Source organism: Acomys russatus, chromosome 3 (assembly GCF_903995435.1).
Source record: "Acomys russatus chromosome 3, mAcoRus1.1, whole genome shotgun sequence".
Lineage (NCBI taxonomy): Eukaryota > Metazoa > Chordata > Mammalia > Rodentia > Muridae > Acomys > Acomys russatus.
In genome coordinates this window covers 7,371,387-7,513,554 of record NC_067139.1, presented here as the reverse complement: position 1 = coordinate 7,513,554, position 142,168 = coordinate 7,371,387, and the positions used below count along the sequence as shown (strand labels likewise).

Sequence of the window (142,168 nt, the reverse complement as noted above, 5' to 3'; positions counted from 1 at the left end):
AAGGCCACTCTGGACTGGAGTGAGACCCTGTCTTTAAAAAAAAAGAAAAAGGAAAAAGGAAAGCTACAATCAATGAGTCAAGGTTACTTAGTTTCCATCTATCACCTATGTTATCCCTTGAAGTGCAGAAAATAGTGAGAAATAGAAACTCAAGTGGGCACAGACTTGGGACTATCTTTCCCTAGTCACGCTAGCCTTGCTTGTTCTGATCTCCTAATTCCACTGAGAAAAGAGGAGTGCACTGCCACCTCAGTGTACTCAGAACCTCGTAGTCAGTTCTTGCTTAAAACCTAGCTCCTTTTGATTCAAAAGAATCAGATCTTCCATCCCTTTTAGGAAGCCCAGTTCTCACAGCCTCCCGGAAGCTGTGAAAAACTGAGTCACTGACTAGTTACTATGTGGCATTTCCAAGGTCACACATCTGAGAGTGGTGGAGAGAAGACATTCACAAATGTTGTCTTATTCCAGTGCCCTCATTCTAACTCTGGTGGGATACTCCATCCAGCCTTCTCTGGCACAGGTTATGCCTACTTGAGCTCACTTGTGAGGCACATGCACATTGGGCTGCCACTGAGTGCCCATTTGACACAGCTTCTGTGATTACACAGTGAAGGACAAGGAAAGGTGCTTCCGTTTACTCAGTCCGCATGGCTCAGAGAGCTCCAACACATCTGCCTGTCCGTTTGCTGTCTGTCATCCAGCCACGGGAAATAAGCGTGCCTGTCTGTGCTCTGGAGGCAGTCTTTGTCTTCGCTTTTTTTTTTTTTTTTTTTTTTTTTTTTTGTCCTCGCCTTCTTACCACATGACTTTCTCTGGTTTCTAAGTTCTGTAAGCTTATAATACTGAGATGTATCAGCTGGCTTTCCAGTTTTGAAGTTGACATTTGTGTGTGTTGTATGATTGTGTTCCAATACTTGTGCATTTGCTTATACTGGTACATGCACACGGTGCACATGGAAGCAGGAGATCGGTCTTGAATATCTGCTTGCATTGCTTTCCACATTTATTTTTATTTATGTTTTTGAGGCAGCGTCTCTCACTGAACCTAGAGCTCACCAATTGGGCAAGAGTTGGCCATCACACCCTAGGGGTCCTCTAGTCTCCATCCCCAGTGCTGGAATTACAGGTGCATGCCACCATCTGGCGCTTCCATGGTTGCTGGGCATCTGAACTCAGCTCCTCAAGCTGGTGCAACAGGTACTTGGCTGATTAAGCCATATTCCCCACCCCTACATTTTCACTCTTGCAGCTGTGGTGTATAGTTTCCATGGTAACAGCAACTCTGAAGTTTCTGAGGCTGCTATTTGTCACCTAGTGGGTAGAAACCAGGAGTGCTGCTAAACATTCTAATAATTAAAAGCTAGTCCCCTTTTTTCTATACCATGTAAGTAACCTCACTTATAAATGCCTGAATTTAGAAAAATAACTGTTTACCTAATGCATTTGTGTTCATTCAGTCTTTATCTTTTTCTTTCTTTCTTTTTTTTTTTTTTTTTTTTTTTTTTTTTTTTTTTCTTTTCGAGACTGGGTTTTTCTGTGTAGCCTTGGCTGTCTTGAACTCACTTTGTAGACCAGGCTGGCATCGAACTCACAGCGATCCACCTGCTTCTGCCTCCAAGCACTGGGATTAAAGTCGTGCACCACTACCGCCCAGCCAGTCTTTCTCATACACAGTAACAAATGTATTCTGTTTCTCTGATATATTAGTACCTAGGGAATAGAAGAATAAGATGAGGACAGTTGTTTTCAAGAATCTCAGGGGGTTAGACTATTAGGATGTATGTGGCAGGATTATACTGTGAAACAGAAATCACACCACGCAGCAGAGCCCCTTTAGAGGTTTATTAATGGAAAGAAATACAGAGACAGTCTCTGGAGACAAACAGGGAAGAAAGGGCCCGGGGATGGGTGGAATTCTCTTTATAGGTGACCTAGTGCATGTGCAGAAAGTGCACATGCATGTGTAGGCATACACATGTCAGGGGATGGGAGGAATTCCCTTTATAGGTCGACCTAGTGCATGTGCAGGAACACACACACACATACCGTACATACCTGAATCTTGCCGGCTGGGGGTGACATGTTTCTGATGGCATGCTTCCAGGGTGGCTTTGGTGTTGCCTGTTTCCCTATAGTCATCAGGGCCTTTAGGGGTGGCTGTATTGCTGCCTGTTTACTAACATAGAGAATTTATTTATTTAGAGACATGGTTTTACTATGTAGCTTGGAGTACCCTGGAGCTCAACTATGTAGAGTAGACTGGCCTTGCACCTGCCCTGTCTCTCTCTCTTTGATGAGTGCTGGGATTCCAAGTATACCCCTTCATGCCTGGCTGACAAGTTTTATTTGACAATCCCAAAGTTCAATTCTAGCAGGGGCATTACTTATTTTACAGACCATAAGATGCACCCAGTTTTTAGAGCAGTCAAGAAAAACAAAAATCGAACCATAAGGTGCACCTTTATCCCACACACAGTTTGGGCATGGGACAGAGTGTGTCTTATGGTCCGAAAAATATGGTATGTAGAAACCAGTGCTAGCTTGAATGAAACCATTCATGCCCTGGTTAGGAATTTTAGGTGCTGTCTGATGGAAGCTTGGGAGGATGTGGTAGGAAGGAGAGAGAGGGGAGGGGAAAGAGAAGAGGGACATTTGCTTACTTTCTAGACTGGAGACAGTAGTGCTGGTAACTAGGAGGGTAGAGACACAGACGATCTGAGAGACGCTCCAGGGAAGAACAGATTGGAGTAGGTGATCCTTGTGGGGACTGAGTGAGAAGAGGCAGTCACCTGACTCTGAGGATGCCAGGAGGAAGAGCTGCTGTGCATAGAGAATGCTGCAGTGGAAAAATGGGGAGGAAGCAAGAAAATTAGCCTTGCTGGAAGCATATTGACGCAGATTTGTTTGTAGACTTTCCAGTTAGAACTGCGGTGGGAGCACCTTAAGATGGGGATCAGGAGTCCTTGTCTAAGAAACAGGAGCTAAAATCTTGCAAGGGAGTCAGGATATAAGGGCAGGGCTTGTCAAGAACAGAGTGCAGAAGCCCACTCTTACTTAAAAGGAGAAAGGGCAGCAGAACTGTCCTGATGTTACTGTACCACTTTTTTTAGTTGACATTGGCTTACTGCTCACCACATTTTCGCCACCATTCCAAGAACTTTATTAATACACAAACAGTGTTCACGACGTTCCTGCCGGCACTAACCTGTCTGCATATGAGGAAGTCGAGGCATAGAGATAGGTGGATCCTGAAGAGGAAGGCGACACGAGAGAAAGGCTCCATAACCCAGGGACAAGGGAGTTGCTGGAAGCAGACAGCAACTTCAGCCTGGCTGCCTGAGAAGCCGTAGCCCGTGGAAACTGAAGGAAGCTTTGCTGACTCCTGAGACCTATGGTGTGCTCTACATCTGTGTTGAAACCTTGGTAGAAAGACAAAACTGGAGTTTTAAGTCTGGCGGGCTTTCAAGAAGTTTGGTCTTGAAGGGATACAGAGTAGCCGACTGAGAAGGTGTCATTGCATCCCTTAGGGTAAGGACTTGGAGATTTATTTTGCCACTTTAATGTTCCTGATGAAAAAAGTTCTACAAAGCTTAGATACCCTGCTTGACAGACTGCTTTGAACTCAGGTTAGGCTTCAGTCTTCAACCATTTGGGTAAAGCTCACATCAGAGAGATTTGTTTTTTAACTGCTCCAGTCAATGAAAGGGAACTTTATTTGGTTCCGACGTCACGGACCAGCTTTATTTGACCTTCTTCTTGGGCCAAAGGTTGTTAGTGTGGCCACACTTCTTGTGGCAAGTGACTAGCGCGGGTGCAGACGTGCGGCAGATCATCTTATCGCAGTTCTACTGGGCCAGCTGTCGAAGGGACTGCTCAGTGATGTCACCACGCAGGCGCAGCACCAGGTGCAAGGTGGACTCTTATTGGATGTTGTAGTCGGACAGGGTGTGGCTATCCTCCAGCTGCTTGCCAGCGAATGTCAGCTTCTGCTGGTCAGGTGGGATGCCTTTCTTGTGTTGGATCTTGGCCTTGATAATTCTTGGTGGTGTCACTGGGCTAGACCCCAAGAGTGATGGTCTTGCCCGTCAGGGTCTTCGCGAAGTTCTGCATGTTGGCATCTGCTGCTTGGCCGCCTCGTTGAAGAGCTATCAGAATTTAAGTCTCATTAAAACAGGCATCTAGGAATTAAAATTTCAGTTGTATTTCCTCTGATAGAGGTCCTTTGTTTTCCCTAAATGTAATGTAGAGGAAAACTAATACTCATTTCCTATTGATGCCTAACAAGTTACCCTCAGTACACACAAACAAAGCCTGTTACTTTTATTTGTAAGTTAGAAGGCCAGGCAGGCTCAGCTGAGTTCTCTGTTTAGAGACAAACAAAAGCCAGGGTCAAAGTGTTAATGGAGCCGGTCTTGGAACTGTAGGTTCTAGCTGAAATCCGCCTAAAGCTCATTGGTGCTCCTGATAGAAGTCAGCTCCTTGTGACCAGTGTGATCATTCTGAGTGTGTCGTAGCCAATGTTGTGGTGATTATTTAAGACAGCAAGTATTTGGGATCATCTTTAAGAAGTGGGCCAGCCATAGATCAGGGTTCTAATGGTATTACTCTGAGCCAGTTACTAATTAGGAAGGGTCCTAGGGAGTTCAGACAGTGTCTTCACTGAAACGTGGCTGCCTCAGCCTCAAGTTCTCTCTCTAGAGCTATGAGGTGTTCAGACCCATTTCCACAATGGCCTTTGGTGAGCTCATTGTGGGGTTCAGATTCCTTCATTACTTTGGCAAAATACCTAACAAAAAGTAACTTAAAGAAGGGTTTATTTCGAGATACTGTCTCCCATACTAGGGAAGTCAGATGCAGGCAGCTGAAGTGAGTGGTCACATTGTGTCTGTAATCAGGAAGCAGAGAGAGGTGAATGCTGGTGCTCTTATGTTGTGCTTATTATTTGATCTAGGACCTTTGTCCATGGTCACAGTGAGCCTTCTTACTTCAGTTAACGTTCTCTAAAATACCCCCAGAGAGCCCTCTAAGGGACCCCAAACCCTGTCAAGTCAACAAGATTAACTTGTGATAACTAAATCCAACACTTAAAAATCATAACATATTAACCCTGGCCCCTAGACTCACATTCATCTTATACTGTAAAATGTGTTTAGTCTGTCTCCAGATGTCCTTAACAGTGCCAACACTTTTCAGAACATAAGTGCAGGGTTTTTTTCTGCAACTCAGGCAATCCCTTAACTTTGAGCCCTTGTAAAAATAATACAAGTAATATAGTTCTAATGTACACTGTCACAAAGTAAACATTCTTATTCCAAAGAAGAGGGATGGGAACGCGGCAGGGAAAAATGTGACCATAGCAAGACTGGAAGCCAGGAGGAGGACACCAGGTCCTGCACGTCTGTGTCTAGCAGCTGGGCTTCTTGATGGAATCATCTGGGCTTAACAACTTTGGGCAGCTCTACCTCTCCAGCTCAGGTGACCTCTTTTTTGTGCTCTACTCCGTCCTCAGCAGCTGTCCTGTGATCCTGGCATCTCCTACATTTTTGGAGTCTCCACTGCAATTCAGGCTTTATGCTCCCAGCTTCGTGCCACGGCCTTACAGGGAATCTGACCACACATTGCCTAGTCTTTCTGGAATTCTGCAAGCCTCTGTGATCCCTTTACTTTTCTATCTTTCATGCTTGTAAACCAATACTATGTAGATGATGCTTTCAAGTACTGTTTGCTTAAATTGTAGCTTGATTCCTTTGTGTCGCTGTCTTAGTGGTCACTGTGTGCCTTTGAGGCTGACCCTGGGGAAATACTTTCATGGCAGCCATTTTGAATCACTGAACTCTTGTGGTGATGTTCTATTTAAAGGAGTTTCACATGTTAGGATTTTGAATGGGTGGGTGGGTTGTGCCTTCATGGAGCCTTTTCTATTTTCCAGATGTAGAACACAAGGTTTCTCTTTTGTGATGCTTGTTTGACAATTCCAGAAGCTTTGTCTGCATGCACTTCATTGTTACATTACGCTAGTACACCTTTCCTAAACAAACCACATTTTCCATATATTTTTGGATTCTCCCCCTATTGATTTGAGTAAGAGCAGTGAGCACTAGTCATGCCGTAGCCTGAATGCCATCCTGTTTGGAATGTTCTTCTGCCAAATAAATTACTCTAATTATTATTATTTTTAATTCATTCTGAAGTGCTCACGGCATGGACATAATGCAACCAGATTCTTTGCCAGGATGTAAACTTGAACAGATTCTGTTTCAGTCCCTGAAAGCGTCCATATTCTGCTCTGAAGCTCCATCAACCAGGCCTCCATTGCTCACGTATTTCTGCCATTCTAGAATTGCAGGCCCCATCAGCAGGGCCTGCTAAGCTTTTCTTGTATCCACAGGGCTTTAGCCTACACCCCTAAATTGTCTTGTTCTCTCCACAAGCCAGGGGGTGTAAGAAACACAGGGCAAACTTTATCACAGCAATGGCCTCTCCTCTGGACTAGTTCTGTTAGCTACTTTCTTGTTGCTGTGACAAAATATCCAACAGAAGCAAACAAAGGGTTTATTTTAGTTGACAGTTTGAGGGTACAGTACAACATGGGGGTAGCTGCTTATATTCTGTCTAGTGAGGAAGCAGAGATGAGCACGCCTGCTCCAGTTGCTCTTTTCTGTGTGGGACCCAAGCCCATAGAACGATGCCACCCACAGTCACGGTGAATCTTCTGACTGAAGTTAACCTCTCCAGAACACTCTCACAGACATGCGTAGTTGACTCTACCCCCCCCCCCCCCGCCGCCCCCAAGATGGTACGGAATTAGAAGCTACAAAGGCATTTTGAACATGGGGATCTCTTCAGTTGCCCATTGGCAGTTTTCTTCGGGTCCTGGGCCTAGGAGGAGGGAAACATTTGCAACTACAGTGGCTGATAGTCATCTCCACCTCTCAGAAGTCTTTTGCAGAAAGACAGCTCACAGCTACAGTGAAACGGGAGAACTGCTTGGCTCAGGATGGCTAGAGAACCAAGGGAAAGCACAACCCTGGACTCGCACTCTGCAGAGGACCAGATGGAGCTACTGGTCATAAAGGTGGAACAGGAAGAGGCCTCCCCCTTGGCAGAGGAGGCCAGTTGGCTGGGCAGCCCCGGGCCCGACCGCTCCCGCCAGCGCTTCCGTGCTTTCCGCTACCCTGAGGCAGCCGGACCCAGGCAGGCGCTGAGCCGCCTCCGCGAGCTCTGCAGACAGTGGCTGCGGCCAGACGTGCACAGCAAGGAGCAGATCCTGGAGCTGCTGGTGCTGGAGCAGTTCCTGACCATCCTGCCAGGGGAGCTGCAGGCCTGGGTGCGCGAGCAGCACCCCGACAGCGGGGAGGAGGTGGTGGCTCTGCTGGAGTACTTGGAGAGGCAGCTGGATGAGACGCCTCCGCAGGTAGAAGGGTCTGAGACCTATGTCCTGTGCATAACAGGAAGGTGGAGGTGGGGGAGGGAGGGAGGGAGGGAGGGACATTGCCTCGAGCCTGTGAAGTGACCTGGACCCCTTAGTTCAATGCATGAAGCAAAGTATAAGGATTGTGGAAGAACTCAGTCCTAGAGAAGCTAGGATAGAATATGTTGAGCAGGATGGTAAAAGTTCATGTACTTTTTGTTGTGTTTTTTCAAGACAGGGTTTCTCTGTGTATCCTTGGCTGTCCTGGACTCGCTTTTATAGACCAGGCTGACCTCGAATTCACAGAGCTCTACCCGCCTCTGTGTCTCTGAGTCCTAGGATTACAGGCATGCACCACCGTGCCTGGCTTATAGGTGTACTTTTTTTTTTTTTTTTTTTTTTTTTTTTTTTTTTTTGGTTTTTCGAAACAGGGGTTCTCTGTGTAGCCCTGACTATCCTAGACTCACTTTATAGACCAGGCTGGCCTCGAACTCAACAGCGATCCGCCTGCCTCTGCCTCCTGAGTGGTGGGATTAAAGGCGAGTGCCACCACGCCCAGCTAGATGTTCCTGTGTTGAATAAGACACAAGTACAGATTTGAGCAGTGGCAATACATAAATACTTTGTAGGTGTTTTCTTGCCTTCTGTGACAACAGCTACAGTGTCTAGCTGGCAGTGCTGTGGTGTTTATTCCTCCACCCCACCCCATTGTAGTTCCCATTGACACTGGAGGGAAAGTCTACAGTATTCTTAGAATCTAAAAAGGTTTTGTTGTTGTTTGTTATTTTGTTTTGTTTTGATTTTTCTTCCTATTCAAATTTATGGATCCCCTGTTTGAACTCCTGGTAGAAAACAGGCAGTATTTAACCTGCGTCTTCTGCCCTGTTTGAGAAGACATTTTCCACATTGCATTCACTAGTGTTTTTGTATCAAAGGACTCATGGCCTTCTAACTAGTGACCAACGCCAAGGTTCTGGACTTGGAGTTATTGCCTGAGTTCTTTAACAGGGAAAAGTCACTGTAAGTCTATGAACTTCATTTTGTATAAAAGATGTGAAAGTTGGAAGAGAAAGGAGCTTGGAAACTGTGAGTCCATAATCTAGAAGCAAACCTGGTCTGGTAGCCCACACCACACCCTACTGGGCGTGTTCATATCTTACTGTTTGCCCCACTCTGTAGACTAACTTAGAGCCACCACCCCAGGGGTTGCTATGCAGTTATGTCACCATTTTCCTAACAGGTCACAATCTCCATGTGTGTAATAAGAAGCAATGAAGGAGCGGTGCAAACGTTTGCCTGGGCTCCCAGCTTAGCCTTGCTGTTTAATACAGTGATCTTGGATGAGCCGCACCCTTGGGGTAGTTGTGCGTGCTAAGTGAGGGCGTGCTTATCAAAGTTGGATACAGTGCCAAGCTGAAAGAAAGTGCTTTGAAAATGTCTAAGAAGTAGATGGAAAATAAAAATAAATGAATGACTTCTAGGTTCCAGATGATGACGATGGGCAGGAACTCCTTTGTTCCAAGGCAGTACTGTTGTCATCAGCTCAGGGCTCAGAAAGTGGCCAGGTGGAGCCCATGGAGCCTCTGCTGAAGCAGGAGTCTTTGGGAGGCCTGCCGTCAGAAGTCAGAGGTTAGTGTTACCAGGCTTCATGGTTCCTGTGATTGTTTACTTTTCCTTTTTGTGATGGTGCATGTGAGGAAACCCAGGGCTTCACACATACTAAGCAAATGCTTTCCCCAAGGACCCACATGCAGGCTCTCCAAGAGCTTTTATGTATCTTTAGAGAACATCTTTGGATCTGGTAGCAATCGGTATTTGGAAAGGGAAATATTTTATAAACTAGTATTTGCGTAAATTTATTAGTCAAGTTTTTACCTGGGGTTCTGTAACACAGGTGCTGGGTGCTAGTGTGCGTCTCACCTAGAGCTTCTCTCCATTGTAGTCACCCAGGGGGGCCACTGCGGAGAAGATGGAGTGTCAGCTACCAGGCTCACTTCAGAGTTGCAGGTGAGTTAGAGCTGCCCTCCCCCCCTCAGCACTTCATCTCCATCCCTACCCTCCCTCCTCCCTCCTCAGCCCTCGATCTCCATCCCTCCCCTCCATCCTTCCTCCTCAGCCCCTCCATCTCCATCCCTACCCTCCATCCTCCTCCTCAGCACTCCATCTCCATCCCTACCCTCCCTCCTCCCCCCTCAGCACTCCATCTCCATCCCTACCCCCATCATACCTCCGCAGCCCTCCATCCTACCTCCCCTCCCTCCTCAGCCTCCATCTCCATCCCCTATCCTCCATCCTCCCTCCTCAGCCCTCCATCTCCATCCCTACCCTCCCCCTCCCTCCTCAGCCCTCCATCTCCATCCCTACCCTCCCCCTCCCTCCTCAACACTCCATCTCCATCCCTACCCTCCATCCTCCCTCCTCAGCCCTCCATCTCCATCCCTACCCTCCATCCTCCTCCTCAGCCCTCCATCGCCATCCTTACCCTCCATCCTCCCTCCTCAGCACTCCATCTCCTACCTACCCTCCCCCTCCCGCTCAGCACTCCATCTCCATCCCTACCCTCCATCCTCCTCCTCAGCCCTCCATCTCCATCCCTACCCTCCATCCTCCCTCCTCAGCCCTCCATCTCCATCCCTACCCTCCATCCTCCTCCTCAGCACTCCATCTCCATCCCTACCCTCCCCCTCCCTCCTCAGCACTCCATCTCCATCCCTACCCTCCCCCTCCCTCCTCAGCCCTCCATCTCCATCCCTCCCCCCCCCCTCCCTCCTCAGCCCTCCATCTCCATCCCTACCCTCCCCCTCCCTCCTCAGCCCTCCATCTCCATCCCTACCCTCCCCCTCCCTCCTCAGCCCTCCATCTCCATCCCTACCCTCCCCCTCCCTCCTCAGCACTCCATCTCCATCCCTACCCTCCATCCTCCCTCCTCAGCACTCCATCTCCATCCCTACCCTCCATCCTCCCTCCTCAGCACTCCATCTCCATCCCTACCCTCCATCCTCCCTCCTCAGCACTCCATCTCCATCCCTACCCTCCCCCTCCCTCCTCAGCACTTCATCTCCATCCCTACCCTCCATCCTCCCTTCTCAGCACTCAGCTCCATCCCTACCCTCCCTCCTCCCCCTCAGCACTCCATCTCCATCTCTACCCTCCATCCTCCTCCTCAGCACTCCATCTCCATCCCTACCCTCCCTCCTCCCCCTCAGCCTTCCATCTCCATCCCTACCCTCCCCCTCCCTCCTCCCACTCCATCGCCATTTCATCCCTGCCCTCCCCTCCCTCCTCAGCACTCCATCTCCATCCCTACCCTCCCTCCTCCCCCTCAGCCCTCCATCTCCATCCCTACCCTCCCCCTCCCTCCTCAGCACTCCATCTCCATCCCTACCCTCCCTCCTCCCCCTCAGCCCTCCATCTCCATCCCTACCCTCCCCCTCCCTCCTTAGCACTCCATCTCCATCCCTGCCCTCCCCCTCCCTCCTCAGCACTCCATCTCCATCCCTACCCTCCATCCTCCACCCTGTTCCTTGGTAGGATCCATCTCCAGGTCTGTTCACTGTTTAACTCCGTAGAGCATGCCATGTGGGGTGGTGTGGGAGAGGCTGTGGGCTCACAACCCAGATATTTCCTATTCTATCCTTTTGGTGGACTTTTATTCTTTTAGGGGTTGCTGAAAATGGAAGATGTAGCCCCAGCCCTTTCCCCCAGATGGACGGAACAGGATTCATCTCAGATGAACCTCTACAAAGATGGAATGCAGGAGAACCCTGGGAGCCTGGTCTCCCTGGGTAAGACTAATTTCTTCTCAGGCTTCTTGTTATCATTTACATAAAGAACCTGTTTCCCCTGCTAGGCTGTTAAAAGCTGTTGCGCCCATTACGTTTGGAATCATATACACACTTTGGAGGCCTAGTATTGACTAGCTCCTTCATGCTTGTCACCGCGATTCTTTGTCCTCTGTCTTAATTATGGTTTCTATTGCTGTGACAAAGCATCCTGACCAAAAGCATTTTAGCTTACGGTTCCGCATCATAGTCCACCATGAAAGGAATTCAGGACAGGAAGTCAAAGCAGGAACCTGGAGGTAGAAACACAAGCTCCAGAGGGGCGCTGCTTAGACTTGCTCCTCATGGCTTAGCCAGCCTGTTTCCTTGTGCACTCCAGGAACACCTGCTCAGGGCTGGCCCTGCTGAGCTAGGCCTTCCCACATTAATTAATCAAGAAAATACCCCTGCACACTTGCCTACAGGCCAGTTTTATAGAGGAATCTTCTCAGTTAAAATTCCTTCTCAGATATGTCTAGGTTTGCGTCACGTTGACAAAAGCCAAGTAGCATACCCTCTGAGTGTTGTAGTGATGGGGAATGGCGCAGAGCAGAGAGAATCCCTGCGAGTGTTCTGGCTCCGAGGGATGCTCAGGTCATAGTACAGGGCTGCGATCTCAGAGTACAGCACACTTGCGGAGCATGCATGAGAACATGGCTTCGGTGAACTACAAAAAGTCTTCCCTGCCCGTCCCTGCTCCCATCCGTGACTAGTGAAAAGGCTGAGGAGCCTCCCCACAAGAACTGCGAGTCAGTGTGAGAGTTAGAAGCAGCATTAGACACATGGCCCTGCTACAAGCCCTGGCCCTAGAGGAAAGGACAGAGGGCTACCAGGCTTGTCAGACATCACACAACTCACTGGTGGCATGGTTGGACTTCCAGTTTTTGTCTCAGAGAACTGATGTTCCGTTCTGGTGTGCCTGCCACTGCCGGGGCATAGTTCACTATAACTGCCTTTGTCTTTGTCCTAGTTGGGGTTTCTATTGCTGCTATAAAACATCATGGCCAAAAAGCAAGTTGGGGAGGAAAGGGGTTTATTCAGCTTACACTCCCACATTGCTGCTCATCACTGAAGAAAGTCAGGACAGGAACTCAAACAGGGCACCAACCTGGAGGCAGGAGCTGATCCAGAGGCCACAGAGGGATGCTGCTTACTGGCTTGCTTTCTATGGCTTGCTCAGCCTGCTTTCTTGTAGAACCCAGGACCACCCACAGTGGGCGGGGCCCTCCCCCTCCAATCACTAATTGAGAAAATGCCTTACAGCTGAGCCTCATGGAGGCATTTTCTCAACTGAGAGTCCTTCCTCTGATGACTCTAGCTTTTGTCAAGTTGACACAAAACCAACCACTACAACTGATCACCCCTTGTCAGCTTGACACACAAGCACATCACTAGTAAGCTACCACCCTTCCTTTCCTATTCATTTCCAAGATCTCACACTAATTACCGCTGATTTCTTAGCTCCAACCAGCCAGCATCAATTGTCCCAGTAGTGGAAAAATTTCACATCGGTGGTACTGGTCTCTTGTTAATTGTGGCTGACTCTTCAGCCCCAGTAGACCAGAATGACAGACTCTTAATTCAAAGTAGCAAATAGACCATCTCACTGAACTCTCAACTCTCAATGGCTTTTCTAACCCAAAGTTCCAGAGTTCTTCCACAGTCCTCCAAAAAACATGGTCAGGTCTGTCACCCCACAATCCTTGCACAAACTTATCTTAGTTAGGGTTTCTATTGTTGTAACGAAACACCATGACCAAAAGTTGGGGAAGAAAGGCTTTATTCAGCTTACACTTCCACATTGCTGTTCATCACTGAAGGAAGTCAGGACAGGAACTCACATGGCAGGAAGCTGGAGGCAGGAGCAGATGTAGAGGCCATGGAGGGTGCTGCTGACTGGCTTGCTTCCCTGACTTGCTCAGCCTGCTTCCTTATAGAACCCAGGACCACCAGCCCAGGGACAGAACCACTCAGAATGAGCTAAGCCCTCCTTCATTGATCAGTAATTGAGAAAATGCTTTACAGCTGGATCTCATGGAAGCATTTCCTCACCTGAGGCTCCTTCCTCTCTGATGACTCTAGCTTATGTCAAGTTGACACAAAGTCAACCAGTACAATCTATCCCAAATAGATGTGAACACTGCAGAATCTTTTCTGTTGCTTCCTGTGCTCAGTCCTTTTCACATCTCTTTTAGTTTGTTTTCTATTGCTCTAATAAATACTATCTGACCCAAATACTATGACTCCTTGAGGGAATAAAGGGTTTATTTTCATGCCACAGTCTTTTTGTTGAGGGACGTCAGAGCAGGAACTCAAACAGGAACCTAAGGGCAGAGATTGAAGCAGAGACCATTGAGAAATGCTCCCTTGCTTTCTTCTACAGGCAGAACTACCTGCCTAGGGACAGCACCACTGACTATTTGCTGGGCCCTCCAACATCAGTGATTAAACAAGAAAATGCCTCCAACCAACTTGCCACAAGCCAGTCTGATGGCAGTGCATCCTCAGTTGACATACCCTTGTAGTTTGTGTCAAGTTGACACAAGGTAACCAGCACAAGTGAGTTGACCCTTGTCAACTTGACACACAAATATGCGTTATTAAACCATGACCTTTTCTTTCTTCTTTATCCCAGAGATCTTGTGTTAACATTCCAGTATAAAAAGTATAATTTTAGAAATCTTATTGTCTTTTTTAAAAATCTTAACACTTTATAATTCAGTCTTTTTAAAAAAAAAAAAAAGTATCTAGTCTCTTTAACTGTTGGGTCCTGTAAAATTAAGAACAAGCCAAGTAATTTACTCCACAAGGGAAGCACTAGGACATAAAAACAATCACACTTAAGCAAAGCCAAGTCCAGCAGGATAGCTTCAAATCTTGTAGCTCAGTATCCAAGATCTGTGACTCACTAATGATAGGCTGGCCTCTGAACGGCTTGGTCAGCCCTGTTGCTCTCCAGCAGAGAAAGTGGAGTATTTAATCTGAGGCATATGTCTGTGTTGCCTTTCTAGTATCGCAGCTTTGGGGGTTCCCCACACCTCCACTGTGCATGCACAGCAGTCCTCAGTTCTCACCACCTTCTCTCCACTGCCACTCTTCTTGCTTAATGCTCTTCTTCCAACAGCCCCGTTGTGTGGTTGATTTACCAGTATCACCTAACAGTGTTTATTACTAGGCCTATAGTTATTATTATGACAGTTATTTTCTAACCTGCTAGCAGTCAATCTAGACACAGACACCTGTTATATTTTTAAAATAGCCTTCGTTAACCTGGGGCAGGGCAGATATTAATCCTCTAAACCACTTCCCATAGTGGGGAAGGTGTGGGATCCCTGTCCCAATACTATGCCATCTGGTCCTAATAATTTCTTTCAAGCTACCTCCCATGCATAACCCCATATACTTCCTAATGTTCTCCATCCACGCCAGCCATGTGCTTCTCCACCCAACCCATGGCAGCCTTCCTTCTTCCTCTCCTCTCCTCCAGCCCTCTTCTTCTCAAGACTCTCTCTCCCCAAGCCCTGGAACACCTGCACAGGTGTGATGGCCTTTTATTGGTCAAACAGGTTAGGCTCTAGGCAAGGTCCTAGTGGGTCACAGAGACAGCAAACAGTAATTAGCATAAAAATACATCAGACCAACCTCCAACACCCCATTCCTGTGTTCCTGTCTCCCTAGCTTTTCTGTTATCTCCTTTTTATTCCATCCGAATTTCTCCATGTAAATGCTTGACCTTGGTAATTCTTGTCTCCATGCTATTCGTCACAGTGCTCCCAAAGCATAATTAACAGTTGTTGGCATTTGTGTTTCAGACCAGGAGATGCAGGCTAAGATTAGGGACTTGCCTCCAGCCGGGGAACACATGGAACAAAAGCCCGAGCAGACAGTGTGCTTCCTGGGGGACGACACTGTCCAGGTTCCTGCAGGTGCGGAAGCCAGTGAGCAGGACAGCAAGTTACAGACAACACAGAAGAGTGCCACAGGAGCTAGGCGCTTCTATTGCCGTGAGTGTGGAAAGAGTTTTGCTCAGAGTTCAGGCTTAAGTAAACACAAAAGAATCCACACTGGATTGAAGCCCTATGAGTGTGAGGAGTGTGGCAAAGCCTTCATCGGGAGCTCAGCTCTCATCATTCATCAGAGGGTTCACACGGGCGAGAAGCCGTATGAGTGTGAAGAGTGTGGCAAGGCCTTCAGCCACAGCTCAGACCTCATCAAGCACCAGAGAACCCACACCGGGGAGAAGCCCTACGAGTGTGAGGACTGTGGGAAAACCTTCACTCAGAGCTGCAGCCTCCTTGAACATCACAGGATTCACACCGGGGAGAAGCCCTACCAGTGCAACATGTGTCCCAAAGCCTTTCGGCGCAGCTCACATCTCCTGAGACACCAGAGGACCCACACTGGGGATAAAGATTATTTTGTTCCAGAACCTTACTGGGAAAGCCAGAGTAGGGTGGAAAGCCATTGGGAAAACATTGAGACTCCTGTGTCTTATCAATGCAATGACTGTGAGAGGAGCTTCAGCAGGATTACAAGCCTTATTGAACACCAGAAAGTCCACACTGGCGAGAAACCCTTTGAGTGCCAAACATGTGGAAAAGGCTTCACCCGACCTTCTTACCTTATTCAGCATCAGAGAAGACACACGGGGAAGAAAACCTCTGTCACAGTGACCCCTGCTGTACATTCCGAAGTTAGTGTTCCCCTGCCGTTGAACTGAAGCCAACCCACAGTTCTCGCTGACTGCAGGCGTGGGCTGGGCTCTATTTAATAGTGCACATCCTCAGATATTAGGGACCTGCCTGAGACTCCTTAGCTTCTACATTCTAGAAGGTGACTAGAAAAAAGAACTGAAATCACAGGCGGTTATGAGAGAGTTGTCTGCGAGAGTTCTCACCATTGGATTCCGACGGGCTTCCTGCCTGGCACATGGCCTTCCCTTGGCCTGCACGTCATGTCTCCTGAGGGAATGCTTAGGCTTGGGGTTGTTACTCTGACCCTTCGTTAGGCTAATGAGCCCTTCACATGTGGTCAGACTTGGAACTCGTAGGTCCTGTTTTGTGCCTTGTATACAGGTGCTAATAAACATTAAGTATAGGGGTGAGATTTCCTACATAGCTCTGAAAACCCATTATTATCTGGAAATTCTCACCAAGGCCATTTGTATATCTTTAAAGAAAAAGAAAATGATGTTTTAGATTGAATAAGTGTAGTACTGCTTTGTTTTGTTTTTGTTTTTTGCCAAGAACCCCAACTTGGCAGGGCAGGGGTGAAGGTGAGGTTACCGTGCTAGAATCCTTTAATTCTTTACCTAATTTAGGAATTCTGTGAGAGTGCCTTAAACAGCTTCCTTAGCATTAGGTCATTGTGAATATGCCACCCATGGAATTCCACTAATATTTTTTTCTGTTAATTTTATTACTCTTGGGAGAAAAAAAGAAAAAAAAAACTTTGCTACTCATGTAGTGTGCAAACCAGTTTCAGAATAAAGTGATCAATGTCTAAGACTGAGCCTCTTGGTTCTCACTTTTTGGGCCTAATCAAGAGATTCTGCCTCCTCTCCATATGTCACATCCACAGGCTTAACTGTGCTAAGGCAGTGGGTTATGTTACCAAGAGAAGCAAAACAACCCCTCAGCTGGGGAAGGTCCATAAGCACACGTGGTACAGCAAGATCACTCAAGGATCCAGTACGTGTGGGGCAGCAGTTTGCAGGAGCTTTACCACTGGATAAGCAGCAGCTGGTCTCTGGATGTGCTCTGTTGTACACTGCTTAGTACAGGGAGCGGGGTTGCTAGCTGGCTCTGTCCTTGTATGACCAGCTTCCCAAGGAAGAACTAACTGCAGATGTTTGCCTGTCTCCTACTGTGCTGCTGTGAGCACTCTGGCTTGGCTCTCAGTCTTTTTTTTTTTTTTTTTTTAACATATACATTTATATTATTACACATTATATAAAATAAGCTACATACAGCAAGAAGAACCACAAAACAATCCAGAATTATATTAATGTCACATTCATAGTGCGGCTCTCAGTCTTTTACTTAAGAATATTTCAGTAGCTGGCCTTAGTCCCAGCACTTGGGAGGCAGAGACAGGAGGATTTGTGAGTTTGAGGCTCGCCTGAACTACAGAGCAAGTTCCAAGAGATTCAGGGCTACCAAAACCAACCCTGTCTAAAAAAAAAAAAAAAAAAAAAAAGACATTTCAATAGAGTGCTGAAGAGATGGCTGATGGCTCAGAGGTTACCCACACAGTGCTTTGAAATTACCCATAACCCATTGCAGGGAACCAATACCTGCCTCTGACCCCTGGGGGCACCAGACACACTTGGTGCCCAGATATACATAGGAGCAAAACACTCATAGATCTAAAAATCTTTTTAAAGGGAGTTTCAGGAATGTGACATTTAACAAACTATAACACATATTGATAGTAAGCTGCACAGACCCCCCCCTCAAAGTCCACACTTTGGTAAGCCAGTAAATTCATACTAAATATTTAAAATAAGAATTGCTGCCAGGAGGTGGTAGCAGCGCATGCCTTTAATCCCAACACTTGGGAGGCAAAGGCAGGCGGCTCTCCATGAATTCGAGGCCAGCCTGGACTACAGAGTGAGTTCCAGGGCAGCCAACGGTACGTGGAGAAACCAAAGAGAAGAAAAGGAAAAAAGAATTGCTTGCTTTTGGATCCAGAACTCCACCATAAGCACAACAACCTTTGTCCAGTTCTGTGTTGACTCTAAACCATCCGTAACCATCTGTAACCAAAGCCACTTAAGCACGCATGGTGATTGCCTTTATGTTCACTCTCACTCCCCTCGGACACGGCAGCTCAGCCTCTTTATTTCCTTAATCACGATGGGAATTTCAAACTTGTCTGTAGTGGATGGAAACATGTTTTTGTTTTGATCACAAATGTGGGATGTGAAACCGACTTGTGTGAGGATGTGCAGTGTTTTTCCACTGAAAACAGACTTGTGAGAGAGCAGGGGATGCTTGCTCACTGGTGGAGGAACCACCTCTTGCCAGGGCGTGGTCTTTGCCAACGGATAAACATCCTAGTTCAGACTCTGAGAGGATACATATACATATGCGTTCCAAAACAAGAGGCTTGGCTTTTTTGGCTTTTTGGCTTCTTATTGTTGGGGATTCATCACTCTTTGAGCGAACGACTCCAGAGAACTCATTGTGGTTGCAGAGGTTGCAGAGGTAATCACCTTTGCTGAATTGCTGGTTTGCTGTTTAAACAGGTCTGCTGAAATCCTGACTATGAAAGTAGAATTGCTCCACAGAACTGAGTCTAAAAAGGTCGATTTCTCCTGTTCCCATTAACCTCTTTTCTCTCCTATCTAGGGTAGGTGGGTTGGAAGGGAGGTGTAAGCATTAAAGAACCTCAAATAAAGTAGTTCAAAGCCTACACTTGTCAACTGAAGTCAGTACTATGAAAGTATTTATTTACATATTTTTAAAATGGAGTCACTTCTACAAAAGTCTCAGGGTGCCTGCTTGCTTTCTCACAAACTTCCATTAGTCTAACACTTATTAGGATAGAAATGCGCCCATTGCTGTATCTGTTAATACTCAATTGATTTCTGGCATCAGCAGCCTTCCATAGTTACAATAGCAGTGTTGAGATTCTGGAGTTTGGATATAACGGACTTTTGTAGCTTGATTTCACAATGATTTTGCTTATGTGATAATATATTCTCTCTCGACAATGCATTTTTAAATTTAAATTTTATTAATTTATTCAGATTACAACTCAATTGTTATCCCATCACTTGTATCCTCCTGTGCCTCTCTCCCTCCTGCTTTCACCCTATTCTCCTCCCCTAGGTCTATGACCAAGGGGGACCTCCTCCCCCACTATATGGTCATAGGCTATCAAGTCTCATCTTGGTAGCCTGCTTATTCTTTCTTTGAGTGCCACTGGGCCTCCCCACCAAGGGGAGGTGCTCAAATATGGAGCACCAGAGTTCATGTCAGAGTTAGTCCCCGCTCTCCACATAACTGTGGAGAATGTCCTGTCCATTGGGTAGATCAGAGTAGGGGTTTGATGTTTACTATATGCTCAACCATGTTCATAGCAGCCTAATTCATAATAGCCAGAACCTGGAAACAGCCTAAGTGTCCCTCAGTTGAAGACTGGATAAAGAAACTGTGATACATTTACACTGTGGACTACTACTCAGCTATTAAAAACAAGGAAATCCTGAAATCTGTGGACAAATGGATTGAACTAGAAATGATCATAATGAGTGAGTTAACCCAGAAGCAGAAAGACTCACATGGTATATACTCACTTGTAATTGGGCACTAGCCCAAAAGGCATGTCCCATGGAAGTCTTCATTTACCAGGAGGTTGGGATAGATGTGTGGACATCCTACTGAGACTCTAGGTAAGAGAAATATAGGAGATGGGGAAATAGAAGGACCCAAAGGGTCCTAGAAACCTACAAGAACAACATCATGATAGGTGGATCGGGGCCTAGGGCGGTCTGCTCAAACTATTGCACTAACCAAGGACAATACAATAGTAAGCCTTTTTTTTAAACGAGGAATCAAGTTATTCTCTACCTCCCTAACAGGCCCATCTCAGCCTTGTGTCCCTCACAGGCCCACCTCAGCCTCCATGCCCCACACAGGCCCACCTCAGCCTCCATGCCCCTCACAGGCTCATCTCAGCCTCCATGCCCCACACAGGCCCACCTCAGCCTCCATGCCCCACACAGGCCCACCTCAGCCTCCATGCCCCTCACAGGCTCATCTCAGCCTCCATGCCCCACACAGGCCCACCTCAGCCTCCATGCCCCACACAGGCCCACCTCAGCCTCCATGCCCCTCACAGGCTCATCTCAGCCTCCATGCCCCATATAGGCTCACCTCAGCCTCCATGCCCCATACAGGCCCACCTCAGCCTCCATGCCCCCACACAGGCCCACCTCAGCCTCCATGCCCCCACACAGGCCCACCTCAGCCTCCATGCCCCCACACAGGCCCACCTCAGCCTCCATGCCCCCACACAGGCCCACCTCAGCCTCCATGCCCCCACACAGGCCCATCTCAGCCTCCATGCCCCTCACAGGCTCATCTCAGCCTCCATGCCCCACACAGGCCCATCTCAGCCTCCATGCCCCTCACAGGCTCATCTCAGCCTCCATGCCCCACACAGGCCCACCTCAGCCTCCATGCCCCACACAGGCCCACCTCAGCCTCCGTGCCCCTCACAGGCCCATCTCAGCCTCTGTGTTCGTGAGTTTCCAAGGTTCAGTTATATCAAGGTTTTCACAGACCTACAGACACATGTCTTAACAGATTCCTCATTTAAGTGGTTTGCATTTCAATAACAAACCACATAGCTATTGTGTGAGCTCTTAAATATAAAAATACCTGGCATGGTTTCTGACCTTTCTGAACGTGTATGTGTGTGTTGGTGGGGGGCATGTATCTTTATGGATTTGGGTGGTGTGGTTATGAAGGCTGCTTTCTGAAATTTGGAGACTGAGGATGTGAATTTCAGTTCAAAAGTCAAATGACTCCAGACTCAAGAACAATGTTCCATTTGCACCCAAGGACTAATAAAGCCAGTGTCCTGGTAGTATTGCTTTTTAGGGAGAGTCAGCTCTTTTATTCTCTCGGGGCTTTAACTGATTGGATGAGGGCTGAGGTGGGGGGGGGGGGCAGTGTACTTACTGAATTGGGGATTCAAATGTTAATCTCCTGAACCACCTTCACAGTCCTCAAAGTATGTGGTCCAGTGGATATGATGCTGCAGCTGAGGATTTGCAGGACCATTCAAAATTTCGCATCATGCTGCCACACTTTCTTGCTGTGCATTTTGTATCTCAGTTTAACCTCAACTTCTCTTAGCCAAGGATGATTTTAAGCTCCAGACCCCAGCTGGTTCTCTGCCCCTCCAGTGTGTCCAGTCACTATTTCATAATCCAGCCCCCTGCTGTGTAAGCCAATTGTTATAATGCCCTCTCATATTCTCTCTCTCCCTCTAGAGAACTGAATAGACTGTAAGAAAAGAGACACAAGATTTTAGTTTTTACTCTAGGTTAACGTTCAACCCACCAAAAGTCTGTTTCCTTTATGACTTGACCTTTCTTTGTCAAATTTGATGCCAAGCTTGGGACAGTAGTGTCACAATGCCCTTTTGGAAAAGAGAGATGCAGATGTACAGGCAGTGGTACGTGAGGATTCACTGGGATGTGGTAGTTTTTATAATTAAAAATAAGATAATGAGATACCAGATGCCAGGCAGCAGATGTTAGGTTATATTACCTGAGCGTGGGGAGAAAAGGAAAGGGCAAGGGGTAGCCCAAAGAGAGAGACAGAGGGAGAGACAGAAACAGACAGAAGTACAGAGAGATAGGGAGAGGAAGAGACAAGATAGAGGTAACAGAGAGCCGCGAGGAGGGTCTGTCCTTTTATATAGCTCTGGGCAGGGCCACACCCCGTGGCAGGTAAGCAATGACATCACAGGTAGGCAGACTGAAGCAGAATCCTACCAGTAGCACAGTCTTGGCTAACTGGTGGGAAGGAGGAAGAAATGTTTTCCTTTGTGCCTATAATTCATTGGTAATTTACAAGATATGAAGAGAGTCTCCTTGATCCAACAGTATATTTTTCTGTTTGGAGGTTAACTCACAGAAGGCAGAATTTAGTTGCCTGATGTCTAATATAAACATTCAGTGTTCTGTTGTCTCTCTCAGTGTTTTGTTGTTGTTGTTTGTTTGTTTGTTTTAAGTTTTGGGGCTGGAGAGATGGTTTAGTAGGTTAGGGTGTCTACAGCTGTTCAGGGACCTGGGTCTAATCCCCAGCACCCACATAAGGCAGCTCCCAGCTGTCTGGAACTCCAGCTCCAGGGGATCTGATGCCTTCCTCTAGCCTCTATGGGCAACTGCATTGGCACGCATATAACCTACACACACACACACACACAGCACAAAAATTAAACATATTAAGATAGCATTTTGTATGTGGATATGCATGCACACGTGCCATAGTACATGTGTGGAAGCCAGACCGCAACTTAAGGGATGCAGGTTTTTCCTTCTACCATGTGGGTTCTGGATTCAAACTTAGGCTGTCAGGCCTGGCAGCAAATGCCCTTTACTCAGTGGGCCATCTTGCCCACTGACCACCCCGAGCATCCTTTAGCCTTGCCTCACATATTGCCAACCATTGCATCTTAGGTCCTTTAAAGATTAGGCTGCCTATGAGGCTTTGTCCTTGACTTGGGCATCATCTACAAGCATTCTGCTTAGCCTTTAAATGCTTATGGGCTTCCCACTTTATTTCTGTAGTCTTGTTCCACTGTGGTCAACTGTGATTTCAATTCTTGTTGATTATTTTTTCTTTGTAGTATGGCCCGACATATAGCATCTCTTTGTTACTCTTTCATGTGCATTTCCTGAAAAGTTAATGGCGCTCTTCACTTCTAATATCGTTGCGGACTTTTTGTCCAGCATGTCTGTTAATTACCAAGAGTGGCATATAGAAGAAGTCTGCTGAAATGGGGTCGTGAAATCATATCCAAACTACTTTAATAACCAGGGTACTTTTTTTGTAGCACTGGAGATTGAATCTAGGGTGTTGTGTATGTTAGGCAAGTGTTCTACCACTAAGCTAACACTCCCAGTCCTAAATACTTTATTAAGTCAAGGAGAAAACAAAACAAAAGCCACTTGTATTCCACAACTTGAAGCAGGGTGTGGTGGCTCCGGCCTGTAATCCTAGCACTTGGGAGTAGACGCAGGAGCGCAGGTTTCAAGGACATCCTCAATTACGCGGCAGGTTGGCAGCCAGCCCATGGTACACAAGATCCTTTCCCAGAAGACAAAAACAAGAGACTGGAGAGAAGGCTCAGTGAGCAAAAGCACTTGCTGTTCTTTGCAGAGGACCAATCCAATGTCCTCTTCTGACCTCTGTGGGCAACAGACATGTATGTATAAGGTACACATATAAACATGCCGACTCTGAAAGTTAAACGAGTACATTTGTTTTAAAAGACAAAAAAAAAGCTCTCGCGAATTTATCATAAAAGTGTTTAAAATATTTGAAACAAAAGTCCTAGGGTGGAAAACTCAAACACAAACTTTTTAGAACTACAAAATACAGGAACTGAGGAGGCTGGAGAGACCTTGGCAGCTGAGTTCTTGCTGCTCTTACAGAGGAGCTGAGTTCAATTCCCAACAGCCACCGTGAGAGGCTCACAACCACCTGTAATTCCAGTGCCAATGGACCAAACGGCCTCCTCTGGCCTCCATGGGTACCCAAGTGCGCACGCGCGTGCACACACACACACACACACACACACACACACACACATACACACGAGATGTATATTAAGTTTATAATGGAGTAATGGAAATGTAAACATAAATACAGAGTACAAATATCCTCCACTTAGGAGCTCTTGGTAAGATGGCTCAAAGTAACAGAACTAGAATGATGAAAATTCTGGGAGGCTCAACTGAACAGCTCCAGACACACAAAGTCACAGTGTATATGAAGAGGTGACCTGCAATCAAAGGGAAGCTAAAGGTTCTCCATGGTGCTCTTGTAAGGTAAGTTAGGGAGCCAATTAAATTGCTCACATAAAATGGAATGATACGAAGGTTAGACACAACACACAGAACATTCCCACACAGTTTATACAAAATATACAAAAACACTATATATCTACAAAAATGTGCAAGGATGCCTTACCAATTATCCCAAGGAACATTTGGAAGAGATACAAAAAAAAAAAAAAAAACTAGTAAAAGTGGGTTTCAGAAAGGGTTGTGTATGAGAAGTTTCCAGTAAGGGAGAAAAGCTGGGAAGCAATTCCACTAAAGGTTAGCAACTGATTCTTCCCGGGTGTTACTCAAGAGCGTGTGGCCACAGAGTGAATGGAGCGAGCACCGTCTGATCTCTGGGAGGTACAGCTGGAAACAATTGCAAGATGAAGCACGCCACTCTCCTGCTTCCCAAGACTAGGGGCCACTTTACAGAACATACACATCTTCCTCTTGCTTGGAGTTGGAACCTGTTATTGCCCAGGCTACTCTTACATTACTGAGTTCAAGTGATCTTCACGCCTCAGCCTGCTGGATGCTGGGGTCACAGATATGAACCACTATATGCCCCTTTCCAGCAAATGCTACACTATAAAATTAAAAAGAGCCCTCACTAACTACAGACATGCTAAGTGAACACCATTTGGGAGCATCTCTCTAAATAGGACTTGTACTGAGAAGACAAATCTTGCTTCGTGACAGAATGGCAGTCTGAATGGCTGTGGGCTGACGGCAGATCCTTAAATGAGAGCTCGCCTTTGAGGTGGAATGCCTTCTGCAAATCTTCACTGTCCAGATTACCACAGGGGCGGATGTTTATGGCACACTGGGCAAATCACATAAGATTTGTATCCATAATACTGAGGTGTCTCGACCTGCGTCTGGGCTCTCCTACGTAGACTAAAAGGAACTGAGAACGTTCTATAGAAAATTACTCACGTTCCTGAATACTAATGCAATGCATGTTTTGGTCCAGTTGAAATAAGCATCATCATAAGAACATAGCTGCTTGTGTACTGTGTGACTTGGAGTCAGTAGAGTGCAGACTCAGCCCATGTTTTAGCTTCCTTCCTTGCACTGCTTTAGAGACTCAGCCCTGCCGAACCACTCCATATTATTTTGTTTTACCATGAAATGTCCTACTGTGACATTACTGTGTCATGAACTACAGCACCCCTATGACACACCTGACATCTGTCATGTCTTCCACTTCACCCTGACCCTGGGTTGCCAATCTGTCTATCCCGCAGCAGAACAACATATTCCATTGTTTTTGCTCAAGGTCTGTTCCTACAAAATATTTAGGATATAGTGAATAGTGTGCAGAGAAGAAACCGGAAGACTATCTATGTAATGCCAACACATGGTAAGCAAAGCAAAAAGATGGCAAGGCTCAGGAATGGAAAGCAGTTCTGAGAGCTGCATTCTAGCAAGCAAAGCAGAGCAGCTCTGGTTATCATGCAGTCAATTGTTTGGGTAGCACATCTGTGACTCCTGAGTAGAGGGAAGGCTGCCAGCATTAACCTGGTAAGGAGGACATTCTCACAAAAAGAGCTTCCATGAGATTAGCAGGAGGCAGGGTGAGCTCGAGTGGAGAAAAGGTTCCACACACGCAGCTCTTGGCCTTAAGCTGGGGTCCTTGCTTTGCTGTCCTCAAATGCTGCTGCTTGGGAAGGCCTGGGGCAGTCACAGCTTTAGCTTTCAGTACTGGAGATTTAATGTGCAGAAAGTACCCCGACACTGAGCTGTCCTCTGCCCTTTTCCCTTTCCTTTCTTTGTGAGAGAAGGTCTAAATCACACGGCTTGGAAACTTGCCGTCTTTCTGAGTCAGCCTCCTCAGTTTATCCCACCAGGTCCAGCTGAGTGAGTTTTTTCTCAGCAGCTCATTGGCTTACCTGGTGAGAATGCAATGTCTCGGCTGGTAAAGATATTTGCTGTCAAGCCTGATCGCTTGAACTTGACCCCAGGGTGGAAGAATAACCAACTCTCCCAAGATGCCCTCTGATTTACACACACACACACACACGCGCGCGTGCGCGCGCAGGTGTCACCCAAACACATACAAAATGAACAAAGCCAATGGGACACACAAGCAGCACACCCACAACACTACAACCATTATCACATCTGTGGGAGAGTGTGTTCCCATGACTAGGCACTTGGTCCCCAACCTCGCTATGCTACTGTGGGAAAGGCACTGGGGAAACGGACATGTTGTTTCAACCAGGAGAGGATTTACTAAGGAATGGGATGATTATTCCACCTCCTTTCCCTTTCAGTGGACCTGAAATCCACTGACTAGCTGGACAGAAGCCAAGAGTGGACTGCAGTTGTGCTCAGAAATAGTCTTAAGGAACAGCATGTTTGCGTGGCAAGGTAGGAAAGAGGAAAATAACGGGCTTAATAGAGATGAATGTTTTACTCGATGTGTGTGTGACGTGCCCTGGAACTGGAGTTACAGACAGGTCTGAGTTTCCATGCCGGTGCTGGGAAACGAACCTGCGTCCTCTGAAAAACAGCCAGTGCTCTTAACGCTGAGCCACCTCTCCAGGCCCCATGTTGGTCTTTTTATTTTTTCCTTCTCTTTTTTAAGGCACAAGCCTTGAATTCAGAAGACCCCTGGGAGCCTTTAAATGTCTTTAATTATTTTATGTGAACAAATTTTGTTTGCACGCATATCTGCACACCATCTGTGTGCCTGGTGCTTGTGGAGGTCAGAGGACTGCATCAGATTCCCAGCATCTGGAGTTACAGTGGCTTTGAGCTGCCAGAATCTGGTGTGGATCCCCTTGAAGAGCAGCCAGTTCTCTCTACTACTGAGCCATCTCTCCACCCTCTCCCCAGCCATAATACACTTCAATTTGAAAGGATGCAAAGACCACACCAAAACCCTAGTGCTAGACCCTGGCGATGTCCACTCTGTGGAGCGGGGGACAAGTGTTCTGGAAGTCTACAGTAGCTCTTGTTTAGTAAGATTCAAAATAACACCGCGAGCATAATGAGAGTTTTGAGTGGGACAGCAGCACTTGCTATTTAGAGAGGTGTGCACTGTTATCAAGGCTGGCCTCAAACTGTAGGCTCAAGCCATCCCTACCCTAGCTTTCTGAGAGGCTGAACACATCCATGCTCAAGTAGAACTTCAAAGCTTTGGGACTGAACCCAGGGCCTCATTTCAGTGCACACAGATATTTTAAATGCATGACATCACAGGTTCACCCATGTTGGGGTACCACAGGCGTTAAAAGACAGGATTACAAGCCAGATAAAAGAACTTGGTTTCCGGTCTTTTCCTCCATGTGGTATTCCAGCTGTCATTGTTATTTTTATTTTCATATGTAGGAGTGTTTTGCCTGCATGTATGTATGTGGATCATATGTGTGCTTCATGCCTACAGGGGTCAGAAAAAGGCATCAGATGCCCTGGAAAGGGAATTATGGTTTTGAGCCCTCACCATGTGGGTGCTGGGAACCAAACCCAGGTCATCTGCAAGAGCAACAAATGCTATTAACTGCTGAGCCTTCTCTCCAGCCCCCAGTATCTTGTTTTCTTTTTCTTTCGGCTTCATGTATTTAGGCTGGGTTTGAACTCCCTATGTAACCAAGGATGGCCTTGAACTCCTAATCCACCTGCCTTAGCATCACGAGTGCTGTATAAACAAGCATGCATGTCCACATCATTTCTAAAATGAGTACACTGTACTCGGAGGTACTTTAGAGACAGGAGAGAAGAGTGTTCCTGGCGTTGCAGCCTCCTCTTGTCCCCACGCTATTTGCGGCTAACGCTCATCAGTTCCGCACTTAAGATGGCTTCCAGAAGACCTGCACCCCAGCTTCTGTCCACTGGTTTTACCTACATGTTTTCTCCCTTCCGTCTTCCAGACCTACTCATCAAACCCTCATTTCCAACCAGATCTTTCAGAAATCTTTCCTGAGCAGGCGTACAAGGAATCTGTCCTGCAAAATTTGATACTTATTTTCCACCACTTTATTCCAAAACATGCTGAGCATCAATTCCATGGCCCTTCTACTGTAACTATGGCAGATTTTCACAGCCCAGGCTAGGTTGCAAACGCTCTAGAACTCTGGAGTTAGACTTCCTTCCTTCACAGCCCCATGCAATGGACAGTACACAGTGGGCGCTCATCAAATATTTATGGTCTCTGTATAGCACCAAGGGCTGGAGCGCTGCCACCAAGCATTACAAATACAGCATTCCTCATCAGCCTACACTGTGAGATGGCTTCCCTGTGGTCACCACAGAGAGTGTTCTGGCTCCTCTGTGAGTAGTCTGATGAAGGATGAGAGTCGAGTTCTGCCTGAAAGATTCCCCACACTCATTGCACGAATAGGGAGCACTTCTGCTATGAGCTCTCTGGTGCTTACTAAGGTCTGACCTCTGTCTGAAGGTCTCTCCGCACTCATCACACTGGCGGGGCCTCTCCCCAGTGTGGACTGCCTGATGCTCCGTGAGAGCTGACCTGTGAGTAAAGGCCGCCCCACACTCAGCACAGGTGTGGGGCCTCTCTCCAGTATGCGTCCGCTCATGTTCTGTAAGGCTGGCTTTTTGAGCAAAGGCTTCTCCACATGCACTGCACTTGTAGGGATGAGGCCTGGTGCGGTTCCTCTTGTGTTGAGCAGGAGCAGTGGGAGCGAAGGATTTCTCCTTGTGGTGGGTCTCCTGATGGGCCACAAGAGACGAGTTGTAAACAAAAGCTCTCCCACAGTCGCTGCATTCAAAGGGTTTCGCACCAGTGTGAACTCCTTGGTGCTGAGTCAGTGTGGAGCGGCGATTGAAACTTTTCTTACACTGAAGACACTGATACGGTCTGTTTCTTCTGTGGCTCTTGAGATGGTGAAAGAGGCCTGCTTTCTGGCAAAAGGCTTTGCTGCACTCATTACAGTGGTAGTGCTTTTCTCCCGAGTGAAGCCTCTGATGTTGATTGAGAGCTGACCACTGGCCAAAGGCCCTGCCACATTCGTTACACTTATACGGTTTCTCTCCAGTGTGTACCACCTTGTGCCGAATAAGAACAGTCCTCCACCGGAAAGTTTTCCCGCATTCTTCACATTTGTAGGGCCTGTCTCCAGTGTGCACCCTCTTATGCTCTATGAGGCGTGAGTGCTGACTAAACGTCTTCCCACACTCCTCACATCCATGCAGTTTTCGCCCATTTTCATTCCGCAGCGGCTGGCTGTCTTCACCGGAAGCACCGGAAGGCTCCTCTGCAGGCTCTTGGGTTTCTTCACGCTGCAGTGCGCCCTTTGCCAATCTGCCGGAGGGAGTCTCCTCTGTTTCCATTCCTTCACGAAGGCCTTGCTTTAGAGTTGCGTTCCTGGACTCACTTCCTGTCTTCACACCTGAAACTACAAAACGGAGCCTGCATGTTACCTGCTGTCCAGGCAGTAAACGGTGGCTCCTGAAACTAACAACATAAAGTTACTCAAGTGAAAGTCCCGTCAGCCCCCAGATTCTACCACAAACTGTAAAACTGCATCAGGACACAGGAGGAGTCAGATGGAGACAGCACTCAGGACACGAGGCGGGAAAGAATAACTCACCAGAAACCCAGGCAAAGGGAAGCTGCACTGTTGGCAAGAGAGACAGTCCTCCTCCCAGGGGGAGCTCTACTCCATTATCAGACAAAAATGAGGTAAATGGCACAGATACAGTTTAAAAAAAAAAATTTTTTTTTTAAATTTTATGTGTGAGTGTGCACACTCACTTTGGAACCTGGTTCTCTCCTAGCGTGGACTATGGGGATAAACTCAGGCTGTCAGCTTTGCATAGCAAGTACTTTAACCTGCTGAGCCATCTTGCCAGCACAAGGTATAATTTTTCACTCGCTGAATTTACCTAATTAGTTTGGCATCACACCGTACACACAAAATGGTTATCACAAATTGCTGGTATAAATGCATCCAAATTCTTATGGAAAGCAATTTTGCAATTAACTACTGAAATTATAAGAGTACATAACTTTTGGCACGACAGAACGACAGATAGGAATCTATGCTATGTTCTTTATTGTAGCACCATTTGTTGTAAGAAAACACCAAAGACAAATGCCATCAGCAGTGGCTGGCTAACCTGCTTTGAGTTTTGTCTATATTTTTTAATGCTAAGCAACTGTTAAAAAATAAAAAGTGCAAGAGTCTAGCATCTTAGTGTAAATGAGAAGAAACTGTTTACTATAAAAAGTATCTAGAAGGTCAACATAAAAAAATTAAAAAGGGGACAATTTACTTCAGAGTTGGGGGAGGAGACTAGGTGAATAAATGACACAGAAATTTATTTGTTGGATATTTTTTATAAATCCTTTTAAAGCCGTAAGACAGTTTACCTATTAAAAAAATCAAAAACTAGAGGAAGCAGAGATGAGTATAGCAGTGAGTCTCTGTTTAGTCACCACCGTTACCATTTCTGCCACGTTCATCTTACTGTGCCTTCACTTGTAAGTAAATACTTCTTTTTCTCTCAGACTACCATGTAGCTGCAGATACCATGGAACAAAAATGTATTTACTAAAAGGACTGAGGATATAGTCCAAGTAAAAGACAGAAATGCTGCTAAATAGGTCAAACTCTGCAAATAGCAGAGAGGTCAGAATAAAGGATTATAGCTGACAGAAGAATAAAATTAAGTAAACCTAAACAACATAAAGCCAGAATTTAGAAAATTACTAATTTTATAAGAAGAAAAGGCGGCTGCAGATGTACCTTAGAGAGATACAGGGCTTGTCTGGCATGCATGAGGCTCTGGGAACTAAAAGGTGACAAACCATGACACATGGAAGTTTACACATGAGCATCAGGTTTCTGGACAGGCATGCCTGACTTTAGTGAAACAGCAGGAAGTGCAAATGAGCCCTCGGCTCCTGTCTTGGCCCTGCCCTTTCTTTTCTTCTTTACCTCGCTCCTCTTGGCTGTCGCATTCTGCAGGTTCACACTTCAGCTTGCCTTTTACAGACTGAAGGGAGGCACTGGGTTCTTGCTCTGCTCCTAGAGGCTTCACCCCCTGAAAGGGCATTTCCTGCTCTTCTGTTTGGACTGCGACCTGAGGGAAATGAGAGACACACTACAGCAAACAAGGGTGTAGTGTTCACAGCCTTGGCACCTGGCCTGCTCAAGCCTGAAATGGCTTCGTTCACAGCAGTCAGCCTGCCTGGATCCCACTCATTTTTCAAGGTCACTTTAAAATGTCACCTTCTCCAGGAACTTTCTTCCCCGCCTCCCCGGCTAATTTTCTTTTCATTTTTCTGTTACTTTTACATCTTTGTCTAGTGCTTAAAGAATGGAGATGGGGAATGGATGAAAGGAGAGATGAAAAGAGAAAAAAGGGATCCAGGAGGAAAGGGCTGGAGCTGGCTCAGCGGCTAGGAACACTTGCTGCTCTTCCGAGGACTGGGATGCAGGGTTCCCAGGATCCACCTTGGGTGACTTCCGACTGTCTACTAATAGGCATAGCTTCCTAAAATGATTCCGTTAATTCTACTTTTGACCTACAGGCCTCTCCACCACCACTGTAGAATTTATCCAATATAGTACCCCGAGTGATTATTTCAAATTTTACTTTATATTTTTCTTCTCCTCAAAGCTAGGCACTAACTTTCCATCTACCAAAATCTAAATTCTTTATAATGGCCTGTAAGTGCCTACACCATACAATTTAGTTCTTTCATCTTCTCAACAAAGTATTTCTACCCTAGACATACCAGCATCACTCGAGGCTTATGTAGTTAGCATTGCCTCTGCTTGAAAGCTCTGTGACCCGTCTCTTGAGAGGCACAACCCTCATTTTCTCTACTGTTTTTTAGCATTCATCTTAGAAGGCTAGACTCTACACAGGACCTTGTAACACGGTGTTCACGGCTGCATTCCAAGTGTCTTTGATGGCGTGTGGCACAAAATGAGTGGGCCTCAAAAGCCTGCAGAATGGCCACCGATAGCCTTCACCTCTGTCAGGAATGTCTTCACCAGCTCTCCTCATGCAGCCATGATCTCATGACCCTGTCTCAAACTGCTGGACTCCTCCTCTCTCTCTCCCGGCTGTTTCACACCCGAATGTCAGACTACACTTTCACCTCACAGGTTCGTATTCTGCATACCGAGATTTCTTAAGTTCAGCTCCTCTGACATGCTCTTGGCCAATTAATTCACTTACTGCTGTCTGAGGCTGCCTGCCTGTGTGCGGTAGGACGTGTAGAATCATCAGTTATAACAACCAATACTTTTTCTAAGAAACTGCCGTATTTCCTCTTTGGCTCAAAATTCCCACTGGTTGAAAACTAGTCTTGTCATAGTTAAGACAAGAATAAAGAAGGTCACTCTTCTGCCTCTTTGACATACTCTGTATAGCTCACGTAGACGATGGAGAGATGCAATGCCTTTGTCCTAGAAGGACACTTACCCTGAGAGGCTTACGGTCGACGTCATGGACTCTGTACCTCAGCTTTTCTACTCAGACTTCGCCTTTCCAGGACAAAGGGGCTTTTTACACCGCAAAACGCCATTCCCCACTCTAGCCCTCCCATCTAGCTTTGCACTCATTCATGTCCACGTCTCAGTCGCTTAGGATAGTGGCTCTGAATTTTCTGTCTTCTGGTTTAATGCAGAATCGGGGCAGCGGACACATACTGCACGACTTTTCCTGGGAGGATATGAGCAGCCTTTTTACTCCAGGCAGGGCACTGGTAACAGACCAAATAAAGATCCCAGCTGAATCTAGCTTGGCCAACCGATGAGTTTCTTGAACTTGCTTACAGCCCAGGTGAAGGGATTTAGACGCCAGGGTGACAAGTCCCTGGTGAGGAGTCCATCAAAGCATTGGACTCTTGCTGTCCACCAACAGCTAGGGGACGGAGGGATTAACAGCTGGTCCCCCACCAGCGTTTCTACCGGGAAATTTTTTGGGGAACACAGCCCCATCACCATGCGCACAGTTATCACAGTACAGTAAGCTAAGACCAGACAGGAGTGGTGGTGCACATCTCTGCAATCTCAGCCTTATGTGAGATAGGAAGATTACAGGCTCAAGGCTAGGATGTGTGTGTAACATACAAGTTCTACCCAGGAAATTCTCATGAAACCAAGCTCCCATGAAACTGACGTCCCTTTGGATCCACTTGCGTGTCAATACACTTTGTGAGAAAATGCTATACTTCGCCGTGGCCTACAAATTCACAATTTTAGGAGACAGAGCCCCCTCCCCCTCCCCCCCTTTTTTTCCTTACCCGATATCCTAGTTCATCCAGCTCTCTCTCTAGATCCTCCAGGACGGTCACCACCTCCTCCACGCTCTCAGGATTCTGCTCCCGCACCCAGGCCTGCAGCTCCCCTGGCAGGATGGTCAGGAACTGCTCCAGCACCAGCAGCTCCAGGATCTGCTCCTTGCTGTGCACGTCTGGCCGCAGCCACTGATGGCAAAGTGTACGGAGCTGGATCAGAGCTTCCCGGGGTCCAGACGTTTCCCGGTAGCAAAACTGTCTGAAGTGTTTTCGGAAAACTTCTCTGTTATAAGTCTTCATTTCTAGGCTCCAGTCTTGTCTGGTGGTATACTTACACTCTTCCTCCAGCTTGCTCTCCAGAAGCCCATCCTGGTTCTTACAGGTCTTGGGATCACCAGGAGAAGCCATCATAGCTGTATGAAAGATTTATCAGTGTTTCGAGTAAACTCACTTGTGGACCTAACGGATACGCCATCACTATCAACACAAACTACCATAAGCAAATACTGCATATTCTAAGAATTTAAGTGGGACAGTTGAAAGCCTGCCCTCCAGTTAATTTTTGGATCAATACAAGTACTTTCACAAAAATAGACAAAAGTGAAAAAGATGGCAAGTCGACTTCAGGAAATAAGGCTTGGTAAGAAACTTATCTCCACTTAACTCGTAGAGTAAAACACAACTAACTGAAATTAAAAAACAACAACAACAACAAAAAAAAAACTTTAGACTGAGTAGACGGCGTTAGGGAAGAGCGAGTGCTGCCTACCAAGTGCGAAGTTCAATACCAGTATCAAAAAAAATAGTGGGAAAGAAAAGAAGATTAGACAACTAGGGTTCGCACGACTTGCTGCTTTTGAGACTTTTCTTAAAAAATGCCTTTAGCTGGGACTTAATCTATCCCTAAAGGTTAAGGGGAGGTTACTCTGCCTTTCTTCTGCCCCTCCGTTTCTGTGATTCTAAACCTGTGTTCTGCAGCGGGCCTAGGTCCCCGCAGGCTCTAAGCCCCAGGTGTACCCACAGGCGTCCACGCCGCGGCCCTGGTGACCTTTCCCCCAAGAGCGGAGGCCAGGCAGCGTCCTCCCGCCAGCCGGGAGCTCGAGCTCGCTCACCGCAGCGCTCCTGCGCAGAGAAGGAGACTGCAGCTCGCCAAGGAACCGGAAGTCATCGCGCGAAACCACCAAGGCCGGAAGCGGTGGAGCCGCGTCGCTAGGCCGGCACTCCCGGAGCCACTCTGCGGAGCGTGGAGTTCTTCTACTCAGTGGTTCTTCCTTGCGCCTGCGCGAGAAAGCCGGGGACGTAGAGGATCACCCGTAACTCGGTCTGCGTCTCGGCGTCTCTGAGATTAGTGATACGTCAAAGAGACGTTCTCCCGGATCCTTTCCGACTGAGCAAGCTTCCTCAACGCGGATAGTCTCCTCAACCACAACTCGTGTCCTTTTTTATGCTGACAGTATGATTATAAATTTGAAAAGCCAGGACGGTCAAAGGGGAAAATATACTAAAAGGATAATTTAGTAAGTTAGCATATAAACAACCTTAAAATCGGCCTTCGTATATACCTGTGTGAATGAAAAGGCCTCCGCTACAAAAGCAACAACAAAAATACTCAAGAGATGTGCCACATTTACTTGGGAGAAACTTTAAAACACCCTTTAAAAGCCAAATACGAACATAAATAGGAAGCAATACACTTTTCTTGGATAGAAAAGCTCAACAAAGTAGCCACCACTCCTTAAATATGTTTGCAACACAAGCTCTCCAAGACATAATTTATTATCGAGCTAAATGTGTGTGGACTGTGGCTCGGGAACATGGATGTAGGTTACCAGAACAAAAATTAATAAATCAAGACGACTTAGAAAAACAACTGGCGGAAATGTGAGTTGGGTGGGTGATTACTATCTCTTAGCCTTTGGAATGGTGGAATCTGTTAGTACCTAACTAACAGAAGGTCATTAAGTTAGACGTAAAGGCAGGCAATGAATGGTTATAACGAGAGCTAAATGCAGAACAAGACCATTTGTCTCTGGACCTGCAACTTTAAAACCCTCTGCAGCCACCTAAGTTCTACTCATTCAATCAGTCTTGTAGAATCTAACACGGATGGGCTATTTTACCCCCTGGGAACATCAGTTCACACAAGGTAGATATTAGCAGACCTGGATGTCATTAGGGTTAGACACCCCACCCCTACCCCACCCCCACCTCATAGTCAAGAACTGAAACTGCAGCACTCTGGTTACTGCTCAAAAGAATACTACTTACATCACACGTCTGAGGCTATTAACATAACGTTGGTACGTGAGCTTTAATAAATAAGTAGCCAGAGGCTTTCTGGTAAAGGAGAAAGATACAACATTGCCACTTTGTAAGACTTGGTCAAATGGGTCTGTGAACCACAGGAATGGGAAAACACCCCCCCCCCGGGAAAGGGGGTGTCTGGTCTAGAGGCTTTGTAAATAGCTCCCCTACAGTGTAAGGAAAGCTATTTCCCATTGTCCACCCTCACCTCTTATGACTGTGCTGTCCTCTATTGGACAGTGGGCTTGTCTACCTGCTATGCTGCTACTCCGTTTGTCTCATTTAAACTAGTTCAATAGAAATCCAAGGACGGAGAGGCCAAAAGGGTCCAGAGTGAGATTCCTGTGATAACGTAAAATGCCTGCATATTTGGTAGGTCATTGGAACAGAGTCAAAAGACTTCCTATCTCCGGCCTCACTGCATCTACCCCACTTACTGCTTTAGCTTTGGGTCAGACGCTGTGCGTGAGTACGCTGGTCATTTAGCAATGTCTGTCCGCAACCACAATAAAGTTGTCTTTACACGACTGGGAACACAAAACCATGAGAGAAGCAAGACAGGTGGCAGAAGAGACATAAATATTCTCCCCTTCAGTCTCTTCTACTATCCCAGCCCTACATCTAGAACTGCTCAATTGCCTGCCCCTTTTTCTATTTTTGTTTTGAATTTTAATTTTCAATGTGTATGTGTTTGCAAGTGTGTATTATGGTATTTATGCCAGGATGTCAGTGTGGAGGTCAGAAAGCTTTCCGTACATGTTTCTCTCCCATAAGAAATCTTTTCTTCTATCAACAGTAGATAGCCCACCAAGGGCCAATATTCCATAACCCATGTGGCAGGAATCATGGTGGCAGGCAGGCAGTCACAGCACTGAAGAAGAAGCTGAAAGCAAGATAGAATAGAGGCAGAAAGAGAGCCCGGGCCTGGCCGCCTCAAAGCCCACTCCTCGTGACACACCTCCTTTAACAAGGCCCCATCTCTCCATCCTTCTAAGCAGTCTAGCAACTGGAACCAAACATTCAACTATATGAGCCCAAAGGTGCTATTCTCATTCAAACAATCACAGTATCATCAGGTTCCTTTCAGAGTTAATTTTAAATGCTGTATAGATGACCCAGGGGGAAAGCTTGATACAAAGTATTTGTCCATCCATGAAAGTTCTTGCTGGTCTTCTAAGTTTCTGTAGGGTTAGACTAGACATGCATTAAACTGGGCAGTTAGCAAAAAGGGTGGCTTCATCGCATTCACTGCCCAGATTTCCATTAACGTTTCCTCCCATAATAAACATTAAAAAGAGTTTTGGGTTTTTGTTTGTTTGTTTGTTTTTCTATTTTTGAGACAGAATTTCTCTGTGTAGCCTTGGCTGTCCTGGACTCACTTTGTAGACCAGCCTAGCCTCGAACTCACAAAGATCCACCTGCCCCTGCCTTCCTGAGTGGTGGGATTACAGGCATGTGCCACCTCACCTGACTAAAAAGAGTTCTTTCTTAATATTAATTTCAAAGGGTCTCCTTGTGGTAAGATTTCCCATTGTCTCTGTTGCCAGTAGCCTTCTTCATTTGAGCATAATGTGTCCTTGCCCTGGCGCGCAGGGTTCCACTAAAACTCGGGAGGAAGGTCACCTATTGAAAATGCAAGACACAAAGAAGGAGAGCAAGTCTGATTGATCAAGCTCTCAAACTTTATTAGTCAGGCAGCAGCTTTTATAAGTCGGCAGGGAAGCATATTGCTATAGCAACCCAGCTGCATGCTTTTCTCAAAACACAGGGAATTCCAGGCAGGGACATAATGTCCTGCCACACAGGGTATCTGGCTCCCTCTTTGTCTAGTCTAACTGCTAAACCATAACAGGGCTGCTCCATCTCTATCTGTCTTTAGTCTAACTGCTGACCCACAACAGGGTCAGCTAGTTTCTGGTGAAAGGCAAGCTCTGGGAAAAACAGAGACTTAAAGGTGCAGACTCTGACAAGATGGCTGAGCATTGGCCATATGGCCTATTGTCCCCAACATCTTCAGTGGTTGATATCACCAGAAGGGCTCTGCCCAGACTAGTTCCAGTCTGTTCTCTTTCCATATTAATAGGCACCTGATCCCTAGCTTGTCAGGATGAGAGGGAAACCTGAGCAGAAGAGTCTGGGCAAGAAGGCCTTGGACCCAGAAAAAAGCAAAGCAGAGGAGAGATCTAACACATAATTTCTAGGAAACGTATTCTTAGTTTCCATGGTGAGGAGGTCTGTGGACATACAGGATGCAGGAGGCCATGCAAGGTGTTATGTGGATATTGTCCACACTCCTTAGAACCACTGTCATTCTAAGTGCTGTCTGATGTTAGAAGGCAAAGACCAAAATACCGGTTGTCTCCTCTGACCCTCTTCTCCTCACTTGTGCTTCCAAGCTTTGTTGAACTCCCAGAAAGATGGCATTATCAGTTTTATAATTTTAACTTCTGGGTAACATATAGCTTAGACAAAAAAGCGTAATAAGACAACAACAACAAGAAGAAACCTTGATTTTAAATAATGTGTGCATGTGTGACTCAGTTTTCTCAAGTGATTAAAATCTAACAAAATCAGCAGAAGTATAAGTAATTATCTTTTTTTTGTAATTATCTTGATTAGACTACTTTTTGTTCATTAAGTCTGTTTTTACAAAATGTAACCATTCATTGATAAGCACAACTTTGAGAATTTTAATCATCAAACATATATCACTGTCACCAAACCTTGTCCAATGTAGACCTTTTGTGACCTGGCTCTAACCTTTTACAGTTTTATTTTATTTATTCTTAGGACAAAAACCTTATTTATCAGGGCTGGGTAGATGGCTCCGCGGCTAAGAGCACTGTCTGGTCTCCCAAAGGTCCTGAGTTCAATTCCCAGCAACCACATGGTAACTCACAACCATCTATAATGTGATCTGATGCCCTCTTCTGGCCTGCAGGTGTACGTGCAGGCAGAGCACTGTATAGATAACAAATAAATCTCTAGCAAAACAAAACCAAACCTTATTTATCAAACAAAAACTATAACCTCATACTTCAATTCTTTCAACAATTCAACAACTCTCTCTCATACCAACTTACTGTTTATTTTGTTTAACTAAATAAAGAGGTGAATCAAAACAACATACATAGCACATTACAGCAAATTAAGATTACTTATACACATCCTTTTAACTACAAGTTGTTTCTTAGGTTGAACATTTACATCTCCTGCCTTCCCCAGATGAAATTTTACATTTTAGCAAGAGCCTTGGGCTACTATTAAAGGCCCCATCTATGAAGCCTTAGGAGGGGCACTGCATGTCTAAATCATAACAGAAGCAAACTCCTTCCATTTTCCTACCTGTTCTCCTGGTTCACCCATTTTTCTTTGCAAATCCTCCAGAACAGTCACTTCTTCATCAGCACTCACAAGGTGGTGTTTTCTTACCTCGGCCTGCAGCTCCTCAGGCAGGAGCCTCAGGTAAGAGCAGCACCAGCAGCTCCACAATCTGCCCTCTGTTGTGGGCCTCAGGGTGCAGTCATTGGTAGCAGAGCTCCTGCAGGCTTCTGAGAGCCTCTCTTGGCCCAGAAGTTTCCAGACAGCGGAACTGCCTGTAGCCTCTGCAAAGGCTGTGCTGGTTTGAAGGCCATTTCTCCACCTGCTAGAATTTGGCCCGTGAACACGAGCCTTCTCCTTGACTTTCACTTTCAGAAGTCCTTGTTTCTGCATAGTCTTAAGGGCCAAGACGGTGGCCATTTTAAGGTTATGTCTGTTTGTTTGTTTCTTTATTTGTTGTTTTGGTTTTTTTGAGATAGGGTTGCTCTGTGTCACCCTGGCTGTCCTGGAGTCACTTTGTAGACCAGATTGGCCTCAAACTCACAGAAATCCAGCCAGTCTCTGCCTCCCAAGTGCTGGGATTAATGGTATGTACCACCACATCTGGCCATTCTAAGGTTATTATCAATTGCTGTTGTTGTTATTATTGGGTCTAGTTTTGATTATTCTCCCTTGATTATTTCTTCTGAAACATAAAAACAAAACAAAACACAAACTAACTAAAATAACAAAGACCCCACCCCCAAAAAAGTCAGAAAACAATTTGCAAAGAGAAAAATATATAAAATCAGAAAAATTAATGACAGGTAAAGGAATATATCAAAAAAAGCCCCTTTCTATAAATACATATTGATAACACTGTTGTAGGTAATATAGAAGAAACATGAATAAAACATCATAAAGTTTCCACAGTTTACTGATGGATAGACACCACTGTAATTATCCTGAACGAAACAGTTCAACTCAAGTGAAGTATACTAGATTTCCGTTTGAATGGCAAGATATTAAGAATCATAGTAAGTTTTTTTGTTGTTGTTGAATGGAGGTAAACAAACATTTTCTTTTCCTCTTAAGTCATAGTGTCACCTGCGATTATGTGAGCTCAAAATATTTAGGGAGTTGACACTATGACTCAGGAAGGGCAGGGAAAGCAGTAAGCGCTCAGACAGATGAGTCAGAAAGTGGTTGATTGCAGTGGTCTCTCTAACATGTCTCTCGTCTTGGGTTGGTTCACTTTAAGGAAAAAGTAAGGTGTTGCTGTTTCTGTTGTTGTTGTTGTTTCTGTTGTTGTTGTTGTTTGAAACTGTTTCACTACATCGTCCAGGCTGGTCTCAGACTCAGTGGTGCAGCTAACTGACCATCTGGCCTCCATCTCCTGAGTGGCTGGGACTGCGGACCACTGCACCGAGCTGCAGCCACGCTCTTCCTCGGCTCCTCATTATGACTCTCCACCTCTCTTACCACGTCACCTTCTTGTGTCAAAACCTTTCACGTAACTTGAGCCACTGTGGCCAAGAGTCAGATATCCTCCCTATGCGCATGCGCTATATCTCCTTATAAAAACCGGGCGCCTCCTCTCTCCCCTCTCCGCGCTCTCTCTTTCCCTCCGCCCTCACTGGAAGCATCCTCTGAATACTCCTCATCTATGAAACCTCCCACATGAGAGCTGATGCACGGTATGACTTTGTTTCGTCCGTTGCTTCATTCGCAGCAGCTATCTCTTCATAATTATTTTTAATTCCAAAGAGTACAGAGGAATATAATATTTTTTCACCAAGCCCTCCCCTCTGTAAGTACAGTGTTAAAGACTGGAATGTCTTTCAAGTATTTCCTTTTTTTTTTTTTTTAACTGTGGGGAGCATGAACGTGCTTGTAACACAGACATCCAGGGAAAACAGGAAGGTTAACCGTGCAGTTTAGTCTCCTCAATGGAGGAGATAAAATTAAATGCCTGCCTTCCATCCAGAAAGCTATGCAGAGGGTGCAGGGTGAGGCTCCGGGTTCCCCGGGCTCGGCCGCTCTGGGACGAAACCCAGATAGAAAGCTCACCGAGGCCTCCGACTGGCCGCGCAGACACAGAAGTGGGGAGCCGGGTCGCGGTGGAGCGCACGGTACGCACAGAAGCCGGAAGTGCACCACACCGACCCCCCCCCCCCCATGCGAAAAACAACTGCAGCTTCTCTAAGACACCGAGGCAAGCGGGTGTGTGTTGTCACCTTGCTGGATTCTTTTCCAATCTAGTGAGGTGCTAGGGTGTTGCCTTCTCTTCCCCGACCGATAGGCTAACATAACGTGGGACTTCATACATATTAATTAGCTTATTGTACGTAGCAGCCCAGTGAGCTAACCCCAGTCTATCAGATAAGGAAAGTGAGGAACGTTCTTCTGCATTTATTGCCATCTATTGCAAAGAAGATGTTTCCTTGCCCCGCTTCTCACATTAAACCATCTCAAGATTCGACATTACAATTGCACTCGATATTTAATAGGGAGTTCCTAATGTGGCCAGTTAAAGCCCTTTCAGACTGGTTCTACGTGCTGTAATAAGCCCCAGTATTTTGTCCATTTTACTTTGTCATATAAGATATTCCAGGTACCCTTTATTCTGATGTGACCTGAGAAAAAGACGTCTTCTCCAAAAAAATAAGATAATAAAATAAAATAAAAATAGACTCAGGGCTAAAGTGTTCTGTAGCCAGCTTCCATGTGCTGTAAAGAAGGTGAGATAACATCTATTCAAAGAAGTTGTTCAAACTGGGTCACACCTGAAACCATGTCTGTTATTCTAACCTTTTTAAAATGTGTGGTTTAGCCCAAACTAACTGCTTTTCATTGACCCTTGCAACTTGCTGGCTTGCATCTGCCTGCCCAGCAAGAAAAAAACTGTTGAAAAGATTGCAGCGTGCTTGGTCGGTACACATTGTCTTCTGTGCAAAAAATTTGACCCTCACTGTCAGCAGGGTCTTGGAGTTTTCCTTTGGGCGTTGAGTGACATGTCATCAGGCTTTAATAATACTGTCATGTTTTAAGCCTGACTCTGTCCTTGTTCCCTGAAGCCAAGATTCCTCTTACAGGTCAGCAGCATACAGAAGACTAAATTTGGGTTTCGTACAATAGATTGTCAAGCAAAAACATAGCTCTCACCATAAGGAAAATAAGAGTTTATTTTGAAACCAAATATGAGCAGCCTTGTGTTGGGAACACAGATTTGGGTTATCCCGAATTCCACATCCCAGTGTGGAAGCAGTTTCATGAAGGTTGTTGTTGTTGTTGTTAGTTTGCATGGACACCTTTAGCCCTGTAAATAGCTACTGCTTGCCCACCACTGTCACTAACAAATATAAACTTCTTGAAATAGATTAGCTTAACAAAATCCAGTTTCACACATCAAAAGGCTAAGGTTGATCAGAGGTCATCTGAAACCTATAACTGAGAGTTTTCTGCTTTGCCATTTCCTGCAATGGACTCGGGAAGTGGACTTGTGGCTTTCTTTGTTCTGTTACTATAAAAAACCATGAATGTTGTTATTACAGACTGACGTCTTTTGTATAATTAAGAAAAAATAAAAGAAATAATGAAAACCTTTGAGTATCTCTAGCTAGAGCAAACGAGGCTAAAGTTATTTTGTTTAAAAATTGCAATGATTTGCCATCATGATCTGGATTTGGCCCTTTAAACATTTTTGTTTTGGGTATCTAAATAAAAGCAACACATGATAGTTTGATCTTCTTCTGGGACTCCTAAGAATGCGAACAGAAGCTGCCTCTGGCTCTGTTCACTGCCTTTGGGACCTTTTTTCCCTCCTAGGCTGCCCTGTCTAGCCTTAATAGAAAAAGAGGTGCCTAGTGTTAATGCAACTTGAAATGTTGACATAAAAAAAAAAAAAAAGCTGGCCCTTTTCTAAAAAGAAGTTTTGGGGAGAGGAGGAAAGGGAAACTGCGGTCAGGATGTAAAAATAAATAAAATTCAAGGGAATTGGCACATGAAAATAATAGGGCTATTATACTTAAAATAATCAAGAACATTGGCCTAATGGAGTGAAAGTAGTGGATGAAGGAATCATGCGTTTTAAGCAGCCACATCGACATTTTTATTAGCAATATACACGTTCTGCTTATTTTCTTTAAACCTTGCTAATTTTAGTGTAGGGCAATTGCAGTGTACACATTGGACATTAATTTGATTAAGAAACACCAGTTCTTAAGGTATAAAATACCATGAATGGTTTTATTAGAGTTTGATACATTTTGCATAAATTTGAACAAAAAGAGTTAACCCAAAGCTCTGGGTATCTCTAGCTAGCTTAAATGGGGTTCAAGATGTTTCATTTGCTTACCATCTGAACACGTTATACCCTAAAATGGAGTTTTTACGTTTAAAGTAAGTTTTTTGGCCATTGAAAAACTAGACTGTAGGACCCATGAGTTAGGAGAATGTATTGTTCTTCCAGAGGTCCCCAGGTTTGATCGGCAGCTGGCGTCTGTCACTCCAGTTCCAGAGGACCCCATGCAAACAGAAAGAGCTCCAGGAACTTAAGGAGCATGAGCCCCAAGTGGTGCCTAAGAAAGCACAAACAAGATGCTCATGGGCATGGAAAAGACCATCCAGCATGTGCAAACCAAACTTACCACACAGAAAGAAATACTGAAGAAAGCGTGGCTAACGTGAACATAAAATTGAACCACTTAAGAACTGAACTAGAAAAGTGAAAGCCTTACAAGTAGAATAGAACAAGTAGAAGATAGAATATCAGGACTTGAAGATAAAGTGGAGGATTTAGACCACACAAGCAAAGAACCTAAATAAATAAATATATAAATAAATGAATAAAAAACAAACACATAAAAGGAACATGTTGAAACTGCAGGGCACTGTGAAAAGACTAAATCATTGAATTATACACGTAGATGAAGGAGAAGAATGCCAGGCCTGTGTTACAGAACAGACCTTCAACAAACATCATAGAAAAAACATCCCCAAGGTAGGAAAAGACACACCCACCCAGACACAAGAGGCACACAGAACACTCAATAGACAAGACCAGAAAAATCCTCCCCCAAGTGGTGTGTCGTAGTTAAAACACTAAGTATACAGACAACAAGAAACCAAAGAATCTAATTTAAACTTAGTGAAAGGACCTGAATAGATCTTAATAGGAAAGAAAGAAACATGGCAGAGCTGGCCCTGCAACTTGTCTCCCATGTGGCAGAGTGGCAGAGGGAGTGGTGCCCTCCCTGACCCTCACCTGAGCTGGCTCTGGGGTCATGAGAGCAGAGAACTGTCCCTGCCTGTGGAGGTAACAGGTGAGCCAGCCCCCAACGGTGTGAGCACAAGAGAGCTGGCCCTGCCTCTTGTCTGCTGTGTGGTGGCGCAGATGAGGGAGAGACGGCCTCCTTCCCCACCTCGGCCCTTGCCACCTACAGCCAGGGGCAGGTGGAAGAGATGGCCCTTGGGTCACGAGAGTGGAAGAACTGGCCCTAGGCCTCGCTTGCTGTGCCCCTGGGGGAGCAGGCCCTGCACCTAGCCTTGGAAGCAGGGTAGAACTGGCCCTGGGTTGGGGGTTGCTGAGTGAAAGCAGAAGTGCCTGTGGGCTGACCAGCTCAGCTGCCTCTCAGGCCCAGATCCAGGGCTTTGAATTGGCCCACCGCAACATCTACCTTATTGATAAGCTGCTGGAGCACATGAGGAGGCTTGCCCTACAGAACCAAGACCACAGGATCTCCATGACACAGGGCAACAACAGGCTATCCCAGAGGAGCCCCAGTGAGGTCCCAGTATTGACAGTGTAGCAGGAGCCAGAGGCCTCATCCCAGACCAATGAGTCATTGCAATGAACATTTGCAAGCAAAGAACTGTGGGCAAAAGGCTAAACTCTAGGACACACTGTGGCACACTACAGCTTCCACAACAAGATTTGGTTTGTTTGTTTTCTTTGTCGGGGAGGAGGTTGCAAGGGTGGAGAGCGGGTATGAGGAGAGGAAAAGATGAGTGGGATTGAGGTACATGGTGCAAAATTCAAAAAGAGCCAATAAGAAGTTTTAAAAAAGAAATAGTGAATATAATAAGCATATGAAAAATGCTCAACATCATTAACTATTCCAGAAATGCACATAAACACGACCCTAGAACACATGTTAAAAGACAAAAGGTGGCACATGTTAGTGAGGTGTCGGGAAAAGGGAACCCAAGACAGTTCAGAAAGTGGTGCAATTATTATGGAAATGTTGAAAATGTGAAAAATGGAGCTGCCGTATAACCAAGCAATTCTGCTTTTCAGTATGTATTCTAAGGAAACGCGACTGGCACCATGAAAGACCTGCCTGAGTTCCAAGCAACATTAGGGAAAATAATCAAAACATGGGACCAACATGCATATTGAAAAGTAATGGATGTTTGTGTATACACACACACACACACACACACACACACACACACACATATACATGCATATCCACATATATATGCGCGCTATATAATCCAATTAATTTGGGGTTGTTTTGTTTTGGGAGGTTTGTTGTTTTGTTTTGTTTTGATTTGTGTGGTGCTGGCAAATCAAACCCAAAGCTTTGTGTGTACTAGGCAAATGGTCTGTCACTGAGCAACATCCCTAGTCCCTCTTGCCTGTTTATTTTAAGATCTGGGTCTCACTCCGTTGTCCAGGTTGGTCTCCAACTCCTAAACTCAAGTAAGCCTACCACCTTAGCTTCCCAAAAGCTGGATCTACAGGCATGCCCCAAAATATCTCCCCTGAATAAAAGAAAGTCCTGGAATTTCTGAAGGCATGGATGAACCTGAAAGACATTAAGTTTGTTGATGTAAGCCCATGCTCTCACTTATGTATAGACTCTTACGCAGTTGTGTTCATTGAAGTGGAGAATGCATAGTAGTTGCCTGGGGCTGCAGGACTTTAGAAGTGGGATGATGCTGGTAGAGGGATGTACAGTTTTGGTGACGTAGGCTGAGTAACTGCGGTACATAACACACACCATGGTGACTGCAGTCACTAATACTGTATCACATACTTTTAATAAGACAGTTGGTCTTAAGTGTCCTTACAGTGTCTTACAGTTCCCATTGCTGTGATGAAATGTCACGACCCAAAGCAACTTGGGGAGGAAAGGGTTTATTTCGTTTACACTTCCACATCACAGCTCATCATTGCAGACAGTCATCACCGACACTCAAACAGGCATGGAACCTAGAAGCAAGATAGATGCAGAGGCCAAGAAGGAGTACTGCTTACCAGCGTGATCCTCATGGCTCGCTTAGCCTGTTTTCTTATACAGCCCAGGACCACAAGCCCACAGTGAGCAGGGTCTTCCCACTTCCACCACTAATTTATACAATTTCCTTTGGGCTTGGCTGCAGCCCCATCTTATGGAGGCATTTTCTCAAGTGGGGCTCCCTCCTCTCAAATGACTGTAGCTGGTTGACACAAAATTAGCCAACACAATAAGGAATACTTGGCAGGAAGAATGAGAACGAAGGGGCCCTCTTCAGCCGTTGTCTTCCTGACACCATTTGAGACATGAACATCATCAACAGGTCAGCTTCCTCTGAGACAAAGGGCTGTGTCAGTGGCCTGGTAGACAGAGGCCACTGAAGAGTTCTACAATGAAGCCTGAGCTCAAACACTGTAATGAGCTCAGCTGCTTGTAACTTATTTTCAAGTGCTGGGCTCCCACGCCTGGAGGACAACTAAACAAGCCCTGGCCTCTCAGAGAGTGACAGAGCCACCGGTGCTGTGTGACTGATTGCAAGAGTAAAGAACCAGTGATCGTGTTTAAACAGCCTCAAGCTTACAAGAGTGGAACAGAAATTGACAACATTCTGAAGTCAGTTAATGTCCCTTCCTTTCTTAGACACACCTGAGTTCCAGGCCACCCAGATCAACTAATCACTGGGTCCAAAACCAAACCAAATACTATTCAGGTAAGTATTTGCCCTTGGTTAACAAGAACCAGCAGTGCTGTGTTCCATCTCAAGGTCAATGTCACCATGAAAGGAGGGAAAGGTTCATTCCTTCAATAAAAACAAGGGATGAAGACCCGACACCCAGGTGGTTCTTTTCCCTCATTTTTTAATTACCTGTGAGACTATTTTTCACTTGTTCTATTAAATGTAACTTTCTCTCTTCCCTCTTCTTTCCCTTCTTTCAGCACCTACCCAGTGAGATCTCCAGGTCACCTGCTGTGTCTCTTTGACTACAATAAGTTGTCCCCTGCTCCCTTCTGACTTCATTTTCAATTGTCAGTAAGATCATGAACCTGCAAAGAGGAGTCTGTGCTCCAGCCAGCAACACACACACCCTCACACACATTTACATACATATACAGACTCACACACATACATACACAATCACACACAACACACACATACACACACACACACACAAAGGTAGCTATGTCATGAACATAATAATCTGCTTGATTTTGACATCTCACAGTGTTTGCACATATTTAAATATCATACTGTATACCTTCAATAGTGTTGTGTCGAGAGCCATTTAAAATTGCACCTGCCCTGCTGCAGCGTGTGGCTATCACTTATCATTGTAGATATTTTTCTGCTGAAGGAGAGGTAAACACGTTTTTTGTTTAGATCACAAGTGGGGGATGAGAAAAAGACTTGTGAGAGAGCAGGTGATGTTTATCCCCTTAGAAGTCGAACCACCGTGTAGGGGAGATTGGTTGTTAACCAGCTGAAAAACATCTGAGAGGAGGTATAAATGTGAGCCAAAAACAAGAGGCGGGGCCTTTGGAGACTTGGGATAGTTTTGGTTGTTCATGCTCCACTTTGAGACGCTCCTAGAGAGAACTGCACGAGGGAAGGCTTCGGGGCTCCGGGCTCCTGTTGAGGTTCCGGATTCTGGTTGCTCCAGGTTCCAGCAGAAGAAATCCTGCTGATTACGCCAGGAGAATCGTTCCTCAGAACTGATATCCTTACAGTTTCATTATTGTATTCTTTAACTTCTATAAATTCTAACACTTCTTTTCCTATTGTTTATGTTAGTCTGGTTATAAAGGTACTCTCGGTTAACAAGTTCGTAATAAAATATATTTGCTAAGAAAATTGAGCCTACGTTCTGTTTGTTTGAGTTGTTATTGGTGGTGGTGGTGAGGTTTGTTTGTTTGTTTGTTTGTTTGTTTGTTTTAAGGGGAGTCTTGTCGAGCTAAGACTGGCCTTGAACTTCTGATTTTCCTTTCTCCATCTCACAAGTTTTAGGATGCCAAGAGTGAGCCACCATGCTTGGCATGATAGTGAAATTTCAAAAGACAAAATTTTGCTTTAAAATTTATATTTTAGGTTAGACTAGACAATGAGTTTTATTATGTCATGTGTTCTGTAGAGTGGACAAAGAATTGTACATGCTCCAAGGAGACCACCCAAAGAAAGCAAATGTGACTGCAAAGTAACATAACAGGAGAAGATGCAGGGGGCATGAGAGGCAAAGGCCACAGAGGAGAAAAAAAAGAGCAGAAAGATAAATTTTATTCAGATGGGCAAACATCTCTCATCAAGGGGATGGGATGGGGCTGCAGAAGTGGGGGCCACCTGAGGGCTCTGGGTGGGACTTTTAATAGGTTCCAGGACCCTCCCCATCCCCCTCATTAGTCCTGCTCACTCACCTTTAGCTATCTGCACCAGTTGCAAGGTTCTTGGAAAAAAGGGAGGAGGGGCACGAAGGAGCAGCCCTGTCTCTTAAAGAGGCCAGTTCCCTGTTTCCTAGGCCCTCCAAGTTCCTCTGATGCTCCTCCTTTCAGAATGGTTGATGTACCTCAGTGGCATTCCATGGTGAAAAAAAAAATGATTTTCCCTGTCTCCTGAGGTATCAATTTCAAACAGTGTCTTGGGCCGGGCATGGTGGCACACGCCTTTAATCTCAGCACTTCAGAGGCAGAGGCAGGCAAGAGACCAACCTGGTCTACAAAGCAAGTCCAGGACACCCAGGACTACAAGAGAAACCCTGTCTCGGAAAAAAAATCAAATGGTGTCTTGGTTAGGGGTTAGATTTCACGCCAACTTTCCCTTCTCCACGTTAGGGTTTTTTCTGCTTTGAACGTGTGCTGGCCTTCTGCATGCTGTCACAGTGTCTGTGGACCGACCTTGCTGTGTCTGGAGCACACTGTTTTTTTGGAATCGTCTTCCACTTCTGACTCTTGAAATCTTTCTGCCTCCTCTTTTGCATAGATCCTTGAGCCTTGAAGGGAAGGGTTTAATAAAGACATCTTATTTAAAGAGGAATGCTCAAAATGTCTCATTGTCTGCACGCTGTACCATCTACTGCAAGAAGCAGCTTCTCTGATGAGGGTTAAGTAACCGGACCCAGCAATATGTTATTGATGTCATTTTATTGCTGTGTTCATTTAGCAGAATAATAGAAGGAGGTTTTCCCTAAGCCTGTGATCTATCTAGTCTCATGTTCTTGATCTCATTAATAGTGTCAGATGTGGGTTTCATCTCATGGAGTGGGCCTTAAGTGTAATTGGAAAAAAAGAAGTTGTTGGTTACTCCCGTTTATGCCACTATTGTACCAGATATATTTTTGTAGGCAGTTGCTGCTACGGTTGCAGGTTTTCAAGCTGGGTGATATTGATTATTTTTCTCATCCAGTAGTGCGCAGAGTACATTCCAGGCTCCTAGTTGGGCACCACCTCAATTTCTTCATGTTCTTGACATAACTGATGTGTTCATCGATCAGGCCTTAACAGCTTGTTGTGGAGGACAACCAATCACCCTGGCAATATCTTGTGCCATCTGGGGGAGTCTAGGGACCCCTTTGGCCAACAACTCATCAAGATGTAACCCATTCCTGGCACTGGGAGTTTGGGGGGCAGTGTTGATAGAAGCATTTAAGCTGGGTGTGGTGATACACACCTGTAATTCCAGCACTCTACAAGCTGCAGCATGGAGATCACAAATTCAAGGTCAGCAATTCCCTACTTCAGACTAAAAAAAAAAAAAAGAATGCCTCATATTATTGATGGGCCTTTCCATTCAAAATAAAGAAACATTTTTCATATCTCCTTAGTTGAAATGGCCTTCCTCAGAAGCCTCTTCAAAGCTCCAATAACATCCTTGTTCCTCAGAGTGTAGATGAACGGATTAGCCATGGGAGTAATGACACAGTAAAACAGAGTCAAGACCTTGATGAGGTCTTGGGAGCCATCCTCTGAGGGTTGCATGTAGATGTAGATCCCCGGCCCATAAAATAAAGACACCACCAGCAAGTGTGATGAGCAAGTGTTGAAAGCTTTCAGTCTCCCGGCCACAGAAGGAATTCGAAATACAGTGTGGGCAATGTAACTGTAAGATACAAGTATCATGGAGAGGGGGCCCATTATCAAGAATGTGGCCACCACTGATAAAGTAATCTCATTGACTGTGGTGTTCCCACAGGACATCTTAATAAGCCCGGGCAGCTCACAGAAAAAGTGGTCCAGCATCTGGTTCCCACACAGGGGCAACTGCACGGTGAGTGTAGACTGTAGGAGCGAATTGGCCAGGCCCGTGAGCCAAGCAGTGCTGGACAGCTGCAGACAGAGCCTGTGGTCCATGATGACAGAGTACCTCAGAGGCTTGCACACAGCCACATAGCGGTCTAAGGCCATGATGCCAAGCAGCACACATTCGGTACAGCCTAGCCAATGAAACACATAGGCCTGGGCCATGCAGCCTATGTAAGTGATGTTCTTGTTGGGCCCCTGTAAGTTAAACAGCATTTGAGGAACAGTCGTGGTGGTAAAACAGAGATCCAAAAATGAAAGGCTGGTGAGGAAGAAGTACATCGGACTTTGAAGCTGGGAATCGAGTTGAGAGACAAGAATAATTGCGATGTTCCCCAGTAATGTGAACACGTAGGAGGTCAGGAGGACCGCGAAGAGGGGAAGATCCAGCCATGGGTATTTGGTTAAGCCCATGAGAATGAAATCATCTGGAAAATCTCCGTTAATGAGCTTCATTGAATGTTCAAAGGAAAGAAGCCTGATAAAAATCAAGGAAGAAAAGAGTGATTTTGGGGGAAAAAAATCACAAGTAGGCAGAAATTCTGGAGACACTAGGAAAAAATACATTTTTATGGGGAAAAAACTGGTGTATGCCATCCAGAGAAATCACAGCAGTGCTAAGGAATGCAATAATTTATAGGCAACATTTCAAATACATGGAAAGCTCTTTCTGGGGACAAAGTTGTTTTATATAATGCTTGCTTGTCTCTCTCCACTCCCTTTTTAATAGAAATTTCTTATTGGTGGAATTTGAAACATCTGAACAAATCAGGATTCAAACATTGTGTTAACTTCTTTCTCCACTTCGTTGTGTTAGAAAAACTTGTCAGTAGTATTGCTTACATATTTCTTCTCTCTGACTAAAAATGTCAAAGGAAGGTGGGCAGGGTGTTGTTTCCCAGATTCCTCGCAGCTGAGGGAGCAGGTGATTCAGGGTTTGCCAATCAGATGCTGGTCCCCAGGACTTGAATTTAGTTGAATGATAACACAAGGGATGAAGAAAGGAAAGGGGCTTAAGAAATTCAGAGCAGACAACCTCCCGACTAATACCTATAGTGACATCACCTAAGGATGCGTCTGTGTCATCTCCTCCCTCTATCCTTCCCTTCTTGCTTTTTTTCCATCCTTCTTTCTTTCGTTGCTAACTTTTCTTCTCTACTTTTTCCATCTGGTGAAACACTACCTTTCTAGTCGTTTTTCTACTTATGATATCAGAAGCACTGTCTGCTTTACAACTAGGTACCCTGACCAATAAAGAAAACAGTACCAGGAAGCAAGTTTAAATATACTTTGGATCCCTTGTAAGGACACTGATGGGGAAGAACCCGAATGACCATCATTAGGGCGTCCAGCACACCACGCTATCCCACCACCTGCCCTCCCATCCTACGCAAGGCAGTTCTGTTCTGTCTGATGAAGCTGCCTTCCTTGAAATGTTATAGCTCTCAGGAAAATGAAAAGGTGGCCCCCAAAAGAGAAACATATGCAAAAGATGTGACACAAAAGACAAAACGGGAGATGTGGCCAGGTGGTACAGCACTTGCCCAGTGTGTGGAAAGTTCTTGGCTCACTTGCCAGGACCACCACCAAAAAAGGGGCTACTATAATAAAATCCAACTATATATTTCTTGAAATGGACAAAATTCAGAATGCATACAAGACCAAGTGCTAGAACGAAAATAATACCAAATGCTAGAATATAGACAACACCAAATACTAGAACACAGACAATAACAAGTTCTAGAACACAGACAACACCAAGTGCTAGGACACAGACAAAAGATGAAACCAAGAGCTAAGACATGCAAGGCCAAATGCTATGACAGAGACAAGACTGAATGTGAGACCACTGGCTAGACCAATGCTCAAACACAAACAAGACCAAGCAGCAGAGCACAGATAAGACTAAACTGTGGTACAGAGACAAAACAAGTCAAACAGTAGTACTTAAGCAAGACCAAATGCTAGAAGATGGATAATCCCAAGAGCCAGGGCAGAGACAAGAACAAAAGCTGAGCCAGGTGTTCCTGTTTGCTACTGGCCAAATGCACAGTGGTGCACTTACTTAGAAGTCAGCACAGCAGATTCTAACAACATCAAACATAAACTGTCAAACTCAGCTAGAGACTGCACTCCTTGCGAGTCTCCAAGTGTACTGCAAACTTATGTCCATATAAAAATTTGCACATGAATGTTTGTAACTTCTTTACTCATAACTCCCAATATTTATGAATAATTGAAATATCTTTCAGTAGGTGAATAGATTAATAGCCCGTGGTATATCTAAATAATAGGACATTACTCAGTACTAAAAAATTGAGCTTTCAAGCCATGAAAAAACACCAGAGAAGGCAACCTGAGAAAGCTATATTCCTCTCTTCCAACAGAACGTCATCTCAAAAGGGTGACATTTTAGAGATGTTAACCCGTCAGTGGCTGCAGGTGTGAGAATCATTGCAACATCAAGGGCTTGGGCCAGTGGAACTATCCATCGCTTCTGTGTGCACCGCTCTCTGTAAGGATGGGTGTACGCCATGATAAATCTGTCCAAACGCACAGTATGTATACTGCGAAAGGCTAATTCCAATGTCAGTTCTGAATTTGGAGGAATCCATCGATGCTGCCTCATTGATCACAAGTGTTCCTTTGTGGTGGGAGGAAAGGGAAAGCTGCATATGTGCGAAGGTGAGGTACTTATGGGAAATCTCTGTACCTTTGCTCAACTTTTCTCTCAGCCTAAAATGTCTCTAAGGTAAATTTTGAAGAAAAAAAAAAATCTATCTGTCCATTGAGAAGGGTATATGACAAATGAAAGTGAATTCTTCTTGTAGCCCACTCAATATGCATAAAAGCTCAGAACCAATTAAAAGAGAAACCTGAAGAAAAGGATAATACATGTAAAAATGAATGCAGAGACGTCCTAGTTTAGGACATAGATACCACATGTAAGATTTAATTCTAAGAAATTTTAGCCAAAGGGATTGCTTGTGAATTTATCATGATGAGAGAGATGTGTTTCGGTTTACCGGCTGAGCCTGGGGCAGTTGTTTTAATTGTTTTCTTTGTTACATGACTGAAATCTGGTTTCAAAGTGACATACTTGAATGTCGTGGACTAGCTAGAGTCCCTATGGTGCGTGATAGAGGATCGTGGGAGGATTATAGAGAACTTTCATGTCCACTGATCATAACACACAGACAGGTGATGAGGACACGGCTACTGCAGCCCATGGCTCAGTGGGTTCAAAAGGAAGAACCTCATGCACAGCCATGACTGGACCCTTAGTTAACCTGTTTCAAGTGAGTGACATACAGTAGTGGGTCTATACCAAGAATCCGCTCTTCTCAAGGGCCAGATCCCAACACAGAGTGCTTTAGCTCTATTATTGCTCTGTCTTCATAAGCATACAAAGAAAAATAACAAAAAGCAGGAGTGGCTCCTCATTCATATCACGGGAAGCAAGACACAGCTACCTAAGCCATGGTCTAATGATGGCTACAAACATAATTAGAACAACGGATTCTCGTTCTAGGTCTCTTATCTGCTTTGCTTTCTTCCCCTCCTTCCTCTTCCTCTTCCCCCTCCTCTTCCTGTTCCTCATCCTCATTCTCTTTTCAAGACAGGCTCTCATGTAGCCCAGGGTGGTTTCGAACTCTCTGTGTAGCTGAAGTTGGCTTGAAAGCCCTGATTTTCCTGCTTCCCCTCTCAGGGCCTCTTCTTGGACTTGGACTTGAAGCTGGAGTGAGGCCTCTCCATAGACCTTGCACACCACTGATCTAGCTTGTTGGGCCTCTACCTATTACACAGCCATTCCTTTATTTATTTATGTCAGTCCATCAAGCCTAAGGAACCCTTCCAAGTGAACGCAATTCACACCTGATTATCTTTCCTTCTTGTTCCCCTATGAACTATGAAAGGCTGCACCTACTGTGCTTTGCCTTTGTGTACTTAGCTAAGCATTTCATCATAACTTTATAGTTGTTAATTAAAGGTTTAAAATACAGATTCAAGTCTCCCCTTTTCATAGGCTTTTTTGGTTCTCTGAACCTTTTTAGACTTGGAAACTAGCATTTCTAGCCCATGTTTGAGACAACATGAGTCACCTTTGGATTACACTTCAAGGGGTATTCATAGCTCAGGAGACTATTAAGTATGAATGCTTTGGTCCTTATGTGAGTCGGATCTTCGGGGCTGGGGGCACATAGCTGAATAAGTAGATATTATCCTCTAACGTCTCGAAACATGGCTGAGGTCCAGAAACTAGACCCACAAACAACCAGAAATTAGCTGTGTGAAGATAAGCACCAGAGAAAACTCACTTAATCAGGGACATATGGAGACAAAGGCAGTGACAAGGGACTGTCTCCAACCAGAGAAGATAACATAGTCATCGAAGGGCACCATGCATTCACAGGTAACGTAGCAGAGGAAAAGAATGACTCCCTGTCTTCTCAAAAACGTCCTCAAGATTTTTGACTTGTTGGCCGTTGTCACCAAATTTGATTCTTGAATTGACCATCAATGTGTCATATTTTAAGGAATGTGTGTAATCATGACCTTCTCGCTCATTCTTTACTGAAGTGACGTGAACAAGTGCCAGCAATTTCGTTGGGAGAGTAAGAATTCAGTTAGCTGAAAATATCTTAGCTGGGCTGATCTCTTGTACCTCAGAACTCTCATGTATTTCCCCCTCTCAAAACCATATAAAAGGAAACAAATCCAGGGACACTTAGTCTTGTGTTTATAGAAAAGGACACTATTGGCACATACCTCTGTTTGTTTGGATTTATTGAGCAGATGTGGTCAGCTATAGAAACCTAGTTAGGAGAAATGTTGCCAGAGGACCAGATTCCTCAGGTCTGAAGAGAGATGAGTGGGTTGGATCAAGCTAGGGACCCAATGAGAGCCTCTCAAGTCTAGATGTGGCAGGTTGTGTGGTAGAAAACATTCTCTCCTGATTCTAAGGCTGACTTGGAGGCATATAAAACCAGCTTCCACACAGTGCACCAGCCGTCCCTGAGGGAGTGTCATTGGTGAGTCAATCTCCCTGGAGCATCCGTTTTATATTTACCAGCTTGGCTACAATTAGAGATTACCTCAGTTTTTTCCATCCATTAGTCTCCTTGCTATCAAGGGAGAGAAGAATTTACCTCATCAATTTTCAGAAAGAAAGCCATTGTATTAGTAACAATAATAGTAGGGCCTGAGAGATGAGAACCAGAGTTGGATTTCCAGCGCTCACATTGGGTGTCTCACAGCTGCCGGTAACTCTATCTCTAGGGATGACCTCCTCTGGCCTCCACAGGCACACATGCACACTCATACTCACCTCCACATCCACACACTCACACACAAGCATACTCACACACACACAAACTCACACACTCACACACGCACAAACTCACATAGTAAAAATAATAACAATAATAATCACTTAACACATACCCTAACGTAGGCATTATGATGGTCCTCACCTACACCCTGAAGCTTGAAGAAATTAAATCATTTGTTCAGGGTTTATAAAATTTTCACATTTTTCAGAATTCAAACACTAAGTGAAGGCACTGCAAACATAAGAGTCCAGATGTAGCTTCTTAGGTCAGTGGTGTGTGAAGCACACACAGATTTCATTTGTTCAGGTTCACCATAGTCAAGATTTAGATGGTTTTTGTTTTTTAACTACCTTAAAAACATTAAGATTCTCTCTTTCTTACATGAGCTGGTACAGTTTCAATCCATTTCTATCACATGAAAAGTTTCTCAGAAGCTGGATGTGGTGGCGCACACCTTTAATCCCAGCACTTGGGAAGCAGAGGCAGCCGGATTACTGTGAGTTCGAGGCCAACTTGGTCTACAAAGGGAGTCCAGGACATCCAAGACTACACAGAGAAACCCTGTCTCAAAAACAAAAACAAAAACAAAACAAAAACAAAAAAAAGAAAGAAAAGTTTCTCAGAGTAAATTGCTCCTCAGGACAAGGTTGAACATAGACTCTTAGCTCACGCCTTTCCAGATACCTAGGCAGCTCACCTTTTCCCGGACACCTTGGCTACCCTTCCAAGTTATTATGACTCCTGACTATGTAGCTGAAGATGATGTCTAACTCTGAGCCTTCCACCCCCAGCACCCAAGTGGGATTACAGGAACGTACCAGCACACCCACTCTACCTTTTGAATCTGAAGAACTGGAAGACAAACAGACAATGCACACAGCAGAAGCAGCATGGTACAGCTTAAGAGATGAAAAACAAAACCTGAACTTTCTTGACTCTCTCCCTCCCTTCCTTCCACTTGAGTTTGGTTCTGTATTTTAAGATAGGGCTCTGTGTAGCCCAGGCTGGACTCTATCTCACTGGGTCCTAGACAACCCTGGACTCCACCTGCCAAGAGCTGGGATTACAGGCATGTGACACCATGCCTGGCCTTACCAGCTTGTTCCTCACAGGCAGCCTCCTATACAGATATCTGAGGTTTTACTCTATATTTTCCTCCTTCAGGAGTAAAGGGAGTTAAACAACACTACTAGGGTGGTGCATTCTCTTCATAAGAATAAATAACAAAGCCATCTTAGGATTCTTTTTTTTTTTTTTTTTACTTTTATTGAATGTGTATGATTTACACATCATGCACCAAAATCCTTCTCTTCCCCTCAGTAAAATAAAACAGACACAAAAAATCTTGTCACAGAAGCTGTAGTGTATCACGCAGTATAAACTTTTATTCACATATTTTTACTTTCAAATGTTCATTGCTATGAGTCATGGGTCTGGTTTGAGGCCTACACAATCGTTACTGGATCCTCACTGGGACTGCTATCGGATATCTCGTTGCTGTGTCAAGGAGATTCTTAATCTTTGAGTCTGCAGGTCTGGTCCCTTCATGTGTTCCAGCAGGTCACACATATACATGGGGTAGATGTTGGGGTGAGGTTGACTCAGAGCCCTGGATCAGGGCCCACTCCCTTTCCTCAGGGCAGGGCCTTCTCTTCCACTCCTGTGTCCTCAGGGCAGGGCCTGCTCTCTGGCTCCTGTGTCATCTTGGCATGGCCCACTCCCCTGCTCCTGTGTCCTCAGGGCAGGGCCTTTCTGTTCCACACACGCACCCCCCCCCGCCCAGGGGGCACATTCTCCCACTCCCGTGTCATCAGGGCAGAGCCAGCTGACACACTCCCGTGTCCTCAGGGTAGGGATGGCTCTCCTGCTCCCATGTCCTTTGGGTAAGGCTGGCTTTCCTGTTCTCATGTCCTCAGGTCAGGGCTGGCTCTACTGCTCCGGTGTCCTCAGGGCAGGACCAGCTCTCCTGCTCCCATGTCCTTTGGGCAAGGCTGGCTTTCCTGTTCCCATGTCCTCAGGTCAGGGCTGGCTTACCTGCTCCCATGTCCTCAGGGCCAGCTCTCCCGCTCCCATCTAATTCGCCAGATTGTTGCTGTCCAGGCCTGCATGGCCTCCTAATCCTGTGGGTACTCGATCTTGTGGGCCATCAAGCAGGTGGCAAGTGGAGGCCCCTTAAAGTCATCATTTGAGGTGCTCACAGAAAACACTGGTGTTGGCCCAGCTCAGCTTCTTGTCCCGGGGAACTTATGGCTCTGTTGATTCATGCCTCCCAAGTCTCTGGTTCCATTGCATGCTCCATCCGCCATGGGCCCCGACCCCTACCCCCACCTTGGTGCTGCCCCTAGTATCCACCTCTGTATGATCCGGCTTTTGGCACTGAGCATGGCCCCGGTCATAAGAGGAGGTCTATGAGGCCTGTGGTGTGGGCAGTGCAGTCCTCTCTCAGGCTCGACTTGAACAGCACCCCGTCCTCAAAGGCTATCTTCTTGGCCCCCATCGCACTGGGCCACAACCTGAAAAGAGAGGCATTGTTGTGGCCTGGGGTCCCTGGGAACTTACAGGAGTGTGATCCCATGGTCCTGTGGTAGGAGGGCATGGACTCTCCACATGACAGGATTTCCTTCTTTCTGGGAAACACCAGCACTGTGTTTTGGAGCTCTCAGTATGGCCCTTTGGTGGCTGTGCAGTCACTGCTGTACTGTGGATCAGACACAGTGTGTGATGGACGCCATATTACATGATCTCGGTTTGGGTATTTCTAATATATTGTGCTAAGTGTTTCCTCCCAATCAGGCCATTCTCGGGGGGTGGGGGGGTGAACATTTCTGTGTAGCTCTGGAACACAATCATCCTCTTCAGCTTGCATTGAGGACCTCATCTTTTGAACCCCAAGACCTCTCAGTGCACGGCCCTGTGCCACCCCATCTTAGGATTCTTAAGGCAGAAAAGGCTAAGGTTTGAGATTAGTCTAAGCTACTCAATTTTACTCGCTACTTTGTTTTACTTGATGGCTGTAAACTTCATCCTTGGATCTAAGGGGATGGAAGACAGATACCATGAGAAGGTAATGGGTTCCAAAATGAGATCGTCTTGGCTTTGAAACTGAACTTGACCATTTACTATGTTACAGTGAACATCAATAAACCTCTGTCTTCATTCTCAAAATCCAGGTTGATAAGATTACTGAGTAATTGAGATCATATATGGAAAAAATTTGGATATAATGAATCCCGGTAAATAACTTCTTCTGTCTATGTGGTGATAAGAGGAGAGATCCAGCTCACGAGTCAGTGCACAACGTCGTTGGTATAGGAGGGTCTCACTTTAAGATCACCTCCATGTTCACTATTATAACCCAGTGTTTTGCAAAGTCACTTGTTCCAATAGCACTCGGAGTGCTTATTAAGATACACATTTATGGGCCACTGACCAAATAAAATTAAATTTTCTGAGACTAAGTCCCAAAGCAAGTGTATTTTAACTAGTTCCCTAGGCAATACAAGTGTGTGCTTAAAAAGAGAGTCATTGCATTAGAGATTCAGACTGCTTTTTCAACTGCAGAACTAAAGTTCATATTCCATTGGGGTTAATTTATTTATCCCTTTGAGGTCTAAAAGCCTTCTCTGAAGACTAAAGGCATATAAACAGATTAAAAAAAAAAAGATTGTGGTTAAAATTCAGTAATGCCCACTGAGCTGTGGTGGCACACATCTTTAATCCCAGCAGTCAGGAAGCAGAAGCAAGGTGGATACCGAGTTCGAGGCCAGCCTCATCTACAGAGGGAGTTCCAGGATGGCCAGGGCTTCATACATAAAGAAACCCTGTTTTAAAAAGCAAACAAAAAAATTTTTTTAGAAATATCTGGAAAATTGTATGCACAACAGGTAACCCAAGGCTGGTTAACTAATGTCAATAACAAATTACCTCAGAATCTAGGAAAAGACTTTAAGCACTGGGGACATTTGTTTTTCCTCCCTCTCCAAAAAAGAAAGGACAAGGAAGAAACCTCGGCCACTATGTAACAAAGCGTGTTCAGGGAAAACCAAAGATGACTGCTTGTGTATATGATGGAATATAAGATGGAGAGATGCAGGCAAGAAGTGCAGAAGGAATAGAGAAACTTTAGAAAGCCATGCTAAAGGCCCCCCCAATAAATGTTGTAAGGCAGTGGATGTGATTTTCTCATAAAACCATGACATTATGTTTATTCAGATGAGTTATTAATATCACTTGTTCTTGTTTATGAGTTCTGCACCTGCGATGCACCAACCTTATACAGAACCTACCTGAGAGCCAGACACAGGTGGGGACGCACATCCGTAATTCACGCACTCTGGGAAAACTGAGATTGGAGGAACAAGGGTTCAAGCTCATCCTCGGAGGTACAGTAAGGTCTAGTGCTGGTGCTCTGTATGCAGATGTTAGCGGCTTGCTCCCCCCATCCGTATTGTTCGACAAACAAACCCTCTCATGTATACCAAAATGACGTTTGTGTAACCTTGCCTCCAAATTATCCCTGATTGGCTACCTAAGTTGCCTACATACCTGGGCAGGGCAGGAAAGAGCCAGGCAGAGCAACGTTTGAGGGCTTGGAGGACAGAGGATCACAGAAGAGACAGGAGAGGTGCCATGAGTTAGCATGGAGAGATGCTCATGGCCAGAAGGAGCCGGCTCGGAGGATCTGCATCGCTGGTGAGAAAAAGCCCAGATGGAAAGCATATGCAAGTATTTATTTTATTTTGGATAGGAAGCAGCCCAGATAGGAGTGATCAGAGCAAATGGCATTGGATATGGGACTGGGAGATGAAGAGATAATTTAGGGGGTTAATACCTGCCCAGCCTCAGGTGAAATAAGGCTTATTAAAAACCTAACAGGTGGTCGAGCAGTAGTGGTGCATGCCTTTAATCCCAGCACTTGGGAGGCAAAGACCAGTGGATCTCTGAGGTCAAGGCCAGCCTAGTTTACAGAGCAGTTCCACGACAGCCAAGTCTATAAAAAGAAACATTGTCTCAAAACAAAAAAAAATCTAACAGGTGTCTGTGTCTTTTATTGATTGATAGCAGGTTAAATATTAACTGCCATAATAATTATATAGATTAGTAGTAAATATTAGTAATCAATTTTTCACAACACATAAGCAAGTTTGAGTCTAGCCTGAGCTACATGAAACTAGATCAAAAACACTAAGTAGGGGAGGAGAGAAGGCTCAGGGGTTGAGAGCACATACTGCTCCTCTTGAGGACCTGAGTTCAAGTCCCACACCCACATCACATCAGGTAGTTGACAACTAACTGCCTGCAACCCTAGCTCCCTAGAACTCCAGCTCCTGTGGGAATCTCCGACTTCTCTGGGTACTTGCATTCATGTGCACATACCTCCCCCAACACATACACATAATTTTTAAAAAGTAAGTAAACAAAGATTCAGAAGAAAGTCAGGTAAAATAAGTATATGTCCAAAAAGGGTGTGTAACCTGTCACTTAAAATTTCAAAAAACAAACATGCAAACAAACAAAAACTAAAGAGGCAAGAGAATCATAGAAAGGGGTTTGTAAGATGCCAAGCCTGACAACCCGAGTCCATCCTCCGTGCTAGCTATGGCACACATGCCCTGCCCTCAAACTCCTGTTCACAAAATAAATACAGTAAAAAAAAAAAAAAAAATGCAACAAAAAGTGGGGAAAATCACAGGAACTGTGAAGAACTGGCAAAAATAAAAATAATCCAGGCAGAGGTAGTACACACCTTTAATCCCAATACTCAGAAGGCAGAGGCAGGCAGATCTCTGTGAATTCGAGGCTAGCTTGATCTACAGGAGTTTCAGGAAAGCCAAAGACAAGCTACACCTTGTCTCAGAAAAGAGGAGGAGGAGGAGGAGGAGGAGGAGGAGGAGGAGGAGGAGGGGAAGAAGAAGAATCAAAATATAAAAGTGAAATATTTATGCAAAACAGAGATTTAGAACTGATAGAGTTAGAACTGATAGATCCCAGTAAAGAAGTAAAAGAAAAATAGTGCAACTAAACCAGAAAAATGCTAGAATAATTGAATAGCAAAGATCAAGCTACTAGGGAAAAGTTTTGGTTTTGTTCTTTAAGGCAAAATAAAACAAGAGTACTCATTCAAGAAAAGAAGCCAAGTAAACAACTTGTCCTCTATTTTCTGTCATAAATATCTATCATCTTTTATTTCCCTGCTTTCTACTATTTATCAATCTATCTTCTATTTATTAATCTTCTGTTCTTTATTATCTATCAATCATATATCATCTGTTGATGTGTCATCTATCTACTCTCTATTATCTATCATTGATTTGTTAAGCCATTATTAATTATTTCTCTATGGCTGTTCTTGATTGGCAACTTGACTACATCTAGAATTAACTAAAATTCAAAAATGGAGAACCAACCTGTAAGGGATTTTTGCTTATTTTGAAGCGGGAAGCGGGAAGATCAATTTCTGATCAGGATCTTTGAGATAGGAAGACACACCTTAAATTCAGATCTTTTGAGCTGGGGAAAAAAACCCACCTCTAATCAGGGCCATCCCCCTGCAGGAAGCCTATGAAAGGACATGGAAGGAGGGAGCTTTTGATCTTTGCCTGCCTGCTCTCTCCTCACCAGCAGTATTTCTTCAGGGTTCCCTCATATACTGAAGACCAGCTGAGACATCCAGCCTCGTGGACTGAGCAACTACTGGATTCTTGGATTTTCCATTCATAGCCAACCATTGTTGGATTAGCTGGACCAGTCTGTAAGACATTCTAATAAATCCTGGCTCTGTCTCTGTCTCTGTCTCTGTGTCTGTCTGTCTGTCTGTCTGTCTCTCTCTCTCTCTCTCTCTCTCTGTCTCTATCTCTCTCTCACTGTGTGTGTGTGTGTGTGTGTGTGTGTGTGTGTGTGTGTGTGTAAAGAGAGGGATTCAATCTATAAGTTCTCCCCCTCCTCCTCCTCCTCCTCCTCCTCCTCCTCCTTCTTCTTCTTTTTAAGACAGGGTTTCTCTGTGTTACGCTTGACTGTCCTAGACTCACTTTGCAGACCAGGCTGGTCTTGAACTGACAGTGATTCGCCTGCCTCTGCCTCCCGAGTGCTGGGATTAAAGGTGTGCGCCACCACACCTGGCAAGTTCTGTTATTCTAAAGAATTCTAACCAATACAATCATCTATCACAGATCTATTATTTATTATCTATCATCTATCAACGATTTACCTATCTGATAATAATCAGCAAGGAAGATCATGAAAGAAAAGAAGAGATATCAAAAGTATAATTTTAAAATGATTTCCTAAAATAAAAGTAGACAAATTAAACTGAACACATGAGGAAAAAAAACAATTGATCTTCAAAGAAAATGGAAAAAAACAATCCTTTGGGAAAAGTTCAAGTCCCAAGAGACATAAAATCTGATTGGCAAAAGGACAGACACTGGAGCTGGCAAACAATGAGACAACGTAGCACGTACAGGAAGAAAGAGAATGTCAGACAAGACTCGCTGAGGCCAGAGTGATCTTCAAGTCTCAGACAAACGCAACGGACACGCAAGGTCTGGAGGAGATCGTTTCTCCCCCTCTTCTTAGCCTGAGTCTCCCTCCTACGGTTCTCCTGCGCTAATGTTCAGTAGACTGTGTCTTATTCCTCTCAAGCTTCTCACAAAAGGACGAATACCGCATACGTACATACATAGAACCGTGCTCTCTGTCTATGGAATGTGTTCTCCTGAAGTTTTAGTGTTATAGCGTGCCAAGAAACTTCATATGAAAGTTTAGAAGCCATAGTACATCCCACAGCTCTGTAGATAACACCACAAATTCACTAATTCTTAACTAGTGGACTTTTGAATTATTTCTAGTCTTCAGTTATAAGCAGCAACAATGGCAATGTACATGTATTATTTTGCATTTTCACAAGTGTACAGTTGGAATAGATTTCTGTAAATGTGTTTGGTAGGAGGGTAATCACATGCGATTTTTGTTAGCGATTCTCAAATGCTCTTCCATAAAAAATCACACCATTCTATATTCTCACTAGCTGTGTCTCAGAGTGCATATACCTTTCCTGGGTGTGGCAGTGCATGCCTGGGACAGTCCCTAGGAGGCAGAAGCAAGAGAATTGGGAATTTAAGCTCAACCTTAACAACATAGCAAGTTTGAGACAGCCTAGACTACATGAGCCTCTGTCTCCAAATAACAAAGATGAAGAGAAAAAAAAAAAAAGTATATATTTCTTCCAAAGTCTAAAGAGCAGATCAGGTTATCAAAAGTCAGTTTTGTTCTTGTGATAAGAATCTCTTTAACTTATGATGTGCTTATCAGGCTATGGCTTCCTTGTAAGGCGGGGGAGGAATGGAGATGAGTGCCTATTTATCCTTCTGCATCTGGAGTAAGCTGAGTATGAGACAGTAAAATCATCCGATGCTTTTGGATTATCCCTGGTCCTTTTAAGGAACCCCTCTCCCATATGCCTGTCCCACTAAAAAAACTCATTGGTACCCTAAATTGGATGTTGGCACAGTTATTATGTTGGTCTGTCAGAAGCTCCGTTTCTAAGGTGAATAAGTGTGTGCATTGTATCTCCCCAGGAAAAGTCTGTCACACGACAATTGGCGTTAGGAACCGGATCTAGCAGAACCACAGCTAGAGGGTAGTAATTACTTGGTTTTGGTTTTGGTTTTTGGTACCAAGGCACACAACTGAGGATGGGGCATCCATGTGAGTGGTGGCAGTGGATATCTTGAAATGGTTATCTTTCCTTATTTGGTGCACCCTACAGTAGGTGCGGAGACATGTAACCAAGAATGAGTCCCTCTACCCAGGGGAAAGACTGAGTGGGGACTCTGTAGTGAAAATACCAGTGAGGTTCTCTTCCTCTCCATGTATAAGGTGCCGTACCTGCTCAATGAGTTGGTCCAATAAGTGAGGACAGGGGTGTCCTTTAAAACGTTCAAAGTTTTGAATAACTCTTGCAGTCTACAGAATAGGATATAAAAAACCAAAGTGTTGAGCGGAGCATGGTGGCACTGTGCCTTGATTTCATCATTTGGTGAGTAGAGGCAGGCAGATCTGTGAGTTCAAGGCAGCCTGGTCTATAAAGTGAGTTCCAGTCCAGTCAGAGTTATAGAGAAATGTGGCTACTGCTACATGTAACCCAAAGGCAGGTGATTATCCCTCATTAGTCTTAGACTAGACGAAGCAGCCAGAACCCATAAAAGAACCCAGGATGAAATAACCAGACAGCAGATACCAAAGGACAAAATGTGTTCATGTTGTATTAGACCAGTGGTTCTGAAAGAGAGAATGTGAGAAAGGTGCAATTCAAATTTAAATTTCATTTTAATTTCTCTTCTCATAGTTGTGATAACATACCCAATGAAGCAACATAAGCAATGATTTTTCTCTCTTACAGTCTGTCTGTCTGTCTGTGAGACAGTCTCACTATGTAACTTTTGACACTAGCTTTCATGTAACCCAGACCAATCCATGATCCCCTTCTCTTCCTTTTAGAGAGCTAGGATGACATGTGTAAGCTGAGAGATGGGTGGGAGCTAGGCTCTGCCAACTGAACTACGCCCTATCCACCTGTCTCCTTTGCATTCACTCCTAGACCCTAAACCACAGAAGCGTCTCCTATACTCAGGGCTGGCTTCCTCACCTCACAGATATTTAGAGTCTTCTAGGTTGACTCTAAATTCTACGTAGTTGACAAAAGTAACCATCCCAGATGGGCTGCTCAAAGCAACATGTCAGGATAACTGGATCACTGTGCATGAAAGCTGAAATTAACATGCCACATGGAACACTAGGATAAATTCTGAATAGATAGAAAAATTTTAAAGAATGAGAAACTACAAGTATAATCACTAGAAATGCCAAGATAGAAATCTTGTATAACTTTGGAAGAGAGAACTATTTTTATACAAAAATCAGAAATAAAAATTGATGCACTTCATTCTATGCATTCTGCCTGTTGAGGGGTATCATGCCTTTAATCCCAGTGCTCCAGAGGCAGAGGCAGGTAGATCTTCGAGCTGAAGGCCAGCTTGGTCTATATAGTGAGTTCCAGGTCAGCCAGGGATACATAGCGAGGCACTGTATCGGGGGGGGGGGGGGGGAGAGAGAGAGAGAGAGAGAGAGAGAGAGAGAGAGAGAGAGAGAGAGAGAGAGAGAGAGAGAGAGAGAGAGAGAGAGAGAGAGAGAGAGAGAGAGAGGAGAATCTGATGTCTATAGTATGTAGATCACTCATGCTCCCAGCGTCACCCTTTGCAGGGGGGCTCAACTGTAGATCCCGGTGAGAGAGAAGATTGTAACTATAACTTGGCAAATAAACTGAGAGCATTTGTCCTCTGAGGGTTTCTATAATAAACTACCACAAATGAAATCTTCCTTTTAAAAGTTTTTTTTTTTTTTTTTTTTTTTGCTATTTTTATTTATGTGCATGTCCCTGCATGGGTCTATATGTTCCATATGTCTTTTTTTTTTTTTTTTTTTTTTGATATTTTGTTTTGTTTTGTTTCTGTTTGGACAGGACATCATTCTGTAACCTGGAACTCACACTATTCAGCCTACATTGGTTTCAAATGCCTGATGACTCTCCTACCTCAATTTTTCAGGTGCTGGGGTTACAGGCATAGACTAGCATGCTTGCTCCTGAGAAATTTATTTTCTGTTTGGAAGCCAGAAGTATGAAAAACAAAATCCATGTATTGGCCAAGCTCTGTGGTATATGGCTGAACTCTTTCTATGTGCTCCAGATACTCTGTCCTTGACCATTCCTGTCCCTGCTGCTTCTCTGAGAATCTCCCAAAAGTATGGTATATTTATATTTATATTTATATTTATATACACACACATACATGCTTGGGGAAGGTGGGACCTAGTGAATCTGGTCAGTTTCAGGGACTTCCTGAGTCCTTTCTTTTGTGAGCTTAAGGAACTTCGTTGCAATATGGAACGTTTATCTTCCTTTAGAACATCTTTTTGTTTCACCTCCCCTTAATACGGGTTCACCTGGGTAGGACGTTGGTACACAACACAACGTACGGGTTGCTTGTTTGTGACCTGGTCTGGGTGGTGAGATGCAGTAACATAGCCATAAAATTGAACATGCCTGCCTGTGTGAGCAAAGACAATACGGGGTGATTGTAACTCCGGCTCTGGGGATACAGTGGCTCAGGACGCCAGTGCTCAGGGAGGGTTGGGCGGGAGCGGGCGATGAAGGCAAGGGTAACATCACCATGCAGTGCTTATGAACCATAGTTTCTTCTTATTTCTTTACAAAGGTTTTAAAGACAAAAAGGGACGGATTTACAAACAACACTTTCACGCTCTTGTTGCAGAGTAGCACGTATCTTTAAGGCGGCCTAAAGCTGGAAGCCACTAAGCATAAAGACTTACAATAAGACTGGCAGGGTGAGATTTGAAGCCACATCTGCAAGTAATGGCGTCTCAGTCTAGCACACGTAGACCCCATTGGCACACTACACACAAGCAAGTTCCTACGACTGACCTTAGAGATGTCAAAGAAAAGTATGTTTACATACGAATGATTCTGTAGGCGTCCAACAGAATCTACAAACAGGCGCCCCCTCCTGTTGACACCTTCCCGCAGCTGCGGCAGCCTACTCAAGGATGTCCTCAGTAGAAGCCGGTTGCTTTGCCTTCCTTAGAAATCAGGGGCTCGCTCTCCAAATCCCAAATCTCAGGCTCCATCAGGGCTTGATGATCTTTGCCAAAAGCAGAGGTAAAACACCGGAGCCCACAGGCAGGTTTTTGGAGGTATGTGCTCGGCTTCAGCAGGTTGTGGGACACGCGTACTCCCCAAAGAGCTGCGTATGTCTCTGCGCCTCTCTCACTCACACACCCTTGGAAGCGGGTTAAACTCCCTAGCATTTTCCTTCACAAATGAAGTGGAGACAATAAAACGTAGCTAAACTTTTGATAACCGTTTTATTTTACCTCTTAAATTCCATTACTCGGGAGGTTGAGGCCTGAGTATTTGGGGTACATACATTCCAGGATAGCCTGGGCTACAGACTGAAACCCTGTCTCAAAACAAAACTCCCAAACGCAAAAGAAAATATTTCATCTCTAGAAAATATATAAAAGCTATTTGAGGAGTTCCCAGCTGATAGCCAAGTTTAGTGTCCTTATTTGTGTCACTTGTATTCCCGACAGCTCATTTGTGACAAGTGTTTAGTGTATTAGAGGACACCATGGGGTGTTGTGTCATTCTTCAGATAATGGAGCTTTTAAATAACGTACATGCACAAGAAAACCACGCGAATTATTTCCCCGCTCCGGACTTGCCCCTCGGCCCGACCATTTCATTATTCCCCTAAGCTAGCGCACCTCATCTTTATTACCTCTATTTTGGAGCCTAAACCAGTAGAGGCACTCAGGTGTTAGGAAACAAGCTCGGTTGTGGCTGCGGCAGCTTCCGCCCTCTAGTGTCACCTAAAGAGTTCGCTCACGTTCACGAACTACACAGAAACAAACAATATTTCAGTGTTTTAAGTGAGTTGATGATTTTTTGATGGGCTGTGTCGCAGATGTAGGTAGTTTCTTGCAGCCTGGGGCGACTTCCTTGAAAGAAAGGGGGGTGGGGGGGGGAATGTGACTTCGGAATCATCATAGAAATGTGGAAAAATTAGGATCAATAGTTTTAATCAAAGTCTGGCGTTCAGTGCCTTCTTAGCGCAGTAGGCAGCGCGTCAGTCTCATAATCTGAAGGTCCTGAGTTCGAGCCTCAGAGAGGGCAATTACCTTTTAGTCAAGAAGCCTAGCGGCAAATAACGTTTCTCAAACCTGTAGTTTTATTATATGAAATCTGGGTTCTGACAGCTGACGCACACCATGAATGTAATAAGGCCTTGTAATGTAGTCCTTTGAACTCTCTTTTTACTTTAGTGCCTCGTGTTTACTGGACGGTTTTTAATATTACCCACCGCAATGCGGTACATAAAGCTAAGTATGTGCCTAATAATCATCTGTCAGTTACCTACTGACGCTCTAGAAAACGGACACAAATCTGGAGGCTTCGAATAGTTCAGATATGCTATCTTGTTCTTGTGAAGTCACGCCTCCGCCGGGTTGTATCTCAGTCTCCTAGGGACTTGGGGTGTGGTCCGTGGTCAGTTGACCCAGAGTTGCAAATTCAGATATCTACCACAAGGTGGCAGAGTTTGAGAAAAAATGAACCACAGAACCTTTGCAGGGCGCCTGTCAGCATCCAATCAGAGAACTGACGTATCAGGAATTCCGTTAAACTTCTTTCACTATTGACTTGAGTTGCTAGGGTCTGTATAGTTGTGTTTCAAGTTTTAAAAATTTAAGAGTAAAACCCACTAAACGGGTGTGATGGTGCACGACTGTAATCCCTGCATTCGAGAGGCCGAGGAGAGATTGCTACAAGCTTTAGGCTGAAACCTGGTCTCAAAAAGCCAGCCTAGCAGACCTTGCTACCTACTATAGAGTTTCGTTTATCACAACCGCAATTACAGACCAAGATCTGCTATAGGACGCCAATGTGGCTCTACATTATGACATAATCATAGCAACTCCAGAGAAACATTTATATTAGCCCCTATAGGATTTTGTTGTTTAGGAGGTCCTAGGACCAGCTGTCACGTCAGTGACACAATAAGGGCTGAATATGACCCACCTTGCTAACCCACCATCGGGTGATCAGTAGCTAACCTCTGGGAGGATAAACTGACTAGTTACATTCCTCTCTCAACACATAGGCATGGTCACATAGGTCCTTTAAAAAAAAAGGATACAATCTGTCTTTCATTGTGGTGGAGACTGCAGAGGTTGCTATTATTGGTTGTTGGGGAGCAGGGTAAGCAGGGTCGCTCTATGTAGCCCAGGCTGTCTTTAAATAAGTCTCTGCTCCTCAAGTGCTGAGGTCACAAGCATGAGACACCATGCCAGGCTTCGAATGTTATTGTGCAGGTCACTCAAGACCAACAGGGTTTATTAAGTTTGGGAGTCCCAAGTGTCGACGGGTAATCAACAGCTCTCAATTATCTGTCGACAGAATGAAGAAGTCTGTCTTTTGTCCAATACCTCTGCTCTGTGTATAAAACCAAGTCCTTGCTCAGCAGGTCACAAACATTCAGTGGGCTTTTACAAAAACGGGGCTTATGATGATAAAAACCTATCTGTGCAGCACGGAAGTGTCTCTTAAGAGTTTAAAGGCCATTCTCAGGCACATAACATCAAAAGCATAAGACCTCACTCTCCAGTACTCCATGACAGGACTCCTAGTTAGCAGTCACCAGCAGCTAATAAACACAGATAGCCTAGCTAGACACACACACACACACACACACACACACACACACACACACACACACAAAGCCTTTGGACTTTGAATTCCTCTGACTCTGAGCCCCAATCTCTCCCTCAGTGACACACTTTGGGAGGGCACTCTGGTTTTTATTTGTGTCTGTTTTATAATGACACCCTGGAGAAGCTTAGCCTAAAACAGTGACCTCCTATCATGTTTGTTTAACAGTAGCTACCTGGAAAACCTTGGCTTGTGACAAGTCTCTGCAATCCGTGTCTCCATCTTCACGTGGGCTTTACTTTACATGCCTGTCCCTGAATCTAAATCTTCCTCTTTACACTTGAAAAATCTCCAGTCACTGGACTGAACTTAATCCAGTAAGACCATCATCAAAACTCAGCTCTTCCTGCTAGGTGAAGCAGAATGCACTTAGGAGGTGAAAGCAGCAGGGTCAGGGTTCAAGGTCAGCCTGGTCTATAAGAGACCCTATTCCACAACCAAACAGATTAAAACAAAACAGCAGCAAAAGCTGATTACATCTGCAAAGAAGTTTATTTCCAAATAAAGTCACATTAATACAAGGGATTAAAGACTTAATATATCTTTTGGGAGAGGGAAACCCAATCCATTAAAACATGCTTAGAGTGTTCATTCATACATTTAAAGTAAAAAAGGGACAAACCAGGCAGTGGTGGTGCACACCTTCAATCCCAGAACTGGGGAGGCAGAGGCAGGTGAACCTCTGAGTTTGAGGCCCCCTGACCTACAGAGTGAGTTCCAGGAAAGCCAGGGCTACACAGAGAAACTCTGTCTCAAAAAAATAAATATAAACAAAAATAAAAAGTCTGGGGTGGGATAGAATGTAACTGGCCACCTGTTTATGGGTCAGGTGTGTACATTTATCCATCATCTCTAGTTGACTCCACTTGGCGAGCTTATAACTTCTGCCCACTGAGCTAAAGTAACTCATCAGAGGCGCCTCAACCCCTGTGTGAGCAGCTGAGGGTAAGAGAGACTGGGATCTACTTCAGCAGGGTCCCTGTCAGAATGAACAGAATTGAGATCCAGGCACAGCTAACGGCAATTTTCTGATTGTTTTGTGCTGCTACTTACTGTACTTACAGTGATGTACTGGTGACACTAGGACGTCTTCCACTGAGCAGGAAAATCTTAGACACGGGGCCAGAGAGATGGCTCAAGGGGTATGGGCACCAAGCCACCGAGCCTGAGGACATGGTTGTGTCCACAGAACTCACATAGTGAGGGAACTGACTCCACAGGTTGTCCTCTGGCCTCCATATACCCACATGCATGCACACGTGCACACACACAAATAAACCTATACAATATTCAGAACATTTGCCAGTGATTTTACTGGAGCAGATTCTAGGTGCCTGCCCCACCTCTTACCTGCCCCACTTCTTACCTGCCACACCTCTCACCTGCCACACCTCTCACCTGCCACACCTCTCACCTGCCACACCTCTCACCTGCCACACCTCTCACCTGCCACACCTCTCACCTGCCACACCTCTTACCTGCCACACCTCTCACCTGCCACACCTCTCACCTGCCACACCTCTCACCTGCCACACCTCTCACCTGCCACACCTCTCACCTGCCACACCTCTCACCTGCCACACCTCTTACCTTGCCACCCTCTCACCTGCCACACCCTCACCTGCCACACCTCTCACTGCACCCCTCCACCGCTCACCTGCCACACCTCTCACCTGCCACACCTCTCACCTGCCACACTTCTCACCTGCCACACCTCTTACCTGCCCCACCTCTTACCTGCCCCACCTCTTACCTGCCACACCTCTTACCTGCCACACCTCTTACCTGCCACACCTCTCACCTGCCACACCTCTCACCTGCCACACCTCTCACCTGCCACACCTCTCACCTGCCACACCTCTTACCTGCCACACCTCTTACCCACTCAAACTCCCACCTCATATACATTTTTTTGAGTCCATCCCCCCCACCCCAGATACAGGAACCAATATATTTTCTTACTGTGTATATTCATTTTTGTGTGAATGTCACTCCTACACTGGCATGTAAGACTTCCCGGAGTTTCCGGTTAGCTTTGCTCACAGCTGTGTTTCCTCTCTTCTGAAGTATGCCTACCACAGAAAAGGCGAACAGTTAGTACTTGTTGAGTGAGTGGAGGAGACCATGGGAGACTTTGGCACAGCTTTCCAATCTGCTCTCCTTGTACTGCCTAGCTTGCTCTCCTTGCTCTAGGCATACTTGGGTCTAGGCAATTTTAACTTCCAGTCTATTATCTGTAACGCTTTCTGGTTATTTCCTTGAGAGGATTAATTTGTATTCTTCCCAGAGTCTTCAAAACGCCTAAGACAGAGCTGGCTATGTCACTTGGTAGTCCAGAGGCTGCCTAGCAAGTTGAAGGTTTGGGTTTCCTCCTACAACGTGAAAACAGAGAGGGTGGACAAAGGGCCCAGCTCCCCCTACAAACATTCTGGTCCTTTCTTCTAATGGCTGACTGTGCTGGACATGTTTAGGATCTGGATCGGGCATATCTGTGCTTGTAACTGCCCCTAAATATCTTACTATAGTTTAATGTAAATTTATGAAAAGTGATGAGGTCCTGTCCACCTGTTCTTCTTCAGCCAAGTTTGAATTTCATTCATCTCCATAAAAACTATGTTTTTATGCCAGGTTACATCTGGTAAACTAGGTAACATTTTAACAATTCCATTTTATTGGTAGGAAAGATGTGAAAACACAAGGCCCCACTGGGAGTCGAACCCAGGATCTCCTGTTTACGAGACAGGCGCTTTAACCAGCTAAGCCATGGAGCCACATGGCAGTAGGTAGGAAAGACGGATGGATCTATCCCATTTTAGCTCTACACGGTGGAGGGAGAAAGTTTACACTGTCTGAAGATGCTCGGTTTTTGTTGTTGTCGCTGTTGTTTTGTGGGGTTGTTGTTGTTTTGTTTTGCTTTGTTTTGTTTTTCAAAGAAGAATCAGCAAAGGAAAAATGCTGCGTTTTCTCTGGTCAGACGTCACACACGAAGGGAATCAGTCCCCGTGTCTGATATTTTCCTCTTGTCTCAAGGACCGGCATTTGGTGGGGGGAGGAAGAGGGGGGAAGAGAGTAACTGACAAAGACCACCCAAAGCGTAGTAGAAAAATGTGTAGGTGTGGCGCGTGTGCGTGCCGTGTGAGTCATTGGTTTGCTTCCTCAAGAAGTTGCATCAAAACAAAACAACAATAAACGCCGCCATTTGTAGCGTGCTCGCCTGCTAGATTTGCTGGCGACTGGGCGGGCTTGTAAAAAGCGATCCTCAGCTACAGGTGTCCACAGGGTTATGACGTCTTTGAACCTCATCAAACGGACTCCAAGGATCATAAGCCTCTGGAGAGGGTCTGGGGAGGCCGGAGCCTGCATCCTGGACACTGGGAACCGGAATGGCTTTGTTTCCTCAGAGTAGCGGTGGAGTGCAGCGCTCGAGCCAGGAAGCTTGCGGTGCTAGGGTTGCTGGGTAGGAGGAGGGATTCAGGGTAAAGGATGGGCTTCTAGGAACCAGCGGCTCTACAGAGGTGGGGTAGGCAGGACCCATCTTCTCAGGGCTGGGGAGGACCTGGAGAGACGCCAACAAATAAAAATGGGGGAATTAAGAGCTCCCAGAACACCTTCCGCAAAGGGCTTTCACCGTAAGGACTTTATAATATCAAGCAGAAGGCTGGGGGCGGGGTGGGGGGGGGTCTTCTTGCTGCTCTCATTAAAAATAACAAAGCCTGTGGTGGTGTACACCTGCAGTCCCAACACTGGGATGGCTGAGGCAGAAGGATTGCCTTGAGTCTGAGGCCAACGCGCTTTACACAGCTCTGTTTTAAAAATAAACAAACACCCAAACAGAACTTTCTGCCACTAACTCCAGAGTGCAGCAGAGAAATGTAGACCTTCCAGGGACTAAGTGAGGTCATTGTCCCTGAACCTGATTCTTCATTAAAGATTTTGTGACCCACTCTCTTTGTGATGCTAACTGCCCATAGGGTGTTTGTGGGACAGTCACAGCGTGTCTGATCACATGACAGGTTGTGGGAACTTTTGGCTTAAGAAAACTCCAGCGATAGTATTTATGGTGGGGATAACTAGAAGAGTAATATTATTACTCAGACTACTACAGCAGGCTGGAGTGTCTGCCACACACCTGGCCAGTTTGCCTCTTTCTAGAAGGTTTTGTGCATAATCTTCCTTGAGAACTAAGATCAGTCATAAGAACTGGCCGAGGAGAGAAATGGAAAGTTTTTGTTGCATTTATAAGTACTTTTACATTATTATCATTACTGTCATCATTTGGTCACATATCCCAAACCGACACTCACATCTCATATAGCAAGGAAACTTCTGGCTTCTGCTTCCCCTGGCTTTGGCTTGGTTGTGCTTTGCATGTGACATGTCCAGCACCGACATTGCGCTTGAACACCTGATCTTCAGCTGATGGTGGCTTTAGAGGGAGGTTTAGGATGCAGGGCACTTCAGGGCAAGCCTTATGGTGTACGGCCTGTCCCGATGAGCTTTCTGAAGTTAACTCACACTTTTGCTGCTGGGGAAACACCACCAAACTGCCAGAGGCGTGATCAACGAATAACCAAAGTGAATTCTTCCCACATCACGTTGCTTTTGGATTTGTCCACATTGGCCAGAAGGATAACTAAGGTTGGCTCCTCAGAACAGTGTTTAGTTTCTCCTAACCAGAGGCATACAATCTGGATCTTTACAGAGCAGCAGCAGACTTGAGACCTCCTAGATTCTCAGGCTATTGAAGGGCTGAAGGTGAGAGAGTGCAGGCTTCTGACTCCCCCACCTCCATCCCCCATACCCCCACCTCCATCCCTTATCCCCCATACCCCCACCTCCATCCCCCATGCCCCCACCTCCATCCCCCATGCCCCCACTTCCATCCCCCATGCCCCCACCCCATCCCCCCACCTCCATCCCCCATACCCCCACCCACCTCCTCCCCCATACCCCCACCTCCATCCCCCCATGCCCCCCCTCCATCCCCCATCCCCCATGCCCCCACCTCTAGCCCCCATACCCCCACCTCCATCCCCCATGCCCCCACTTCCATCCCCCATTGCCCTCCCCATCGCCCACCTCCATCCCCCATTGCCCCCACCCTCCATCCCCCATGCCCCCCACCTCTAGCCCCCATTGCCCCCACCTCCATCCCCCATGCCCCCACCTCCATCCCCCATGCCCCCACCTCCATCCCCCATGCCCCCACCTCTAGCCCCCATACCCCCACCTCCATCCCCCATGCCCCCACTTCCATCCCCCATACCCCCACCTCCATCCCCCATGCCCCACCTCCCTCCAACGTTTCTAGAAGAGTTTCGTGGAGCCTCCAAGCCCTAAGAGTCAAGTGTCCCAAATTCCTAGGCCCAGATGTTGTATCATTAGCTGCTGTAAGGCCATCCACGACTCAAATGCTGCAGCCCTAGTTTTAGATCGCAGTGCCTAGGGCGTGGGAGCTGCAGCACTGCCTGGTACTGACTGCTTCCACCACCAGCTCCAGATCAAAGCCAAAGGTGACAACTGCTCTCATGTGCCAGGTTGCTGGCAAGCAAATCAGAGTAATAACTCCCCACCTTCAACACCTAGAGCAGGAAATCGCTGCACTGTCGAGCCCAGAGCCATAAGCCTGTGGTCTTCTAGACTTGTAGCTATGTCAAGGCCTAGGGCCTCTCACTAGACCACAACCCTGTGACACTCAAGAACCAGAACTGCAGAGCCCAGAAGAGCTACCTCTCCCACTTACTTCTCCATCTGAAGAGAACAAAGTTCTTTAGCCAGCTGACCATTGACAGCAGGGCTTCCTGTAGGGCTGTGGCACCTCTGATTCAAGATCAGGTTTAGTTGCTTTCTGATATTTTCTTCTGTGCTTATGTGTTTCCATAGCTTAACTATAAGTGTGAACTAGTTTTATAGATAGAAATGAGAGAGAGAGATTCTTTCAGAAGCAAGAGGTCCTCTTTTGTAGGGGCTTGCAAGGTTTAGCTAAGTGGTCAGCATAGGAGGTATAGTGATAGCTGGCTCTAAAAAGTCTGAACTGGGCATAACTGCAGGACCTGTAATCCTAGCTACTTGAAATGCTGAGACTGAAAGATTGGAAATTCAAGGCCAGCCTGGGCTACATACATATGTCTGAGCTTCAGATCTGAGCTTCAATGTGTCTACAGTACAGCTTGATGCTTTTAACAGTACCAGGGAAGATTCTAGAACACTTCTGAGAAAAACCAGAATGTTGAAGATGTAAGAGGAAGGTCAAGAAAGCACATAATAGTCGCTGAAAAACATCACTCAGAGTCCATCTGCTGTGTGTTCTTTTATTATTTATTAGACTATTGTTATTATTTGAGATAGTGATAATAGGAAAGAATTTGAAGTTGGGAACACTCGGATGAGACCAAAGTACACCAGTTGGTGTTAAGAACATCTGTGGCCAGGTACCATGACCAGAAATCACTAACAGAAAGGCATCCAGGGAGGCTCTGGTAGGGTCTGACCCAGAGGGACCTTAGGACATAGCACTGTGGGGATGCTCCTCTCTTCATGAGGGAGGGTTCTGCTCTCAACCTTCAGAATCCCCTAAGAAAACTGTAGGATGGTGTGTCACCAAGTGGGCTAAACAGAACAACAGCTTGGCACCGCATGCTCAGATTGGGAGGAGAAGAGGCTGGGAAGGGAACCCAGAGGATCTGGCCACTCGTCCCCACTTCCTTTAACCCATGAGGGCAGTGAATGATAGATTAAGATCTTTCTGGGTCACTTCTTCAATATATGGAATTGTCTGGGTCATCCACTCTAAAATGTGACCTTCTTTTGGAGTAGATTAGGAAAAACGATATATCAGAGTCAGATATTTGGGTATATTTTTTCTTTGACTTTATTTTCCAAGCATGTTTTGTCTACCACAAATAAACTTCTATATAAGTTCATCCGGAGCTGCTCACCTGCACCTTAGTAGGGACTCGGGTAGTGCTGCGTGCTGCGGTCCCATGGAGGCTGCTGAGGGAGTGGAGCAAAGACACTACTTGTAAAGCACGTTCTACAGGGTGAGGGTCTGGTTTAGGTACTCGATGATGTCCGCCTGGACAGTTCTGACAGGAGTCTGGTGGAACCAGCGCATGATAGGGACTCCATCGGATCCCACCAGGAACTTCTCAAAGTTCCAGCGGATGTCGTGGACCTTCATGGGATTCCAGAAGAGATATTCTGGAGAGCCCAAAAGTTCAGAGGTGGGAGGGCAGGAGTTCTGGAGCAGGGATATGAAAAAAAAAGGAAAAGACAATCTCATTTCTGCTTCTATGTTGCCCAGTCTCCTCTGCCTCTACTACTGCACAACTTCATGTTTTAAACTCCTTCACATGTTTCAAGTCCATCACAGACATATCAGTGTAGTGCCACCAGCACCCCAAGGCCATTCTAACCAGGTCAGATTGTCTGACAGTGAAAAGCACCCACTGTCCTGCCTCTCCTCTAGTCTATGACTTCATCATAGATGGTCTGAAGCTCGGTGTGTGTCAAGCTGACAAAACTTAATCTCCCAAGCGAAAGTCCTGGGATTTCAGGCATGAGCCTCCACACTGGAAAGCACTTTTCCATATTAGACAGCTCTGTAAGGATCATGTCTTTGTTTGGAGACAGGACCATGTTATGTAGCTGTGACTAGCTTGGAGAGAACTATTTAGACTAAGTTAGCAGTCAGAGCCATCCTCCTGCTTCTGCATAATGAGGACTGACTGTATAAGTTAAGAGCTACCAAGTTTTCACATGTTCATCTTTTGTGCTACAAAAAGCAGTTCATGTGCTGTAGCCTCACCATAAGTTACTGTTGGAATAAGTAATTTGTATTCAGTAAGCTGATCTTTTGTTTCAGCTTGCTGTGGATGAGTGAAAATATCCACAAGGACAACTTGAACTTGGTTCTGCAGACCATTCTCTGGGGACAAGTGACTAAGTAATCCTCATGTCCTTCTTTCCTGTGTTCTGTGGTTGTAATACTCTGACACACAGACCACACCCCCACCACCCCCACCACCACACCACTACCACCACCATACCACCCCCCCACCACACCCCCCACCACACCCCCACCACCCCCCCACCACCCCCCCACCACCACCCCCCCACCACACCCCCACCACACCACTACCACCACCATACCACCCCCCCACCCCCACACCACACCCCCACCCCCACCACCACACCACTACCACCACCATACCACCCCCCCACCACCCCCCCACCACACCCCCACCACACCCCCACCACACCCCCACCCCCACCACCACACCACTACCACCACCCCACCCGGGACGGGTTTCTCTGCGTATCCTTGGCTGTCCTGAACTCACTTTGTAAACCAGGCTAGCCTCGAACTCAGAGCGATCCGCCTGCCTGTGCCTCCCCAAGTACTGGGATCACAGGTGTGTGCCACCATGCCCAGCCACCCTGTGGTTCTTATCCTTTGACACTCTCTCTTATCCGTGTCTGTGTCATCTCCTGACTTTATAATAGATCCTTCAGGTAACCTATTAATAAATGTTAACTTGTATTACACAGTTCCTTGAATAAAGTCTGGATTTGATTTATGATTATTGAACAAACAAATCATTAGCAGTCAGAAAGGGAAGTCGGTCCAGGTCAGAGCTATCATGTATGTTTTTTCATGTATGTTAGCTTCACACTTCATTTTCATGAATGTACCCCCTTTTAAGGAGTCCCTTCTCATCACAGACACCAGCCCCATTGCTTCCAGAGAATCCCACCTGGCCGACCCATGTTTGCTCACTCACCTTTAGGAAAGAATAAAACTTTTGTTCATTTTCTCCATTCACATCACCTTTCTCAAAGAGCTGGAAATTGGGGGCATAGCCGCCGCCTGGACGTACATATCTGCAGGGAAGCAAGGTGTTCCCGAGGAAATCCAAATTAAGTCAAGGTGGGATAGGAGAGGTCAGCACTGGTCCTCACAAAAGGACAGAAAGAGAGAGGAGCAGGAGGGGTCTCTGGGATCAAGATTTCAAGCAAGGGATACCATGGAATTGAAGGACTCCCTGACATTAGGGGCAGGGTAGTCTGACCTCAGATGCTCTGACCCATCTCTCTTTCCTCTATTTCCTTCCTTCTCCCAAATGTCTCTTCCTTGGATCTGCCCTATTTTCACCCTCAAGGAAGCCAAGTGTGGAAAGAGTACTTGGCCATTCCTGCAGGGCAAGATGAAATCCAAGGCAGGCACCATGACGACATCCTTCAGCCCACTCACTGATCTATCACCTACTCTGGAAGATTCTAGAATGGGGAGGCATCTGGGCCGATGAAGGGAAAGGCATCTCCAGGGCTCCCCATAACACTCACTTGAGTCCAAGGAGAATCTCTGAGTTCCTTCCAGGTTCTTGTTTTCCAAACTGGTTGCAGGGGAAGCCCAGAACGACAACGTTGAACTGGTGCAGCGCCTCCTGCAGGGCGTTCAGTTCTGCGGGTAGAATGTCAACAGCATGGGCGACTTCCTGCTCAAGACTCAGGAGGTGGACCACTGGCTTTACCTCTCTTTCACTGAGGACTCTAAGAAGCTACAGGCACTAAGTAGGCAGAGCAAATAGCTGTGACACAGATCTCTGGGAATGCCTCTCAATGGCTGCCGGGTTTCCCCAATCTCATTATGTTCTTCGCCTGCCACACACATAGCAGTCACATAACTGCCCCCTTCTTCATTTCCTGTCAGAGCTTAATCCAGAGCGAAGCTCTACTTCCTTGAATCCTACCCCACACTACCCAACGCCAGTTCAGGGGACACGAGTCTTTTCTATCCCTTTATAAGAAGCCTCCTTGTTCCCTGTGGTAGAGGTAATCCGGGCACTAGAAGCGGCCGAACGGGGAGCTTCAGGTTTCCCTGTCCACTCCCATCTCACAGTTATTGTGTTTTCTCATCGCTCGGTCCCAACAACACAGTAAAAGCCTCTCTGCTCACAATAGGGTGATGTGGCAAGCTAGTTCTGGGAGGGATTTGGAATTTGAGTTCTTACCAGGATACGTGGCTGTCAGACCACAGAAGGATGCCACGTTGACAAAGAGCATGTGCTTTCCTGCATACTGCTGGAACTGGACGTACTCTCCGCCATCCAAGGTCTTGGCTCCGTACTCATAGATGCTTCCAGCCACGCCTTTGTTGCAATCCACCTGTGATATAACACAAGTAACCGTAGTGGCCTCATACACAGTACACCTCAACACCCGTCAGCATTCTCAAAGCACTTGAAGATCCTTCATGCAATATCTTAACATTCTAAATACTGAACAATTTCTGTTTGAGGAACTCCACACCCAAGCGGGCATCGGTGGTGAATAGGCCTGGGTGCCCATAGACGGCGCCCTCTCAGGTGAGCTGTGATCTCACCTGATAATAGACAACCTATAGCTTCACAGCTGCCAATCAATATTTTACATGCATTTTTACCCTTTGCATGCCCCCACAAAGAGGCCCAAGCTCAAAGGTCAGACTTAAGGACATGTATAAACATCATGAGAACACTTTAGAAATGCTTAGGTTCCCAAGGAGGCATATAGGATCAAGAGTCCCAGGACTGGGACCCAATCACCAGTGGATTCTCACTTTAGCTAAGGTGTGAGAGTCATCGTGTTCCGTGAGGAGGTCCCTCACCTTCTACAGAAGAGAGCTGGAGTTGGCAAAAGATACGTAAGTAACAAAGCCACAAGTGAGGTCCTACTCTGCCTTCTAAGACGTGTGCATGCATTTTTTACAGGAATGGCTACTGACTCCCCTTGTGGACAGGCTTGGATACCAGTCCCTGCCCCTGGCTCCTTGTGAGGACTTTTGGCTACTGCCTCACCGTGTGGCAATTGTCCAGCTCCTTGGAGCAGCACTAAGGTCAGAGGAGAAGTCCTTATACTGAGCTGAGCCCTGTCTTCGCCTTCCACATCCCCCATCCCTACCAAGGCACTGAAGAAAATTGTGCCTTTTCCCCTACCCGTGGCGCCCTGGGAGCCCAGGCCCAGTGCCCTCTCCTCTCCTCTTCTCTTCTGTTCTCTTCTGCTCTCTTCTGTTCTCTCCTCCCTCGCTCCCTCCTCCCCCTCTGGGTTTGGCCCAATTGGTCTAAGAAAAATTGCCCTCCCTCCCAACTCACTTGCTGCTTAAGCACTGTTTCCTAGAACAGTGGGCTGCTCCAAGTCACAAACCAGCATGGAGTAGGGCAGGGGCTGGGCTGTCAAGCAGCCATTAAGGAGGACTGAAAAAGACATCAGGAAGGGATGAAGGGAGGTCACCTAGCTGTTTTGACTTCAAAGATCCATGGGGTGCAGAGAAGCAGGGAAGATGCATGGAAAACGTGGCAAAGCACAGTGACTAGAGGCAGGAAAGCGGCTGTGGCAGAAAGGTCATTGGCCGAAGTCTCCAAAGAAAAGCTATCAGGCAGCTCTCTCCCCTCAAGAACAGGACAGACCCCTGAAACCCATGGTAGGCAAGTTACTTATCAGATGTTAGAATTAGTTTAGGTAACCCCCACACGGGGTGCTTACCTTCGATTTTTGAGGAATCAGAGTCTCCTGAGCCAAGGCAGCCAAAAACAGTGGAAAAAGACAGGAAGCCCAGAACTGCTGGGCCATGGCTGTACAAGGAATAACGGGTGAATCTTGAACCTTAGGAACTGTGACCCCTTTTGACTATCCCCGGCAGGCGACGGTTTGAAGATGTACAGCCAATCAGCGGGCTGCTTTCACTCTCCACCTTCTCCCTGCTTTCCACTTCTGATACAGGAGACAGGTGGGGTAGGCACATGTTCTGACAGGTGAAGGTGGCGTGAAGGTGGATGCCTTTTCTGTCTGGAACCTGAGATGCCGTGCCTCCCCACTGCCGATGACTGCAGTAACTTGTGCCACTGAATCGCAGCCTGCTTTTCCAAAAAGCATTCGTAAGGTTTGCATGCGAACTAAGTTTGAAAAGCAGTGACCCAGGTTGTCAGCAGTGATCTGGCCAGGAGACACAGGTACTCCCGACCAGAGGAACTCTCTTCTCCCTTGGGGACCTTTGCTCAGGGAAAGGCAGGTCCTTACCCATGCTGCAGCAAAGGATTTTGAGATCAGACACAACAAAGCAGTTAGTGAGTTTATCAGGTATTTAGACAAAGAGTCATATAGGGAAGGCAGTGCACATCCCTAAAACATAGCTGCACACGCTGCTCAAAACACAGCTGCACATGCGGCTATCGTTTCTTAGGCCAGTTCTCAAAGCTTGTAATTTATAGCACGACTGAGTGAAGCTCAGAATTTAAGTAAGGTTTAACAGTTAAAAACCACACGTGCTAGTTTAGTTTGCAAAGATTTAAATGTTAATTTAGTATTTTGTGTGTGATGTGTGATTGTGCATGTGAGGTCAGAGGGCAACTTTGTGGGGCTCGGCCTCACATGGCTCCAGAGATTGAACCCGGGTCCTCAGGCTTGTGAGGCTAACACCTGTACAGATGGAGTTATCTTGCCATCCATGGCTTGATTTTTTTTTTTTTTTTTTAAGGCAAGGTTTCATGCACCTGATTCAGGTGTGGGCTAATATGGATGTTTACCATTACATTTGGTGCTCTGTGACATTGACTATTAGACCCAGCCCTTGCTTCCTGTATACTGAGTGAGTGACTACAGCCATCCTGCCTTAGTCAGGATTACTGTGGCTGTAACCAAAGTAGCTTGGGGAGGAAAAGGGATGTCTGGCTTACACTTCCACAGCACTGGTCATCACTGAAAGAAGTCAGGACAGAAACTCAAAGAGGACAGGAACCTGGAGGCAGCAGCTGACCCAGACGCTATGGCGGGTGCTGTTTACTGGCTTGCTCAGCCTGCTTTTAAATAGAACCCAGGACCACCAACCCAGGAATGGCAGCACCCACACTGGGCTGGACCTTCCCCCATCACCCACTAACTAAGAAAATGCACTACAGGCTTGCAGTTAGTCCAATCGTATGGAGGCATTTTCTCAGCTGAGGTTTTCTCCTCTCTGATGACTGTAGCCTATGTCAAGTTAACATAAAACTAGCCAGTACACCACCTACTTTCCTTCCTTCCTTCCTTCCTTCCTTCCTCTATCTTATGTGTATTGGTGTTTTATCACAGTGATTTTATGTGCACCACATGCATGCCTGGTGCCTGCAGAGGCCAGAAGAGGACCTTGGATCCCCTGGGACTGGGGTTACAGACAGTTGTGGGTTTCCACACAGCTGCTAGGACTCAAAACTCTAGAACAGCAGTCAGTGCTTTTAACTGCTAAGCCATCTTTCCAGCCCCATAGTTTTCTTAAAGAGTCCCTCCCACCCACCCACCCACCCACCCACCCACTTTAAAAATGAAATTGCAAAGCTGTTTAGCAAGCCTTACTGTTTATATTTAAGGGTGATGAGGAACACCAGCACAATAAAGCTCAGAATTGCACCTTCTGGCTGAAGTAACAACAACTCTACGGTTGGTTTTAACATTCATTCTTCTCTGATATGTTTTTAGGAAAATACAAATTACCTCTGCAGGCAGTTTTGGCTTGATGCACTGTTTTGGGATCTCTTGCCCTTCTGGCACCAGAACTGGCAAACTGAATCCCAGGATAAGGGCTTTTTCTCTTCTTGTGTCCCTGTCGTTTGCCATCTTTCTGTTCTGCCTCAATATGACCATCATTTTTCCTGTCTCTTGAAATTTCACCAATTAAAAAAGAAAAAAAGTCGAGTTTTTAAAATATGAAGCCAGGCTTTTGGCGCTAAACCCCGGGGTTCTGACCCCCACTCTGGCCCCTGGGAAAGAGCTCCTTAACAGAGGACATGTAAAAATGAGGGGCACACACTCCTAGTGGGAAGTTATTGAGGAGAAAGCTTCAGGATCTGAGGTAGGAATGGCCCGGGCTGTGGTTTCCTCCTCTGCAGACACTTGTAGTAATCTCTGCCTGCCTACCCTAAAAAAATGGATTATTGTGAAGTTTTAATAAGATAACAACTACAATGTTCTTCCAAAATCTTTGAGGTGGGAGTGAGAATTGTATTTCCTGGCTGCTTCCTCTTGCATCCTCTCCCATCTACCTGGTTTTCACTGCCAACTTCTGTTCATGAGCCAGCCCTCCTCTCCAGTTCTTTGCCACCTGCCCCGCCCCTTCCAAGCTCACACAAAGGGCCTTCTCTGGAAATGGGATCGGGATGGAGTCAAATTCTTGTGAGCTCTTAGGAGGCACACTTTTTGTTATCTGGGGTCTCTGCGCTGCTCTCGGCAGCCTGTAATCCAGAGCCTGGTCACGGACACCTGATTCAGCCATGCCGGTCTCCAGGGCCCCTGGGGCAGCTGCGCAGAAGGCGTTCCTCTTGGCAGATATCTCCAAGTCCCTCAGCTTTCTCCCATTCTCAGCTTTAAGAACGGCTGAGCCTTACAGTGATGCCTTTTCCCAGTTACAAAGGAGAGCATAGATTTATAAAAGGTCAGATGACTTTATTTTTTTTTTCCTGTTTGTTTCTGTTCTTCAGATGCACTAACTAGACATGTTGAGAAGGTGAAGAGTGGTACATATTTGCTTATTCATGCATTCATTTATTTATTTATTTATATTTATTAGCAGGATCCTACTCGGTAACCTTAGGTAGACTCCAACTTATGATGTAGCCCAGGCTGGACTCAAACTCATGGCGAGTCTTCTGCTTCAATGTCCCAAGTGCTGGAGTTGCAGGCATGAACCACCTGGCTTAATGGTGATAGATTTGTGGTAGTTTTCCTTTATTTATGGTTTTTTGTGCACATTTTTCTTTTACTGCCTAACGCTTGAGGGAAACTCAGATCCAGGCTGGCAGTGGCTTTAACCCTGAGCTTCTGTGATGGCCACTGGCCCTGACTTAACATCTTCCTGAGGTTCTGTTATTACCAGAGATCCTATCTTCATCTGCATCAGGAGAAAATGTTCTAGTGGTTGGTGGCACAAGAGAGAGACTGTGTAAAGATAAACACATGCCTTCCTGGGAACTGGTCGTGGCCATTGTTCCCACCGTAATGTGCCTCGAAGATGCCACCGTGTCCACACATAACCGCAGCATCTGAAACACTGTGAGTACTCTAAAGGTGTAACCAACACATGGCAAAGAATTATAATCTTCCCAGGGTCCCGTGCTGGGGGAAGGGAAAGGCGGAAGCTCAGCTAGTACCCAGAAGAAGAGCTTGACTCTCAGCTACAGCTTTCACACAGTACTGACAGCTTGCTTGACAGACCAGAACCCAGGCAGTACACATCGATCAGGACTTCTTAGGTAAGAACACCCCTCGCCCTTTAGGCAAACCTAAACCTCAGCTCAATATCCCAGAAATTGGCCTGGGGGCCATGAGACCTCTTCACTTGTTCCTCTTCCTGTGTGGCCACAAGGAATGAATTCTTCTTTCTCTGCTTTTCACTGTTGCCTCTGTAATTGGCCTGCTGGGGAGAGGTGGCTGAATCTATTTACTGGGACTTCCAGGATCGAGGTTTTTGACCCTAGTAACTCCAGTCACAATGTTCATGGTACCTTTCATAACCTCCGTTGGTCCTCCCACTTATGTTGTACCCCCTTTGTTTCCTGTATATGGTACCATACTTTCTGTTGGGGTGGTCTGTGTTCCAGGGTCATCGCATAATCGTGCGCGCAAGCATCAATCAGTACTGATCATGCTGCTTAGATTCTCTTTGTTCTGAGAGGGTCTTTTTTTTTTTTTTTTTTTTTTTTTTTTAAAGATTTGTTTATTTTATTTATTGCACATGAGTGCTTTATTTGCAGAAGAGGGTATCAGATTACATTAGATGGTTGTGAGCCACCATGTGGTTGCTGGGACTTGAACTCAGGGCCTCTGGAAGAGCAGGTGGCACTCTTAACCACTGAGCCATCTCTCCAGCCCTCTGAGAGGGTCTTTACCCATTACTAAATGTGTGGTGATTTGTTACAGGAAAGTAGCCCAGACTTTAGTAGAAAGTGAGGTGCAACTCTAACAGATTCATAAGTAAAGTCTCTGGAAGTGAAAAATTGAGCAGAGACTTAAAAAAAATTGAGGTGCATCGTGTGACTATGACAGATGCTTCTGGTGAGGGTTCAACAAGAAACAACGAAATACTATTAAAAGCTGAAGGAATGGGTAAAGGAACTGAATAGATATTCTCAGTAGATGACAAGTGTGGTACATACACATAATCCTAGCACTTAGGCGGCTGAGGTAGAAGGATCACAGAGGTGAGGCTAGTCTGGGATACGTACTTATGTCTTTAAACCTTGTCTTTAAAAAGAGAGAGAATATGCAAGTGACCAAAGGGTATATGAAAAAAATCAACATGACCAATCAACATCCAGTTTCAAATGTAAAGCCCAGTGAGACATCACTTCACACCTGCTAGGATGGCTACGTGGGAAAGGCAGCGCAGTACTGGAGGGGATGCGTGCTGCCAGAGAACGTGAACATCAGAACAGCCTTCATTGCCTGCTCCTCCCAATCTCGTGTAGTAAAATGTCCCTTTGCCTCCCTCATGGATATATGTGGCTGCATTTAGGAGTAATCTGGATAACCCAGAGTAATCCCTCCATCTCAAAAATTCTTATCTTAATCATTTTTGCAAAAATAGTTGCCCTATGAGAACATTTACAGGTCCCAGAGACTAAAACCCTTTGTCCCTTACCCTACTATGCGCCCCCATATGCTCACACGCGCGCATGCATGCACGTACACACACACATAACCACACACACACACATCTTCATCACTTACGCCTTTCTCTCTTGCTCATCTGTATATGGCCCAGAGAGAACACAAACTTGGCTTTAACAATGACTGAGAGCTAAGGGACCAGCAATGCTAAACCCTTGACAGTCAGAGTCAACTATGTGTTCTGCTGTCTGAGCTGTACGATGAAGTCCTGATCTAAAGGTCTCCTGTAGCTAGGAAGGGTAGGTGAGTCAGACACCAACTTGGGTTTATGTTAATTTGTTTTTTGGTTTTGGCTTTTGTTTTGTTTTGGTTTTCTGTATCTTAAAGACTAAAGGTGTATTGTCTCAAGATTTTCCCATTTTAGGACCTAGTCCTAAGACCCAAAAAGACCACCTGTATTTCTGATCAAACAGCAATAAAATTTGTGTTCCTACAATTTCTTCAGCAGCACCAATATTTTCTTTAAAGAACTCAAGAAGAACTCAAGAGGACACTTTATTCACATCGGTTGGACTGTTATAAAAGATGCAGCCGAGGAACAGGCAAATGGAAGGAAATGTGTAGGTAGGTAGGTAGGTAGGGGTAGGTAGATGCGAGCTCCAACACCTTGTTGTGGGTACACACTTTTCTCAGCGCCACTTCAGAAGAGCACTGTTGTTTAGAGCATTTTACGGAGGCTACATTTCCTGAACCTTACTATTTAAATTGGTCATTGATGATTGATTTAGATCTTAAGTCACTATCCCTTCTTTGCAAGAAGGTAGAAGTGAAGGCATCAAGTTTCTAATCGTGCCTTTATTTCTATAGCAACTAGCACCATTTTATTATTATTATTTTTTTTTTTTTTTTTTTTTTTTTTTGGTTTTTTGAGACAGGGTTTCTCCGTGTAGCCGTGGCCATCCTGGACTCACTTTGTGGACCAGGCTGGCCTCGAACTCACAGCGATCCACCTGCCTCTGCCTCCCGAGTGCTGGGATTAAAGGCGTGCGCCACCACGCCCGGCTTAACTAGCACCATTTTGAAGAGACATTTGAGTCATCTCATTAGCAAATAGAAGGCACACCTGTCACTCAGAGGCCTTTTGGACTCCTGTATTAGAAACCAGGACACCGACTAAATGGTGTGGAAGTTTTGGGTTATATGTAAACAGTTTTTTGTTTTGTTTTGTTTTGTTTTGTTTTGTTTTGTTTTTGTCTTAATCCCAGCTGTGGGATATGGGGAATGCTCCAGTTTGTCCACAACTGATAACTGCCTCCTGAGAGGGTGCATGATGTTTCTCAGCAGTGAACCACCTCGTGCAGGGGCGTGGTTTTTGCCAGTGGGGATAAATGCCAGACCCAGAGAGAGACTGAGGACTCAGAGAAAGAAGGAGGCTGCTGACGCTTCCCCCTGCTGCGCCTGGTTGCTGCTGACGTGGTTTGATGAGAACTTGGAGACGTCCTGACACAAGGGTTGGACTTGCCCTAAGGAGCCCAACAACCCTACACAGCAGGAAGTAGCTGAGGGAAACTACGCCTCCTCTCTCACTAACCTTTCTCTCCTAGCTGGTGTTGGCGTGTTGCAAGGGACTGGGTGGAGTAGGGAGAAAGAGATTTAAGGAACCCAAAATAAAAATAGTTTAAAAAAAATACACCGACAACTAAATGTGTGCCAATGTACTTCAGACATGCTCTCGCCAAGTGTCGGAGTTTGGCCCCACACTCACACTCTCCTGCTGCAGCCTTGATCACAGGCATGTGCCATCATACCAAATACTTACTTCCTTTTAAAAATTGTAAACCATATTGTAGAGAAAGAAAGTAAAAGATAAGGGCAGAGACCCCACACCTTCTTTAGACTCTGCCTGACCCAGTGACTTGCGATATCCTTTGCAAACATGTGGAACCCACTTCCAGCGACTCATTGTCTGACCTAATAATCTCAAGAAAAACAAAATTTACCACGTAATATGATAGCAAAAACCTTGTCCTGCTGAACTCCCTCTTCAGCTGGGCTCTCTGAGCAGCCAGCGGACTCTTAGGGTCTGCTTATCTCTGTCTCTCAATACTGGAGCTACTGCCATTTGCAGCCCCCTGGCGTTTTACATGGGTGCTGCGAACTCAGACTTGGGCCATCACTCTTGCAGGGCGGGTTCTCTTACCCACTGGGCCATCTCTTTAGTTCCTACAACAAATCGTTTTTAAATGGACATCTTCAAACTCATCCCTAAGTAGGCACGTTGTATAATGGCTCTTATGTGTCTTCCCCAATCAAGATGTCGGTGTTTTTCTTCCTCCTCCCCCCTCCCCCTCATCTCTTCCTTTGCTCTCTCCACTAAATTGCTTTGTGTTTCTCCATTTTCTTTCATAGCTACCATATCGCCATCATGCTGTCCAAAGCAACCAATCATGATTTAATGCTATTTAGGGCCCAACTCAGGTTCAGACGTCCTTAATTATCTCGGTGTTGCTGATTCTTAAGCGAAAACATTTGGTGACTACCCAAGCATGAAGCACAGGTGAAGTGCTTCATGTGGTGATCGCCTATGATAAGGCGATTTGTTTACTCATTCTACTGGTAACAGGTGCTTGCTTTCTTTCCATCTTACACTATTATGGATAAGACTGGTATGAACATTCCTACCCAAGCTTTTCTGTAAACATTTTTTTTTCCCTTTTTCCTGAGTAAATACTTAGGAGTGGGATTGTTGGGTCACAGATCATAAGTGTTTAACTTTATAAAAAAAAAGATGCTAATAATTCCCCCAAATAGTTTCACCTATTTAACTCCTTAATGGTCATATTTCTCATATTTACCACCCATACCTACCCACACAGCTGAAAACATAAGCACATTGGACTATATAATCTTAAGATTCCTCCCTGCTAGAAGTAGTGAGAGATGCCAAGTCATCCAAATGTAGAATTCTTCAAGGCCAACATTTTGTTTTGGGTTCATATATATATATATATATATATATATATATATATATATATATATATTGTGTTGGCTAGTTGACATAAGCTACAGGCATTCCAGAAAAGACGGTTGCTAAACTGAGGAAATGCTCTCATCATGGTGGTCTGTGGACAAGCCTGTGGTGCATTTCCTTGATGGGTGATTGACATGGGACACCCAGTTCACTGTGGGCAGAGCCATCTCTGAGAAGGTCATACTAGGTGCCATAAGAAAGCAGGCTGAGCAAGCCATGGGGATCAAGGCAGTAAGCATCGTTCCTCCACGGCCTCTGCATCAGTTCCCACCTTGAGCTCCTGCCCCGACTTTCCCCAGTGGGGGAATGTAAGATGAAAGGAAACCTTTCCTCTGTCTTCATAAAGGGAAGTTGGATGAAGGATTTGGATAAGCGTGAAAATAAGATAAAGTTCTCTTCATCCTAATCGCATTTATTAAATAAGCTCATAATCACACACCGTTGTGAAATACAGTCCCTGCAGATTCTAGCGCGTCACAGCACAGGAAGCGGCTGTTGCTTGGACAATCTTGTGAAGAAAGTTTCTACAGCGAACAACACTGGAAATACTCACACCCTCTTCAGGAACGGAAGGTTTGCCTACAAGCTGTGGGTAGAGAGAGCTCTTCTCTACCGCACGGGGTCGGGGGTGGGGGTGGGGTGGAAGAGTGGGGGGTGGAAGGTATACGTGCGCCCTGCTATTCCCTCATGCACTCAGAATGACTCCCGAAATGCAACCCATGCGAGGCAGGTGTAATCTTGCCCTCCGTGGTCACATTTTTGAGACCCGGGAACTCAGGCTACATTTTAAAAATGCTCCCTGTGCTCCTGTCTGCTGCTCTGACATTACAAACTGTGCAGACATTATAAACTGCCTGCTCTGACGTTGTACCGCCTGCTCTGTGTGCGCTACCCCAGCAGCCATGTGTATTCCTAGTACCACAACGTGCTCATTGCTGCTCTGGTCACAATCACTACAAAATGAAAACATCCTAAATATCCGTCAACCGAAGAATGAGTAAGGAAAGCACAACACAGGCACACAGTGGAATTTCCCTGAGCTATGAAGAAATATGCAATTTCCATGTAAATGAATGAAACTGGCAAAACTATACTAAGTAGGGTAACCCAGGCCTAGAAATAAAACCACCACATTTTCTTTCTTTCCTTTAAAAAAAAAAAAAATACTATTTATTTATTATGTATACAGTGCTCTGCCTACATGTACCCCCTGCAGGCCAGAAGAGGGCATCAGATCACATTACAGATGGTTGTGAGCCACCATGGAGTTGGTGGGAATTGAACTCAGGACCTATGGAAGAGCAATCAGTGCTCTTAACCTCTGAGGCGTCTCTCCAGCCCCACATTTTCTTTCTTTCATATGCAGATCACAGCTTCCAATCTTTAGATCTGTGTTTGACTTACCTGTGTTGAGTACCCTATAGCATCCAGGAAACTAGTAAGGGGCCTTTGTGGGTGAGGAGACAAAGTGCCAAGGGCGGTGGGAGGGGGAATAGGAGAACACACAGGTGTATGAAGGAGTAAGGGAAAAAATGGGTGGAAGTGAGGGGGGTTATAGCAGAAGAGGGTGTAGGGTTAATTAACACTAAGAGGCTTGAAAAAAACCTACAGAAACCTACTATTTTATAAGTTTCCTAAAAAGTAATATTTTAAAGGAAGAGTTTAATTGGAGTTCCCCTGCCTGGGGGCTGTTTTTCTCCTAGAAACCATAGGTTATTCACAAAAAATCCAGTGCCAGATGCTGTTGGTTGGTGGGGTCCCAGAAACCCCCAACACAATGCAAGCTGTTTCCATTCCTATTAGCTGTCCACAAGAACTTGGTGAGGACACTTGGTGAAGACACTGCACACTTTCTTGTTATGTTTTGATTTCCAGACTTTGGGTTTCTGGGACAAGCATTTGCTTACCTCTTTTTTTTTTTTTTTTAAAGGTTGTTCTTTTGAAACGTGTTGGGAGAACATGTTGTCCCTTTGTTCCAAGGGACAATCCAGTGAAACACCCATCAGGCCTTGAAAAGCCAAAAGAATCAAACTCATCCAAAGGCCCCAGAGTCAGTAGTGTTGGCTTGTTGCAAACTTTTCTCCCTCGCTCTCACCGCTCTTGCACATGAGTCAGAACAGAGTGGGTTGTTGAATTCCTGTAGTTAGGCGTGAACACAGCACTGTCTCCCACACACATCTCCGGCCCAGTCAGTCGGGTGTAACGGACAAGAACAAGGCCTCTGGGAAGACACATCATTCCTCTCACCACCTCCCTATCTCAACCTCCGAGGAGCAGATTTCCTTTTGGAGCCCATAGGAGGAGGGACACTTGGCATTAATGACAGATCTATCAGGAAGTCTGTAGCAAGCCTGCTGTCTCAGTGAAGCCTCAAGCCACAATTTGGCCGTACCTCCCCAACCTTTATCACACCAGGCTTAGAGGTGGGGAGGCTCAGAAGGCTTAGAAAACATAAGCCTGAACATTAAATACAAAAGGACAGTTGTTTTCAAGCGTGTTTTATGGGGATTTCCACCAGGTGCAAGGGGGTGGGGGGTTGGGGGGGGGAAATAAGTCGATTTGAATAAGAATTCAAGTTTCCGGTCTGGATCTCCACCATTTCGAGACTTCAGTCAAGTCATCTTGCCTTTCTGAACTTGCTTTTTCCACTGCAGATTTAGGCGAATGACGTCTGCCCTGCCTTTGTAACTGGCTGGTGGTAAAGCTGAATGAGATCCTGGTGTTCAGCAGGTTCATGCACTATGAGTTTTATGTAACCATAAGTGGCGTCCCCTGACAGCGGGCAGGGCTGGAGGGGAGGTGGGGTGGGGGTGGGGGGCTGTGTTTCACTCTCGAAATCTAGAGGACAGGAAGATCCTGAATGGGGCATCTACAAAAACAAAAACAAACAAACAAAACCCACAACAACAAAGGGTCTAGCTCAGAACAGCCAAGAAAAAAAGATGGGTGAACAGAAGTGTCTGAGCTGAATATGAGAAGTTGCAAAAGATTCCATTTGAATCTGCGAGGGAGAAGTGTACCATGTCTCAAAAGGGTTGACGTGTATTCCCTTTGTGTTCAAAAGAACTAAAGCAAGCAAACAAAATTAAAACAAAAACAAAAGTTAAACATTAAAAAAAAAAAAAAAAAAAAAGAACAACTAAAACCAGAAACCTCGTGTTGAACTTCAGGTGGGGTTATGTCATGAACAAAAACTAAAATCCAAACTGCTGCTCACTGGGAGTGTGACCTGGAGCAAACTGCCTAGCCTCGTCTGAATCCTGGCTTCCAGGAAGACCACAGTCTGACTGCGAAAAACAGAGCGAAAAAACCAGGTCTGATTCCTCCCACTCCGGCCTCCCACCACATTTAAGAAGACAGGAGTTTTCAAGTCAGGAAGCTTTTAAAGATTTTTCGAGACATAGTTTAGGTTAGCGTTGGCTTGGCTTTTTCAGACTTGATGTAAGGCACATGTCCAACTACTTGCAGTTGAGATTTTAACTGTTACAATTATTTTCCTTGTCATTTCAGTGGAAAACTTCTGGTCCCTTCAAATGCGTGTGTGCATACACATACACCCATGCAACCGTGTAAGGGTCTCTCCATCAGTGATGGGCCATCTGTGTGGCAGTGTTAGCTGGCAGCTAGCTGGGAGTCCTTTGGTCTATCCAGATAGTATTGGTGTGTAAGCAAGGACAAGTTCAGGTGGCTCCTCTCTGATAGCCTGTCTCTCTTAGTGCTTGGGAGAATCAGGTGTCAGCAATAGGCCAATTGGAGTGGCAGCAGGGGTGCCCTCTAGTGTCACAGTTGCTGTGCAGGTCTTAGGTATTGGGACCCTTAGCCCTTGACACTGGCCAGGGCCCTGCTCTTGGCCTGGGGCCTGAGACCCTTGTCCTCGAGGACTTTACAGTTCTCCCAGCAACCTACAGCTTTTTCTTCTCTGGCTCTTTATAGCCCTTTATGTCTCTCCACTCTCAGCTGTTAGGCACTGGGTGCCATGCTCTTCTGCGAGATGTCAGCAGGAGCTCCTGTTGCCTTTGCTGTGCCGGTTTTCTCCTTGTGTCAACAGCTCAGCCTTAACTACAAATGTGTAATGCTACAACACTAGAAGAGGCAGTGTGGGGTGTGGAAGAGTGTCTCCCAGCCTGCTCACTGAGCTCAACTATAGCCCAGGGAGGAAAATCTGGACCAATCACAGCCACTTGTTTGGACAAATGACACTTTCGCCTCTTAGCATCAAGCCTCTGCTCTGATCCAATCACGTAGGCTTTTGTGGACCAATCCCAAGCCTTACCTTTTTTTTTTAATCATCAAGCACAGTAGTCCCTCTGCTAGGCCATCAGGAAAAATGCCCCTCTGGCATAGGCAGAAATGGTTGCAGGATCATCTACAGTTCATCGAGGCTTGTCATAGCAAAAAGTCTGGTATAAGCTGTTTCAAACAGCCCTCGCTGGGGATGGGCCTTTTGGGGGCTGGGACAATCAGTCTCAAGGATTGATAATTACATCACGTTCCCAAGGTGTCTATAGAGAGTTCCAGGTGGCTGGTGTTGGTAAGGATCATCTGGTTAGCTATTTTGACCTATAGCCTTTTTGCTCAAAGCAGCCGTGGCAGCGTGGCAGAGTCCAACGGCTGCTAATAAAGGAGTCAGATGGCCTCGTGACTACTTTGCTTAAGTTCAGGAAGATGAACATCAGAAAGAGTGCGATAAGAACTTACAATTAACAATCATGATGATTTTAGGGTATTTTGCTAATGTGGTCTGTGCTGTTGACAGACACCATGTAGAAGCCCGGAAGCCACAGTCCCGCTGATTGCAAAGGGCAAGAAAGCCCCTCTTGTGGTGGTATTGATGACTACAGACACATTTGAGAAAGAGGAACATAGAAGGCTTCTGTTACAATCCCTACCTCCCTGCCCCCCCCCCCCAGCACTCCTCTCCAAATAATAGTCCCAAAAGGAAGCCATAAAAGAGAACCCTTAAAAATTGTGACAGGGATGCTGAAGTGTAGGTCTTCCCAATGACAGCTTTTGGTGGGGATGCAGGTGGGGAAAGACTCAGCTTCCTTAGGAGGCTGGCCACTGGGAGTTTGACCATGCTCCAGTGAGTATATGGGTAACACAAAGGGGCCTCTTTCTTCTTTGTGGGGGGCAGTAACAAGGACATGGGAGCAGACACGGGAGAACTTGGAAGTGAGCATGATTGGGTGCATACTGTACAATTTCCAAATAATAAAAATATGTTGGAAAAAAAATAAAATTACTATGTTAGGCAAATTAACCCAGATCCAGAAAGATTCAGAAAGACAACAGCATATTCTTTCTTTCAAATGTGTGTGTGTGTGTGTGTGTGTGCACATATGTGTATGGAGGGTTAATATAGGTCACAAAACTAGAAAGAAGACCATGAAAGGGGAAAGGGGGATCTTAATGAAATGGGGGAGAGATTAAAGGTAATAGAGAACAGGTGTCATGAAAGTGGGATGGATGCCGGGAGGTGGTGGTGCACGCCTTTAATCCCAGCACTAGGGAGGCAGAGGCAGGTGGATCACTGTGAGTTCAAGGCCAGCCTGGTCTACACAGCGAGTTCCAGGACAGAGCTGTTACACAGAGAAACAAACAAACAAACAAACAAACAAAACCAAAAAAAGAAAAAAAGGTGGGATGCAAACTATTGGAAGCAGGAAGTGGATGGGAGGGGCAGGAGACAGAACAGTGGAAGGAACAATCAACAGAAACAGAGTTTTGCGTGAAAATATGATCCTGAAACCCATTACTTTATATGCTTTTTAACAAATAAACCCTCAAATTTAATAAGAAATAGAAAGCACTGCATTCAGAGTAGCCACCCAAAAAGCTGACAATGTTCGGATTTTCCCATCACCCCACCTGGTGTGCAAGAGCACCCAGTGCCAGAATATATGCAGGCTGGGTCCCACCATTCCTTTTAACTCGTGCCAATCTGATAAATGCAGATATGTCTTTTCCTATTTGTTCTTCTTTGATTATTGTTGAGAAAGAACATTGTCTCCTACCACAGCTACCACTGAGTTCCCCGGCTGTGCCCACTTTCCTCTTCCTCAGGTTACTGACTTACAAGTCCTTGAGAGTGTTTCCCTAATGAGCATAGCAGTGGGCTGCGCTCTATTTCCAATCCTCCCCCACCCCCATATTCTCCTGAACACATCCTAGGTGAATCTAATTTCTTAGGGTTTTTTGAATTTTATTATTTGAATTTTATTTGTTTATGTATGTGTGTCTGTCTGCACATATGTGCATGTGGACACCCCCAGAAGTAGAAGAAGGCTTGAGAGCCCCTAAAGCTGGAGTTGATGAGCCACCAGATATGGGTGATGGGAACCAAACTCAAGTCCCTTACAAGACTACCATGTACTATTAGCGCCAAGCCATTTCTCCAACTTCTATCTTTTGTTTTGTTTTTTTAAAGCTAAAATAATAGGCAGTATTTCAGTCACTGCCCAACCCTATGCAATATAGCAGTGTGCTACATAAGCATTTCTCTTATTTAAAAAAAAAAAAAAAGAGCTAATGTTAGATCAAATACTTGGTTGGATTTGTTGTCATTGTTTTTATGCACTGAACTCAGAGGCTTAAGGATTCTAAGCATACAGTATACCACTAAGCTACACATCTTGAGCCCTAGAAGCAGAGTTTAGAAGTCCACTTCAACTGTTTCACAAGGGAGTTTGACTTTATCTCAATATTTCCATCGACTCAGAAAAAAACAGCTAAGGCTTCCAGGGTCTATAAAGGGCTCACCACAACTTTCTGACAGTTCTGCTGGAATTTATATGAGTTCCAGACCCTCGCCACATTGTTGAACCCTGAGTGCTCATGAGGGCGTGCGTGGGCAAGGGTATGACTTAATTCCCTAGGTTTACTGGGCAGGAATACTTGCTGCTCTGTGATTGGTCTCAAGAGGCATGGGCTGGTCTTTGTTAAGATATCAAAAAACTGGGGACAAAGACCTCAGGCCCTCAGACCAGCCATCTGCAATGCTAGTCATGACTACACAGTCAAGAATTTTCTATCTTGTTCCACTTCTTCTAGCCAGCTATGTGCAGACAATCCCCAAGCCGGAAAAGATGAAGGTGAGTAAGGTCCATAGAGAGCACAGTGGGGCTGATCATGGTTGCTCTTGTGCTCTACTCCCAGACTCCCCTCCATCCCTTCTTGCAAGAGCCTCACCTCTGTCTTACTCTCCTGGTGGTCACGCCAAACCTTTCTTCCCTTCTTGGGTGGTCTTCACTTTCATAAACAGGTGTTGTTGAGTTGCACATGGGTAAAGAGGAAATGTGCCCCCTAACAACGGTTCTTTCTCCCCTGCATCCCTAAGTGGATGCCCCTACATGCCACATTAGATCAGAGCAGGTCTGAAGTTGGAATGACTATTGTCATCAAGGAGGTAGGGACTTGGGTTTGGAGCAGTGGCTGAGCTGAGCAATCGCAGATACAACGATGAACAATGAAAGAGCTTCTTTCTGAAAAACAAGAGCAAGAACAACAAAAACTAATGTGGATTTTTAAAGACAAAGGAATGCATGGGGGAACCAGAACTGGAGTCTTAAAGCAATTGGATTTGGAGCACCATGTGTCTGAGAACCTAGTCTTAGCTCTACTCTGTCGGGTCCCAGCCCGCGGGAAAAATCAAATCAGGGTTCACCTAAAAGAGGGAGTGGGGGTTGAAAGTAGGATACAGAGACTCAAGAAATAACAAATCAAGTCAGGACATTTCTGATCAAGATTCCCTTTATTGCCGACTAGCAAGAACATATATAGGGCAAGGACAATAGGATCTATTCTCATCTCGCTCACCCTAGCCCTCGGGCAAGAATGCAATAGCCTAAATTGCTCCCTGTAGAACTTCCTAGTTCTCTGAGTAGTTCCTTGTAAGAACTTCCTAGATCCTCTGGGTGGTTCCAAGTTGAGACTTCTCTACTTCTTTCAAAGGTAAATAGTCCAAGGATAGCCTAGAACACAAGACCTCGTGGTGAGGTCAGCAACTTGAAGGTCACAGCATACAGCCAAAGCACAGGATTTCTGACATGGCAGAATTTGTCATGGGTCCCCACAATACTCTCGATTTGGAGCTCAGCTGCCTTGTCAACAATCTCCATCTGTGTCACAGGAAGAGAAGGGACAGTAGATGCCATCAAACACTCATTCACACAGCAGGACATAAATTCTGGGGTATAAATTCGGCCCATTCCTAATCTGTGGGTTCTACTATCTAGCTTGGCTGGGAGATCAAATTACTACGCACATAATTTTTTCTACAAAAGGCAGATCTGGGAAGACTTTATCTCACACCAAAACCAACAAGAAAACTTGCTGGGGGAAATAGGGTTTTTATGTTACCCAGAGCAGCCTTATTGGCCATGGAGACTCAGAGTTTAAATAAAAGCTGCTTTAGAGGCTTGGAGACCTAACATTCAGGCTCAAAATCACTTGAAAGAGCAGAGCAATCAACATCGAGAATAAACTGGAGGGGCTGGTGAGATGGCTCAGCAGTTAGGAGTGCTTACTGCTTCTACAGAGGACCAGGGTTCGATTCCCAGCACCAACATGGTAGCTATACAGCTAACTACCTATAACTACCTCTTCTGATCTCTGTTTGTTTCCGCATACACACAATGTACATATAAACATACTCTTGCACATATAACATATACATGAAATGAAAATAATTTTTTGAAGAGAAAAAAAGAGCTGGAATATCTTGGCATGGTGGTTCCTGCTAAGAACTTGGCACTCAAGGAGCTGAGGCCAGGGTACTGCCATGAGTGTGAAGACCAGCCTGGCTGAGTTAAAATGAGGCCCTGCCTCAAACCCTCCCACCCCCAGAGAGCTAAGATGAGTCTTCAAGTTCCGATCCTCTCTAAGATGCTGCACTGTAGCTCCCTGCCCACTCCCCTCGCCCCGCCCCCCAAAGCACCATGCCAGTGATAGAACCATCAACTATACAGCACTGGGAAGCTTAGGCTTCTGGTTTGCAGAGCTCCTTCTCTGGGTGGGAGCAGATGGTGCTGTCTCCTTCTCCGTCCTTCCCAGCCTGCAGCATTTCCAGGAAGTCTGGCTTGAATCCTTGTCCCTGTCTGGACCTTCATTGGCTCATAGGGAAAGCCTGTTTTGATATTTCTTCTAGCCGGCTCAGCGATGCTTTTCGCAGTGGGTGGCTTAGACCTGCCGCTCTCTTTTCCTGTGTTGTGTACCCCTTGTCTTCCATGAGCAATTTATAGCTGCCCACCCCCAGCAGAGTGAGTGGGTCTTGCTGTGCAGGTGAGCATCCATCCACCTTTGCACTGTAGGGACCCAGCCAGGGCAGAGACAGAAACATAAAGCTAGGACCTACATTACAGGGTGTGCCATGAGAGTTTCCTGTAGAACTTATTTCTGATGTGTGAGGATGTGCTCAAATATCTTCAGATATGACTGGCTAGTCCGTCTCAATATGAGACAAGACTTTAGGACTCTCCATATCCTTTTTTGGCACATACACAGTTTGTTTTCACAATGTTGTCATATAAGACAGCCATATGAGTAAGAGAGAGGTAGAAGAGAGAACTCCATTAAGAAAACTGTACTAGATTCTAGAGTGACAAACCTGGGAGCTCTGAAGCTCAGGGATGAGAGCTGCCAAAACCACAGACACTGAACGGTAGTGTTGGACCCTAGAGTCCAATTCAGGAAGGGGGTCACCGCGAGAGACCACTCAAGTCACACAGGCTGGATGTATAGGTAAAATTTATTACTGACACATCAGAAGTCCCAATTGTTGATATGTCAGGGTCCCTCAGCACTCGGGAGGTGAAGGACCCCGAGTAGCTGTTACAGGCTAGTTTTTAAAGGCTAAAACCACAAAGCAGGGGGGGTTGCTTATCAAGTTAGACCATATGGACATTGGCGTTGGGAGACCTCTTGTGGGGACTTGGGTGTGGGTCCCTAGGGCAGTTACTGGAAACCGTATGGGACCTTTGATAGTGGGGAGCTCGCATGTAGCTATTCTGGGAACTAGGGTGGAACTCCTGAGGCTAGCAGTAACAAGAACTGGGAGAAGCCTCAGGTCTTACATTTTATAATTTTTTAATTTCTCAGTAGATTGGATTCCAGGCTGGAGATCTTTCCATTCTCTCATGTTCACAAATTGGGTGAGAACTCAGAAGACCTGGGGAAAGAGAAGTAACTCAGCCATTTGAAGCATTCGAGCCATGAAAATCTGGAGTGCTCGGAGAGCAACCAGGCAGTGTACCTTTAATCCACAGCTGTTTGCAGCCTCGTTCTCTCAAAAGCCAGGCTTCTTTACTCTGTGACACCATTTACTTCACGTTCCTTTCAGCCCGATTCATCTCCACCTGGCCTAGTCTCCTTTCCATGCTGCCACCTACTTGTCACTGCTGTGGAGTGACAGATGTCACGCTCTACATGAGTCCCACTTTCCAGTTTTCTGAACTCTTACGCAATTCCTGTTTGTTCCCTGAGTCCTGGCTGCCACCTTTGTTGTTCACGCGAGCTTTGAGCGATGAAACAGATGTGGGGCATTGTCGTCACGCATAACAAAGCTTTCAAATTTCTTCCAGATGGACTGCTACAAAGACGTGAAAGGGACCATCTACGACTACGGCGCTTTCCCTCTTGGTGGGAGGAACCGCATTCAGTTCAAGCAGTACGCAGGCAAGCATGTCCTCTTTGTCAACGTGGCTACTTATTGTAGTCTGACAAGTCAATACCCTGGTAAGGAATCCAGAGCCATATGGCTCTATGATGAAAATTCCCAGCTGGATATATTCTAAGTCGTTACATTGGGAAGTCTATTCCAATTCTGGGTCATGGTAATTTAATTTACTTCATTCCCCAGTGTCTCAAACTGGGAGGCGACGCCCCACAGGTCAAACCTTGCCAGTTCATTTTATTTAAAGGACTTTACTGAAGCACAGCGTATACTTTCCTGTGGCGGCCTTCACACATCCTCACGCAGAGGACAGTAGTTGTGTAGATACTAGTGATGGGCAGCACGTGATCTTCAAAGCCAGAAACAGCATCCAGCTCTTTACAGAAGAAAACAAAATTGTTGGCCCTTTTCTTGGGTAGGCCTGGTGTCTGCTTAGAGATTTCCCCTGGAATCAACATCTACCAATGTATTTGGTAAAATATCAACGAGTCAGAAAATTCCACAAGTGTTCATGGCAAATACGGGAGAGAAGATCCGAGACTTTTCCAGGGAACGTTACAATAACCACAAAACCAAAAACCGCAAAAGAGGTATAGGGGGTTTTCCCTGGTGTAGCATGTGACCAGAGTAGTAACTTCAGGAGAGGGCTCTTGGCTGCTTGAACTAATAGGTCCTTCTTGTGGATTATTATGGTATGCAGTGCGCTTTTCAGAAATAGTGTATTCACAAGGCTCAAAAGTCAAAGGAGCAAAAAGTCTTAGAGTGAAAATCTCTGTCCACTTCCTGCCCCTCTGAGAATACCAGCTCATTTGCCAAGGGATGCTCTTTGTTCTGAAGGCCCCATTGTTAATATTGTAAGCACTATTTGATGTCTTCTAAATTAATAACGTACATTTAAACTCAGTCCAATTCCCTGTGCTTTTTTAGTTGAACCATAATTCACCTTATCAGTTCATAGGGACCTTAAAAATGAATTATCTCCTGGCGTGGTAATGCATAGATGTTATTTCTATACTCCAAAGGCTGAGGGAGGAAGGTCATGAGCCTGAAGCCAGCCTGAGTACTAGGGTGACTGTATCTCAAAGAAAAAAAAATTACTTACTTAATTTCCACTTGGCATTTAACAGATAAGTAAACCTGGGAAAGAATTACTAATCAGCTTGAAGGTAGGCTTCCCAATTCAAGAGAGAAAGGTTTTATGATAAAGACAAGAAGGGGTAGGGGGGAAGAGAGGAGAAAGTGTAGAAATGGGGAGGCAGTCTCTAACTTTAAAGGGGGCCTTTGAGAGATGCCAATTGGTCAAGCTGAATCCTAGTGTGATAGGCTCACATTTGTCAACAGTCTAAAGGCATAGAGGCCAAAAGGGGTTAACAAAGAAACCAACCATCCAAGTCCTAGCAGGACAATTGGGCAGTGGATGGGAGCACAGGGGTTTGGGCTTTGGTTCAACCTTGAGGACTTTTTTTTTTTTAAGATATAGAATTTTTTTTTTTTTTTTTTTTTTTTTTTAACTTCTGCAGGAAGTTCAACTTGAAGCTATTGGCTTCTGTTTCCTGTCAAGTTTGTCCGTGCTACTCAAAATGAGCTAGCCTGGACCAGGAGAGAACCTTGCTTCTCATCCATGCCTATCCCTTTAGAAAAAGAAAGGAATCCATTCTCTCAGTCAGCTAGCAAGGAGGGCTGTGCTATTCCGAGCTAGCTTTGTTTAAATATTGTCTGGCTTTTGAGTAACAACAGAGGCTGGAGCCGGGCGTGGTGGCGCATGCCTTTAATCCCAGCACTCGGGAGGCAGAGGCAGGCGGATCACTGTGAGTTCGAGGCCAGCCTGGTCTACAAGTGAGTCCAGGATGGCCAAGGCTACACAGAGAAACCCTGTCTCGAAAAACAAAAACAAAAACAAAAAAACAACAGAGGCTGGGCTGCATCTCAAAGGAGTGAATTTGGAATTGGGGCCTGGGAATCCCTGTTTGTAAAAGAACCGAGTGTGAGTGTGAGTTTGAGAAGTGTAGCCCCCTGAGGGGAGCGGGCGGGCTCAAAATGCACGCCTAACTGCAATCATGACACTCCAAGCGACAGATGGTTTTCTCTTTCTCTTTCCTTCCCTGTGAGATGACTAACCCATAGGATCTTCCTCCGGTCAGCCAGAGCTACATAAATTCCCATAAGTTGCTTATGGTAGAAACAGACCCAAGGGGTCCTTCATGGATACGGGGTGTCCAGGTCAGGCCTTCATGCTGTCTCTTTTCTCACCGCAGAACTGAACGCACTCCACGAGGAGTTGAAGCCGTTAGGCTTTGTTGTGTTGGGTTTTCCCTGTAATCAGTTTGGAAAGCAAGAACCGGGAGAATTTGCAGAGATTCTCTCTGGGCTCAAGTAAGTACCTGCCTAAAGCCCAGGAAGAGGTCTCTCAGCCGCCTTCCCTGTCACAGCGGCCCTTCAGATCCTCTGAAGCACCAGGGAGGGTTGGTGATTCACAGCTTCCCGGCACCTGGCACCTGCAAGCGGATGTTCATTGATGAGAGTCTCTCTTCATTCCTGACTGAGACCCGGATGGATGCTGGTGAAACTGGAGATGAGCTACTCCTGAGACAGAAGCAGGAAAAGGATGGACTGGAATCTAGAAAAATGAAGTGAACCAGAGAGGCTAATATGCAAAACAGGCCTTTGTGTCCTCCCTACCACCACCCCACTGCAGGACCTCTGCCTTTCTGGCTTCCTCTGTCTGCATCTCGATGGCCTACCTTTCGCCCTCACATCCCAACCTTTGGCTTCTTGCAGGTATGTTCGTCCCGGAAAAGGATTTGTACCCAATTTCCAGCTTTTTGCAAAAGGGGATGTAAATGGTGAAAAAGAACAAAAAATCTTCACCTTCTTGAAGGTGAGTGAATTGCTGGAGATGGTACAATTCCTGTCCCCCAATCACCCTAGCAGCACTTTGGGAGCTTACATTTTTCCGTAGTTTGCTTATGGGAGAAATGGGTGCAAGGACTCGTTCCTGGATGTGGGGTTGGTCTTTCTGGATGAAACTTCCTGCTTAGCATAGCGATGTGAGCCAGCCTGTTAGCATCCATGGAACCCTGGCTTTGTGAGGCCCAGAGCTGTGCCCAACGGCAGCTTTTATCTAGCCCAGTGCTCATTGACACTCATTCCCTCACTCATCTGAGGTATTTTTTGACATATGTCTGCCTCCTGTGTGGTAGGCGACATAGTAACAACAGAGAGCTCAGAGATGTACAGCTGCATACACCACTCTTCCTGAAGTAACAGAACAGGGGGAGGAAGGCCTCATAAACTCCACCCAGCTAATTTTTAAGATTCCCCTTTATTTGAAGGCCAGGGGTCACGTGTAAGTTAGTCTTACAGTGTCTTTTTCAAACTAAGTGACAATATGTGGTTTAGTCTCTTTTCTTCTTTGATAAAAATCTTAGTAGCTCTAAGTTGTTCCCAAAAGGTATGTTGGAATTCCACTGGTCCAGAGAGCGCCAGACCTTGGGAATAACATTAAAGTCGAAGTCATCCACTTTGCAGAAAGGGAAAAATGAGCCTGCACAGTGGTATTCACCCGTGAGTTCAGCACTTAGAGGGAGAGTCATGAGGATCAGGAATTCAAGGCTGTCAGATCTGCAGATCCACGCTGAGCTTGAGGCCAGGATGGGTTACATGAGGCCTTGCCTCATACAACAAACAAGAACAAGAAATGAAAGCTTGAAAGGCAATTAAGTATGTCTTAAGCTGGGCACTGTGGATGTGATGGAGCCCTGGGCTGAGGGACAGAAAGAGGGAACACACTTAGGCTGTGATAGCAGAACACTCTTGGTGATTGGCGTGATGGCGATTATCAGAATCCGTGGGGTTAAGCAGGACCCACAGGAGAATAAAAGGTTTGGGTCTCGTGGGAAGGGGAGCACCTGTGATGACGACACCCTGGATGGTCTTGGAACAGGAATAATGTGTTTTCTTTTCCCCCACTTCCCTGTTGCAGCACTCCTGTCCTCACCCCTCAGAGACTGTGGCCACAAACAAACATATCTTCTGGGAGCCAATAAAAGTCCATGACATCCGCTGGAACTTTGAGAAGTTCCTGGTGGGACCCAATGGAGTTCCTGTCATGCGCTGGTTCCACCATGCTCCTGTGAGCACTGTCAAGGCTGACATCCTGTCATACATGAAGAAATTCAAAGCCATGTAGGAAGGCCACGCTTCAGACTTCTTCCTCCTTCTCCCTTAAAGACTGCTGTGGGGGAAACTCCATCTTCTCAACACACTCTTTACTTAGCTGGACTCTACCTGCCCTAGTCACCCCTACATTGCCTAAGACCCTCCCCTGCACAAAGTAGATTTATGTCTGGAAAGCTGTAGACATTTTTCCCCTGTAACATATATCAGTTGAAAAACAAACAAACAAGCAAAAAATATGAAAAAATGTAAATCCAGAGACCCCAGTTACAAATTTGGCTGGGTGCTATGACATCAGCAGACATTATAGGCAGGCAGAGACAAGAAGAACATGAATTCCAAGCCTGAGCTCTCCTCGGAGGTCTTGTGTCAAAAACAAACAAGCAAATTCATCAACAAGCAACCAGATTGAACCATTCAAATTCAAAGGATAGGAGAGTAGCTTGCTTGGATGTTGTATCTGGAGGAAGAACTTCCTTGGCCATTCTGACTCCTTCTCTCTCCAGCCTGAAAGTGTGGAAACAGCAACAAAGAATGGTGAGACAATCTAGGTTCCTCCTCCTAAAATTTGTGTCTCCTAAGACAAATCTGTCATCCCTGACATCATGCCGTCTGCCCTTCTCCTATGGCCAATCTGAGGGAAAGGTGGGAACAGGTTGACTCACACATGTCTCTGACTGTACAAAAGTGCCCCTGCCTGTGTGTTCATTATTGGTTCATCTAGCACTTCTGAATGGATGCATTTTATCATCTGAAGGATAGGACCACTCGGGCCAACCTGGGACTCCTCAACTTCAGAACTAGACACATTGTTTCCAATAAAATGTTATCTGAAGCATTCAAGACCTCTGTGGTTCATTCCTCACGGATGCTTATGTTTAAGTCTCTCTTCCTGCTCACATTACAAGTGACAGGCACATATGGACCTCCTCAGAGGCAGTATCTAGCTATCCTCCCAGATGTTTAGAAACCTGTCACCTGATGGCTCTGCGCTGGAACCTGTCTTTGGGAATTGCCTCAGGCCAACACTGCTGCATGAAGTCTTGGCCTTGAGAGTTTAGCAGAGACCCTTTCAACTCCAGGGACATCTGGGGAGTTGGCTGTACTCTTTTGTCCATGTCTTGTGTCCCAGTCCTTCTCTTTGGTAAAGCCCACTTCTCTAACTTGCTGTATCCTCTAGTTGTCATTCAGGATGAGCGTCAAATTCAGAGTTACATACCAACTGGAACCCCAAGCCTAGGCGTAGACAATTTACTAATGTCCTAGTTTAACATTTTTTTCCTGAAATGTTGGGTGTCAAACTGGAACTTACTCATAATCGGCAGATGCTGTAGGCACTGAGCCACACAGCCCCCAGGAATCCAATAATCAGGGTGAATTAAAATCTCCATTTCACAGTCTTCTTTCTAGGAACTCCAATGTGCAATTATCAATACAGGGAAACAATGCATGTCTAAGAAAGAGATGCTAATGTGACTCACATAAGGCTAAATTATCCACCACCTGGTTAGTGATTAGGAAGTAAATGCAGCACAGAGAGCTACTGCCACAAAGCAACTGGTTATTGAGACTTCCCTCCAATCTGAGTGGTCCAGCTTACCTTGGATGGATGCGTGCTTGCGATATGCTGGTACTGAAAAGCAGTGATTGGTGGTAGAATGGTCATCATTGCTGAAGGAAATTAACAGTTTGGAGAGACACAGTGAACAGTTGGGGTGATACATGATGAAATAAAAGCTCAATGTGAAACCATGCCTCCTGCATTCTTTAAAAAAAAACAAAAACAAAAACTTGCGCTGGTTGTGGTAGCAGCAGGATTTGCTGAAGGATGTAGAAGCAAGAGGACCACTGTGAGTTCGAGGCCAGCTTGGTCTACAAAGAGAGTCCAGAGCAGCCATGGCTACACAGAGAAACTCTGTCTTGAAAAACCATTTTAAAACAATCGCAGGCCAGATGTCATGCTGCACATTTATAATGCTGGCATTCAGAAGGCTGAGACAGGACAGTCACCCTAGTCAAGGTCAGTCTGAGCTACACAGTGACATAGGGAGAATATATCTCAAAATATCAAAACGAGAGAGAGATAGAGACAGACACAGAGACACAGAGACACAGAGACAGAGAGGTGGGAGGGAGAGAGGGAGGGAGACAGAAAGAGAAAAATAGCAACAATATTTCTCATGTTCTTCTACTCAACAGCACAAGAAAACTATGCTCAATTTGAAATTTAGACTGTTCCTCTAAGCCAGCTGCAGACACTGGTTGAGGGAGGAAGATCCTCTAGATGTCAAGGCTTTGACACATCAGCACACCCAGCGTCCATAAAATGGATGCCGTGGATGCAGGGTTACTCGCTAATTAAACTCCTAGAGCATTGTTAGGAAGCCTCTCGCAGAAACAGGGAAAGAACGGCCAGGGTTGAGGTGAGAGAGCAGAAATAAGTCAAGAGGTGCTGACCCTGCCCCTTGCTTGGGCAAAAGAGAGAGCTGGCCCTGGTGGCCCCATGCAGGAGAGCTGATGGGCAGACCAACTCAGCTGCCACTCAAGCCATGTCCAGGGTTTTGAAATGGCTCAACCCCAACATCTTCCCCATCTATGAAGTGCTAGAGTACATGAGGGGCTGGTCCTGCAGATCCAAAGCTGTGGGATCTCCATGACACAGGGCAACAGCAGGATAGGCTAGAGGAAGCCTGATGAGGCTCCAGGACTGATAGGGTAGCAGAAACCAGAGCCCTCGAACCAGCCCAACGACTCACTGCAATGAACATTTACAAGTAATGCTGTGTGGGCAAAAGGGTGTGACACACCACAGCTACCACAGTGAGATTTTTTTCTCTCTTCCTTCTTTCCTTCTTTTCCTTTTTTTCTAAAAATTAATTTAATTTTTTCTTTTGAAAGGGAGGTTGTAAGGGCAGAGGGTACGGAACCAGGAGATGAGCAGGACTGGGGTGCATGATGTGAAATTCACAAAGAATCAATAAAAAAAAATTTTTTTTAAGTCAGGAGGTGACACTGGAGTGGTGACCCAGGACTGTAATCCCAGGAGGCAGAGGCAGGAAGATCTCTGTGAGTTCAAGGTTTGTCTCAAAAAACCAAAACAAAAAAATAAAAATAAAAGTTAAAAAGTCAGGAAGTCAGAAAAGTGGGCAAAGTGGAAAGGACTTACGGAGCAATGTTGGGATGCATTGTGAATATGTTTCACAGCAATTCTATGAATTTTCTGTTTAAAAAAAAAAATAAGTGTGAAAAGGGCCACTTTAGTCATGTTGTTGAATAAGTCTTATGTTTAGTTTTTAAAATCATTGTGTGTGTGATTGATCAGGATGGAGAGCAAGCACATGCCATGATGTCTGTGATCAAAGGATGGCTCTGTGGGGTCAGATCTGTCCTTCTGCCTTGACAAACATCTTTAAGATGCTGAGCCATCTCCCTGGCCACCAACACTGTTGAATACTTTTAACAACAGCAAAGAATAAGCCTTGGGCTTTAGCTGTGCAGAGACGCCATGAGCAAGGCAACATTAAAGGCTAACGTAATTGGGGCTGGCTTACAGTCTCAGGGGTTCAGTCCATTATCGTCGTGGTGGGAAGCATGGCGGCGTGCAGGCGGAGAGGGAGTGGGAGGAACCAAGAGCTCACATCTTGATCTAAAGGCAGCCAGAAGAAGACTGGAGTTCCACACTGGGCAGAGCTTAAGTGTAGGAAACCTCAAAACCCACACCCATAATGATCCACTTCCTTCAACAAGGCCACAACTCCTAATAGTGCCATTCAAACGCATGAGTTTGTGGGGGCCTATAGACTCCTATTCAAACCTATTCAAACCACCACAAAATAATAATAATAATAATAATAATAATAATAATAATAATAATAATAAAAGACAACAACAACAATAATAAACACATGGGTGTTTTGTGTGCATGCATGTCTGCACACCAGAAGAGGACATGGAATCGCATAAGACCACAGACAGTTATGAAGGTTGTGAGCATCAATGCGGCTGTTGGAAATCGAACCCAGCATCCCTGGAAAAGCACCCAGTGCTCTTAACCAGTAAGGCATCTCCCCAGCCTCAACAACAACAACAAACAACTGTTGTGGAAGTTTGGGTTTATATGTACACATGTTTTTGTTTTAATCAGAAAAACTACACTGTGGCTTCTAGGCTGAGAGTTGATTGTTCCAGCACCCAAGGAAGCAGGGCACGGGATAGAGTTTTTCTGATAGTCTGAAGACCTTGAGTGTATACTTGGCAGAACATCTTAAGTATGGCCTCAGCAATTCACGTGATTCTTCTGGTGGAGCAGAGAGCAGGAGAGCAATGGCTGTGGACAGAGCGCCTTTGCAAAGGGCTCCCAACAGCAGGTAAGCTACATGCTGAGTAGCTGCAGAGTGAGGATCAGGAAGACAGGCCACCATGGACTCCAGGTTCCCAGGAGTAGAACAAACCTTGCAGTGACAGACACATCGGGTTTGTATGCACCTGCCCGACTCCACCTTTTGGTCAGCCAAAGTGATTTTTATCAAAATGATTTAAAATACCGTTTGGAGAATTTAAATGCTGAATTTAAGGAAGCCATAGTAAAACCAAGGTTCGGGTGGAAGTGGTACAGACTCCGAGATCCCCAGGGTTGGGAGGAGAGGCCTGAGATATCTAATTTTGGTATCAACAGATCTTGGGGAGGCCCATCCTAACTGAGGCATCTATATCTCTTACAGCTCCTGCTTCTGATGAGGCTCACAGGGCGTCACTGAAGAGCAGGTGACAACGTATTAAGAGCAAGAAGCACCAGGAAGTCTGCTGTGAAAGCCTCTCCTGGGAATGGCTGCACAGGCGGGACCTAAACAATCGGCTATATCAATGGACGTGCAAACGTGGAAGGAGGAGAAATGTGGGGTCTTACTCCTAGACAAAGAACTATAGGCAACTAATGATGACCGCTGGGCGGTCCCAGGGATTGCTCACACAGAGTGGTCAGTCTTGAAACTAACTATATACATACCAACAAAAATGGACTGACCAGGTTGTATTTCTATTTTTATGTGTAACAGTAATGGTCAAAGAATATATATGTAACACTAATTTAAGGAAAGAAGATATAGACTTGGTTCAAAAGAGAGGACCTGAGACAGGCTGGAGGGAAGAAAACGAGGGAAGGCGGAATAATTCAATTTTAGTTAAAAACATACTAAGGAAAAAAGAAAATGCCTCCACCAGATTGGCCTATATGCACGTATTCAGGGCAGTTTCTTGATTAATGATGAGTATATGCACCTGTAACCTGGAAGTGGCGGCGGGAAGATCAAGAGTTCAAGGTCATCCTTGGCTACACCTAGACTTTGAGACCAATGTGCCTGTAAGGTCTCTGTGAAAGAGAGAAGAGGCGATGACAACTAATGCAATTTATTTCACCGCTTAAGACTTTATAACTAAACCGGGCGTGGTGGCGCACGCCTTTAATCCCAGCACTCGGGAGGCAGCGACAGGCGGATCACACAGCCTGGTAGCTTCTTTAAAGTATGAGAAATTTTCCTTTCCAATAGGGGTGACCTTTAAACAGACTTGAAAAAGAACGTTCTTTTTATATAAAGTCTCTTTATTGATAATTGTGTGACCAGGAGAAGGAGGGGGCCGGCTTCACTGCAACCCACACAAATAAACTTTTGCGACCAAAGCTACGGTTCAGGTTTGTGCTCACCCCAGCCCACTGTAGCCACAACACCACCTCTGTGGTCGCCACAAAGACTGTGTGGACTAAGAAGTATTCTGCAAGAGGGGGAAAAAAACACCAACCACGAAGGGATTCGAACCCTCAATCTTCTGATCCGAAGTCAGACGCCTTATCCATTAGGCCACGTGGTCCCACAGCTCCCAACTGTGAAAAAGTCTAACAAATGTCTTGAATGTGAGCAGCGGGCCGTCTACGTTCTTTACTTAAACATGTTCCTCGCTGCGAACACTATTCCAAATATGTAACTGATACTCTAAAAATCTAAATCGCTTCTTGGATGTCGCCCAGTAACAAACGAAATGCAGATCCCACGCCTTTAATCCCAGCACTCTAGAGGGGAAGGCAGTCGGATTTCTGGGAATTAAGGCCAGCTTGTCAACAGTCAATTCCAGGACAGTTAGGGCTACAAAACGAGACCCTATTCTCACAAAAAACAAACAAACAAACAACAACAGCAAAAGAGCAGATCCCATTGTTCTCCGAAAGCCCAAAAGTGCGTAATGCCCCGAGCGCTTATCAACTGCTGCGGTTTTTAGTAAAGAAACAGAAAAAGGAAAAGAATTCACCATCTTTCTGCAATCCTCGCTACATGTGGTTCGCCAGTTTAGTCAGGTCTGAGACCCTCTGGGAATAAACAGCAATCCTGTAAGGGGAGCCGGAAGACCTTGCTTCACCAGGCAGTCGGTAAACCATGCTGTGCCTCCTCCAGTGTGGCCCTTGGAGAGTACAGGGTGGTGGTTGGTTCATTGTCAGCTTGCCACTCAGAATCTAGTGAGTAGGGAGCCTCACCTGAGAAATCACCTTGATTGTCTTTACTGATGTGGGAAGGCTCACTCCGAATGTGGATGGTACCTTCTGATAGCCAGCACTGATTTTTTAAAAAAGCAAACAAAGAGAACAACAAAACAAAACCAACCAACCAACAAGCTCTGCATGGTAGAAGGTAAATTATTCGCCTTGGCTGATTTGGATCAGTTTCCAGCCTTACATTATTGACCAAAGACCAAGAAACCTCTGGTTTTCCGTGCCAGGTTGGGACTGCTGAGGTTCCCCTGCCCGGTGGACTCTGCGACGTGAGCCTGCCTCTGTTGGGCCGCACCACCAAGGAAGCACCCAGCTTCAAGGACTCAGCAAGAACTGCGAGGTTCATGGCCTCTCAAGTGTGCATCAGCTGCCGTTACTATTTCAACACAAGTCAATTTATACATTCATCCTATCAGTTCTGATGATCCTCTGGAGAAACCCAATACGGATCCTCGCACTGCCCACTGCTTGCGCTTCCGAAGGTTACAGCTGCCAAATTGCACTAGAAAACACTATGTGACTTCTTTCCCCCCGTAATGGGCTCAGTCCCCCCCACCCCCAGTATTGGACTCAGTCCCCGGGGGACTCAGTCTCCCCCGTATTGGAAGTGAGGACGAAACATGATTCTCTGGAACAGCCAGCCAATCCGGCTTCTTTCTTTCTCTTGCTCTGGGAAAGCAAGGTCTCTTGCTCTGGGAAAGCAAGGTCTCCACGTCAATGTCTGTCACCCAGGCTGACAGTGTTAGCAGACAACCAGGGTCCAAACTCACTCTGAGACCTAAAAACATGAGAGTTTATTTATTTGTTTGTTTTTTAAGGAACAAATTGGAGTGTGACGCTCAGCATGAACACTGTTGGAGAGAGTTTTGCCCAAATAATTTGACAGTTTGAACAGAACCAATTGTGTCAGTTAAAAAAATTCGATTTAAGAAGAAATGGAAAACATTGATATCTCTGAAGCTGCTGCGCAAATTGAATAGTCAAATTTTGTCAGAGAAGATGTTAAACTGAGAACAGTTTAGTGGGATGATCTTTGAAATAATGCCAGGATAATTATTTCCCTAGGCTCAACTGTATCAAAACAGAGAGAAGACTTTCCTTGTTTATGAGTCCCGCCTTACCCTAATTCTAAAAGCAGAGACAATGTGTGTCTGTCAGAGAAGAGCCTATATATATACTTTGCTTTAACTAGCATCTGCGTGTCCTCCAAAGGATCATATGTGGTCATTGTGATCTTGACCCAAACTCACTTACTGAATCGCAGAGGAGCGAGAGAAGCGAAGGGAGCTGGAAAGAGGCTGAGAGAGAGACAGACCTGCCTTTGACCCTAAGGTAGAAAACGCAGAGGCAGACATCCGGTTGCTCATTCATTCATTCAACAACCCGCGGGAGCTCTGAGGAGCAACAGCCTCCCAACCTGGGGAGGAGAAGGTGCTCTTTCCAAATTATTAGAACTGGTCAGGAGTTCCCTCAAGTCCGTTCGAGTTCAACAAGTCCCACAAGCAACTTCCAGGCTGGCAATAGCCCTTTCCTGTTCTGGCACACCAGCTGAGGTGTCCTGTGGCTCCTCCCTCCCACTCACTGCTGGGCCATTCTGAGCGCAGAGGGCCTTTGCAAGCCAATGCTCCTAGAAAGGATTTTTGGTATGCCTTTGGCACGTTCGGTCCCACGCCCTTTATTTCCCGGTCCTCTTTTTGTTATTGTAAATTTCACTCATTTGCTTCTGATGAGAAGAGGGCTTGAGGTCATCTAGGCTTTCCCCACCACCACCACCATTTTCAAGAAGACGAACTGCACCTTCTGGAGAGACTTTTCTTTGTCCATCCAACAAGACTAGAAGTTTTCAGTAAGAAAAAGACACTACCCCAGCAGGCCCCACTGGGATTCGAACCCAGGATCTCCTGTTTACAAGACAGGCGCTTTAACCAACTAAGCCATGGAGCCAACTGCTATGCAGGCACTCTGAGTAAACCTCTATTTAATTTCTAAAGATCACGTTGTTCATTTGTTTCAAAACAATTTCATATCTTTTTAGTGTTTGGATTTTGGGGTTTTTTGTTTTGTTTTATTTTGTTTTTTGTTTTCTTTCTTTTACCATAGATCTAATTTCACTTCATTGTGTATTATGCACGAGGAGTGCTCTTGAGAAAGCCAAGAAAAATCAACTGCCTGTAGAAACGCTCAGCCTTTATTCAGCTGTTGTCCCGCAGGACCCCTGCTTCCACGGAGCGAGTCGGAGAAAGATGGGGGAAACGGCACAGGACAGAGCCCATGCCTGCAGAGGCCTCGCACCAGCGTCTTTAGGACCAGAATTGTGTGAATCGCTATGTGGTGGGGAAACATTTACCCCACTATCATTTTCCATCTTTCCTCTTTGGTCGCAGTTGTTGCATGTTTAGCTAATTCACTTCTTTTCGTTTCGTCTTGTTTTGTTTTGTTTTAGATAAGATCTCACTGTGTGGCCCAGACTCCAGGGCAATTCTTCTGTCCTGAGTGGCGGGGTTCCAGGTATGAGCCGTCATACCCTGCGTGTCTTCTTTGAACGCAGGGAAAATTCTGCTTATTTCTTATTTAAACCCTGACTTATCTTTTCATTTTAAAATCCCCTCATTACTCTTACTGCCCACAGATTAGGTGACTCTTGAATCAAGTCAGCTAATGTACAGGAAGGCTATATTTTCAGAATTAGGAGCAGACGATAAAGTTTGCACACACACACACACACACACACACACACACACACACACACACACACACTTTAACAGAACTTTCAAGTGGTCGCCAGAGGGACCCAAAGGGTTACTGACAAAAGGGCAGGATAAGAGTAATCTGTGGTTTCCATCCAGCACTACTTTATCAAGTCTGTTCCACTTCTCAGGGCCAGCAGGAGTCTAACTGGTCAGCTGATGCCTGTGCAGTGGGCAGAAAAATCCCACCTAGAAAGAACCAGCAGATGTGTCTGGCCTTGGTCCACTGCAATGAGCAGCCAGGGGTTCTGTTTGCAAACCCAGAGAGACATTTCTCTCTGGTGCGTTTCTCTTTGCTGTGTTCCCCTCCCTGTCTGTTTTGAAAATGCTGGGTGTTGTGACGTTAAAGTTGTAATATTGAACACATGAGCCTCATTTTGTAAAGGTAATCCCCGCTGTCAGGAATCTGAGGGAGAGAGAAGGGGAGAGAGAGAGAGAGAGAGAGAGAGGGAGAGAGAGAGAGGCTGAACTCACGTGAGCACTTGCAGGGAATTCAGTCAGCATAATCTACAGTCGTTACCTGTATCCGGTGAGAGGAGTGGAGAAGATAAAATGTCGTTACACCTCCTGAAGAGGCTGTTCCTGAGAGCCTGGCTAAAAGACGTGGGGTGGTATAGGAAAATGTAAGATAAATAATTAGGGAGAAATAATGTAGTGAAGGAGGAAAAAAAAAAAAAGAAAACCAGGAGGAAGAATGGGTAACACGTGACAGCCTGAGTTACCTACCGCAAGAGCTCCGAGGCAGGAGGCCATGGGTTTTGAACAAAGGAATGAAAATTTAACCTATCCTTTGTGCCACTGGGAAGAGATTGACGGAAGGTGTCTTGGTTGGTTTCTGCTGCTACAGCCAAAACAGTGGTCTGGGTAGCATATACACAACAGCTGTATTCCACGGATCTAGAGGCTGGGAAGTCCAAAGTTAAGGTTCAGGCATAAAATTACTCTGCATTACTACTAACATGCTTTTAGGGTGAACATGTGTTGAGATTCCCCAAACTTGTTACTTTACCTATGATTCTTTTCTTTTCTTTTCCTTTTTTTTTTTTTTTTTTTTTTTGTTTGTTGTTTTGTTTTGTTTTTTATGATTCTTTTCTTGCGCTCAGATTTTTCATTAAGCCTCTCCAGCTTCGTTTTGGTGATGGGATCTCACTCTGTAGTCCTGTGTCAGTTTTTTTTTCAACAACTGCAACAGAAAGGCAAGTGGAAAAATACTTTGCCAAAGCTAAAACAAACAAACAAACAAAACAAAACAAAACAAAACAAAAAACAACAACAAAAACTAATATAGACCAAGCCGCTGATCTCTGTGGTGCTGAGGAGTCCCTACAGAACCAATAAAATACTTTCATGGCTGGTAGCTGCTGTAAAATCTTATTGCTGCCAAGACCTCTCTCCAGACACATCTGTAGCTTGTGTTAAGTTGACATAGGAAACTAGCCCGCACAACAGACTCCTTGTCGTCATGACAGGCAAACACACCACTATTAAACCATAACCTTTCCTTTCTTGTTATCCCTCAGATACCACAGTAATAGCAATATCACAATATAAAACATTATTAAATTTTAAAGTCTACATGTATTTTTATCTAAAACACTTTAAAACTTCAGTATTCTTAAAATATGTAGTATTTTTTAAACTCCAAAGCCTTTCTAAATTCTGAAGTCTTACTGTGGGGGAAAAAAAAAACTATCAGCTGAACTAGACAATGGGCATACTAACAGAGTAAAAACTAATAATTATCTAAAACCAAATGCATTAAGTTCAGGACTGTTTTGGATGCAGCAATAAGTTGTTTTACATTCTGGTACACACAGTTTAATCTTGTAACCACTTTGGAATGCCTTCCTCTGTGCTGGTTCCTCACTTTTATAATTCTAACCTCACAGACAGCAGACAATTTTCTACAAAAAGCTTTCTGTCTCTCCTCTTTTGTCTGTTTGTCTGTCTGTCTGTTTGTTAGTTTGTTTAAGTACTAATGTGGACTTAAAGTTCATTCTTCCCTTAATTGTTTTGATGCTCAAATTGCCCCTAATTTGTTCAGTAGAAGCCTATTGACACTGCTCAGAACTTTCAGGCTGCTCACACATACCAAAAGTGTGCTGTATCAATATTTTAATATGTAAGGTATTAATAATTGGTACTAATAATTGATTAATTGTGTGTTTGTGTGTGTGGTGCTGAATATTGAACCCAGGGCCTCATATATGTCAGGCAAGTACTCTACCACTGAGCCACCCCACCAGCATACTGAGATCAATTTAGGATACATTTCACTGATTTACAGAAGTTCTGGTCATTTCTGCATTTGGAAAGTGCAGGGAACTGCAGGTCTTGGGCATTGCAGACAAGCACTCCACCACTTCTCCCCACCGCCAGGCCGAATTGTGATCTTCAACGTCAGTTAAGCCAACTGGATAGTATTGTGTGTTAGGTAGAGTCTTTTCTGACAGATGCTGTCTGAGAGCTCAGTGAGTCACTCCTGTGGCCACCAGAAGCTCCTTGGTTGGTTCATGGTTCTCCCATCAGTATGCCCTTCCAAGAAAAGTGTTTGGTGGTGTTCACATCGGGCAGAGCTATGTGTCTGTACCTAACCTATAAGAAGAAAGGGCTGTAGACCCCCAGTGCCAGTCAGGAGACCAGGAACACTAGAATTCTCCCACATTCCTGCCATGGACCCCACTTTCACCACCTCACCCTAGCATACCTCATAATCTCTAGAGCACTCACCGGATAAAAGATGGCTGCAAACTGTTGATTAACTGCTCTTTCTTGCTCTTTTTCTTGCCTCTTATGTCTATGCTGATTGTTTGTATTTTGCCATTTCTAATTTGAGAAGTTCTGAGTAATCAGACATTTCCCTCTAAACAGATTCTTACGTAGCCTGGCACTGAATGGCCACTAAACCCAGTTCAATCACATTTAGGTATTTTGTTCAAGTGCTCAGATCCTGGAGAGTGAGACAGCACTTCCTCTTCATTTTCCTGACCACGGTTAATATGCGACACTCATCTTTTGTGTTCTAGCTCTTTCACATTCTGCATGGTGTAATCACAGCCATGATTTGCACAGCAGCCAGTCAACATGGATTAAATATGACTTCGGAAAGTCTCTTACTGAGGGAGAGGTTTTGTAGGTTTTTTTTTTTACTGTAATTACTAAATTGATATATACTTGGGGAAAAAACCTCTACAAATTCAAATACCACAAACACAGCAAAGGATGAAAAGTCACTTTATCTACAGGGTGAAGGCAAAAATGTGATGGATATATCTCCAGCCTATTTTCAAGTGAATATGTATTTCATATACTATGACTTACAAGATATAATACTATTAATGACAAAAATGAAAAACAAATCACAGCTCTCACCTCAGAAGTGATGAGATGGTTTGTTCTGAAGGTAATTATGAGTGATCATGGCCCTGGAACACAGTATCTGGATTACCCCAAACTCCATGTTCCAATGAGAAACAGTGTGCTTTCATACTAACCAAACAAATAAAGTTACAGCTCGAGGCACTTTTCAAATACATCTGTGGAAACATTGCGGAGCGATGTCAGCCGTAAGCCCCAGAGGCTGGCTGAGAGCATTTTTTGCTCTTCAGTTCATTGGAATAGGGTTTTGTTAAGTTGATAGCTTCCAGCTGGTTTTTATCTATTAGTCCACAACCTAGGTGGCCAAGTGATTGCTATTTAGAGGGCCAGAGACAGCTCAGGGCAGACTGTAATTTGGCTCTGGACCTGCAGCATCCCAGTCTCTTCACATCTTCACAGGCTGGATGTCCCAGCCTGTTGATCAACTATGACAGACTAATCTCTGTTCCCCAAACTCCCAAGCCATGAAGTAGCACACACACAACTGTCGCATTCCTTTAGCGGCAATTAAATAGGCCTACATTGTTTCAAGTTTGTAAGACTGCGATGCCTATTCTTAGATATACTTTTAAAAATATTTCTGGACAATTCTTAGAGGGAAAAAATAGCCAACTTAGATTATAGTTAAGTTCAGTTTTTTATTTGTATGTGTGTGTGCTCCTGTCTCCTTCTCTGAATGTTATCGACTGCATGCAGTGCCTACCCTTGGAGACTAGAAAAGGGCATCAGGTACCCTGGTTTTGGAGTTACAGGTGGTAGGGTGCTGCCTGATGTAGAACTGAAACACCCCCCCCAACTCCATCCCCCCGCAGTGTTAACACAGGGAGATCATTTTTATAGACACTGTCAAATCATACGCTAGGATGATATTTCTCTTGAGTGTTAAGTGTCAGAATTTCTCCATCTGAGGGGCCTTTTACACAACCATAGTAGAGGTCACTCTATGTAAAATGCGTTTTTATGAAATTTGCAAAAGCATAATGAAAATTACCCGAGACTCGGCAGGAAATCTTTGCTCCAGTTTTATCCCCATGCATCACACTACCTTTAGAATGCCGTATCTAATTTTGTGTTGGTGTCTATTCTTTCTCTTACACAGGTATTAAATTGTGTAAGACCCTGGCCTCATGAATCCTTGCTGTCTTCTCCAGATTTGCTATAATTAGTAGGTTGCCTCGTTTGCCCCCCCAAAAAAAAAGCTCTGTCAGATTGAAACTTGACCTAATTCTTCCAAATTACAGTTCGTACAAAGTTCCACAACTCTGGCTACATATTCATTACTTTTTGTTGGTCCCATGGTATAATGGTTAGCACTCTGGACTTTGAATCCAGCAATGTGAGTTCAAATCTTGGTGGGACCTGCAGAGGTACTTTTGTAAAGGACCTTTTATAATTTCCAGCCTGTTGTCTAAACCTGGAAAAACTTGTTCCTCTACTCCACGTGACAGGCTAGCCTGACAGCACTTCCAGGGTGGAGACACCCCAACAGCTGTAGGAAAACCTTCTTCCTGTGACAGTCAATGATCTCCTCAACCCTGCTTGCTGTTTCTCTTTGTCTTTTTTCTGATTCGTGTCCCCAAGCGGAAAAACTCATCTCCCACAAGCTGGAGCCACGACTCCTGGAATGACTGTCGGGCCCTTGAAACAGCCTCTCCCGGCTTCTCCAGCTGAAGACATTGCTGCCGTCTCTTTCTGTAGCATCCCTTCCAAACAAACTGCCAAGCAAACACCTCGAGGCATCCCTCGGCAAACAATCTCCTGGAGAAACAAGAGCCTGAACTTGCCTTGTAAAGACTAGGAATGAGCTGATAGGCAGCCATGGGGGAGGGGAGGGGAGGGGAGAATTCCCTCAGCGGGTGAGGAACTAAAGAAGGAAGAAACAACTCTCTGGCTGTTTAAGTTTTTGTTTGTTGTTTGGAGTTTGGTTTTGGAGACAAGGTTTTATGTAGGCTACTGTGGCCCCCATCTCCCAAATCCTAAGATTACAGGCAATGCGACACCACACTTGCCTAAAGGGTGAGTTTTAAATCTGGTAACCTGTTTTCAGCTGCTCTTCTGAAATTGTGTGTGTGTGTGTTTCATACATAACAGGATAGCAAGTTGAGTCTTATTTCAGATTCCAGTTGCCCATAAGCCATAAATACAAAGTTAGCTGTTATTATGAGTTACCACTGGGTACGCAAAGAAACTGTACCAGACTATTTGCTAACCTTGTGAAAACAAATCACCTGGAATCCTGTGGTGGTTGTACTTAGATTGTATGGACTGTGATGGGGTTAATTCAAGTGCAGGGGCAAATGATCTTTTTCTCGTGGAGTTGCCTCAGCAGAAGTGTCCCTGTCGATGCTTTTTAGATGAGCTCTCCCTCAAAGAACTCTTCTCTGAGTGGCCAAACAGCATCCCTCCACTCCTTGCTGAGCATCATGCTTATAGCCCCGGGCATTCTTGCTAACAACCCATCAAGTCTATGGTTTTCTGGGGGACCCCCAGCACTGGTTTCCAACCCCCAAACAAAGTGACTCTTCAAACAGATCCCAATGACCCCAAACATCTTCTCCCTGGAATTTTATGAAAGGATAGAAACAGAAGGATCCATTTTAAAAAATTGAAAGATAGTTTAATGGAATGATTATTACAATCATATCTATGAAGTATCCACTGTCCTAGTTCAAATCTAGTAACTCAGAATTTACCAAAAAGCCTTCAATGTGACAAAAAGCCCTGACTGCACGAGGTGCCTGGACCCAAGTGGCAGAATATAGCCATGGAGAGCCTGGAGCACACGGGACGCTTAGTGCCCAAGAGCCTTCTATTCCTTGGGAGTGGGATGAGGGCAGCCTGGTTACAAGGATGCAATCTGTGTCCAAACTTTAGTCAGGCCTCTTTGAGACCCCTCTTCTCAACTAGGTTTCATCATTTTCAGCCAACTTTCAACTAGAATCCAGCTAAGCCAGTCCAGGCCCAAGTAAGGATGATATCTAATCAGACCTTGGTATCTAATCACAGTCATCTTAGGAATTTTCTGTCCAAAAACCCTTACCCTACCATTGGCTGTGAATCCCCAGCTGCTCCTGTTGTATTGAGATCTAAGTTCAGTCTCTCTCTCCTACAGAAGTACCCTTGAATTCAGCCTTCTTTTGATGTAGATTTCAATACTTCTCTCAAAGAAGAAATCCAACTCAGTATTTAGGATGTGATCAGCTTTTCAAAGACGGCAGGAGTAGACTTCTAGACAAACTGTTGGTAGCCAGGTTCACTAAGAAATGAAAGCAGACTCTCAAACTTGTCCTAAATAATAAAATAAAAGATAAAGATCTTATGACCATCTCACTATATACAAATAAACAAAATAAATTGATGGAATTCACTGCCCCTGCATGATCTAAAAAAACAAAACAACAACAACAAAAAAAAAACCAACCAACCAATCAAAAACCTCTCAACAAATAAATTAGAGGGAGCAGAAATGAGCTTCAACCCAATAAAGGCCGTGGATGACAAACCCCCTGTGAATGTCACTCTCAAGGAGCGTGCAAAAACTTTTCTCTCATCAAGGTCGAACATGGGTCTTACTCTCACCAATTCTTTTTAACGTAGTTTTGAAAGTCTCAGCCTCTAGTAACCAAGCAAGAGGAAAAAATAATAATAAAGGAATCCTAATGGAAGGAAATAAACAAATAAAATTATCTTTCAATCTCTAGTACCACAATTTTTATTAAAAACAAACAAACAAAAAGAAATAGAAATTATTTGTACTTGCTAATGACTCCACTGAAAAGCTAAATTTGTGAATTCAATGAAATTGATGAACATGACATGTGCTTTAACGAGATGGCAGTGTTTCTGCGTAATGAGGTTGTGTCCGAAGAAGTACGTAAGAAAACCCTGGAGCTGGACACACGGCTCAGTGGCAGAGGATTCATCTAGAATGTGCAAGGGCCTGGGTTCGGTCTCTAAAAGAGCAACAGTGAAAAAGAAGGAAGAGAAAGATGGAGAAAGGAAAGGAAGAAGGAAGAGGAAAGAGATGTGAGCAACAATTCCAGGAAAGAACCCAAGCCTTCCAGGACAGAACTGGAGCCTTCCACTGCAAGGTTGAGTCACTGCTTAGACCTTCAGTGACCGAGGCAATTCTGAAGGCTGTAAGTCCAGTGTCCTATTATTTTGAGCCATCTTAAGATCACTTAGGCATTTACTGCCCTCCTCTGTGCCTAACCTAACAGCTTTGTGACCATTAGGTATACCATTTGAATGTACAAAGAGGGCACTAGTTTTCTAACAAAGCAAAAAGCTAAAATATACTGTCATCCTGAGGCCTGCAAGTGAACTTTCCCATTTAACTATCATTGGATTTTAAGTTAAAGCAATAGGCCTGTCTCTCTGGGCTTCAGATAATCATTTTATTGTTGAGTTAAGCCAGACTCTGAAGTCTTATATCCAGGCAGGATTCTCCTAATGATGAAGAAAATTATTGATGACGAATAGAAATGGAGAAATTGTTCAGAGGTCAAAAGAACTTGTTATCCTTCCAGAGGACCTGAGGTCGGTTCCCAGAACCCACGTCAGGTTGCTCACAGCTGTCTATAACTACAGTTCCAGGGGATCTAACACCTCTGACCAAGACACCATCCACCTTTTCCCCACACAGAGGTGACTGTGTCTCACCTCATTGGTGAGAGATGTACCTCACAATCTGACGAACTGGTAGATCAGTGCAAAGGGGGAAGGTTCAGGAAATACGGGCTCTTTCCAAACTAAGTACCTTTGATAGAAAAACAATATTTTTATGATTGTAAAACGTGAAACTTAAAATACGGGGAAAGCTCCATGACATTAGTCTGCACAAACAACAACAACAGAAACAGGACTGCACCAAACACAAGAGCAGCTGCACAGCAAATGAAGCAGCAAACAAAACAAAGACACAATACACAGAATGTGTGTGTGCGCGCGTGTGCGTGCGTGCGTGCGTGCGTGCGTGCGTGCGTGTGTGTGTATTTGCAAACCACAGGGTATGGTTCAGGAGTGGAAATCTCCACAGGCTCCATATGAAGACGAAAGAGCTCATGTTTGCACTATTTTCGACCTCTTAAAAGCCCCTCCAACCCAACACCATTCTGGGGACCAAGAAGCCAACACTGAACCTGCAGAGGACAAGCCAGTTCCCAAGCAAAGCACAGAGCTGGGCCAGGAGACCGCCTCCACCTTTCCAGACAGAAGTGCTGCGTGCAGCAAGTATGAGGATGTGTGCGGTTGACATGTTCCATTCTCTTCACTTCAGTCTGATCTGTGGGTTTATTCCACTCCGGCTTATCTCAAATGTGGGACTACATTTCTTCCGCAGCTCTCCTACTGCTGGTCTTGTAATCCCTGATGCTGCCTTTAAGGTTTTCCTGGAGCAGTGCAGACAGAAAGAAGAAAAGATGGTGACTAAGTCTGCCGGAAGCCTTTGCAGGGTCTCGTGGCTGTGAAATATCCCAGCTTCACTCTTCATTCGCGCGTCCATCTGTCTAGGAAGCAACACTCGCTGAATGGAGAAATGTTTGCCAGCTACGCACATGACAAACGTTAGTGTTTAGACTCAAGAAACAACCCGGTCAGAACTGTGGGCTACCGAACTAAACAGAATTCTCGAAGGAAGGGTTGCGAGTGGCTGGCGTAGACGTTTTTAAAGTGTTCAACATCTACAGCCATCGGGGAAAGGCAGATGAAAACTGCTGTGAAATTCCATCTCGTCCGAATCAGAATGAGCATCATCAAGGAGACAAGTGATGGGATGGGTATCTATATCAGCCCCTCCCCCTCGGGGCTCAGGGAAAGCATGTACGAAATGGTGGTGGGGGAAGTGATGGGAAGGGATGCTGTCTTTTGGATGGGACACCGGCACTGCACTCATGAGCTTATAAGAACTAGGGTTACCTGCACAAGGTCAGTCAGCATCCCAACAGGCAGCACTAACCGGGCTCAGTTGCTGTTGCTGTGTGGGAAGGTGGGAGATAGGGAGAGTGAGGCATGGTGGCATATGCCTGTAAGCCTAGCGCTTTGGAAGCTGAGGCGAGAGAATAGCAAGTTCGAGGCCAGTGTGGCCTACAATAGTGAGAATTTGTCTCAAACGGCAACAAAAATTATAGGCTGCGCATGGTGTCTAGGAAGCCTTTAATCCCTGCATTCAGGAAGAAGAGGCAGGCAGATCTCTGGTCTATACAAGAAGTTCCAGGCCAGGGCAGAAACTCAAGCAGGACCCGAAGTAGAAACCATGAATGAACATGTCTTACTAACTAGCTTCTAGGTCAAGTTCAGCCAGCTTCCTTGTACCACCCAAACCCTCCTGCCTGGGAGTGGACTGCCTCCAGTGGGCGGGGCCTTCTCATCTCAGCCTGGGAATGGGATTGCCTCCAGTGGGCGGGGCCTTCTCATCTCAGCCTGGGAATGGGATTGCCTCCAGTGGGCGGGGCCTTCTCATCTCAGACCTAGGCCAATCTGATGGAGGCCATCCTTCAATTGAGGTTCCCTTTTTCCAGGCAACTCTGGGTTGTGTGGCGTTGACAATAAAAACTAACCAGGACAACATGACTGAACTTTTCAAAGAATAAATGAGGGAGGGGGAGGGAGGGAGAGAGAGAGAGAGAGAGAGAGAGAGAGAGAGAGAGAGAGAGAGAGAGGTGGCTCACACCTTTAATGCCAGCATTTGGGAGGTAGGGGCAGGCCAATCTTTGTGAGTCTGAGGCCAGTCTGAAACTCAGCGAGTTCCAGGACAGCCAGAAAAAGCCTGTCTCAAAAGACCAAAAAGAAAAGAAAAAAGAAATCAGAGATATGTGTAGTTTTCACAAGTAAACGTTTATTAAAACATTAGTAATTTCAATCAGGTTGGGCAAGGAGAGGAAGGAGATGGAATTTGCTCTTACGGAGCTGCTAGTAGGCAGGAGCAATGGGTGCGATTGTTTGCTTTTCCTTCAGAGTTTTACACTTTAAGCACCTCACAGAAGAGTCACTTGTGAGCTCTGAGCCTCAGAAGTTAAAGAAAAAAAAAAAAAAGGTTGCCAGTTTGGGTCACTTCCCCTGTCCTCCTTGGTGCAGATGCCTTTTGGCTATGCCATGTCTGTATGCTCTCCGTGCTTCTGGTTAGGCTGCTTGAAGCTCGTTCTTTTGATTTAGCATAAATCTAGTTTCAAAACCAGAGAAAAAGACAACTTAGAGGAACAGGTCTCAACTGTCAGAGTGTTTACCCTGGCTGATAGTATGTTGAAAAGGGTGTGTATTCGTGTCTGCTTGGTTGCTCTTGGGGCAGACTGAAGTCCTCCAGCACGCCCTATAATGGCATGCTGCAAACATGACCTATAACGCGTGCTGCAAACATGACCTATAACAGCATGCTGCAAACACGCCCTGTAATGGTGTGCTGCAAACACGCCCTGTAATGGTGTGCTGCAAACACGCCCTATAATGGCATGCTGCCAACATGACCTACAACGGTGTGCTGCAAACACGCCCTGTAACGGCATGCTGCCAACATGACCTATAAGGCGTGCTGCAAACACGCCCTGTAACGGCGTGCTGCAAACACGCCCTGTAACGGCATGCTGCCAACATGACCTATAACGGCGTGCTGCAAACATGACCTATAACGGCGTGCTGCAAACACGCCCTGTAACGGCGTGCTGCCAACATGACCTATAACGGCATGCTGCCAATATGACCTATAATGGCGTGCTGCAAACACGCCCTGTAACGGTGTGCTGCAAACACGCCCTACAATGGCATGCTGCAAACACGCCCTATAACGCCGTGCTGCAAACACGCCCTATAACGCCGTGCTGCAGTGCTGTCTTTTTCTTCTACAGCCTCTTTGCTCATCTTGTTTGCCATTTGTGCTTACTCTAATAGAGACTGTTGTCAACCCCACGCACTTGGCCTAGTTCCCTGTAACTCCATTATTCCACGCTCTGCCTTTTTCCCCTCTTTTTTCCCCTTTTTTTCTCCACTGCTCTCCTTCTGTGCAGCTGGAGTGTCCCCTTCTCTCATGTCCCTAGCATGTTAGTTAGTTTTCATATCGCTGTGAGCAAACTCCTGGATAGGAAACAACTAAAAGAGGAGAGGTTCACAGTGCGAGGGAAGGCAGGACGGTGGGAACATATGACAGCTGGTTGCTCACATCTCAGCGGAACAGAACAGGAAACACGGCTGGGCTACGGACTTCACTGTCCGACTGCAGTGGTCCTTCCTCCATCAAGGTCCTTCCTTAAAAAGTGTGCCCAGCCGGAGACTGTGTAAGAACACTGGAGTCTGAGGGTGGGAAAGCTTCACACTCAAACCATAACATCTGATTAAAGCAAATCCCTTTTATTTGTTCTCCTAAACACCACAAGTCCCTTTATCACGGCCCCAACGTTGTGCCTGTTTGTTATTATGTAAGTAACCTCTACCCCTTTCCTCCTAAGTCAACTTTTCTCTCCTTTGGCTCCAAAGGTCACTTGCTTTTCCATACATGATATAGGTATAAATACATTCTTTCTTTTTCTTCTTCTTCTTCTTCTTCTTCTTCTTCTTTTTTTTTTTTTTTTTTTTTGCTGTTGTTGTTGAATAAATGACAGGGTGAATCGAGCTCCATAAGGACCAATGGAAATAGATCAGTGTGTATCTTCTGCTGAGACAAGCTATAAGAGAGGTTGTGCATTAGAAAGAAATCCTCTCAGAACTCAATGTACCCGCCTCTCATCCAGGAATATAACTTCGTGGATTTGACGTGCTGGCCTGGAGCCTTGCTTTCCTTCACTAGATATGTGCCTCTAAAATCCCAGTTTGTATCACCTGAGGATAAAGTTTGTGTCCGGCATGCAACACACACCTTGTGAGACTCCCAGTTTCGTGCCCAACACTGCCAAACAAAAACCAAGTGACAGGTTCCTAAATCAACTAAAATCTTTGTAATATTCACTTGTGATTTTTGAAAGGTGTTTTTGACTTTGTTTACCAGGACAGAGGTCACCAGGGACCTCAAGCCAAGCCCAGACCCTAGTGACTGGCTCTTGATCTATGATTGTCAAGGGTATTTTTAACCTTTGGTCCATGAACACGTGAGAGGTTAAAAAAAAAAAAAATCAATGAACACTTCAAAAGACATGCAAAAATGTATCGATGTTTTTGAGCTTGTGCACATGCTTACAGAGAAGAAGAAGCTATCTGGTCAGCTTATCTATCATGCAGTTTTAAACATTATTGTACCAAGCTAAATTGGATGTTGCTTTTATGAATGGGACCAGGAGAGACACTGGGTTTTAATTCGAGCCTCATTATTTTACTAGCTGTGAGATGTGGGCAGACTACGTTCTTTCTGTTCTCCTCTGCTTTGCCTGTGAAGTGTGCATGGTAATGCTTACCACAGTGGGTGTTCCTGTAAACGTAAAGTATATGCGAGAAGACATAAAATGCAGCTTTGAAAGTGTCCAGTGAGCTCCGACTATTGCTCATCTATTGTGGCTTAAGTTAGACGGCTTAGAGTTTGAGAACTCAGTAGAATATTTTATATGGGTTAAACTGAAACACTTCCAACTTTCTGTTCCAAATTCTCTTCTTAGCCCTCTGCTAGATCGCTAGAAAAATTGAAATAATTGTCTTAGAGGAAGTGGAAATAGTGGTCAAAGAGACTGAATTTCCAAAATATTAGAACTAAAGATGATTTCAGGACAAGGATTTGTGAAGACAAACCGCCTGGTTTCAAAAATACTAGCAAGGCCCCACTGGGATTCGAACCCAGGATCTCCTGTTTACGAGACAGGCGCTTTAGCCAACTAAGCCACGGAGCCAGCTGAAAGACCCCTTCTAGTTTTTGATCAAATCGGAATAGATTAGGTGAAAAGCTACATCAATTGGTATTACTGTGCATGTGCTGTTTGGATAGATAGACGCAAAACTAAAGCCCTCTCTTCAGGCCAACAAGACACCTGAGCACCCTCTATTATTCGGAAAACGCACCGAGGCGAGTCTCCGAAAGCGAGGAAGCCAGGGACCCGAAGGGAGCCTGCGAGATTACCGCTGCGAGAGAGACTGGACCGGTTTTCAGTTGTGACAATTCAAAATCGCTCTGTGCTTGGATGTTCATCAAGAGCTAGTCTCAAAACATAGCAGTCAGAAATGTTAGCAAAATCACTCAGCGCTGTGCTTTAGACAGACTTGATTCAATTGCACAAAGCTGCAGAGCGGGATTCGGCCGGCGCTCGCTCCACGCTTCCTTGTTGCAAACCCCGGAGCCCATCGCTGTGCTGCGCCTTTACGAAAGGCGCTGAGACCGACTGCAAGGCCTTGGGCAGGCGCCAGGAGTGCTGGAGTTGCCCCCTCCCCGCTCTGCTTCCTCATTTCGGTGGTTGCTCTGCGATGCTGGTGGAGCTAAACGCAATGCTGGGTATTTTGCAGAGGAATTCGTTCCAAGACCCCGCCGGTGCTAGAATCTGAGGACGCTCGAGCATCGGCACAAAATGTGTATTATTAATATATTCATGTACAATTTTACGTAACTTCAGATCGCCTCTAGACTTCCAGTGATCTCTACTTCTTGCATGGCTCTTTTTCAGTTCGTTTTTCACGAATGGTGTGAGATCCAATTTTATTCTTTTGTTGGAGAATAATTTAGCAGCTCCAACTCCATCTGATACAGAGTTAATTTTTAATTGTCAACTTGACTGGATTAAGGACTCCTGTGCTTTTAGAGAGGGGCATTTTCAGAGAGGGTTAACTAAGAACACCCACCTCAAATTGTGTGTGTGTGTATGTGTGTGTGTGTGTTAAAGGGGGACTTATTAGACTGGTTCACAGGGTGTGGCTTAGCCTTTCTCATGCTGGAAAAGCACAAGATCTGGTAGCTGTTCACTTAATGAGACTGGATGTTCTGGCAATCCCAATCTGGTGCTGGAGCCCGGGAGGATACCTGGGGACCAGCTGGCTTTTAGTCTCCATTGGAATCCCAAAGAAGTTGGTTCTAATACCACCAAAGGAATATCTCACAACAGCATAAATGGACCTGCCAGCAGGCATGAAGGCAAGCAAACGAAAAAGCAGTGTCCTTCTTCAAGGCCAGTTTATCTGGGTGCCACCAGAAGGTGCCACCCAGATTTGGCATGGGTCTTCCTGATTCAGATAATCTGATTAAGAACATCTCTCCCAGGAGTGCCCATCAGCCTGTGCTTTAGTTGAGTCCCTGTGCAGCCAAGCTGACAAACAAGATTAGCCATCTTCGTCATATTCTGCTGGTGGCTGTGATGTGACAACGAAAAAAGGCAGGATGGGGAGTGGGAGAGGGCTAAGGAGTAACCACAACCCAAAGCTAGTTACCAAACCAGGACCAGGTCTGTAATCCCTGATACTCGGGAGGCTGGGGCGGGAGGACTTGAAGCCTGGGCAAATTAGTGGGACCTTGCCTCAAAATAAAAAGCAAAGAGAGGCCTGGGATTATGGCTGAGGGGTCAGAGATGGAGTGATTGCCTGGCATCACAAGACCCTAAATTTGATCTTCTGCTTCCCCCAAATAAAAAACAACATCATCCATGGCATCAAATGCCATGAAAACTGGTGAGGAGAAGTGTTGGTACCTGGTAAGTGCTGGTTAGACCGTAACAGAACAACGTAGCACCACAACAATGCCGGGAACAAGGAGAACGTCTGTGGACTTGTAACCTGTAGTCTGGAAAGCTGATAAGTGCTGTGGCTTTTGTTTGTTTGTTTGAGTTAACTGTTTAAAGTGTTCTTGTATATTTTTAATCCCTCAGGGTTGCATTTCTCAGGCCTATTATGTTGGTTAGTCCTTGGCGGCACAAGGTGATTGAACCAGAAGCCCAGCCTAAGATTCACACCTTAATGTCCTCTTCCCTTAGGGCCAAGTTGCTTGAGCACGAGACCCTACTGTAATTGATTGTCCAAAGTGCTGTGGACAGACGGAAGGAGGGGCAGGTGCCCATCTTCTCTTGGAGAAAGTGACTAATCCCTACGCCAACCCTGGAACCCGGCACCCGCCCTACAGCCCTACGTCTAAACGCTTTTGATTTAACTGCGACCAAGGCAGACTGCCAAAGATGGTTGTTGTCGGCTTGGTTTGGGGCGTGGAGGGCAGACTAAAGCTGCTGCAAAACTTTTCTAAATTTCCATAATGTCACAGTGTCGTAGGTTGGAAGTTGAAGCGAAGCTTCAAAGGAGGAATACCTCCTCGACCGAGGACCCAGCAGACAAAACCCGTTACAGGAGTGCCACAGAACCAGTCCCTGCTTTTTATAAAGCGGGAGGTTGGCTCAACAGGGGCTTTCCAGTGAGAGGAGTGGGAAGAGCCGGCAGGGAAACCACCACCACTCTGCGCGTCCAGGGTTGTGAGCCTGAAGCCAACAGAGCGCCCCAAGCTAGGTACAAAGATAGCTCCTAGCACAGTAGGCTAACTAAACCATAGTCTTAAGAAGACTGAAGAGAGAACTGGAATTCTAAAAGTGAACTCAAAAGCCTGGAGATGCTGGGGATCGAACCCAGGACCTCATGCATGCTAAGCATGCGCTCTACCACTGAGCTACATCCCCACCACTCAGGAGCCTGGTTTTCTAACTCACCTTTATAAAATTCAAAGTCTGTTTCAGACCTTCTGGGTTTTTTGTTTTGTTTTGTTTTGTTTTGTTTTGTTTTCTGTCTAGATCAATGTTTTAAGTTGACAGAGATTGAGATATGATAGATATTGAGTTACATTCAGAATTTTAGATTCACCGAGATAGGAAAATGTTTCCTTCAAGGTTGCCAAAAACGAATAGCCAAAACACTATGAATGTAATTCCTGAATGTTCTGTGGTTCTTTTGCTGTATGTGCTTTGTTTTATGTAGGTGTAATAATACAGGTGTATATGTAAAAATAAAAGAAAGAAATAAAGAAGAATGAAAAAATAATTGATATTTTTCATCTTTTCTCTTAAAAATAAATAAATAAATGGTCCCGTTACGTTACAAGAGCATTCTAATCAGCCTGCACTCTCACGGACACCCCGATATCGAATGTTAAGAGTCTTTGGGTCAGAGATCTCAGAAAAGAGTGTCCGGGATCATCTCTTCTAACGTCTTCCTCTCCTTCATCACTAAAGACAGAGCCTTCCAGAAAAGATGGGGAACCCTTTGTCAAGCCTTATCTACAATTATCTAGAGGAGGAAAGCATTGCCCTACCGTCTTCCGCTTTCTGTTCCCGGACTACGAAAACCAATCAAAATTAGGAGCTTGGAGCTCCAAGAAAACACCGGCTCCCCCGTCTCAGCCACTGGGAGCACGTAAGAGCCCCCCTCTTACGCGTTACGTTAGCCTCCCCCTCCTCTGATCCTCCAGAGCTCCAGGCTTTATCCAAAGGATCCCAAAGAAGCCCGTAAAACCTCAGGCTCTTCAGTTACTCTTCAGAGAGGCAGGGATGAAAGTCGGGAGTTCTCTTCCTCGCAAACAAGGCTTCTCTTGTCTGGGGCTTTACTTCCAGTCCACAGAGTGGCTCTTCGATTTTTTTGCAAAGTTCCCAGTCAGGAAGTCGGATCTTCTTCCTGCCTGGGGAGTTCAGGAAAATCCTCATATACACAGGGACCTGTGGGCAAACCGGGAGAATAGGAATACCAGGGAAACTGAGACGGAACTAAGGATACAGAACGCAGAGAAGATAGCAGGAGAGAAAAGGAAACAAAGCCGGGGCTGGAAACTTAAGGACCTAACTAAATTCAGGGTTAGAGTAGACTTTTTTTTTTTTTTTTAAACAAGAAGTGACTGCTCTAAGTTAACCATTTTTTCCGTCTGTAGGCAACTGTTTCACTAGGAAGATCATGACCCGGCGCAGTTACCACGGATCGGGTCGTAAATAGAGATCCTATGGTGGCTCTCATTTGTAATCTCAGCATTAGTGGCAGGTGACGGAGGACTGCCACAAGTTTAGGACAAGCTTCCTCCCCCCCTTTCCTCTCCCTCCGCCTCCCTTCCCTAAAGAACACCATATATCATTTGATAGTCTCACCAGATTTTTTTTTCCTTTTAAAATACAATTTTGAAATGGCTGCTGTAAATATCTTTTGATGAACACTCTCAAACTCACTGGGATTTGAAATAGGTTGTTTTATATTATCTCTCTGTTTCTCTTCTCTTTATGTGTGTGGGGGGATGGGGAGAGAGAGAGAGAGAGGTGAATGAATGATTGACACATGGGTCCAGCAGAGGATGGAAAACGGTACCTGATCCCCCGGAATTTAAAGTTATAGACGGTTGTAAGCTGCTATAGAATATTAGGAATCAAGCCACTAGTCCTCTGGAAAAGCAGTTAGTGCTCTTGACCACCGAACCATCTCTCCAGGCCCAAACAAAACAAACCATTTTTTTTTTTTTTTTAGCTGAAGTTATACAGTGCACACAAGTTGATGGCCATGTCCGTATGTGTGTACAACTGGAACCATCATCACGCAAGGCAATAACACACTCACCAATGCCAACAGGTCCCTTCTGTTTTCACCAGTGTGTGCATGTGTGCATAAAGAGCATTTGACTTGATTTCTGCTAAGTTTCCAGTGTGAAATAATAGTGTTGTTAACAACAGCTGCAACTTTCTTGTCCAAATATTAACAGCAAGACCTCAAAAGGTCTTCTGAAGAAATTCCACACTCTACACAGACTTGGGAGTGCAAGGTAACCCCAATTGTTAAAAAGTACAGAGGGGTACACAGGCTGCATTACCATAATTACCCGGAGCTTTCCTAGGCTCCCCAGATCTCTATCTGGACTGCAAAAAGCAGGATATTAAAACACTGAGAATATTAATATAAATAGTAAATTCCAGGTGCAATTGTGGGTGAATCTGGTTTTAAGGATAGTCCTTCCTGCCTTGTTCTAAAGAAGCTTTTTCTGAAAAACAAAAGGATCGGGCCGATCAGTACATCTGTGTCATCATGTTCTGAAGATAGTTTTAGTTCTTCGAAAGTCTCCCCTGAACTACAAGAGCAAAGGAGAAAGAAAGACTCTGTAGGTGAAGTGGAGTGAGGTGCATTTTGTGTGCATGTTTTTGTCTGTGTCGGGGAACAGTTTGCAAAGTGGGTTCTAGGGATTGAACTTAGGCAGCTGGGTTTGGCAGCAGGTGCCCTTATCAGCTGAGCCATCTCACTGGCCCTTACTTTATTTTTTATTTTACATATCACAAGGAGGATTTTGAGGGCTGGCTTACGTGGCTGTTTGGAGGCTGAGAATCCAGTAGTTACTTCATGCAAAAAGCTGAGTGCTCCTGCAATCTCAATCCATTCACGTTGGTTTTTGAGACAGTCTCTTGCTGAATGTGGAGCTTGTCATTGAAGCTAAGCTAACCAGTCAGTGGTAGGGTGACAGTCACATGCTACTGTGTCCAGCTTTAATGTGCATGTTGTGGAACTCTAACTTAAGCGCTTTGTCCACTGAGCCATCTCCCTGCTCCTATAATTTTGTTTGCTCATTAGCTGGTTGATTGTTTTTTATGTTGCTTGTTTGTTATTGAGACAGGCTCTCACTCTGTAGCCTGTGCTGTATATAGATCAAGCTCGTCTTAAACTCACAGTGATCCTTCTGCATCAGCCTTTTAGATGCTGAGATTGTGCTTCCTACTCCGTTCCCTACTGAGATGAAATCTGACTGATAAGGAACCGATGACATAAAGATACAGAAACGGTACATCCCATGGATGAGGGACAGAAAGATAACAAGCCAGATGGCACAAGAACCATCTGAAAAGGCAAGGATGGCTTAAACTTGAAAACAGTCTAGAGATCAGTATTTTAGGACTTTGGAAATGGTGAGTGGGAGCTTAGATTTCATAGAATTTAGTATGATGGGACAGGGCAACTGCTCTTGGCTGTTTTTCCAACAGTCTTTCCTCGTTTTTCATTATTAGTCTTATAAACTTAGTTTTGCTCAGGCAGCCATGTACCCCATCACAGAGATATAAAGCCATGCGGCTTAACTAGCAAAACGAAAATTTTGAGAAATGTTCTGTAATGTGCTCTTCGTCATCCTGATATAAAACTGAGTTACTTTAAACTAGACACAAAATTTCCCTCCCAAATTAACAAATCCCTGTCAAGTATGAAAAACAAAAGCAAACTGGTTTGACATGCAGAACAAAAAATTTTTACACTAAAATGCCAGAGTTACTGTTTGGGAAATACCGTGATGTATAGCCATGTTATAAAACAACTGCTGCAAGTGGAGCAAATACAAGGAAATCAGACACTTGGCACTGAGCTTTGAAAGCCAGTCTTACGCACTCACCTTGCCCAGGTTCCCAGCTAGTGATGCTTAGTCAAGTTTCAAAGCAAACTTCCACAATTTAAAAATAAATTCAGAGTATATCAAAACAGAAGATATAGTCTTGGATGATCTACTGAAAAGGAACCTTGGGGTTATTCGTACCTTCGGAACTACTGCTCCCTGCTCTAGTGTCACTATATTCCTTAACAGTTACAACACGGAACCCAGGAGCCTGAAAATAAGTATCTCATTGGCCTGCATGCAAACGTAATCAGATTCTCAGGGATGTCAGTATTTTTGGGTCCCCGCCAATGTGTTCTACTGTCTTTTGTTGCTATAACGGTTTTACCAACCAGGGCTTGAACCTAGACTCTCCCACCGGATAGTTACCTGTGGGCTTTTCCCCCACCCTGCTTTTAAAGTTTTCTCAGTTGCTCAGGAAGGCATTGCGCAATAACTTTTGGTAGTTCTGCCTCAGCCTTTGGGAAGTTGGAGTTTTTGGAGCAGCTCCACCATGTCACTAGACCTCTCACAGTGAGCATGATTAGCTGCACAAAAGCAATTAATAAGGCCAAAGGCAGAGTGAGAAATAAAATGGCCACTGTTTAGTACCTCTAGTATGTGAGAGATTCTTTATCCAGGGGACCCCTGGATTGCTGTGTACAATCCTCAATGAATATTAGCAGTGGATGCTATTAGTACCTCTCTCATGCTCACTAGTTCCCAGAAAATAAGTTAGAGTCATTTTATTTTTTTTTGATTATATCCCCTGGTGGGGCTGACTGCTTTACATCCTTCTTTTAGGATGCTTTCACAGGATGACTTTCCTCCCAACTTACTCAAGGAAGACTTCAGTGTCTAGGTATCCAAATTGAAACGAAACAAACATAAGGACATGAAATACTTGTAGAAATTAACGTGAGAAAAAAATTAAAAGAAAAAACATTATCATGTGGGGAAAAAAGCTGATCCTGGAGATGCCGGGGATCGAACCCGGGGCCTCATACATGCGAAGCATGCGCTCTACCACTGAGCTACATCCCCTTGTGTAAGAGAGCAGCTACAGACAATTCCTATCTTTAAAAAAAAAAAAAAAAAAAAAAGTCCAGCGTGCTCCGCATCATTGCTCTGTCTTTGGAGAAGCACTACTGAGGTGGATTCCAGCTGTGCGGCAACACCTCCTCCTGGGACCTCCAACAAAACTCAGCAGCAGGATTGCCGAGAGAAAAACAGTTTCAGAAGCTTCCGCACCGCTGACCCTTCTGGTGACCAAGTGGCATCCCAGGCACAGACAAGGAGGATTGAGGAAACCGAAGGATTTCCCACCCCCTATTCTGGAGCATTTTCTTCAATTTCAAAGGCCCAAATTTCTTGGGTCTGATTAAATCGAATGGCCAATGAAAATGTTATAAGATGGAAACGTGAACATCTGCCTTGGTCTTTGTCCACACCGGCGGGACAAAGCTCGCCTGACCGTAAAGCAGGAGCCTGTGAACTTCCGCTTCGCCAGGTCTTTTCTGCATCCCCTCGAAGGGCTCTGGCTGCGGCACCTTCACCCCGGATCCATGCAACCAGAAAGACAGGTGAAGCCGCCACCGAGAGTCACGAAACGCCACCTCTGCTCAGTGACCGCGGCCACAGACGCAAAGGTTCCGTTTCTCGAATGTCTGCCGCAGAAAATAGCGACTCTTCAGAAATAGAAATGAGCATCAAAGACACGACCCAGGAAAGCGGTCATTAATTAATATAGACTTCATTAAAGTAAAAAAGTAGCCGGTTAAAAAAAAAAACAAAACAAAACAAAAAAACTCAAGACAGTAAGACAAGCCCCAGGCTGAGGGGAAACAAACAAAACAACAACAACAAAAAATCTGATATTCCCAAATATGCGAAACATGCTGGTGAAGGCACCTCCGGAGGCTGAAGCAACAGGATTGCTGAGTTTGAAGAAGTCTGGACCACATACTGAGCTCCAGGCCGATCTGGGCCACAGAATGAGACCCCGGCCACTAAATAAAACAAACCACAGGTTGCCTTGAGTTACTCCGTCAGTTTACAGTCCACGGTCTCTGAGGTTCTGGGTGCTCTGAAGTCTACACCGCATCGCTTCTGACTTGCATCGCCTCCTCTGTTTCCTCATCCCCACGCTGCCACCTTTCCTCAGAAATCTATGGGCAAATGCTTTGAAGCCACGTGTGTGTCTTTTTAAAACCCAGACCTTTATCTATAGCTTTGATGGATTACACTTTGCCTGACACTGACTCAGCGGTAGAGCGGTTGCCACTCACGAGGCCCTCCCTCGGCCAAATGTCCCTTACTGCAAATTAACCTTTGTCTGTGTCCATTCTTGCATGCTGGTCAGACTCCTTTGCACCTTTGTGTATTGACATACTATCCTAAGAAAAACTTTCCCTTCGCCTCCTTCCTTCCTTCCTTTCTCCTTCATAGTAAAGCAGACTCGGGACTTCCTGCATCCTATAAATCATTCAGTAATTGCTTCCATTCTTGGTGTTTCTAAAATCTACAGCAGATCCTCTGACTTTTTGAGCACTTCCTTACATTCTGGCATGGAATGATGCTCTCGGCTCATATTGTATGTTCGCTGTCCCAGCCTGTGGTGCAGCAGCAAACTCTGGCAGAACACTGGAGTTTCCTTTAAGTGGTATCCACCCTAAGCAATAAATGCTCAAGCTGGCTCTGCGCGTTGCCTGTGTGTTCGTGCACTGTTTTAGTAGACAAAGCTAGGACAGAGATGTTCTTTGCCTTTGTTGAAATTTTGTGTAGCCCTTCTCTCACAGTGGGAACACTGGCTTCCGACATTGGCTTCACACACACACACACACACACACACACACACACACACACACACACACCAGACTAAACAGAACTCAAAATTCAAATGCCATTCTATTGTATCTAAAAGACAATTTTGTCACAGTGCTATGCAAAACATTCACTTTTTCCTATTGCGTCATATTTTAAAAATATTTTTAGTGATTTTTTTACTTCATACATGTATAGAATGTATTTTGATAAGTACTACATTTTTGGGGTCTTTTTCTGTTGGTATTCAAGTATAAAATACTTTCCATCTCTCCGTGTTAAATCTATTTTTAAATTTTTGTTTGTTTGTTTGGTTGGTTGGTTGGTTTTTTGTTTTGTTTTGTTTTTGAGACAGGGTTTCTCTGTGTAGCCCTGGCTCTCCTAGACTTGCTTTGTAGACCAGGCTGGCCTCAAACTCACAGTGAGCCACCTGCTTCTGCCTGACCAGTGCTGGGATTAAAGGCGTGTATCACCATGCCTGGCTATTTTAAAATTTTAGTGTATAAGGCATAAATACAATTCCAAGGAGCAACTCTATAGAGAAGTATCAAGCCGCTCAAGTTGCAGAAGGTTGCTATATCCTGGGGTGCTGTCAGGTGGGCCAATGGGAGTGCCTTTCAGGTATCATTTTAGATGACGCGGGGCCTAAGAGTGGCTTGGTCTGCTACAATAGGATGAAAGTACTGTTGGTGGAACTCACTCAGTGACATGATAGATTCAAATATCTCTGCAAACTATCATCTACTTACATTTTCATAAGTTCTTAACCTCATTCAACAAAATCTTTTTTCTGTTCCTCACATCATTTTCCCTCACTAGCATTATGTGTTGGTAGGTTTTATTTCTTTTCTTTTCTTTTTTTTTTTTTTTTTCTGGAGGGGGTTATTTAATTAATTTATTCAGATTACATCGAAATTGTTATCCTCTTACTTGTATTCCATTCCTCCCTCCCTCCCTCCTTCTTTCACCCTATTCCCCTCCCCTAGGTCTGTGACAGAAGGGGGCCTCCTCCCCCACCATATGGTCACAGCCTATCAAGTCTCATCTTGGTAGCCTGCTTATCCTTTCTCTGAGCACCACCAGGCCTCCCTATCAAGGGGAAGAGGTCAAATATGGGGCACCAGAGTTCATGTCAGAGTCAGTCCCCACTCTCCACATGACTCTGAATAATGTCCTGTCCATTGGCTAGATCTGAGTAGGGGTTCAATGTTTACTGCATGCATTGTCCTTGGTTGGTACAGTAGTTTGAGTAGACCCCCCTGGGTCCACATCTGCCCATCATGATGTTCTTCTTGTAGGTTTCTAGGACCCTCTGGATCCTTCTATTTCCCCATTCTCCCATACTTCTCTCACTTAGAGTCCCAATAGGAAGTCCCTGCATCTATCCCAATCTCCTGGTAAGTGAAGACTTTCATGGGACATCCCTCTTGGGCTGGTGTTTAATTGTAAGTGAGTATATACCATGTGAGTCTTTCTGAGTCTGGGTTAACTCACTCAGGATAATAATTTCTAGTTCCATCCATTTGCCTGCAAATTTCAGGATTTCCTTGTTTTTAATAGCTGAGTAGTATTCCATAGTGTATATGTACCACAGTTTCTTTATCCATTCTTTGACTGTGGGACATTTAGGTTATTTCCAGGTTCTGGCTATTACGAATAAGGCTGCTATGAACATGGTTGGGCATATGTCATTCCTGAACAGAACTCCAACAGCTCAGGCCTTAAGGTCAACAATTAATAAATGGGACCTCATGAGGCTGAGAAGCTTCTGTAAGGCAAAAGACACTGTCAACAGAACAAAGCGACAGCCTACAGACTGGGAAAAGATCTTCACCAACCCTACATCTGACAAAGGTCTAATATCCAAAATATATAAAGAACTCAAAAAATTAAACACCACCAACCAAATAAATCAATTAAGAAATGGGGCTCAGAATTAAATAGAGAATTCTCAACAGAGGAATATTGAATGGCTGAGAAACATTTAAAGAAATGTTCAACGTCTTTAGTCATCAGAGAAATGCAAATCAAAATGACTCTGAGATTCCATCTTACACCTATCAGAATGACTAAGATCAAAAACTCAAGTGACACCACATGCTGGCAAGGATGTGGAAAAAGGGGAACACTCCTTTTTTCTTTGGTTTTTTGAAACAGTGTTTCTCTGTGTAGCCTTGGCTGTCCTGGAACTCTCTTTGTAGACTAGGCTGGCCTCGACCTCATATCAGTCCACCTGCCTCTGCCTCCTGAGTGAGGGGATCACAGGCATGCGCCACCACACCCTGCCAGTAGGTTTTATTTCATGCTCCCATGAATTATTATTTTTTAACTTCTTAGAAAATATACTTATCCATAGTTGTGCCACATAGATGATTCATAGAGTTTGTTCTTCGGTCATTTTGAACCGTCTTTGACTCTGAATGAACTTTAGAATGACATTGGTAACACCCTGCACTAATTAAACATCAAGAAAAGTCACCCCGAATCACTTGCCTTATTTCTGAAATTACTTACTGCTGTCTTACTCACTAACCTCAACTCTTTGATAGACAAATAGTCTTATCAAAAGGTTAATAATTTAGCTGGGTGTGATTCCCCCTCTCGGGAGGCAGAGGCAGGTGGATCGCTGTGAGTTCGAGGCCAGCCTACTCTACAAAGCAAGTCCAGGACAGCCAAGACTACATAGAAAAACCCTGTCTCAAAAAACCAAAACAAAACAAAAAGCAAAACAAAAAAAAAAATGTTAATAATTGTAAACAAATTAATATTCTTTGAATACATTCCTTTGGCTGCTATAGTTAAATTTTAATTACCACATCATGAAAAATAGTTTCTTTGAATGACTAACCAGATGAACCAACAAAAACTTCTAATCTTATCTTCTTTTAAGGAAGACTTAGAGCTGGGCAGTGGTGGTACATGTCTTTAATGCCAACATTTTGGAGACAGACAGGGGTGGGTTTTGAGTTCCAGGACAAAGGTTTTTTTGAGGTGATCTGGTTGTGATGGAAAAAATGTCATTTTTAACTTTCTGGTTTTTTCTAATGGTTATTTTCATGTAAGTTTGGCAATAAGTTATGGGTTTTCAGTTATATATGTAGTGTTCTTTTAGCAAAGCTGTACTGCCAGTGAACCCACAGCATCTTTGAAGATTATGAGTGACCAAAGGCCTGGATTAATAGAAAAATAAGCCTCAATATTTTTTTTCTTCAGTTTTAGTTTTTCTGAGCGGTGCCTTCCAGGATGTGGATGGTCAGAAAGGGGTCTGGAATTCCTGTCCGTCTCCCCAGCCAGGATCCTCCCCATGCTGCTGGAAGGGCTGTACGGCCAGCGCTGTAGAACAGAAGAGCCTCTAGGTCCTTCTGAGTGGGAAGGCTGGTGCCCGGACAGCTAACAACACTGGAGAAAGAACAGGGAAGGGAGGCAAAGGAAAACTGACAACAAGAAATGAAAGTAAAGCTCTTTCTTTGAGGTGTAGCTGGGATGGGGTAACGGGGAGATCACTGTGGGGAAAACCTGAAGATTCCAAACTCAACCCCGAGTCTTGGTGAAGCGAACTTCACTAATCCAATTATGAAGTTCTTTCTCTGTGAGATGGGAGTTCTGAATGTTTAGGGCAACAACTCCTTTTACTGTTGGTGTCATGTGTTGATGATGAAGTCTTCACCTAGGAAAACTATAGTTTGAATCTATAATGATTTTTTTTTTTAACTCAGCAACTCTTTGTTTTCGTCTCTCCCACCTTCTCTTCTCCTTCCTTTGATTTTTTATTTTTTTATTTTGAAATATTGACAACTGAACTCAGGGCTCTGTGATTAAGGCATTTCTAATTCAGTAATAGGCTTGACAATCAAAGCCCACATCTATTGTTTTGTCCATGTACGTGCACTGATAAGGAAAAGTAACAGAACACAGCACACAGACCATGTGACCCCGAGACAGAGTGGAAGCAGCACTCAGCCACTACTGTTCAAAGGCCCACAGCAACTGAACAGGAAAGTGTCACACAGCCTCTCCAAGGAACCTGAGCGGTCACCAGCTGTACATGTTTAATCTTCAGGAATTTACAGTGTTTGGCCACAGCGCTGCCCAGCTAGGCTCTCTCTTAAGAGGGAACCACCTCCCCTTATGGGGGCTCTGTGGCTTAGCTGGTTAAAGCGCCTGTCTAGTAAACAGGAGATCCTGGGTTCAAATCCCAGCAGAGCCTATGAATGGCCAGTTGGCGTTTGCCTTTTAGAAGTTGGTTTACTACCAGCCTTACTACTTACAACTACTTACAACTGTTATCAAGCAAAAATCTTTGCAATGACAAACACGAACCGATTTTGAAGCATGGGGAAAGAAAGGTAATCTGTGTGCTGTCCAAGTTTTGGAATTTTATTGGGGGAGTGGTTTGTTAAAGTTTTCCAAAATTAGATCTCCCGTTGGGATTTCCCCACCCACTATTATCTTAATTATTGTATTCGTGGCTTTGTATAAAGAATTAAAGATACCTGAAATTCAGAAAAGGTCTGTAGACCTTGCATGTGGATTTTAGTGAAATGCCAAGAAACATGCAAAGGGATATGATGAATGTTGACTTACTATGATTGGGGCCAGCAGCATGGGCCCAAGGTGCGCAGAACAAAATGGAAATACCAGGTCTTACTCACTCAAACAAAAACTGAGTTCTTGCTGTTTCTCCTCCCCTCCCGACTGCCTGTGTTCGGTCCTTCTTCCCTCCCCTCCCCCAATCTCTTTCCATCACTGATTTTAGCTCCTGTCACAAGACTTTGCCTCAGGGCCTCCCAGTAACTCGACTGGAAGGCCCTTTGCAGATCGCCAGCACTTCCTCTCTCAGTCTCTCAGTGCTGAGTAGATGGAGTTCCAGGTGTTTGTTTATTTTTGCTTTTGGCAATTTGTTCTCCATTTGTGAATTGGCTCTTGAGTGAGCAGTACGCTCGAAGCAAGTCTGAATGGTAGGTGGTCGTGAACTGTAAGAAACCCAAGACAGCATAAGAAGAGGGAGACCTAGTTACACACACACACACACACACACACACACACGCATGCACGCACACACACATGCACACACACCACACGGCAGCACTGGGGCTCCACGTGAATGAAGGCCAACCCAGCTAAAAAAGAAATTCTCAGTGTAGCCATGCCCCAAGTTTTGTTTTCAATCGCTTGATTTTTCAGTAGTTTGACCCATAGCGGTAGGTAAAGTTCCCGCTGTCGCTACAGTATCTTTTGTCTTGATGACAGTTTTGTACGCAGAATTAAAGGCATCTGAAAGACAAACAGTGGAAATGGTGCATTCTGGTGTTCACCCTACGGGGCCGGGGGTGGGGGTGGGGCGAAGGGGAGGGAGGACCTCGAGAACAGAGCTTGGCATTGCAATTCCAAAGAGGAAAAAAATGTCTGTGAGAGTAGAAATGTGGAAAATAGCTCATGTACAGGAACTCCAGGTGATTTCAGCTTTGGGCTGAAGTTAGTGATCTGACTCTATAATCTGAACGGTCCCATTTTTTTTTTTTTTTTTTAAATCATTTATTATGTGCACAATGTTCTGTACTGCATGTATGCCTGCCTGCCAGAAGAGGGCACCAGATCTCATCATAGATGGTAATGAACCACCATGTGGTTGCTGGGAATTGAACTCAGAACCTTTGAAAGAGCAGCCAGTGTTCTTAATGTCTGAACCATCTCTCCAGCCTTGAAAGGTTCAAATTTTATGTCCAAAATAATTTCTCAAAGTCTGCCACTTCATACCATTCTTCTGAATGCATTTCAAGTAAATCTTCCCAATAGTTGAGTAAGAAGGATCAGAATTGCATGTTTTTAATTTTTCCTACCTTCACCAAGATAATTAGGTTCAATATACTAAGACATCAATGAAACTTTAACTGGCTACGCTTGTTGGTACAGGTCTATCTATAATCCCTACCACTCTGGAGGCCGAGACAAGAGGATTGCAAACTCAAGATCTGCCTGGGCTATAAAATAAGTTCAAGGCCAGCCTGGGGAACTTAGTGAGATCATGTCTTAAAATAAAAAAATAAAGAGAGGCCAGGGGTGTGGCTCAGTAGTGAGTGCTTATCTAACGTGTATAAAATCCCACGTTGAACC

The 142,168-nt window shown here is 45.2% G+C and overlaps 5 protein-coding genes, 8 non-coding genes and 1 pseudogene across 14 annotated transcripts in view; 4 read left to right on the top strand and 10 right to left on the bottom strand.

The window, feature by feature from the left end:
* LOC127208795 (zinc finger protein with KRAB and SCAN domains 3) overlaps positions 1-16,739 on the top strand; it is a 19,230-nt gene extending 2,491 nt beyond the window's left edge. The window contains exons 2-6 of the mRNA XM_051168408.1: positions 6,937-7,414; positions 8,893-9,040; positions 9,354-9,418; positions 11,073-11,196; positions 15,045-16,739. Coding sequence (XP_051024365.1) covers positions 6,998-7,414; positions 8,893-9,040; positions 9,354-9,418; positions 11,073-11,196; positions 15,045-15,952 — 1,662 coding nt within the window. The 5' untranslated portion in view covers positions 6,937-6,997 and the 3' untranslated portion in view covers positions 15,953-16,739. The remainder of the gene's footprint in view (positions 1-6,936; positions 7,415-8,892; positions 9,041-9,353; positions 9,419-11,072; positions 11,197-15,044) is intronic.
* LOC127209467 (ubiquitin-like) lies at positions 3,741-4,137 on the bottom strand (annotated as a pseudogene).
* A 10,435-nt stretch (positions 16,740-27,174) lies between the features above and the next one.
* Zscan12 (zinc finger and SCAN domain containing 12) lies at positions 27,175-33,674 on the bottom strand. Its single transcript, XM_051168351.1, has 3 exons — positions 33,030-33,674; positions 30,709-30,853; positions 27,175-29,163 (listed from the first exon to the last, which is right to left on the bottom strand). The coding sequence occupies exons 1-3, from the start codon at positions 33,432-33,434 to the stop codon at positions 28,019-28,021; spliced, it is 1,695 nt and encodes a 564-aa protein (XP_051024308.1). The 5' UTR covers positions 33,435-33,674; the 3' UTR covers positions 27,175-28,018.
* Positions 33,675-49,666: 15,992 nt separating this feature from the next.
* On the bottom strand, positions 49,667-50,611 carry LOC127186986 (olfactory receptor 2B11-like). Its single transcript, XM_051143249.1, has one exon. The coding sequence runs from the start codon at positions 50,609-50,611 to the stop codon at positions 49,667-49,669; it is 945 nt and encodes a 314-aa protein (XP_050999206.1).
* A 17,555-nt stretch (positions 50,612-68,166) lies between these two features.
* Positions 68,167-68,239, top strand: Trnam-cau (transfer RNA methionine (anticodon CAU)). Its single transcript has one exon. It is a non-coding gene; the product is annotated as a tRNA-Met (tRNA).
* A 4,290-nt stretch (positions 68,240-72,529) lies between these two features.
* Trnat-cgu (transfer RNA threonine (anticodon CGU)) lies at positions 72,530-72,603 on the bottom strand. Its single transcript has one exon. It is a non-coding gene; the product is annotated as a tRNA-Thr (tRNA).
* A 3,549-nt stretch (positions 72,604-76,152) lies between these two features.
* Positions 76,153-81,565, bottom strand: Gpx6 (glutathione peroxidase 6). The gene is made up of 5 exons (XM_051143248.1): positions 81,356-81,565; positions 79,846-79,999; positions 79,178-79,295; positions 78,616-78,715; positions 76,153-77,072 (listed from the first exon to the last, which is right to left on the bottom strand). The coding sequence occupies exons 1-5, from the start codon at positions 81,440-81,442 to the stop codon at positions 76,866-76,868; spliced, it is 666 nt and encodes a 221-aa protein (XP_050999205.1). The 5' UTR covers positions 81,443-81,565; the 3' UTR covers positions 76,153-76,865.
* Positions 81,566-96,484: 14,919 nt separating this feature from the next.
* Positions 96,485-104,338, top strand: Gpx5 (glutathione peroxidase 5). 2 transcript variants are annotated; one of them, XM_051143246.1, is made up of 5 exons: positions 96,485-96,571; positions 100,058-100,211; positions 102,405-102,522; positions 102,928-103,027; positions 104,132-104,338. In XM_051143246.1, the coding sequence occupies exons 1-5, from the start codon at positions 96,485-96,487 to the stop codon at positions 104,336-104,338; spliced, it is 666 nt and encodes a 221-aa protein (XP_050999203.1). The 2 variants fall into 2 exon arrangements, with proteins under 2 accessions (XP_050999203.1, XP_050999204.1); XM_051143247.1 differs by lacking the exons at positions 102,405-102,522; positions 104,132-104,338 and having other exon boundaries at positions 102,928-102,989.
* A 5,779-nt stretch (positions 104,339-110,117) lies between these two features.
* Positions 110,118-110,190, bottom strand: Trnar-ucg (transfer RNA arginine (anticodon UCG)). The gene has a single exon. It is a non-coding gene; the product is annotated as a tRNA-Arg (tRNA).
* A 2,543-nt stretch (positions 110,191-112,733) lies between these two features.
* On the bottom strand, positions 112,734-112,807 carry Trnat-ugu (transfer RNA threonine (anticodon UGU)). Its single transcript has one exon. It is a non-coding gene; the product is annotated as a tRNA-Thr (tRNA).
* Positions 112,808-126,714: 13,907 nt separating this feature from the next.
* On the bottom strand, positions 126,715-126,788 carry Trnat-cgu (transfer RNA threonine (anticodon CGU)). The gene has a single exon. It is a non-coding gene; the product is annotated as a tRNA-Thr (tRNA).
* Positions 126,789-129,464: 2,676 nt separating this feature from the next.
* Trnaa-agc (transfer RNA alanine (anticodon AGC)) lies at positions 129,465-129,536 on the bottom strand. The gene has a single exon. It is a non-coding gene; the product is annotated as a tRNA-Ala (tRNA).
* Positions 129,537-134,203: 4,667 nt separating this feature from the next.
* Positions 134,204-134,275, bottom strand: Trnaa-cgc (transfer RNA alanine (anticodon CGC)). Its single transcript has one exon. It is a non-coding gene; the product is annotated as a tRNA-Ala (tRNA).
* Positions 134,276-140,187: 5,912 nt separating this feature from the next.
* Positions 140,188-140,261, top strand: Trnat-agu (transfer RNA threonine (anticodon AGU)). Its single transcript has one exon. It is a non-coding gene; the product is annotated as a tRNA-Thr (tRNA).
* The last annotated feature ends 1,907 nt before the right edge of the window (positions 140,262-142,168 follow it).

Excerpts from the sequence above, each read along its gene's own strand:
- Zscan12 (XM_051168351.1), bottom strand. The coding sequence starts at position 33,434 with ATGATGGCTTCTCCTGGTGATCCCAAGACCTGTAAGAACCAGGATGGG. Across the intron at positions 30,854-33,029 it reads TGGATGAACTAGGATATCGG|GTCGCAGTCCAAACAGAAGA; the intron begins GTAAGGAAAAAA and ends CATTTCCCTCAG. Across the intron at positions 29,164-30,708 it reads CGACAGCCAAGAGGAGCGAG|TTTCAGGTGTGAAGACAGGA; the intron begins GTAAAGAAGAAA and ends TCCGTTTTGTAG.
- LOC127186986 (XM_051143249.1), bottom strand. The coding sequence starts at position 50,611 with ATGAAGCTCATTAACGGAGATTTTCCAGATGATTTCATTCTCATGGGC.
- Gpx6 (XM_051143248.1), bottom strand. The coding sequence starts at position 81,442 with ATGGCCCAGCAGTTCTGGGCTTCCTGTCTTTTTCCACTGTTTTTGGCT. Across the intron at positions 79,296-79,845 it reads TCTGACAGCCACGTATCCTG|AACTGAACGCCCTGCAGGAG; the intron begins GTAAGAACTCAA and ends TTCTACCCGCAG. Across the intron at positions 78,716-79,177 it reads GAGATTCTCCTTGGACTCAA|ATATGTACGTCCAGGCGGCG; the intron begins GTGAGTGTTATG and ends GCTTCCCTGCAG.
- Gpx5 (XM_051143246.1), top strand. The coding sequence starts at position 96,485 with ATGACTACACAGTCAAGAATTTTCTATCTTGTTCCACTTCTTCTAGCC. Across the intron at positions 96,572-100,057 it reads CCAAGCCGGAAAAGATGAAG|ATGGACTGCTACAAAGACGT; the intron begins GTGAGTAAGGTC and ends AATTTCTTCCAG. Across the intron at positions 100,212-102,404 it reads TCTGACAAGTCAATACCCTG|AACTGAACGCACTCCACGAG; the intron begins GTAAGGAATCCA and ends TTCTCACCGCAG.